General features: G+C 41.6%; 12 protein-coding genes across 13 annotated transcripts; 8 read left to right on the top strand and 4 right to left on the bottom strand.

Annotated features, from left to right (window-relative positions):
• Positions 1-9,932: 9,932 nt before the first annotated feature.
• On the bottom strand, positions 9,933-10,943 carry LOC117057916 (olfactory receptor 2AP1-like). Its single transcript, XM_033168759.1, has one exon. The coding sequence runs from the start codon at positions 10,941-10,943 to the stop codon at positions 9,933-9,935; it is 1,011 nt and encodes a 336-aa protein (XP_033024650.1).
• Positions 10,944-14,691: 3,748 nt separating this feature from the next.
• LOC117057915 (olfactory receptor 2AP1-like) lies at positions 14,692-18,685 on the bottom strand. Its single transcript, XM_033168758.1, has 2 exons — positions 18,629-18,685; positions 14,692-15,761 (listed from the first exon to the last, which is right to left on the bottom strand). The coding sequence occupies exons 1-2, from the start codon at positions 18,683-18,685 to the stop codon at positions 14,790-14,792; spliced, it is 1,029 nt and encodes a 342-aa protein (XP_033024649.1). The 3' UTR covers positions 14,692-14,789.
• A 4,165-nt stretch (positions 18,686-22,850) lies between these two features.
• On the top strand, positions 22,851-23,822 carry LOC117057914 (olfactory receptor 1-like). Its single transcript, XM_033168757.1, has one exon. The coding sequence runs from the start codon at positions 22,851-22,853 to the stop codon at positions 23,820-23,822; it is 972 nt and encodes a 323-aa protein (XP_033024648.1).
• Positions 23,823-27,646: 3,824 nt separating this feature from the next.
• Positions 27,647-28,651, top strand: LOC117057913 (olfactory receptor 6B1-like). The gene has a single exon (XM_033168755.1). The coding sequence runs from the start codon at positions 27,647-27,649 to the stop codon at positions 28,649-28,651; it is 1,005 nt and encodes a 334-aa protein (XP_033024646.1).
• Positions 28,652-34,370: 5,719 nt separating this feature from the next.
• LOC117058164 (olfactory receptor 10A7-like) lies at positions 34,371-35,306 on the top strand. Its single transcript, XM_033169133.1, has one exon. It carries the CDS (start codon positions 34,371-34,373, stop codon positions 35,304-35,306), a length of 936 nt encoding a protein of 311 aa, XP_033025024.1.
• Positions 35,307-45,076: 9,770 nt separating this feature from the next.
• Positions 45,077-48,283, top strand: LOC117057912 (olfactory receptor 10A7-like). Its single transcript, XM_033168754.1, has 2 exons — positions 45,077-45,094; positions 47,315-48,283. Exons 1-2 carry the CDS (start codon positions 45,077-45,079, stop codon positions 48,281-48,283), a joined length of 987 nt encoding a protein of 328 aa, XP_033024645.1.
• A 2,937-nt stretch (positions 48,284-51,220) lies between these two features.
• LOC117057911 (olfactory receptor 1020-like) lies at positions 51,221-56,308 on the bottom strand. Its single transcript, XM_033168753.1, has 2 exons — positions 56,165-56,308; positions 51,221-52,177 (listed from the first exon to the last, which is right to left on the bottom strand). Exons 1-2 carry the CDS (start codon positions 56,306-56,308, stop codon positions 51,221-51,223), a joined length of 1,101 nt encoding a protein of 366 aa, XP_033024644.1.
• A 1,974-nt stretch (positions 56,309-58,282) lies between these two features.
• On the bottom strand, positions 58,283-62,924 carry LOC117058678 (72 kDa type IV collagenase-like). The gene is made up of 5 exons (XM_033170004.1): positions 62,737-62,924; positions 61,758-61,916; positions 60,282-60,446; positions 59,757-59,946; positions 58,283-58,468 (listed from the first exon to the last, which is right to left on the bottom strand). The coding sequence occupies exons 1-4, from the start codon at positions 62,801-62,803 to the stop codon at positions 59,780-59,782; spliced, it is 558 nt and encodes a 185-aa protein (XP_033025895.1). The 5' UTR covers positions 62,804-62,924; the 3' UTR covers positions 58,283-58,468; positions 59,757-59,779.
• A 2,620-nt stretch (positions 62,925-65,544) lies between these two features.
• On the top strand, positions 65,545-82,945 carry LOC117059004 (cytosolic phospholipase A2 gamma-like). Its single transcript, XM_033170447.1, has 14 exons — positions 65,545-65,785; positions 66,575-66,691; positions 66,974-67,116; positions 69,470-69,668; positions 70,172-70,280; positions 72,961-73,101; positions 75,361-75,414; positions 76,108-76,173; positions 78,577-78,705; positions 78,889-79,014; positions 79,642-79,749; positions 81,061-81,215; positions 82,118-82,292; positions 82,756-82,945. The coding sequence occupies exons 1-14, from the start codon at positions 65,762-65,764 to the stop codon at positions 82,911-82,913; spliced, it is 1,704 nt and encodes a 567-aa protein (XP_033026338.1). The 5' UTR covers positions 65,545-65,761; the 3' UTR covers positions 82,914-82,945.
• Positions 82,946-88,413: 5,468 nt separating this feature from the next.
• LOC117059096 (cytosolic phospholipase A2 gamma-like) lies at positions 88,414-107,513 on the top strand. Of its 2 annotated transcripts, none has more exons than XM_033170608.1 (15): positions 88,414-88,670; positions 89,480-89,596; positions 90,113-90,255; positions 92,105-92,303; positions 93,469-93,577; positions 94,358-94,516; positions 95,663-95,716; positions 97,232-97,297; positions 98,280-98,405; positions 99,040-99,165; positions 100,332-100,376; positions 102,427-102,510; positions 103,396-103,550; positions 104,899-105,064; positions 107,152-107,513. In XM_033170608.1, exons 1-15 carry the CDS (start codon positions 88,647-88,649, stop codon positions 107,313-107,315), a joined length of 1,737 nt encoding a protein of 578 aa, XP_033026499.1. In that variant the 5' UTR covers positions 88,414-88,646; the 3' UTR covers positions 107,316-107,513. The 2 variants fall into 2 exon arrangements, with proteins under 2 accessions (XP_033026499.1, XP_033026498.1); XM_033170607.1 differs by having other exon boundaries at positions 89,477-89,596.
• Positions 107,514-107,603: 90 nt separating this feature from the next.
• On the top strand, positions 107,604-110,820 carry LOC117059097 (olfactory receptor 469-like). The gene has a single exon (XM_033170609.1). It carries the CDS (start codon positions 109,735-109,737, stop codon positions 110,722-110,724), a length of 990 nt encoding a protein of 329 aa, XP_033026500.1. The 5' UTR covers positions 107,604-109,734; the 3' UTR covers positions 110,725-110,820.
• Positions 110,821-115,486: 4,666 nt separating this feature from the next.
• Positions 115,487-116,473, top strand: LOC117057910 (olfactory receptor 11A1-like). Its single transcript, XM_033168752.1, has one exon. It carries the CDS (start codon positions 115,487-115,489, stop codon positions 116,471-116,473), a length of 987 nt encoding a protein of 328 aa, XP_033024643.1.
• The last annotated feature ends 8,677 nt before the right edge of the window (positions 116,474-125,150 follow it).

The raw sequence follows: 125,150 nt of genomic DNA, 5'->3' as shown, positions 1-125,150 counted from the left end.
AGTCATAGCTTATGAGAGTAAGATGTGAGAGGCTGTGTAATGGAGTGTTTACAGCAAGGCTGCTTACAGAAGAAAAGTTCCACCATCCTAAATAAATACCCATCTTCACTTGGGAGGCAAAACCCTTTTTTGGACTGCTCTTCTCATTTCAGCTTGCATTTTTTATGTAACAATTCTCCATATGTTACCCAGCACCCCAACTCTGAGACAGCTTAGTAAAATATTCTGTACTGTCCTGACTCCCTTGAGCAATCCCCTCACAAAACCCCAAGAGGTGTTCATAGCAGATAACTATTTATTGCAAGAATTTACCTGACTCAATCCCTTTCCTTACATTTAAAAGTTGTGAGGCATAGCTGTCAAACTACTCCATTCAATTCCTTTGACTCAATATGGGTTGCTAGCATTATCAACTAGTGAGTCAACTAGTTTATCTGACCATACCTTCATTTCTTATTTCTTACTAGCTCTTGTGTTATGGCTTTTGGCTGAGCAACAAAGTGTTGGTTTTATGTATAAAACCAATAGAATGTAGGTCATCTGTGTTATAAGGAACAAAACCTCGATCTCACCTTATCTTCGTAGCCCTGAGTAGATTGCTGTGATATGTGTAAATGAACAAAAGGAGGGTCTGTCTGGGCTTGTATATCCCAACACCCACACTAACATTGGAGCTAGATAGATAGATAGATAATACTTTATTCGGCTATAAGCACACAAGGACTAACATTGGAGCTTCATTCAGCGGTTTAATCTTCTGCCTAATGTTAGTGCACTCTACCGTCCACTGCCAGGCAAATGCATAATATTTTAAAAAGAAAATCTCACATTTTTATCTGTGAAGGAAGCCATTTATGATTTCTACTCTAATCTTGCTTTTGATTTATTATGGATTTATTATTGTTTTTTATTGTTTCTAGTTTAAGCTTACAAACCCATTTTGAGAATGTTTCTATACAGCTCAACTATGACACAAACATTTGCCTTCCCTGTTCTCATTCTCTGGTCCACCCTACTGCCTTAATGAATGCAGTGGATGTTTCAACATAAACCACAGCCAGGTGAACTGCATAATTTTTAAGATTTCTTTGCAAGTGGCCCCTCAGAATTTCCCATGCTATTGGGAAATCATTAAGTTTCTTCAGGGTTGGAAGAAAATATTCCTTCAGAGTAGGTCTCACCTTTGTAGTGGCAGTAGCAAAGCTTCTTTCTGAATGGTTTTTGCTGCCAGTGTACTGGCAGCTTGACCACCATTTTGCATCAAGTTTAGCACCATTTTCCCTCCTATTTGTTTGTAGACATGCTTAAACATACAAATGATTAAGAAGGTTGCAAAAAGAGTACTTGAAAGGCAACAGTTATAGTGGGAAATGATGTGTATATTTTGTTCTTACTTCCACTAAAGTGAAACACAAGGCAACACATTCATGGGCCAGTCCAAAATATCTTACTACCTGAGGCAAAAGACAATATGGTGTCCCTTCATTCTATATATAGACTGGATTGGAATCTTAACCTTCAATGCTGGAGTTACCCCTGAAGGCAATTCTGATTTGGGGGCACAGAGAGCTTTTCATTTAGTGCCTTGACATGGCTTTCTTTGCTGCAGCATTTGCTGCTTAAGGCAGGCAACTCACTCTGACAAAGTGATCAGGCAGTGAGGCAAACAGCCCAGGCTATACACTCACGGAGGCATCATGCATGAACATTCATGATTCTCCTTATGTGATGCATAGTGACACCACCAATGCATTTGTTTGGGTTGGCAGAGAGCTAGAAGGGTAGTGAGGAAGCAGCAACAAGACACCAAGGAGAGTTATGTCTGTGCCATGCAGCCTGTCCACATACTCTCACTATTTTGCAAGTGGGATTGTAGCTCTTATTAGAAATCTAAATGTAGTCTTGCATAATTCAAGCGGAATATAGTGTCCTATTGCCCATGCCCTAGCATAAGCAATCCACTTAAAACACACCCAGAGACTACGCAGTGATGGGGAAAGAAACTGAAAAGTGTGGGAGGAATGAATGATTAACAGGAAAATGCATAAATACCTTGGAAGCAAATCAGGATGAATGTGCATTGTCTTATAACTGCCCCACAAACAAAACAGAGACAAACTGGTTAATAAAAGTGGGATATAGTTTAACCTCTGTCTATTAATTCTTAATTGATTGCTACTGTCTTGTTAACTGCAAATTGCAAACTGTATTTGTTTGACTGCAACTTAGTGGCTGAACTATGATCATCATAATAAAGAATGATGGATTGTCATTGACTTATTATTTATTTAAAAATTTCCCTCCGTACCACTACCTTTTTCGTGCACAGCCAGCTTCCATTAGAAACAAAAACAAAACCCTAACAAAAATTTAATCATCAACCATAAAAGCAAACATCTGGAAAAACAGAGATAGGTGTAATGGGTGCAAACAGAGCTTTTTCAGCTGGAACTCTTTTGGCACCTCTCAGGTGGGCACCATTGCCACTGTAAGAGAATGAGGGAGGTATCCATGGTGAGTACCAGCACCTCGTTTTCTAGAAAGACAGCACTTTGTCCAACCAGTTTCAAAATCCAGCCCACAGAAAAATCCTCAACTCTAAATGTCAACTGCCAGATGCCAACTGGAACAGTAATAAAAGTCTTAGGCATGGAAAAGAATGGAGAGTAGAAGGCACTGAACATCCTGAAGTAGAGATGGGCATGATCACGGAGAAAGTCCTCTCTCACATCCCAACCAGCCATTCCTCAGCCGCCCTTGTGGCACAAGTGGATCCCCAGAAGATCCCAGGGAGTGAACAAGTTGGTATGGGAGGAGGTATCCAAGGCTCATGCCATTTCAGCTATGACTTGGAGGTTCTTGAAGTTTCATAGCCCACTTCCAAGTATTTTAAAGTCGAGTGACTGTGTCAAGCACTAGGTGTGGAGGCAGGAGCTAAGACAGTGAGTTCCAGAGTGGAGATTGAAATGTGGGCATTAACTATGGTCCAGAGGATATGAGAGATCTGTATAGTCACTGACAGCTCCTCCTTTACTTTCTCATTTATTGAAACTGAGTCACTGCTTGCAGCTAGATTTTCCTCCTGCCACTGAATAGACCCTCCCACCCCAGTAGATTAGGATTAGATCACTATGCCCATTGCAACATTCAATACACAGCAATATAATCATGAGCAATAGAAGCATCTGGTAGCCAAATGGAGGCTCCTATTGAAACACTTGGCTTCCCATGTGGTCCGCTGCTCCCTTTGCTCCTGAGGCCAATTGACAAAGGGAACTGGAGATCAAAGCAGTATAGGGTAGGAGTTATTGGCGGGAGCACTAGAAAGGGTATTTCAGGTCACCTTTAGCTCTTCAGCTGGAACAAGGTTACCCATGGGGCCCAAGTCCCTTCTGCCAAAAAGGTCCCTTTATAGTTTAGGTAAGACAGGAACCTGACATTGTTCTAAAAGAAGCAGAGGTGTGCCGGGGCAGACTGCCCCAGAACTGCAGTACATGTTGCCTGCAATTAGAGGACAAACAAGCTTGCACTCATTTGACATTCCATCTTTGCCTTTCAGAGTCATAATTCTGTTGAAATGTTATGTTGTGAACTGCCCTGAGATCTATGGGTATAGGGCTGTATAAAAATTTAACCAATTAATTAATTATTTTGGGAAACCTATTAACATAATTTTCTGTGAGTGAGCTGGAGCCCAGAAGTACTTCCTATGCTGAGGAATATAAACTGGGACAAGCAACAGCCTTAAATGGAAGGGAGAAGGATTAGATCACTATGCCCATTGCAACATTCAATACACAGCAATATAATCCAAGGAGACAAGTTTCAGAGAAAGGTGTGAAGTGCAAATGGAGGACCACTTAGACGTACACAATCAAGTAACTTGGTTGCCCCAATTGAAATTCAGCTTTCATCCTCCCTTTCAGATTTAATCCCATCAAACTCTGCATGTCAAATCTCTCTGTCTTCTTGTAAAAAGCAAACATTACTCTGGCTTTTCATAAAAATGTCCCAATATGTGTAGAGTAAAATACACACACATGAACAGACATGAGCACAGACATGCCAGATACAATTTTAATTTTATTATTTTTTTAAAAAAATATTGTTTTCCCTCCCCTATGTTTTTAGCTGTTATTACTTTATCTGTAAGCCACCTTGAGTCTTTGTCATGGGGAAAAGCAGGATATAAATAAATAAATATACTAAAATATTATTAATATATTGATGTAACTAACATGCAATCTGTACATGTATAATCAAAATCCCCAATGACTTTAATGGGACTTACTCCCTGGAAAGTGTGCACAGGATTGGATCCTTCCAGAACAATCCTATGCATGTGTATAGAAAATTCTATTGAATTAAGTGGAGATTACTCTGAGGTAAATTGGCATAAGATTGCAGTCTTGATGACAGAGAACATAGTGGTGGTGAATAAGAGTTGAACGAGAGATTGAAATGGCACAGAGATATGGCCATTTAGGCTGGCATTTGAAATTCCATTAAAATTTTTCATATTGGTTTAGTTCAGTGGGAGGGAATGAATTGGAGCCTTATTTGCCCCTACGGGTTCCCATTGTTGCGCCCGGTGAGAAAACATGAAAGTAAAAAAAACCTGAGGCTTCTGGCTTCAGAGAGAGAAAGATTTAATTTCTGCATGCAGAGGTACTTCGGTGTTTAGATAGCCAAGCAAGTACAAAACTAGCCAATTTTCAGACAGTTCTTATAGACAGTTCTCTGGCTCTCTTCCCACCCCAGAAAACTTCCTCTTGTCCATATAAGGAACATTTCCTGTTGTACATATAAGGCAAATGACATTTAGCCAGAGTTGGTTCATGCGCACTCCAGCAAGGCCATCCTATCTCTTGACCTAGACAACAGTTCCTCTCAATGAAGGACAGCTACAGTAATCTCTGCGTAAGGTCTACTGTTATCTCCAGACACTTAGTAAGGCAAAGCTTGCCAGAGAGAAGTACAATGCAGATCAAAGTTCACAGCTTTACAGAGCAGTTTCATACAGAAAAGCTTAACAGGGGCACTTTTATACTTAATACATTCACTGGACTAACAATACATTCAGGTAAATATATAGGTTAGCTAATTAACTCCTTCCATTCCCTCCTGTTCTCTTGGACCGCTGGAATTCTTTCTCCAGCGCGTCCCTGGGAAATGACTGATATTCTCTAGCAAGGGCAATGGGCTAAAGAATCCATGACACAACTTTATATGCATGCATTGCATTAAACAGAAAATACAAAGGCAAAATAACAATGGGGGACACAATATCAACAGATACAACAAATACAACTAAGGATCTTTTACTTCAAATATTCCTAACAATAATTACAGAAACTGTTCAACTGGTCACATTATCTGGTAACTGGTCAACACAAATTAAGGCAATATGATCACTCAGTCCTCCCATTCAGTGTTCTTTTCCTTCCTTTTCTTCCATTGGTGTGCGCTTTGGCAGCAGGTTTGTTGCTTCTTGGCCTTTGTTGCTTCCCTGGATCTTCAGCTTCAAGGGATGTTTCAGCACACTGTGGCAGGTCCTGTCTCTACATGAGGAGGCGGACACCAGCCACTTTCACCACTGGCAGTGTTGCCAAAAAGACTGTGTAGGATCTATGCCACTTAGGTTTCAGAGTCTCTGCATAGGGATAAAACTAGCATAGCAAAGCTACATGGCATTAGGGCACCTGCTAAAAGAATAGGAGATAGTTACAGAGATTATATCTGCCCTTGGAGGGTGGTGTCTTGGGCCCCTCCAGCCTTTCTTTTGCCTCACAGATTAACCTCACAGGTATCGATATTGATCACACCTCAGTCCTCCTCCCTGTTGGAGGTAAGCTAGAATAACCCAATCAAATAAGGACAGCCTCCCATACACTCACAAGATATTACTGACCATGCCGGATCACTATCTCCTCGAAATACAATATTCTTCCGCAATAATTATCCCATAGCTCCTTGGGCCCAGAGTAATAATTTAGTTCATTTTTCCAATCCATGCAAACACTCTAAACTTAGAATACACACAAACATAAACAAATACACAATACAATCATACACACTATCATCATTAGCATCACCACAATTTCAGACCAATTTAGCATAAACTCTGCTAATGTCAGGGAACAGAAAGATACAATTTCCCCCCAAATAAGATCCACTTCTTCAACATCACCTTCCACACACACTACTAGAGCCATTGCAATTCTCACTATCTTGACATCCTTCAGAACATTCTCCTTTTTTAAAAAAAACAAAACTTTTACATAGCAACTAATCTTTTCCAATATAACATTGTACAAATGATCTAGGGTGTTTGGGTATAGCTATTTTCTCCTTACTGTTTTCTCTTTCCTAATGTTCCATTTCTCCATCCCAATTATATTACCAGTTCCAACAGCCATATCAGAGACTAACTTCCCCTCCTCTTCTTTTTCCTGCATCCAAGCACCAGCCATTGATCCTCAGTACCTAATTTTCTACTTACCACCTCACCAAGCCTATCAGGACCTTGTGTCCAAGAATTAACTCACCACCACCAACCTATTTTTGACCTTCAGGAGGACTTAAGGTGGGAACAGGGCAGTAGGGAACAAATTCTGACAGAGTTGGGTTGTCAGACAGAATAGAACTTGGCCTATTTATCTCGCTTCAGAGCCATCGGTTGGTCACTCTCATCATCTCACACGTGGCGGCCAGCTTAGCAAAATTGCTAACTCCTCACAACGGTGTTTCATTAGGACAATGGAGTTGAACCCTTGATGTGCTCATTCAAATAGTGACAATTTTCAGGCTTCTTTTAGGTAACAACAAATTATGGACAAGGCAATAGGGAAAAGCTCCTGTCTTTTCAAAACAATCTTTGAAGGGCTTGCTATATATACCAACTCTGAAGCAGAGCCATCTTCAGGCCTCTCTCATTGTCTCATGCTTCCATGGCAACAACCTGGCGGTCCTCTCCATGGTTTGGACAATGGATTCACCCCCCTAGATGTGCTCTGCAACCTTGGCATGGAGGGTGGTGTATTGCCTTCAATATTGTTTCCTGCTGGGCAGGGGGTTGGACTAGATGACCCTTGGGGTCCCTTCCAACTCTATGATTCTATGATTCTGTGATATGTATACCTTCACTTTATCATCAATTTTTCTTCCAATCATTCCAAAAAAATTCTGTCCCCTTTTCCTTCTGAGGTTCAAACTTACTCCAAATCCTAACTTACACTGTCAGGGCTACACTGTCAGTTGCTAACCAGTTGCTAACCATGAGCCCCTTCCCATTCTACTTCAACATTCTCTTCTCCTTCATTACACATCCCACAAACCTACATCTACATTCTCAAATAACTTTCTTCCAAGAAGCCATTTCTTCTGTTTCAAAACCTTCCCTGAAAAACTTAAAACCTGGGATATAAAATAAAACTTTTCCCTCTAATCAACTTCTGTTGGAAACAATCAAACTGCTCAGAAGACATAATCTTCTCCCCCCCCCCCTTTGTGGGTGGCAAATTCCCTTCCTTTGCAAGATTCACTGCTGCAAAGAGAAAAATCCTTGCTGTTTAAACTAAGGCTTCTCTCCATTTCTGTCCATCTCCCCACTCCCATTGCTTTACCAAAGGTCAATTAAGAAACAAAATAAGACTGTACCAACTTTAAAAACAAACTAACAAACATTCCTGATTGCAAGAGCAGCCCTCCTTTCAATGCTTCAGACACACTTTTACATTCACCTTAACATTGCAGAGAAATACTTTTACAGCCCATTCTATTGAAGGCACATACCTTGGCACACAAACAATTTCCAAAACACACTCACCTAACCCTGGGGTTCAAACAGATTCCTTGAAGGGACAACAAAACAAAACAACAAATACAAATTGTGCAGCCACATATACAAGGGGGAAAAAAACAGACTTCCCAGACTTCGTTGGCAATGCAGCAAGAAATGAAACAATTTTGGGAACACAGAGTTTGGGAACACACAGATTAGGGCTGCTTTCTGCCCCACCTTTCCAGAATGAATGCAAGCCTCAAACAGGGACCAACACACACACACAGGCACTGCAGACACAGACAAACTCACAAAAATCACACTGCACAATCACTGCAAACACAGAACTCATACAACACACACATAGTGAAGGAAAAATCATAAAATTATTACAAGTCATAAATTTTTAAACAGCAACAAAAATTCCAATTCCCCATCTCAGCAAGCTCAGGTTCAACCTGGGACACTCCTTCCACCTAACCAGACTTTTTTCATGCACACACTCTCCGCTTCGCTAGGGACACTGAGTTCCTGCGTCTCATTCACTCAATACATCCATTGGAGTGTCCCCACACACCATTCCCATACACAGAGTAAAATCACAGAAAAATTCTTAACCCCCTTCTCTCTCTGAAAAATTCTTAACCCCCTTCTCTCTCCTCAGAGAGGGCACCCCCCTTCTTTTCCCCCTTCCTGGCGGCCCTCCACGGCTCACGGCCAGGCTTCTGGCGGCAACTCTATTTGCACACTGCCAGGCTCCGGTGGCAACTCTATTTGCACACTACCGGATTTTAGCGGCGGCCCTCTACGACACACTGCCGCTGCAGGATCGATCGCATCCCGCGCTCCCCCTTTCCCTGGGAAGCTGCTCCCCCTGTGGAGCTTACCTGTCCTCTGCAGATCTTACTTCCCTTCCCCCCTGCGGCCGCTTTCTCTTTCTCCCGTCGCCACGGTGCAGTTTGGCTCTCCCCCTGGGGTGAGCCAGTCCCTTCCCACAAACAGGCAGGAAGCGCGCTTGGGGCCAGCAAACGCCAGACCAGGAGAGCCTTTTCGCTGTGCGGCGACGCCTCGGACTCCCTGTTTTCTCAATCCCGGGGAACAGCGAAGGGTTCCCGGCCAACGCACCACGTTATGGAGCCTTATTTGCCCCTACGGGTTCCCATTGTTGCGCCCGGTGAGAAAACATGGAAGTAAAAAAAACCTGAGGCTTCTGGCTTCAGAGAGAGAAAGATTTAATTTCTGCATGCAGAGGTACTTCGGTGTTTAGATAGCCAAGCAAGTACAAAACTAGCCAATTTTCAGACAGTTCTTATAGACAGTTCTCTGGCTCTCTTCCCACCCCAGAAAACTTCCTCTTGTCCATATAAGGAACATTTCCTGTTGTACATATAAGGCAAATGACATTTAGCCAGAGTTGGTTCATGCGCACTCCAGCAAGGCCATCCTATCTCTTGACCTAGACAACAGTTCCTCTCAATGAAGGACAGCTACAGTACTCTCTGCGTAAGGTCTACTGTTATCTCCAGACACTTAGTAAGGCAAAGCTTGCCAGAGAGAAGTACAATGCAGATCAAAGTTCACAGCTTTACAGAGCAGTTTCATACAGAAAAGCTTAACAGGGGCACTTTTATACTTAATACATTCACTGGACTAACAATACATTCAGGTAAATATATAGGTTAGCTAATTAACTCCTTCCAGAATGACCCATTAGATGTTGTTGGACTAAAACCCTTACCATCCGAGACCATATTGGTCAACAATATCTAGAGAGCTACTGTCTTTTAGCACTGATACAGATGGAGGCCAATTCAGTAGGTAAATGCAAGTAATTTCTTGTTGTTCTATCAATAGCCATGGCAAATACATATTTTACAATTAAAAAGATCATGGTTGATTTCATATTTTCACCAGCTACAATTATTCCACAATAATTGTGATTATGGATCAACAAGTCCATGAAAATACCCATCAGATCCACCGGCTGAAAAGTGTGCCACAACTGCGGAAGTGAAAAAAATATATGCTGAAGAACTGAATTGCAATATGCAATGGCTTAGGCTGTTTTACTGAGGTATTTGCAAATGTGAGATTAATCCCCATTAATGGCAAATCCTTTCTCAACCCTTCAATTATGTGGATTGCAAAACTACAAAACTCTGCTGCTGAATTTTCTGACAGATCGGAGCAGAGCTTCCTTCACCTCCTTATTTCTCAAGCTGTATATGAGGGGGTTCAACATGGGAGTCAGGATGGTGTAGAACAGAGAAAACATTTTGTGTAGTCTCTTCAGTGTTTCTGTTTCAGGGACTATATAGACAAGGAATATTGACCCATAGAAAAGTGACACAACAATCAGATGAGAAGAGCAGGTGGAGAAGGCCTTTTGCTGTGCTACCTTGGATTTAATTTGCAAGACAGTGGAAATAATGCAGCTGTAGGAGGCCAAAGTTAGTAGAAAAGGGGGTAATGTTACCATCAGCCCTAGTATAAAAACTGCAGTTCTTACTATGTGAGTATTGCTACAAGAAAGGTTTGCCACTGGATATACATCACAAAAGAAATCATCAATTTCATTGGGCCCACAGAATGTGAGCTCTACCATGAGAGATGTTATGATAGTGTTGGTTAACAGGCCAGTTATCCAAGAAGCGAATGCTAACTGGAGGCAAAGTCTACCATTCATAATGGTTGAGTAGTGCAGAGGTTTGCATATTGCCAAATACCGGTCATAGGACATCATGGCCAGAAGACAGCATTCCGTGGCTGCCAAGAAACCAAAGAAATGATATTGTGTGATGCATCCCATAATGGATATGGACCTATCCCCAGTAAGGAAACTGACCAGCATCCTGGGGAGGATGGTTGAAATGTAGCAAGTCTCCAAGAAGGACAGGTTTATGAGGAAGAAGTACATGGGGGTTTGAAGATGCTGGTCAAACACAACCAGAAAAACAATTAGGAGGTTCCCAACAAGAGACAAAGCATAGATGGCAAAAAACAATATAAAGAGGAAGATTCGCAGTTCAAGGAGATTACCAAATCCCAGAAGGATGAATGTTGTAGGGCTTGACATATTTTTCTTTATTTCTGTTTGATGATGAATCTCAACACCATTCTGAAATAAAATTTGACAAGTTTTAGTGAGCATGGACACCATCGCCTCCTGTTTCACCATCCACTGATGTTTGAAGCTAAAGTTGGCAGGATCCAGTATTCAATATGGTTTTCACATGCTGTATTATTTAAAAATAATGGTCATGGAGTATCATGTGTTTTAAAAGCTCTGCCACGATCCTACTTCTTTTACTTTGAAGCACTTCTCACACTGAAAGGGTTAGAGTTAGGGCCAGTGAGAAGGGCTGATTTAGCAGAGGCGAGGCATTTGGAGAGAAGGATAGTGCTTAACCATTTCCTACCTGTGGCTTTCCCCTGTTTCCTCCCTGAAACTAGGCAATATTCCCAAAGCTGGGATTCCAGACATATATTTCTGCCCTCCCAACTAAGGATAGTGATGTACCGGTAATGAGAAAGTAAGACTGTACAATTCTGAGAAGGGATTGTATTTTCTTCAAAAGTATGAGGGAGAGGGATACTGTTTTGGGTGCTTCCAGATAATACAAAATATTTTCCCTGGAAGTAGAAAACTTACACAATGGAAAATTACCAGGTTGTAAAGCAGGCATGGCCAAACTTGGCCATCCAGATGTTTTGGGACAACAACTCCCATCATCCCTAGCTAACAGGACCAGTGGTCAGGGATGATGGGAATTGTAGTCCCAAAACATGTGGAGGGCCACGTTTGGCCATGCCTGTTGTAAAGATTACTTTGCGGATCACCTAGTCCACCACCACCCCTTCAATCAGGGAAAGAGCTGCAATGCAGATGTTACAAAGTGTATGTCTGAAGTCACATGTGTGTCCAGCACTCATATGTTTTCCAACATACACTCCAAACAGGTTTAGGATCTTCTGTTGAAGTTAAAATGTGCTTTTGCTGTGAATATGTGTTTCTACCCTTAACCGTATGCCCCAAGATGTTCATGCACCAGAGGAAGGAAGGAAGGTTGGTGCATTGCATGAAATGAAATGGACAGTTTCATTAGTTTACCCTGTCCAGTTGGAAGTTGAAAGGACATGATCCTAGTGAGAAATGACTCACTTGTTACCTATGTTTCCAGAATCACAAGTTTACCTCAGAATAAGGGAATGTTTTCTTTGTGGAACACCATACTTTTCTACAGGATGTTGTAATCAAACTTTGCTGGTGACACAGTGTGCTGTGTGCTGATATTCACAGTAAGTATTAGGACACACACTGTTACACAGGATGCAAGCACAGCACTGATGACAGACGTGTGCCCAGTCTGTGCTTAAATAATACAGGATAGACCAGAATTTCCCATGGTAGTCTGGTTTTTTAATTTTTTTCCCAATCAATCAATCAATCAATCAATCAATAGGCTTTGCATACTGCTTGATTATAAGAAAACCTCTTAGCGGTTTACAAAAGCATGAAATAAAACATTAAGATTATCAGTAAAACAGCTAAAAGCGGGTATTTAAAAACAGTGAAAAGATGACTGAAAACATCAGTAGCTAAAAAAAGAAGACACTTTTTTTTGCTACATACCTGAGGAGGCTTGGCTAAACAAAGAAATTTTAGGCAGGCATTGAAAAGAGTATAGCACAGATAGCTGTCAGATTTCAGTAGGTTGGGCATTCCAAAGTATAGCCACTGCTCTAGATTTCTTACACTATTGATTTCTTACAAGTGTGGAACACATGTTCTTTAGCACCTTCAACAGTGCACATTCCACAAAGCTAAATGTTCAAGTTGGTACATATGTTTTCCACTATGAATCAGCTCTTCTTTAACAGTTTCTTCTCATGTTTAGCTGAAATCTTCTTCCCTGTAATTTCTATTACTTCTGGTCCTACATTTTGGAACAACAGAGAACAGGTCTGCTCCCTCGTCTCTGTGTTATACCTTTAAACATTTGAAGAGAGCTGTCACATTTTCCCAGCTTTTTTTTTTTTTTTTTTTTTTTTTTACAGGCAACATTCAACCACATGTGTACCACAGGACTTCTAGTCAATCACTTGGAGTCAGTGCTGAACTGTAGCCAGGCAATAGCCAAACTTTTCTTTTTTGACTGGAATTGGAGAATGAAAGAAAATGGGCCTGGTGTGATGTAGCTATGGGGGAAGGAGAAGAAACTCTGGTAAACAGTGAAGTTCCATGTCCCACTGCTGTCATATCTATTAATCAAATCACTATTGTATTAACATTTACATTATTTTCATTATTTTGACTCTGAGCACCTAGTCCTGGAGTTGTTTTCTGTGAAATTCAAAGTGTTGTCTCCAATATTCCAAAGAGTTTAAAATTAATTGCTTCAGTAAAATATCTCATTTCATACGCTTTCCAACTCTATGACTTTCTTAATAAACTTGAGGACTGAGCAACACTATGGTTGCTGAATACATTATATTTTGTAAAATAATAAAGCGAGACAGAAAGAAAGAAAGAAAGAAAGAAAGAAAGGGGGAAGGTACATTGAGTAAATGTCAATCTGAACAAAAATGAGAACAAACAGATTTATGGAACACATTTTTCACTTCCCATTAGACAACCCCACATTTCCAAATAAAGCACATAGGGATGAAAAGCTGATGCATAAATATTTACCTCAAAAATGATTATATTTCTAGGTGGAATTTCTGATGGGTTAGATTCAGGTTCCATTGCTAGAAGACAAGTCTACAACCTTTGCTTCAGGTGGATGTTGTGGAGTCTTGCTTCCTTACAGTAGCAGAATATCAGTGTGCTCTTCTAAAAGCTCTTAATTTGTCTTGCTTATATTTATTAGGAAAGTATCAGCAGATGCACTTATTCAAATATGGTTAAATGATCAAGCACAAATGTTGATCTGCAGATGGATACTTGCAGTTACTGGGGGGATGGCACTGATCAATTTTTTTCTTCTATTGTTGGCTCTATCAGTAATTCTGGGAGTTATGCCAAACATCTTAAACTATTAGCATGGCAAGGCTCATCAACGATACTCCAACCAAATGAACTGGAAAAATGTTCTCAGATGGGGAAAGTTACAGGTTCACTCAAGCCAAGGGGAATTCATTTTATTGATTACATGTTACTCTTCCAAAGCCTGGTCTTGATATTACCAAACAGATTTGTTTTCTTTAAAAAATATATATTTGCAATTATAACAACATGAATAGAAGGAAAAAACAAAGATAGCAGCATCTGATATTGACAATAAGAATATTACACCAATCCTAATATAAACATATAGATTAACATACACAATCCATGTGTTCAGAAAGGTATCTAAACAAGACTGACAATTAGAAGCTTTGTGCTCAATCATAAAAGGGACAATGAGGTCTTCAGACCACTGTGTAGTAGATGGTGGATGTTTGTCCTTCCGACCTTGAAATATTGGTCTCTGATCCAGCACAAGAGTTTCCAGAATCTACTTCTGCTGTCCATTTGCTTCCTCTGTGGCAGGTGGCACTGTCATCTAAACTGCTGAGCCTCTTGGGCTTGCCTATCATAAAGTTGGCAGTTCAAATCTGTGCAATGGGTTAACTCCCATTGCGTTGTCCCAGTCATTTGTTGTTGATAGCAATCATGGTGCAATACAGAGTTTAAATTTGTAAAAAGTATGGGTCCATCTCACAACAAGCTACAAGTGTTTCACAATTACAAAAATTTTCTGTATGCTTCATCAGATTGATGAAGACATCCATCTATCCATCTACTTGGAATAATGTCAGAACAACTGAAGAAGTGGAAAAACAGCTAAACTGCAATTGACACATTGGACCTGAAAGTTTTGGATCAGGAAATCTTAATGATGAATTTGGCTTATATCGTTTCCTCAGACATCATCAAACATCCTTGATAATGTCAAATTCTTTCACAGGACTTCCCCCACGTTTCTGTATCCTTCAACTTTTCTATCAAGTCATTTTGGAGCTATGAAACTCTATTGCTGAATTTTCTGACATATTTAAGCAGAGCTTCCTTCATGTCTCTGTTTCTCAAACCGTATATGAGGGGGTTGAGCAAGGGAGTCAGGATGGTATAGAACAGAGAGAGGGTTTTGTGTAGTCTTTTCAGTGTTTCTGTTTCAGGGACTATATAGACAAGGAATAATGGTCCGTAGAAAAGTGTCACCACAATTAGATGGGAAGAGCAAGTGGTGAAGGTCTTCCACTGGGCAGCTTTACATTTAATTTGTAAGACAGTGAAAATAATAAAGGCATAGGATGCCAAAGTTAGTAGGAAAGGGGGACCTGTTCCTATCACTCCTAAAATAAATGTTGCAAGTTTTACGAGGTGAGTATTGTTACAGGAGAGGTTTGCCACTGGATACACATCACAAAAGTAATGATCGATTTCATTGGGCCCACAGAATGTGAGCTTTAGCATAAGTAAAGTGATGATAGTGTTGGTCAACAGGCCACACATCCAAGAAGTGATCGCCAGTCGGATGCAGAATCTACCATTCATAATGGATGTGTAGTGCAGAGGTTTGCATATTGACAAATACCGATCATAGGACATCATTGCCAGAAGATAGCATTCTGTGGCTGCCAAGAAACCAAAGAGATAATATTGTGTGATACATCCCATAATTGATATAGACCTATCCCCACTCAGAAAACTGGCCAGCATCCTGGGGAGGATGGTTGAAATGTAGCAAGTCTCCAAGAAGGACAGGTTCATGAGGAAGAAATACATGGGGGTTTGAAGATGCTTGTCAAACACAACCAGAAAAACAACCAGGAAGTTCATGACTAGAGATAAAGCATAGACTGCAAGCAACAATATGAACAAGAGAATTCGCAGTTCAAGGAGATTGCCAAATCCCAGAAGGATGAATGCTGAAGGACTTGATTGATTTCCTCCCACTGCTGTTTGCTGGTGATGACTGTCAACATCATTCTAAAACACAATTAAAAAGACAACAACACCTTAGCAAACTAATGTTGCCACATTTGTAATTGTATTTTAAGAGATATCTGCTCCTCCACAATGGCTTTGGGAAGGGAAGATTTGGGGTGGAGAAGCAGCTGGAAAGAAGGAAGCTGGACCTTTCCCTACCTGCTCCTTTCTCATGTTTCCTCTCCCAACCCAATCATGATCGCAGCATCTTGGATTTCTTCCCAATAGTGACAGGAATGGAATCATGAGAATAAGAGAGAATCTCAGAACTGCAGATTTGGGAGTTACCTTAAAGTCCACACTCCTAACTAGTATGGAATAATGGATTGATTGATTGATTGATTGATTTATGCAAAGGGTGTTTAATGAGATAACAGAAATCACTGGGTTAAAGCTGAACAAAAGTCCAGAGGTAGCATTATTATCAATTTACGATGGGGTGGAAGGTTCACAATCTATGAAGTACTTGCTCACAAATATATTGACAGCTGCATGAATTATTACAGCCAGAAAGTGGAAGGAGCAAACTGAATATAAAATGGAAGAATGGTATAAAGAGGTGTGGGATATAGCTATTAATGATGAATTAACATGTGCCATTAAGGTAAGATGGGGAATATGCAGGAGAAATGATTTTAAGGAGATGTGGAGGGTGTTTGTATAATTTGTACTGTTAAAAGGGGTCAAGCCATTGCAACAGGTGTCGAAATTTTGGGAGGTTGGATAGTTACAATGAAATGGTCTTGGTGGTGGAGTGCACATTTTTATTCTTATTTATTTATGATTATTACTTTGTCAAATAATAATAATAATAATAATAATAATAATAATAATAATAATAATAATAATTCCACACTCCTAACAGTACAGAATACTGGACTAACTTCTGTGATATAACCATTCAGATGTCTGAAGACACCCATCACATCTCTATTTCCAAACATGCCCTTTTTGTGCTGTGCTGATTCTATTATTGGTGTTCAATGCGATTCCTCCTAATATGATTTCTACAGCTGCAGTCTGAAATGGAACTAAATGGGTTAGAGGACATACAATTGTAGCCCTAGTCCAGTGCAATGGTTTAGTTATATGGAAGCCCATATGCAGGGCACTGGTATAGGTTACAAATACTCCAAGAACTTGATCAAAATGAAAGGAACTTGCTGACAATAGAAAGGGAGGCTTTTCTAAAGGACATCATAGCAAAAATATGGCGTAGACAATGTGATGTCCACCAGAGGTTTGGGGCTACGATTCTTATCAGCCCTATTTAGAGATGGAGAAGAAAATTGATTTTAATGAGAAACTATCTAATTCGATTTTTTAAAAGCACACACACACACACACATGACAAAAACATAACTGTCCTTCAAAGTTCACACTTCTCCATATTTTGCAATATGGTTCCCATACCAAGTAATACAGTATATTAAAAGGAAAGTGACATGGAAAGGCAAAAATGAGCATCTTTGTTAAAACTGCATTCATTCTCTCCCCCCCACCCCCGAAAAATATGTTTCTAGAAAAATATTAAAGAAATGGCATGATTAAAATTCACAAATTGCTATGGAAATGTTGAGAGCTAAATTTAAGAGTGTGAAAATGAAAAACTGAGAGAAACTGAAGTGGAAAGACTCATGCATCCCTCCCCCCTGTACATATGATCAAAGGTCAGGGATAATGGGAGTTGTAGTCCACAATGTGGAGGGCCCCACATGAGCTATTTCTACACTACAGGAAAATACCTGTATGAAGGATGAAAGGACCTGAAAGTGAGATTACTGGATACAGTTGCAGCAGATACAGAGAGGGTGTGTGTGTGTGTGTGTGTGTGTGTGTGTGTGTGTTTACTGGTGACTGGACATTTGCCTCCTCCCCCCTCCTCACTACAGAGAACAAAAATATGCCATTTTTAAAAAAATGATCCACACAATCTCATCCTCCTCTGGAGTTTTATGGTTAATTCTTCAGGATATTTCATGGGAACTGATTAATAAATGAAATGGGGAGGGGAGAGAGAAAAGTAGCTGAACCAAATACCTCGATTGTTGTAAAAATTATCAATATTTTTATTACACTATCTTAGGAAACATTCTCTAATCCCGAAGTAAACTACATATAGATTTAGATTTTTCTTCCAGAACAGTCTCACTGAATCAAACAAGGTAGCTCCAGATCCTTATTACCTATATTAAGTGAACAGAATTCTGGGTGAAAATCAGCAGCTTGGAAACTTCATTGATTGTGAGATTCCAAAGATGAAGAACGTAACTGTCCAAACTACAAACTCAGTTGAGCCATTCAAAATATTCAAATGTCATGAAATATTATTTTAACTATGGGTACCTAGCATTGGATTGAGAAATCCAACATGTTATCCCCGGTCGTCTAAAGAGTCTAAAATTGATCTGTCCAGTAAATGATGGCTTTTCATACATTGTATGCATATTTTCCTAATAAACCTTGTGACTGACCTATAAAGAGGAAGGCAACTTAAGTAAATGCAATTGATCTGAACCAGTGCTTTTTTCAGGGAGTACTCCAGGGTATGATGTACCAGCACATCTTTTTGTTGTTGTTAAAAAGTGTAACAATTTCATGGTGAGTACTGGCACCTATTTTTCCTAGAAAAAAATAGAACTTTATTTTTGAACAATCTAAACAGAAATCAGATCAGACTTACTAAACCCACCTTCCACAGTTCACCATGAAATTGATAAGAGTTGCCATATGATTTTTAAATGGTTTTGGCACACACCTGATAGAAATATGGTGCCTATAAACCATATTAAATTCTCATGAAATAAAAAAAGGAAACACCCTGTTCCAAGGATAGCACATGGGGATGAGAAACTCTGCATATTTACCTTCAAAATTATTGTGTTTCTGGATGGAATCTCTGATGTGTTCAGCTCAGTTTCCATTCTTAGGATGCACAACTCTCTTCTGATACCTTATTGTGCTTCCAAGTTTTGTTCCAGGTGGATGTTGTGGAATCTTGCTCCAGTCTCGCTCCCATCCATTAACAAAATACCAATGTGCACTTATTAAAGTTCAAATGTTCAAGAAGTCTGGCTTCCATTTAGTAGCAAAACATCAGTAGGTACACTTATTTAGACACAGCTAAATAATCAAATACAAGTGCTTCTGTCACTAGATGTTTGCAATGCCTGGGAGAAATCGCTAAGCAGTTTCTGCCTGTGTTTGGCTACCTATATTTGTTATTCTTGGAGTTATGCCAAACAACTTAATCTATTAGCATTAGCTGTTAAACTATTATCTCACATAATGGGATGTCAATATTGCAGACAAAGAGGGGGGAAGTTCTCAAACAGGGAAAGTTAGATGCTCACTCATGTCAAGGGGAATTTTCTGTCCTCTTCCAAAGCCATGTTTATTTAATTAATGGCACAAAACTGATATTAACACACACACACACACACACACACACTGTCTCAACAGGATGAACTAGAATAGCCAAGCTGCATCCATCGATACTTTAATTTTCAAGTTTAGGAGTAAAAATGATTGAATGAATGAATGAATGAATGAATGAAATAAAGTTGGATCATGATGTCCTTGTGGATTTTCTGAAAAAAGGTATCATACCCGAGAGCTGGATCCATTGCCATATTTAGAGTAGTCCCATTGGAATCAATGGAACTTATTTACTGATCTTATAATCTTTATGCAAAGGATTGTGGTCAAACCGCTTTATTGAGAGCAAACTCTAACAGGCATTAGGCATGGGGAAAGACTGGATTGCTTAACATTATAACTCCCATTAGTTTTAATGGGTCTATTCTAATCATGACTAATGTACTCTCTGCATTCTGAATTAAGTGAACTTTTAATGATAGTTCCAAATGAAGCATGTTAAATTAATCTAAACTGGAAGGTATCAAATTACCGAACAACAGTAGTATAGAAGCTGTTAGGGTATGAGTAATCATAATCAGTTCCCTTTTCCCCAGCAGTGTACACAACTAGCAGATGAAGTAGCATTGATAAAAATTACTTCAGGATACAGCTATCATTGTGTAATCCTCTGCCTTTTAAAGAGGAATTGTGAACCCATGAAGGGAACACACTGAGTAGCACAGGAACCAGCTCCTAAGTGCCAAGGTCCCTTCACCTCCGCTAACATATTTGATCCAGGCCCCCCAGATAAATGGGCATTGCCATTCAAATAGTGTGTGTGTGCTGTATCATGTCATTGATTATGTGGGGCAGGGCTTACCTGGAGCCCGCCCCTGTATTTTATTCAAGTTGGCACCCCTGCTGAGTAGTTCCCTTCAATCACCATCTGTCTCTTCTCTGGACTGAGCCTCAGTTTATTCACCTTTTCGCAGAGGAAATGGAAGCATCGGTATAATGTCATTGGTAGACAGTTGGAACAGACTGGAGAAATAACAATACCCTGTGCACATGTGATGACATTCCGAACTCTCTCAGAGCACTCCTAGGTGAGCTTTTATCGCCTTGGGAGTACTATGAGGAAGTTTATAAATACTGAGCTGATTTCAAATCAAGTCATGAGGGCATTGTCCATCACTAAAACAAACAAAATGACAAATGCATGGTTTTAACCCAGATTCTCATTTTGTGAAATCATTAATGTGGCACTGCCAATATACTTTTTAAAATAAACACCACAGCAAAAAGCCTGCTGTTTTTTCCATTATTGTATAAAATCAATCTGGGCATAAACTGAATGCTATAGGAAGCTGCTGCTGTCAAGCAGGAAGTTTGAACACTAGAGGGCAGCTAAAGGCAATCAATTTATGTATATAAATCAAATGTTTTAAAACAGGTATCTTGTTATGATTTTGTTTTTAAAACAAGCACCCCACACCCGTGGTGGAGCATATGCCTGCACTACCCAGGGTGGGTGCGCTCCCGAGGGGGGCAGGGAGTGGAGGGTGCCCTCCCAGGCGCGGGATAGCCACTTGGGTGTTTGGAACAGCGCGCGCCCTGCAGCCAGGGGCAGAGTGAGTCGCCCATGGGGGTGAAGCGAGCTGCCGATGGCAGACATTCAGCGCGCCACCCACCCACCTGTGACTCCCAAGCCTCCCTCAAGCTGTCAAAATGAAGGGGGAAAGGGGGAATGCCACCAGCAAAGTGGCGCACCTCCCCCTTTGCCCCAATGGCTTGGGGTAGGCTTGGGAGTTGCAGGCGGGTGGTGCACCAAATGTCACCCCCCTCAGGAATGACACCCGGGGCAGTCCATCCCCACCCCTCCATCTCTTCCCCACACAACTGAACTTGAAACCAGAAGGCTGTAAAATTCCAGTCATATGTTTCATCCAGACAGTGAAGCAATCCCATGAAGCAATAATTAATACAAGAATCCCCTTAGGGTTTAGGAAGTCAGTTGCAAGATAAATGGTCCCCCCCCTAGATAGCCAATCTGCAGAAAAGTCCCCCAGGATAACTTATTTTAAGAGAGAAGCATCTAAACCCATTTAGGGTTATAAACATTATCACTAACAGTTCTGTGTAAATGTGGCAGTTCCAGCTTGCTCAGAGCCTATTGCGTTTCCTTTTTTTTTTTTTAACTAGAGGTTTTGAATCATGGAATATCATTGCGCATCAAAGAGATTGGTTGAAGGCAAGTGCTAATCCCATATGATGCTATTCTTTTGTTGGTGAGGTACCATATTTCAAGAGCTTTTCTAAACGATAGTTTGTTTTTACCAGTGTTAGGATAGGTCAATTTTGCTTTCTCTCCATTTCTCTTCTTTCCAGTTGTATGTGAAGTTCTGTTAATTCAAATGCATGGTTCAAACTACCTTTGTGGATGGAAAGGCCATGTCAAGTTACATAATTAATTTCCATATTTATTTTACTAATCTTTCACGGCTTTCTCTCACCCATTATATCAATGTAAAGCTCAAGGAAGAAATACATACAGAGGATCCTACCATGAGGCCGCTGCCTCTGGTGGCAGATGCTGTGGGGGGCACTCCCAATTCCCCCTGAGTTCCCTTAGTTAGCCTCCTGTCCTCTGGTACTGTGAAGGATGCCCCATCAGGAGTGCTGAAATAAGATTCTAGGGAATGGCTATATTTCGGTTCACATATCATTCTGGAATGTGTAAGGTAGGTAGAATCACCTTTAAATGCAGTCTGAATTGAATTGCTCTCCCATCTCTACACTTAGGAAGACAAATGGGGGGAAATGGGAACCGGCTTCCCAAATCCACCCAGTTCATCAAAACATTTCCATTTCAAACTCCCCTTTTCATTCACTACTCCAACTGGAAAAAGAAAGCTCAGCTCATTTTTGGACAAAGATACTCGTGTTGTGTTTTCGCTTAGCATTGCAGCACTCACATTGCCTTAGGCTGAAATCCTGCGCACACTTGCTTGGGAAAGTACTTTGTTCCAGTGATAACAGTGGGGTGAACGTCTGACTAAGCGTACTTGGAATTTATTAACTGATTGATTTTAGAAAAACTATACTCCACCCTTCCAAAGCGTTTGCATTGCCTGGGGGGCAAGGCGGGGGGCTTACAACACTTAAAAGCAACAACAGTGAAAATAGAAGCAGACTCTGCACTGCAAATTCTAAAATGAGTGCTACTCAGATAAGAAACTGTTAATAATAAAACACAGGTGTTCATGCATGTCACAAAGGCATAGCTTACAGTGGCCAGGTCTCATCTTCTCAGGAATGTGCAGAGCTGGACAGGAAAAGGACAGGAAAAGACCACAGCTGCTTTCTGAGCATCCATATGCTTAACCACAAGGTGCAATAGTGATAGCAAGAAGCACCACCCTCGTTCTGAATTGGCTTTATGATGATGCTATGTGGCGGTACTGCGGGACAGGTTTTAATAGGTAGGACTGTAATATGAGGATTGTAATCATATTGGAAGCTGCAATAGAGATGGTAAGCAAAATCTGTCCCACATACTATAATCCACTAAACTTTGCTTGAGTTATTCCTATTGCGAAACAGCTTCCTAGTGCTGCTGATATTAAGGGGGGTGGGGCTTTTAAAACTTGATGGATGTCCTTATATCAAAATGCATCTTCTTCTGGTTTTATTTTCTAGGGTTGATGTGACCTGCAGTTGATTAATTCAATGTGGAACACAGAGAAGGAAAACCATACAGTTATCACAGAATTCATCCTTTTGGGATTTGGGAATCTCCCTGAGCTTCACCCCCATCTTTTTGTACTGTTCCTAATGATTTACATTGTGACAGTAACTGGGAATCTCCTTATCCTTTTGCTAGTTGTGTCTGATCAACACCTCCACACCCCCATGTACTTCTTCCTGGCCAATTTGTCTTGCCTGGAGACCTGCTATAGCTCTATTATCTTGCCCAAAATGTTGGCCAATTTGATAAGTGGCAAGAAGTCCATTTCCCTTAGTGGATGTCTGTCCCAATTTTATTTGTTTGGTTCTTGTGTAGGTATAGAGACATATCTCCTGGCAGCGATGTCCTATGACCGCTACCTGGCAATATGTAAACCTTTACACTACACTTCTATCATGCATGCAAAGCTCTGTGTTCAGCTCATTGTTGGGGCATGGGTCGACTCTTTGCTGGCTAATTGTATAATATTATATCTGATGTCCCAGTTATCCTTCTGTGGCCCAAATGTCATGGATCATTACTTTTGTGACTTCATCCCACTTGAAAAACTCTCCTGCAGTGATACAAGCATGATTGAACTTGTCACCTTTCTTTCAACCTTCATTTTCACCATCACCCCATTTCTACTGACCCTCACATACTATGTTTGCATCATCACCACCATCCTAAAGATACCATCCACCACTGGACGGCAAAAGGCCTTTTCGACTTGCTCCTCTCATCTGATTGTTGTCTGCATTTTTTATGGCACAATAATCATTGTCTACATGCTGCCAGATACACCTACTCTGAGAGACCTCAATAAAGTCTTCTCCATCTTCTATACAGTCTTGACACCTCTCGTCAATCCTTTAATCTACAGTTTAAGAAATAAAGAAGTACATAGAGCCCTAAGAAGAGTTTGCTGCAAGGTGGCGCATTTTGCAAGGATGCCGAAAAATGTACTGTCATAACTGAATTCAATAAATGGATCCCTGTTTTGTCTAACCATTTCTACAGTGTGTGATGCGCCTAACTGTAATATATTTCCTTCAAGAGAATACAGGAGGAATGGGGAACCAATGGTCTTCCAGAGGTTGTTGAACTCCATTTCAAATCCAGTGGCGGATCTTGGGGTCTTGATTTTCAGCAGCTCCCTGTGTGATGCCAAAATTTGGTGCCCCATCTGCCTCTCATGCGGTGCCCCTGAGACTCTACACCCAAATCCTTCTCTGGTACATCAACTCCACCTGAATGGCATGGAGTCCAACAGCATCTGGAAGGATACAAGTTTCCCACGAAAGGACTTGTGGAACCAACAAGCAGTAGTACTTTCTTAATCAATATTGTGGAAGTATAAGGTATTGTACTAGAAGCAGTTGGAAAAGTTTGTTGATACATTGAGATGTTTATATCTTAGGTTTCTGTTCCACAACATGGGTGTTCACTGGTTAAAAAACAAAGTTTTAATTATGTAACTCTGGAATATAAATGATTTTAAACAAGCGGAGAATCTCAGGCCCTAGTGCCAAAATGCACCTGTTCTTGTTTTCAGTCTGCAAACAATATGCAATTGACTACTTCCCTCCCAATTTGCATTGTTGCCTTTGCATTGAAAATGAATATTTTGGAATAACATAATGATTATGTATTCTGCCGCAGCAAGAAAAATAACATATCAATAAACCACCGAAATAAATAAATTACTCAAATAAATAATTTGCTCAAATCTCAGTTGCAACCCTTTCAGTTGTTTTCATTTACAATCGAACCCTGTGGATGTTTACAGAGATGCAATTCATATTTTGTTCAACGAGCCTTATTTATATGGCTGTTTGCATCAAATTGCAGCCATGCAGTGCAATCCTAAATACGTCTATTCAAAATTAAATCCTATGAGGCTTTCTCTCTGGTAAAAGAGATTTAGGAGTACAATGTTAGTCAGGATTGACTAGGCTAAACCAGGAGTCTTCTCTTTTATTTGATGTGTTGTTTTAATGGAATTGTTTTTCTGCACTGTCACAAGCGATGCTCAGATTCTAATACTCGGGTAAGTGGTTTTTATATTTTCTAAACTGCTTGGAAGTCTATTTTGACATCAAGCAGTATACAAATTAATTCATATTCATATGAATTCATATTCAAGCACAACCCTGTTATCACCATAGAGTTCAATGAAACTTACAGCTAGGCAAGTATGTGCTGGATTGCAGGTCATATATAACTCTATTTAGATATTCTGGCACAAAACATTTTTTCTGACAACCCACAAGACCATTGTGAATAAACTCCATCTCTTTTATTTTATTACTTCTATAATTAAGCAATAAATGTCATCAGAATGAATGCCATTCCTTGTTCAGGCTGTTGAGGGCAGCCTGTGAGTACCTTAATTAAGAACCTTGGATTTGCAAAAGTCTAATGGCTTCCCCAAGGCATGAGTCAACATGTAGCTTCCAGGGTCATTGATGTCCTGTTATGTAAGCCTGACTATGGTAATAGCTTACAATAACTCCTAGAATTCAGAATATAGAATGTCAAACACTGGCAAACTGCTGAGTTCTTTTTCCTAACCATAGTTAATATCCATTTGTAGAAATAGTCTGTTAAATAAGTTTACATTCTCATATTTTACTGCTGAATAACAGCAAGGCGACTTGATCATTTGTACGTTAAATAAGTGAGTACAGTAATATTTTGCTACCAAATGAGCACCAGACACCAGAGTCACCACTGGAATGAAATGTTTGGACCAGAGCAGGGATAGAGAAGAGAAGCTTCCATCCTATATATGGAAACTGAATGGAACATACCTATGAATATAACAGTTTCAGAGGTAAATATTTATTTATCAATCATGCTATTAACCTTTTGTCTCCATGTACTATATTTGTGGTAAGGTATTTCATTCTTACAAAGGTTTTAAATGGTTTATATGCACTGATAGTGGCTGATAAGAAGGGAAAGTTGGGTTTTGTAAATCTGACCAATCTGATCTCAGTCTTCCTCTTTATGTAGGCCAGTCTCATGTTTTGTGAGAGAAAAGGTGGGTTGTTAGCTTGCAGGCACAGAAGAAACTAAATGACATATTTGATCACTGTGCCAATTCCCCCCCCCCCCCGGATCTTTGACGTTGCAGGGTCAAACTTTTTTTGGATTTCACAGAATCTGTTCAGGGAAAATAGGTGCTATTATTTATTTAATTTAGTGCATTTTTACAGCCCATCTTCATTTCATCGTGGACTTCAAGGTGGCATACATGGGGTTCCTTGACATTCCATATCCAGGAATTCACCAGACCTAAACCTGCCTCATCTGCCCTCAGTGTATGCTCTGGGGCAAAAATAACACTGTTGTCAATTTATTAATATAGAATAATATAATATAGAACCGAGAAAGCTGATTTCAGCAAACAGTAATGTCAAGGAGCCAGGGAAGATGTGCAAGTTAGGTACCAAGTATTGACTAAGCTCAGCTGCGTATTTTCATGCACACCTGCATTCACATAGTGCACTTCACAATGTCTGCTTCCTAGTCTGAAGTTGTCCTTTTTTACTCAGTGAGATAGTTCTGGAGTGAAATCGAAGCTTACCTGTGTATGACACTCCCTCCTGCATTGTCTAACATGCCTCTTAACTATCAGGAGAAATAAGATGCACAAAAATCATTTTCACAGTTTCATAACAGTTTCATATAAAACACATGACAAAATGCAACCCTCTTTCCTAGTTATAGATTAGAAGCCCTGGTGTGTACATAGGCAGCTCAATAAGATGGTCAAGGGCTGAGGTGGTTGAACAAAGGACGCCACTTCAGTCTGCATGTGGAGGAATAACATTGTTTTTGAAATAAATTATTTGAAATAAGAAAAGATGTGCAAGCATGGAAGACCTTAGCTTGAATATTATTCCCCATTGTGCTAGATTTCTGCAGGCAAGGAGATTTCCTTTATAAAGAAGCATTCAATGTGGTATTTCCCACCTACAATTTTGAAGAGCTGCCTTCATTTCTCAAAATTCTACAGCCTCCTTCCCACATAATTCTGCTCCGCATGTAGCCATTGAGTGTTTTTGTTGTTCAGTCATTCAGTCGTGTCCGACTCTTTGTGACCCCATGGACCAGAGCGCGCCAGGCACCCCTATCCTCCACTGCCTCCCACAGTTTGGCCAAACTCATGCCAGTCGCTTCGAGAACACTGTCCAACCATCTCATCCTCTGTCGTCCCCTTCTCCTTGTGCCCTCCATCTTTCCCAACATCAGGGTCTTTTCCAGGGAGTCTTCTCTTCTCATGAGGTGGTCAAAGTACTGGAGCCTCATTCAACCATTGAGTACATCTATCTATCTAGCAGTAAGGTATAGTAGAGTCTTAAGCTAGTAGTAGAAAACTTGCTGCCAATCAAGGACCACATCTTCATATAACACCTCTTTGCAAGTGGAAAACTTGGATAGTAAAGTGATAATTTATTTTTATATGTAACCTGGGATTTATTTTATTTTATTTTTTTACAAACCAGGGAACATCTACTACAGTCAGAAGTACTAAATCCCACTCCAACACTTTCAATTCTTCTGCATCTGAAGTTCTACATTTCTGTGATGTCATGGATTTTGCAGTTACACAGGTCTGGAACCACGAATTGGTGGGTGAAAGTGGGGTAAAGAGCAGGGAGAAACCAAAAGGTTGGTAAGAACTGAGAGCTCTTTGCCTCTCTTCCTGCTTTTCCTCTGCAAATCGTCCCTTGCAGTCACTTGCAACTGTCCACATTAGTCACAAGCGTCTGTGGGAGGGGAAACAGGAATGGGGCGGGTTGCTGAGCTCACTAACATTTTTCAAATTGTATTTCAGGATGAAGTTGAGATTCAACAGCAAAAACCAGTGGGGGGAAATCTATCAACCCCTTCAACATTCATCCTTCTGGGATTTGGCGATGACTTTGAACTGCGAATCCTCCTCTTTGCCTTGTTCCTTGCCATCTATGCTTTGTCTCTTGTTGGGAACCTCTTAATTGTTTTACTTGTTGCAGCTGACCAGCATCTTCACAAGCCCATGTATTTCTTCCTCGTGAACTTGTCTGGGTTGGAGACCTGCTACATTTCAACCATCCTGCCCAGGATGCTGGTCAGTTTCCTTACTGGGGATAGGTCTATATCCATCAAGGGGTGCATCACACAATACTATTTCTTTGGTTTTTTGGCATGCACAGAATGTTACCTTCTGGCAATGATGTCTTATGATCGGTATTTGGCAATATGCAAACCTCTGCACTACTCAACTATAATGAATGGTAGACTCTGCCTCCAGCTAGCATTCACATCTTGGATGTGTGGCCTGATGACCAACACTATCATAACTTCTTTTTTGGGTCAACTAACTTTCTGTGGACCCAATGAAATTGATGATTTCTTTTGTGATGTTTATCCAATAGCAAACCTCTCATGCAGCAATACCCGCCTAGTAAAACTTGCAACTTTTATTTTGGGGTTTATGGGAATAGGGTCCCCTTTTCTCCTAACTTTAGCTTCTTATGTCTGCATTATTTGTACCATCTTGCGAATTAAATCCAGAGCTGCCCAGAAGAAGGCCTTTGCCACATGCTCTTCCCATCTGATTGTTGTGACACTTTTCTTCCTTTCGTTATTCTTGGTTTATGTAGTTCCGGAAACAGAAAAATTAAAGGAATTACATAAAATCTTCTCTTTCTTCTACACCATTTTGACTCCCATGTTAAATCCTCTCATTTACAGTTTGAGAAACAGAGAGGTCAAGGAGGCTTTGTTCAAAATTGCCAGAATTTTTTTGTGATTGGGTTCCATAACTTCATAGTGGGTTGATTCAGGTGAAGTATACAGGAAGATAAATATTGTTTTAGTCATTAACTGGGTTGCTTGAGGCATTCAGTTTTCACATAGTCATTAAAGTGCATCAATAAAAGCATATTTTGAAAAAAAATTACATTTTCAATACATATTTGAATATCTCTTTTGTGATGATTTAAAAAATAATAATAATAAAGAACTTTACTAATTAATTTGAAAATGGAACAGAAGCGTGGAAAAACACACACGCACAAACAAACATGTAAAACGTGCCATAAACAGAGAGATTGGCTCATCCCTTGCCATTCAATAACATTCCTTTGGGCTGGGATTCAGTCTTTTCAAAATGATACTCAAACTGCCACTGCCACTGGTAATGTAACAAGGTGAAGAATAAAAAAAAAACAAAAAACCAGAAACCTGCAGTGCAGTCATAAATAACTCTATTTGATAAAGTCTGGATCTACTGTAGATCTAGCCCTCTGAGATTGATATCCTGACATAAAATATTTTTCTGAAAATCATACCACACCTGGAATACTAGGCCCAGTTCTGGATACAACAATTTAAGAAGAATATCGACAAGCTGGAACATGTGCAGAGGAGGGCAACCAGGATTATCAGGGGTCTGGAAACCAAGTCTTATGAGGAATGGTTGAAGGAGCTGGGTAATACCCAGTGGGTATGTTTAGCACAGAGAAGAGGAGACTGAAAGGAGATATGATAGCCATCTTCTAATATCTAAAGGGCCATCACATGGAAGATGGAGCAAGCTTGTTTTCTCCTGCTCTGGAGGGTAGAACTTGAACAAATGCCTTCAAATTGCAAGAAAGGAGAATTCGACTAAACAGCAGGAAGAACTTTCTGACAGTAAGAGCCATTAGATAGTGGAATGGACTCCCTTGGGAGGTTGTGGAGTCTTGTTCCTCAGAGGTTCTTAAGCAGAGGTTGGATGGTCATCTACTTGATATTCCTGCATTGCAGGGAGTTGGACTAGATGACCAGTGGGGTCCAAGTCTGCAATATGTCCAAACCCTACCTCCTTTATTTTAATATCTCTATACTTAATAAATAAAACTTCAGTAGAAGTAAGGTGGCATTTCTTGTTCAGGATGTTGAGGACAGGCTGTGAGTACTTTCATAGCACTGAAGAGATAGTACTAATTAAGAGTCTTGGCTTTGGAAGAGTCTAATGACTTCCCCAAGGTATGAGTGAGCATACAGCTTTCAGGGTTTGGGAACTTATCTTCAGCATGTTTGTCAGTAATGTTACTAATGTCCCGTTATGTGAGCCTAACTATGGTAATAGTTTATGATGCTTCACATGACCCCTATAATTTGTAATATAGAAAGCCAAATCTGGCCAAACTGCTTAGCGCTTTCCCCTATACATAGTGAAATATTAATTTGTAGAAACGGTATGTACTTGATCATTTAGTCATGTTGAAGTAAGGTTACCTGCTGATATTTTGCTGCTGAATAAAAGCATGGCAACTTGATCATTTGTACTTTAAATAAGTGAGCATACTAACAGTTAGCTACTAATGGGAAAGAAGATTCCAGAGCCAACATTGGAATGACATGATTGGAACAGAACAGGGGTAGTGAAGAGAAACTTGCATCCTATTTATGGAGCCCGAATGGAATACATCAGATTTTCCACCTGGAAGTATTATCATTTTAGAGGTAAATGTTTATAAATCCATCCTGTTAGTGTTTTGTCTCCATGTACTACATATAGACATGGTTTTCCATTTTTATGGGGGTTTTAAATGGTTCGTATGCACTGTACACCAATTAAGAACACCACTTTCCTGCTAAACTGGATGATAGGAATTGGAAATTGGGCTTTGTAAATCTAACCTATCTGATATTGGTCTTCCTCCTTCCATAGGTCACTCTCAAGTTTTATGAGAAAACTGGTAAATTTTTATGATATGCATACCAAAAAGAAAAAGAGAGAGAGAAATACCACTTTTTTCACTGAGCCAATTTATTTTAGGATATTTGTGATCCTAGGATTAACTTTTTGGAGTTCACAGAATACATTCAGAAAGATGAAATTCTATTATTCACTGAATGTACTATATCTTTATCCCATCTCCCCCATCATGTACTTAAAGGCACCGGTGTACAAGTGGTTCCCAGATGTCCCTCATTCAGACACCTAACTTGCTTTAACTCTAGCATGCCCTCATATCATGCCTTGAGGCAATCATAAACCTCCCGCCGATTTATTAATATTTTTGATTTCTTAAAAGTACTATAGAACTGAGAAAACTGTCAGAGGTTTCAGAAAACAGTAATGTCAGGGAGCCAGCTTAAATCAAAACATTTTGGCTCAAATGGGTTTGTAACTCCCAATATTGATTTTTTTTAAAACAAGTTCCTCTGAGAAATCACATGCTATTAAGGTACCAAGCATTGACTAAGTTCAGTTGCCTATTTTCATAAACCGCACCCTTCACTAATATTGTGGAAAGTTGTACTGTTCGTCTGAAGTTATACTCTTTGATTTATTGAGATAATTCTGGAAGGAAAATAAATGTGTACATGAAGCTCTGTCCCTCATTGGAGAAGGTGTCCATTAGCATGTGTGGGAGAGAAAATTGCACAAAAATCATTTTCACAGTTTCACAACAATCTGGGTGTGTATGTGTGCATGTATGCACATTTCATAATCAGGAACAAGTGCCTGGTGCCATTGAACACTTTTTACTAGGTATGGACTAGAAGCCCTGGTGTGTGCAGCTCAATAAGGTGGTCAAATGCTGAGGTGGTAGGTTCAAGGATGATACTTAAGACTTCAGATGGGGGAATTACATTTTTTTGAATACTTAAAAAAATATTGCAAACAAAAGAAGCAGTACAAGTATTGAAGCACTTGGCTATAATAGTCTTTGTTAAATTGAGTCTTCACTCAAAGACTGTGGTGCAAACTAGCAACCAAACCCTGTGTTGTAAGTGGGATTGTTTGGCTAGCCACAACACCCTATTGGTGGTTCCCTCGATGCTGGGTGTAATCTGACTAATGGGACACAAGAAAAGAACATTGAGAGACCTATTTAAGCCCATGCATGTGTACCTGAGCTTCCTTTTTGGACTAGTGCATCAGAACACCCACCCACCTCTCCCTATATTTAGGGCTTGCACTTGACTTTGCTATGCCATCGTGTGTCGTCTGTCGTTGGGACAGGGGCATGGCAGGAATTTTCCCCTTGGCTGATTGGCTGTTGCCACTTGGGTTTCACCTACCATGTAGCAAATCATCACAACTTGTAAGGTTGCAGATAGGTTCTGGTTCAGGTGATAGGGGTGGCAGAAGGGTCTGGCCATCCCTATGCAAAGGTATTCCTGTAAAGGAATCCAGCGACTCAATGGTTTGGTCAACCCTGAGAGGGGTTGTGCCTGTGCCCAAGACCGGGGGACACCAGGGTGGCAGTCTGGCGGGGTCCTGCCTTCTGTTGTCCCTGGTGTTCACCCTTGGCTGACCTACGATAGAGCTCTGGGTCAGCGCTAGGGTGCAGGGAGCTAGTCGAACCAGAGCCTATGCAACACTCACTTGATTGTAATCAATAAAGTTGTGGCCTAAATTCTGCCAAAAACCAAACCAAATATCTGAGTCATGTGTGACTCTAGGGAGTAGTTAAAAGGTCTAAACATGCAATGCAGTAGAGTCGTAAGCAGGTAGAAGAGAACTAACTGCTAGTCAGAGACCACTTCATTAAAAAAAATGAATTGAAAGTAGAAAACTAGAATAGTACTGAGCTTTTTTCATATGTGCAAACTGGAAATTTTACAAAACTAGGAACACCCACTCTGCCACCTCAGGATTCTAGCACCATATTCTTGGAATTGTGCAGTTACACAGGTCTGGGACCACATCTTGGAGGGTGGGGTAAGCAGCATTGGAAAACAAGAAATCAGGAAGGGTTAATCACTCTTCCTCTCTCCTTCTGCTTCTGTTCTGCAAATCATCCCTCTCCAATTCTCCTTTCAGGGGAGCAGTAGTACTCAGTGTTTCTGAAAAAAATGCAAACAACTTTTCTTTTCTTTCTTTTTTTTACTTCTGCCCTCAGTTTACTAGCCAGATCCTTGGCTGGAGTTTTGATAGGTGCTGTGCGTTTCCATGTTTCAGGAGCTTGTGTTTAAAAAGAAACATGGAAGAGCTTTAAATTTGTGGTCTTCACTGTTCTCAAGATTCGCCTTGATTTTGCATCTGTGCATTATTTGCAAATTTCAATCTGTTTGTGAATTGCTCTGTGCCTCCTACACTTTGATCTGTGTTGAAGCTTCTAACCTGCTTTGTATAATAAGATGCTCTGCCTTCACCATTCACTGCAATGGGGAATCTAAAAAAACAACTCTAACTTTCCCCCCTTTCAGTCAACCTGAATGAATGTTAAAGGTGCAGAAGTGAATTTAAGTTCCCCAAACTGCAGGCAAATAGGTCCAAGAGCTTCTGCAGGAATAATAAAGGAACAATTTTCCTCCGTATTTCCTCATTGGATGTGCATGTTGAGGGGTGGTTGGCCTATGTTCTTACTTTTCTTAAGTTGGTTAAGAGTGGCCAAGTGTTATTTACACTTGTTCTTACATTTTTAAAATTCCACAGCTTCATATTGGCCTATTCAGTGCTTGTTTGTGCTCTTCAACAGAGCTTTCAAGCCTGAGTTTATAGCATGAGACTATCTAGAATTCTGCCTGTGGGGTTCTGAAGCAGATTTGAGTGTTTTCATTAAAGCAGAGCAGATTTTTTTTTTAAAACTTACATGAAGTTTTCAACTTATCAAACAAATCCTCAAGTACTGTGATGAAAGAAAAATATAATAAAATCCAGAGCTCTTTAGTGATCCAGTCTCATTTGTTGCAGCACCCAGGGGTCTAAAGGGGTCTAAAGAAACATAGAGAACTGAGAAAAGAGAGAGCTATATAGAACTGAAAAGTACAGCAACAACAGAACAACAGGAGGATCTGATCCAACACAAGATTTATGAACATCACAGTGCAGGAGCACCAGCTTTAGGAGGCTCTGGATGCCTGAGCATCCACAAAAAGCACCCACACTGCAGGGCCCCATGCAACTTCTGAGGTCTTGAAGTTGGTGTCCGAGGTCTTCTGAGACCTCAGAGATGCTTTCTTAGGTCTCCAAGGTATTGGAACCTGACTTCCAGTGCCACTAGAAGTCAGGTTCCGAGGTTGTGGGGTGGGGCACATGTATGCACACTGGTAACCCATAAGCTGGGTCAGCTCCCCTGTCACACTGTGAACTGCATGGGGTTAAATACCCCTGCATCACCCTGATCTGCCTCATTATTCAGACCCTACAGAAAGCCAGGTCATAACCCTGATTTAAGTATATGAGCTTCACTTATTGGTAACATAGGAAGCAGCCACAGTCAGTCTATCTAGCTTAGTATCCTCTATACGGACTGGCAGTGGCTTTCCACAGATCCAGGCAAGATTCTCTCCCAGTTCTATCTGGAGATCAAAACCAAGATGTTCTACTACTGAGGTATGGCTCTTATGCCAAATAATGTACAATTATTAATTAGTATAGAATGCAGAGGTCCAGGGTGGATGGATGTCCCATGTGACTTTCAAATTCAATCGGAGGAAAAATAATAATGAGATGGGTTTCCAAGCTCAGTAATGTTTTTAAAATTGTATTTCAGAATGATGCTGAGATTCACCACCAAACAGAAATGAAGAAAAATCTCTCAAGCCCTGAAACATTCACCCTTCTGGGATTCGGCAACCTCCTTGCATTGCGAATACTCTTTGTACTGTTTTTTGCCATCTATGCTTTGTCTCTTGTTGGGAACCTCCTAATTGTTTTACTTGTTGCAGCTGACCAGCATCTTCATACTCCCATGTATTTCTTCCTCATGAACTTGTCAGGGTTGGAGACCTGCTACATTTCAACCATTGTACCCAGGATGCTGGTCAGTTTCCTTACTGGGGATAGGTCCATATCCATTAAGGGGTGCATCACACAATACTATTTCTTTGGTTTCTGTGTAGCCACAGAATGTTATCTTTTGGCAATGATGTCTTTTGATCGGTATTTGGCAATATGCAAACCTCTGCACTACTCAACCATTATGAATGGTAGACTCTGCCTGCAGTTAACATTCACATCTTGGATGTGTGGTCTGTTGACCAACACTATCATAACGTCTTTTTTAGTACAACTAACTTTCTGTGGACCCAATGAAATTGATGATTTCTTTTGTGATGTATATCCATTAGCAAACCTCTCATGCAGCAATACCCAGCTAGTAAAACTTGCAACTTCTATTCTTGGGTATATGGGAATAGGTTTCCCTTTTCTACTGACTTTGGCTTCCTATGTTCGCATTATTCTCAACGTCTTGCGAATTAAATCCAAAGTTTCCCAGCAGAAGGCCTTCACCACTTGCTCTTCCCATCTGATTGTTGTGACACTTTTCTATGGTTCATTATTCTTAGTCTATGTAATCCCTGAAACAGAAACCTTGAAGGAACTTCATAAAATCTTCTCTTTCTTCTACACCATCTTGACTCCCATGCTGAACCCCCTCATATACAGTTTGAGAAACAGAGAGGTGAAGGAAGCTCTGTTCAAATCTGTCAGGAAATTCGGAAATAGGGTTTCATAGTTTCATGGGGCCTTCATGGAGCTGGTGAAATATACAGAAACATAAAGTGCTGTGATTAAGTTTTGAGAATGATTTTGTCTTCAACTGCTTGCTGCATTCATTCTTCTTATATTCCTCAATGGAAAAAAAACTTGATCCAAACTTCTCAGACTAATGTTCTTATTTGCATTAAGTATTCAATAGGTGTTGTACTTCTCTTGTGATGCAGTTCTCAGCAGTTTAAAGATTAAAGTACATCAATGAAAGCAGATATTCAGGAAACAATATATTTTCAAGATACATTTAAATACCTTTTGTGTGATGATTTTTTAAAAAGAAACGTTTTTCAAAGTAATGTGAAAATCGAATGGAAGTATGGATAAAAAAACATGCAAAAGTGTAACTTCGCATAAACAGACTTGCCCGTCTCTCATCACTGAGAAATGATTAACACTCTTCTGGCCTGGGATCCATTTTCTTTAAGATGATACTTAAAGTTCCAATGGCACTTAAAACATTAACAACAAGAAGAACAAGCAAGCAGAAACCCGCAAGGATTTTTTAAAATAATGATCTGGGTCACCTAACAAGAATGTTCTTTTCAGGGCTCCATTAAGTTTGGGAGTTGCATTGGCACTGGCTAAAGTGAGCTGAGGAAACAAAAAAAGGACATTCCACAAGGACACAAAGTTCTGCCATGCCAGCCCTACCCTCAAACAGTACTCTGCCTTCCCTTCCATACAGTGGGAACAGCAGCAGAAGCTTTTTACATGTAGACATATAAATAAAGTCTGCATCTTCCACCATAGGAGCCCAAGTCACCATTTTATAACAAAATAAACATTTCTAAAACAATTAAAAAACAAACAAACACATTATGATATATTTGTGTACTTTTTAAATATTTGCATTGCCAGCTATGGAGACTGGTGAGACTAGCAATCTGCTGTTTAGATCAGTTTGCTTTGAAATCCATTGAGGGTCAATTTTGCAGGATTCCTTTGTAATCTTTGCAGAGGCGTAGCAAGGTCAGGTGGTACCCAGTGTGATTCTTTTTTGTCACCCCCAACATCAATGGCTCAGGGTAGGCTTGGGAGTTGTGGAAGGGGAAAATGCTAAATGTCACCCCCTGGGTGCACTGCCCCCCACGACTCCCAAGCTTCCCCGAGCTGTCAAAACGAAGGCAAAGCAGCGCAGCTCCCCCCTTTCCCCAATGGCTTAGGGTAGGCTTGGGAGTCATGGGCAGGCGGTGTGCTGAATGTCACCCCCTCAGTGATGACATCAGGGGCAGTCCGCCCCTTCCACCCTCCTTCCCATGCCTCTGAATCTTTGCCTTCCTCAAAATATTACAGTGGAAGGACAGAGTCTCACACACTGTGGCACAGCTGCTAGCTCCTATGGGCTGAGGTCCATTTTGCCCTCTCAATAAAATATTTGAGAATATGTTAAAGTGCAAGTAGATAAATAGGTTCGACAGGAAGGTAAACAGCGTTTCCGTGCGCTGTTCTGGTTTCACCAGTAGTGGCTTAGTCATGCTGGCCACATGACCTGGAAAAATTGTCTGTGGATGAACATCGGCTCCCTCGGCCAGTTAAGCAAGAGGAGTGCCGCAACCCCAGAGTCGTTCACGATTAGACTTAACTGTCAAGGGTCATTTACCTTTACCTTTTTACCCCCACCCCACCCGAAGTTGATCATAGAATCATAGAGTTGGAAGAGACCACAAGGGCCATCCAGTCCAACGCCCTGCCAAGCAGGAAACACCATCAAAGCGAGGACTTCTGGCGAGGACGCCATTGCGGGCGGTCGAGGGTCGTTTCGGCAGCGAGACGACCCTGGCCTGTCCGGGGGTAGGAGCTCCGCTACCGCACAGCGGGCTCCGCCGAACCGCGGGTCGAGCGTCCCGCGGCACGGGCTCTCCAGCGGGCCCACTATGGTGCTGAACCCTTCTCCCATTCCCCTTGTAAAAGGGGTGCGGGAGTGAAGGGACAACGGCGCCGGGCTGTGGAGGCTATGCCCCAACCGGGCAGGTGAAGTGGCGGCTGCCGTCTGCACTGAGCGTGTCGTTCTTACCTGATTCGAAGGAAAAGAAGAAGAAACCCGTATGCCGTAAGTACGGAGTTAATTGGATTCTAAAATTTGACAATGGACACTCCGGGAGGAACGTCAAAAGGAAGCCCGTTCCTCTCTTTGCTGAATGAAGAAAATAACATTGTTTCTAGCTGTTGCTACATTAGCGGATACAATGTCTCTATAGAGCTTTCTGACAAGCGAGATCGGCTAAACCCCTGCCAGGGGAACTAAGATGTTGGAAATATTTCTTCTTTGAAGTTGTTGGATTATAATCTTTTCACCCTGATTCGGGGGGAAATGGCGGCTGAAACTTGTGGTTAAAGATGGAAAAGTACTGAAACTCGATACCCTCTGCCTACTTCTACCATGCTTGGTTTCGTTTTCAAACTGGCTTTAGATCCGGGTATGACCCATGAACAAAGGATTATTCTTTTGAAGTTAGAACTGTTAAACCAGAAATTAAATTTGTTGAAGCAGAATGTTGAGGAAAAGTGGTATGCAACAGGAAAGACTCTTGAGAACTCTGTTAAACTGGAAGAAAACCTTGCTAGGGAACTTGAGGAAATATTTGAGAAACAAAATATAGTGACTATGCAACTCCAAGAAGATGGAAGATCCTGTTGGTGTGAGAGACCAAGGGTTGGAAGACAATTTATATCCGATTTCTGGGGTGAGAGCCCAGAAATGAAGGGAAAACGACTTTTGAAATTGCAATTTGAAGATGACTGGAATTCTAAAATGGAGATGCTGGAAGGTGATGCTTTGTGTTCCCTGGAGTTCTCTGCAAGGGTGTTTATGGACTGCGTCTTGACCTTTGGTTATAAAGAAAAAGAGGACATTCTGGACAATGATGTTGGAGGGAGGTGGAGAGATCTCTGGTGGGTGATCCCAAGATGGCGAAGGAAAATGGTTAGAAGAGGGATAGGGTGAAAATATTTAAAATATAATTAGGATGGCTTACCATGGTACCCTGAAGTCAGTGTGTTAAGAATTTATGATTTGAACTAGTGAGGAGATATGTGAATTGTTTATTAGCAGCAGTTTAAGTAAAATAAGATGTAAGATTTGAGTTAAGAAGTAATAGGTTGTATTATGAAGTAAAAATAAATAATAAGAAGTTATATTTAGATATTTTGATGGTAATAGATTCAAATTTTAGAGATGAGAAGTTATTAAAGTAAATTAGAATTGGAAGCAAAGGAGAGAAAACGGGGGAAGTCCCCCAAGTAGATTCGAAACAAGATTTTGATTAAGTAGTAAAAGGAATGTTGGTATTCCAGTCCAGGTTTGTATTTGTTTTTATTTTGTTTTAATTGTTGTATTTGTCGATGTTGTATTTGTTCTGCTGTATTGTTCTTATTATGTGGAAAACCAATAAAATCTTTGTAAAAAAAAAAAAAAAAGAAACACCATCAAAGCATTCCTGACAGATGGCTGTCAAGCCTCCGCTTAAAGACCTCCAAAGAAGGAGACTCCACCACACTCCTTGGCAGCAAATTCCACTGTCAAACAGCTCTTACTGTCAGGAAGTTCTTCCTAATGTTTAGGTGGAATCTTCTTTCTTGTAGTTTGAATCCATTTCCCCGTGTCCGCTTCTCTGGAGCAGCAGAAAACAACCTTTCTCCCTCCTCTATATGACATCCTTTTATATATTTGAACATGGCTATCATATCACCCCTTAACCTCTTCTCCAGGCTAAACATACCCAGCTCCCTAAGCCGTTCCTCATAAGGCATCGTTTCCAGGCCTTTGACCATTTTGGTTGCCCTCCTCTGATAGGCATTGCCATTCAAATGATGTGTGTGCCCTGCATCTTGTTATCAACCTGGGCCCACCCCAGTATTTTCTTTGAGTTGGCGCCCTTGCACAGTGGCCAACAAGATGTAACTGGGAAACCACAAGTGGGACATGAGGGAAAGGTCCCTCTCCTGCTGTTCTTCCCCAGACAGTAAGAGTAATTGCAATCTGATTGGGCCCAATCTGGCACTTTGTAGACGCTCTGACCTGGACTGATCTGGGAATGACCTGGCCAAGATCCAGGCTCTGAATTGATTTGGAAGCTAGTCTGATTCTTTAATTAGGGTTTAAAACCTATTTAACATATGTCTATCAAGAGTGGGGTATGGGAAAGAAGAGACACAGCTACCCCCCTGCCCAAAATGCAGGCCCTCCAAGTGTCCCTTTTTTCCTGGGACAGTCCCGGATTTATAGAAGCCGTTCCGGTTTCTGATTTGACCCTGGAATGTCCTGCTTTTCCTTAGGATTTCTCTATTTTCACCAGAGAAACATTGAAGGGTATGGAGTTATGCAACCCCTGAGCCATCTGAAGACAGCTCTGTATAGGGAAGTCCTTTTTATGTTGAATGTTTTATTATGTCTTTATATATGTTGGAAGCTGCCCAGAGTGGCTGGGGCAGTGGGGCAACCCAGCCAAATGCGTGGGGTATAAATATTATATAAACATCACCATCATAATCATGATGGAATAGCACATCCCTGTTTTCATCAGAGAAATATTGGAGGGTAAGCGAATGGCATATTTAATCAGTGTTTCAAAACTGCTGCAAATGCAGAACAAACATTACGTGGCGCTTGTAAAAATGCCAGATCTGCAGACCTAGAGATTGTTGCTCAAGTTTACTCAAGTGAGATCTTATGTGAAGATTGTGAAAGATAGGTGGGTCTGTGTTCGTTCTTCTCACTGCCAGCTCATAATTTTGAATCTGATCCCAGTCCTGATGAATTCCCATTATTATCTCATCTTTCCAAAGTTTGAAGTTAGCTGGAGTTAATTTACGTTTATTATTTATTTCATAAAGTTTCTCTACTGTTTGACTGTAGAAGACACCTCAAAGTGGTTTTCAAAAGTGGTTTAAGTTAGCCCTAAATTAAGCATTTCATCATCTATTAACAAGGCTACAAGAAATGTCTTTGAGATCAGCACCTACTGTAGCTATGCTTCTACACTTTATAGCAAACTCTCTTGAAAAGCAATGATAAAACACAATATTAAAAGCAGCTTAAAACATCCAACAATCACAGAAATAAAGTGGGTCCTAAAAATATTCATTCCAAGTATCGAAAGCCAGGCTACACAGGTGTGTGCATATATCTACCGGTATATGGTTATATATTTTGCTTCAAGGCATCCAAGATAAATTTTATTTGTTTATATCAAAATAAAGCTCCTCCATGGGGTATTTTACTTATCTGGAGCTGTTTTGCGTGGCCAGGCGGAGTCCCCCGTACCCCGGGGCAGCCCCTGAGGGAAATAACGACGCGTGACAACGTTCCATGGGATTAAATTGGCCACAACTTTATTAATATTCAGATGTAGGAAGACCTTGGCTCAGGCATTGGGCGTTTATCCTTCCCAGCCCCCCAGCCAGGGTTCTGGGTAACTTCAGGGTTATCCAGCATGAGTGGGGAGTGGGCTAGTCTGGAGAACATATGTTCAAGCAGATAGCCCGCCCCCCTATGTTCGCTGCCGCTGGAAGGGGAGGGCAGTGACGACCCTGGGTGTATGGTCAATGCCTCCCCCTGACACCCCTTTAACGGGAACCCTGTTATCGCCACCACAATGGGGGTGGTGGTCACCGCCCCACGCCCCCCCAATCCTGTAAATGACTAAAGGATTCCACCCAAGGCCTGCAACTGCCAAACTTGTGACGAATTGCTACGGGAAAGGCGAAACCTGCCAATGCAGGGAAACTCCTTTCCAGCCCTTTAACAGCGACCTTGTCATAGCAGCACCTGCATGCCTATGTGTGTAGTGGAAACTCGCGGAAGATCTTTGTAATCACGAGGAGTCAGGTTGCATATCCTATTCCCTTTTCCTCCTCTGTCCTGAAATTAGCAAAGTAAAGTTGCTTGTGAGGAAGATACAATTAGTTGAGAACACCTTCAGCTGCCAATGACCTTAGCCAAGCCACACCCAGGTGCCTGATTCCCTGACCATTCGGGAATGGTACCTGATAGCCAGGTGGAAACAATCAAACTTAAGTCAACTATATAAACGAAGGGGACTGATTGGGCTTTGCCACAGACCAGGTACCGGGTGCTGTGGGTTTCCTGGTGTGAGGGATCTCTCCCGCTGCTCCCTTGGGGCCCCGGGCGGCAGAAGAAGAGATTGTGCTTGGGCTTTTATCAGGTATGCTACATTTGTCTGATTGTATCTAGAAATTTGTTCTTCTTCCATTTGTGTGTTTCATTGGATCCAGATTCCAAAAAAGAACCCTGCCCCTTGGCAGAACAATGTGCCTGTGGAAAAAAGGTGGTTAAACCTGCAAAGTAAGCGTCAATTGAGGGAGTGGAGGGTGGGGAAGCTCTGAATCCGACGGCCGCTTCCCAGATATGACTCAAGCTCTATCTTGTGTACTGTATAATCCCTCCTTCTACCTGGCCAATCCCCCTGGCAACACCTCCCCAGCCGGGATTGGGCGGCTGCTAGAGTAGGTGGAGTCCACAGGTATCCCAACCTGAGGAAAGCGATGCCAGACCAACTGCCAGGAGCTGCCACCATGATCCAATGGATCTACTCGTGACCACGCAAAATGCGCACCCCATTTGATGTGGGGAACGCTCATTATCTTACTATTTGGCATCTCCATCTGCTAGTAAAGACCTCGTGCAGTGCATAATTATTTCATTTTTTATTCAAACCCCCCCCCCCATATTTACCTGTGTGTGCATGGGGATATTCTGGGCATGTAGTCCATTGTGGTGGGGGGAGGGTTATGATCAGAAAAAAAATCCCTCTTCCCACTCTGGCTGAAACATCTAAGAAAAAGATTCCTTTGTTGCAAGAGTCTAGCCACGTGGGGAAGTTATTTTAGTTTCCACTGTGCCAGGAAGGGAACAGATACAGTGGTACCTCGGGTTACAGACGCTTCAGGTTACAGACGCTTCAGGTTACAGACGTTCCTAACCCAGAAATAATGCTTCAGGTTAAGAACTTTGCTTCAGGATAAGAACAGAAATCGTGCTCTGGCGGTGCAGCGGCAGCGGGAGGTCCCATTAGCTAAAGTGGTGCTTCAGGTTAAGAACAGTTTCAGGTTAAGAACGGACCTCCGGAACGAATTAAGTACTTAACCAGAGGTACCACTGTACTTGAAGTGAGTGAATTTTCCTGTTTGAGAACTTTGCTTCTATAATATCATTGATCTCTGATTGTGTTGGCAATACTATAATAATGATACAAAATGTTTAAGATGCATGCTATACCTTTCACAATTCTTAGCATTTTGCTTTCAGTAAGTGCACTGGTCAAGCCTCACACTATGGCATTTGGGTACAAATAATGCGCTGGAAGGTTGGTTCATGACTGTGTGTGTGGGGGGGAATCCATCCTTTGGGGAAATTATTCTCACTAAAAATAAGAATGAAACTTTCCTCCCTACCCCCACCCACATTGTGTGTTTTTAATAATTCAAAATCAGTCACAATTGATTTGCTTGACAATAGAAAGCTAACCAAACAGTTAAGCTAAAAAAAAACAACAACTGGGGAAGGGGATGTGATGCAGGGAGGGGTAGATACATTGAGTTTAAAACTACAGAGTCACACTTTACATCATTTTGAAAAGTTTGTTCTTATCAAGGGACTGAACCTGGAAGATTGCCATTCATATCACGGATCCAGCACTTTTTAAATATGTGATATTTTGAATCTTAAAAGAAGAAGATAGGCATGACTTTGCAGAGCCCTAGCTCTCCAGACCATAAGCACTAAAAGATTCCAAGTGGGACAGATTTCTGAAATAGAATGCTGCCTAATCCACATGATTCTTGCTGTTATTCTTGCTCTCTCTGTCTCAGATCTGGTCAGTATTATAGGTATCTCAAAACCCCAACAACTGCCAGCTGAGATTGCAACCTTGAGGTTAAAGTTTCCCTTCTTTCCCACTCCTCCTCTTCTACCAATAGTGAAAATGTGGGTTTCCTTAGTTCTGCAGTTATTAATAATAGAAAGGCAAATGCGTGCAAGACTGCTTAGTTCTCCTCCGCAAGTCATTGTGAATATCCATCTATAGAAATAGTTTGCGCCAGAGCACTTAGTGTTTAGCTAGGTGTGCATAGTGATATTTTGCTGCTGAATTGAAGCTATCCTCCTTGATCAGTTTTAGTTTAGATAAGTAGGCATGGTGGTGTTTTGCTATTGAATGTAAGCAAAACCCTTTATTCAATCGTACTTTGAATCTTTTGCCACTGAATGGAAGCAAGAGGAGACAAGACCCCATAATCTAAACCAGGCAGAGATTATAGAGAAGGCACTGAAGAAACTCTTATTTTACAGATGGAACCCAGATGGAACACTTCAGAGATTCCACCTGGAAATATAATCATTTTAGAGGTAAATATTCATGTTATCTATCATAGTAGCTTTCCATCCCCATCTGCTATATTTGGGGCAGGGTATTTCATTTTTATTTCATGTGAGTTTTGAATGTTTCATATGCACACAAATGAACTCTGGTGCTTTCTTGGTAAACCTTGACACTGACTAAGATTGGAAGTGAAAGATCTGCTCTGCAAATATGATCTGATCTGTTTCTAGACAGATAAGATCTATGATGTTCACTGGATCTGTCCTGTCTTCATTTGGAACATCAATCTAATGGTTTATGAGGAAAATGTACCGGTAGATTTGGCAAGAATGCATACAATACATGTACTGACATTTTTTCCTGGGCCAATTAATTTTACAATGTTCAGAATTCTGGGAGCACGTTTTCGGATTTTGCAAGTTAGGTGTGTTCAGAGAGAAAATGTATTATTTATTACATTTTACATCCCACCTTTCTTCCACCATGTAACCCAAGGCAGAAGGGTTCCCATCCAGGCACTGATCAGACACAGATCTGCTTAGCTTCACCATCTACCCTCAGACCGTGTCCTGGGACAACAATAAATGTACCAGTGTTTTAGATTTCTCAGAAGCACAGCAGAACTGAGAAATCTCAGAGGGGTTTCAGAAATCAAGGAGCCACTTTAACTCCAAATATTCTGGATTATAATATCTATATATATAACTGGGATTAAAATGCCAAACATTTAACTTGTTTGAGACCACCTGAAAACTTGCAATGCCTGCCAAACATTGATTAAGCACAACTGCTCATATTAATCCACAGTTTAATTTATATAACAATGAGGAAACAGTGTTCTGTAGAACTCAGGCAATACTCACACCATGCATTTAAATCACTCTTATGTGACTTAAATGGTCATGACTTTCATATGACTCCTGGGAACTGTAGTTTGTTAAATGTGCTGAATTTTTAGGAGATGCCACCCCCCCCCCCACAGAGCTACAATTTCAGAGTGATTTAAAAGTAAATGCCTCTTCCCACAGAATTCCTGGAAGGGGAATATGGATCTCTGAGCAGCTCTCGGCACACTTAACAAACTACAGTTCCCAGGATTCTTTGGGAGGAAGTCCTCAGTGTAATAGTGCTTTAAATGTACAGGTATTGTGTGAATGTGGGCTCAGTGATATCATTCTGGAGGAAAAGGCAATCACCATTTGAAGTTTACTCCCTTAACTGGAAAATATGTCTATTATCTGATGCAAAAGGACCAATTTACACAACAAACTGGATATGCCTCCGTTAAGTTCAGACAATGTGAATGAATGTGTTGCATAGCCCACTATAATCTGGTATGTTTTTTTAAAAATAAAAAATGCATGAATAGCCTCCCTCTCTAGAGTCAGCAGGCATGAATTATGTGTCCAAGGTATTTTTTAGTTTACAAACATAGCAACTATAATAGTGGGTTATAACCTCAAAATTGCATAGAGATAAAGAAATTTCATGTGATAATTATCAAAGGATTGAGAATTTTATTGTAATTCTTATGGGTGGGATGCTTTTTCTTTTTATCTGCTTATCTGTTTTTGAGGTAGCCAAGAGGTGTCTGAGAATGTCCTTTATTTCATTTTATAATTCACCTATTGCATCTCTTGACCTGCATTTTGCAAACTGGGTGGCTGCAATTACAGGAAATCTTAGCCAAGAGTATCCTAGGGTTTTGAGGAAGTGCAGGCTGAAAAGACTGCAGACATCCAATAAGTGATTGTAGAATGGAAGAGGACATTCATGCACACACAGTGGTGGCTGTTGCCAATTGAGACTGGTAGGGCAGAAAGCAGAGAGTAGGTGCAGACAGAGCCAGCAACAGAAAGAGGCAGCTAATTCTAGTTTTGTTCCCATTCACCTTCCTGCTGTTACAAAGACAACACTACATGGACTAAGTAGGATGTAAGTTAGGAGGAGTGTTGTTGGGCACTGCCTAGGGCAGACTAAGGTTCTCTGGGCAATGACCCTCTAGCCCTAACAAACCAGCCTCCACTGATCATGCACCCAGCACCCACCTTGTAAGTAAATGTGAACTTTTAAAATGAAATACAGAAGAATTTCTCAAGCATCTGGAGAAAGAAGCAGGAAATCAAACATACAACCTCTTTTGACTTGGCAAAGGCTATCTAGGAATTTGGGGGCAGGATTCAGCACAGCACAATTTCTAAAATGAGAATGTTTCATCATCTATTGAAATGATGGGGAGGAAATTCAGGATAGGCAGAAAAAAGCATTTAGTCATACAACATAAATTTAATGAAAGGAATTCAGTGTCTTGAGTTAATATGGTGATGGCCATTAGATGAAATGGCTTTAAAATGGAATTAGACAAACTCATGGAGAATTTTCTTTTTATCAGTGACTACTAGTCATGACAGTTAGGAGAATGTGTGGAGCAATGTTAGTTGCTGCCTGGGAGTCATAAGTGAAAAAAGTGTTGTGCTCATGTGCTACTTGTGGAATTCCTCTAGGTATCTGGCTAGACACTGTCAAAATAGGATGCTGGACTAGATGGGTCTTTGGCCTGATCCAGCAAGGCTCTTCATATGTTCTTGTCTTCATGGTTTCAAGAGGAAGTAGGTCACTGACAGCTGCTGGAGAGTAACAACAGGAGATGACTATTGCCCCTATATCTTGCTTAACAGCTTCCCAATGGTTGACAGCTGGCGAATCTTGGGTACTGGACTAAGGTTGCAGTCCTAGGCCTACTTGCCTGGAAATAAGCCCTGTTGAATACAGTGAGACTGACCTCAGAGCAGATATGTTTGGGTTGGGATTGTTCATCAACCTTAGGTCTTATGAAGCAGGGCTCTTATTATGTCCTTATGCTAGAGAGCCAGCAGTGGTGTAGTGGTTAAGAGCGGTAGACTCGTAATCTGGTGAACCGGGTTCGCGTCTCCGCTCCTCCACATGCAGCTGCTGGGTGACCTTGGGCTAGTCACACTTTTCTGAAGTCTCTCAGCCCCACTCACCTCACAGAGTGTTTGTTGTGGGGGAGGAAGGGAAAGGAGAATGTTAGCCGCTTTGAGATTCCTTCGGGTAGTGATAAAGTGGGACATGAAATCCAAACTCTTCTTCTTATGCTATATCATCACCATCAAGAACACCATCATCTTTTTCCTGATCCAAATATGTCCTGCATTATCTACTTCCTGTTACTTCCATTCATCACTGTATTTCATTTGTTGCAAATTGTCAGACTGGGGGAAGGACTGAGACATGGGTGAAATGTATAAAGCACTGCACATTACTAACGCTAAATAAATGTGTAATAGTAGCAATAATAAAAGTAAAGATAGTGGGAGGCTTCTTGCCTCTCCCCATTAAAAAATGCTTTGTACAGAGGGAACTAGCATATCTATGAGAAGGCTTCCTATCATGGTGTTATACAACTACGTGTAAAGTAGGGTTGAGTTTTAAAAACAAGAACAAAAAAAAATGTGGCAGAGCATTCAAAACATACAAAACTCAACATGCATTACTAAGTGGAGCAGTACTGATAGGACCATATTGGGTAGCTGCCTTTGTGACTGTCAGTGGGAGGGGAAAGAAAGAGTCACTCGCATCCTAAGCTAACACTAATCAAATTGCATTTCAGAATGACGTTGAGATTCATCTGCAAACAGCATTGGGAGGAAATCAGTCGAGCCCTACAACATTCGTCCTTCTGGGATTTGGCAATCTCCTTGGGTTGCGAATTCTCCTCTCTGTATTATTCCTTACAATCTATGCTTTGTCTCTTGTTGGAAACCTCCTAATTGTTTTATTGGTTGCAGTTGACCAGCGTCTTCATACTCCCATGTATTTCTTCCTCATGAACTTGTCCTGCTTGGAGACTTGCTACATATCAACCATTGTACCCAGGATGCTGGCTAGTTTCCTTACTGGGGATAGATCAATATCCATTAAGGGGTGCATCACACAATACTATTTCTTTGGTTTCTGTGCAGCCACAGAATGCTATCTTTTGGCCATGATGTCTTATGATCGGTATTTGGCAATATGCAAACCTCTGCACTACTCAACCATTATGAATGGTAGACTCTGCCTCCAGTTAGCATTTACATCTTGGATGTGTGGCCTAGTGACCAATACTGTAATTACTTCTTTTATGTTGGAGCTCACATTCTGTGGACCCAATGAAATTGATCATTTCTTTTGTGACATATATCCAGTGGCAAACCTCTCATGCAGCAATACCCACCAAGTAAAACTTGTAACATTTATTCTAGGGCTTATGGGAACAGGTCCCCCTTTTCTACTAACTATAACCTCCTACATCTGCATACTTCTCACTGTCCTGCGAATTAAATCCAAAGCTGCTCAGCAGAAAGCCTTTGCCACCTGCTCTTCCCATTTGATTGTTGTGACACTTTTCTATGGGTCAATATTCCTTGTCTATATAGTTCCTGAATCGGTAACACCGAGTGAACTACACAAAACCTTTTCCCTTTTCTACACTGTCCTGACACCCACCCTTAACCCGCTGATATACAGTCTGAGAAACAGAGATGTCAAGGAAGTGCTGTTCAAAACTGTCAGAAGATTCAGTAACAGGGTTTCATAGGTTCACAATGTTATGATAGATAAGAATAGCAGACCTTCCAAATGTCCCTATTTTCCAGGGACAGTCCCGATTTACAGAAGCCACTCTGGTTTCTGATTTGATCCCGGAATATCCTACTTTCCTTTAGGATGTCCCTGTTTTCATCACAGAAATGTTGGAGGGCATGGAGTTATGCCAAGGAGATAAGTAAATATACAACATTTAGAAGACATCTAAAGGCAGCCCTATACAGGGAAGTTATTGAATGTTTAATTGTGTGTGAGAGAGAGGGGGGAGTTTCCCTTTTCTCTCTTTCGAAACCTCTCCATGTGGTAGAGTTTCTTCATAATTTCAAAGTTTGCACACACTCATGTCCACATCTTGGATCTTTTTAAGAACATACATAAGCATTCAAATGGACATGTCATGGTATTACAAGGAACAAGTGAGACCTGCAAAAATAAAAATAAAAATACAGTGTGGAGTACCCCTGTAATGGTTGGGTCTCTCCCACAGAAACAAGACAACTCCGGCAGTAATTAACTCAGGTTTATTGCTCAAAACACAGAAATCACTCTGGAGCTCAGTCACTCAGTGTCTGCTTCCAATTTAGCTGTTGCAGAGTCTGAGTTCTGTCCCTTCGTCTTCCCACATTTAAAGCTCCCCTCCACTTCCTTTGCTGTTCATGCCTCTCATTAATTCTTATAAGCCTACGCATCATGGGATGGGCTATTTCTGGTGGCCCTCCCACTGAGTCTGAGCTTAAACTGTCAGTCTGTGTTTTCCCCCTTGAACTCCCCCCTTCCTTCTCCTTGTTTTCAGAGCTCAGGCTTCTACTAGGCTGCTCCTCCCTCATTCCGCATTACTGCCTAATTACCTCCTCCTGTCTCTCCACGCTCCCCCCCTCTGTCAGCAATGGGACACAGCTGACAGCCCCTGTTCACAATTTCAGCCAATCACCTATAACTTCAATCAGAATAACCGATTCCTTTCCCTCTCGCATTCTGTTTTTCATCCAGATCAATATATTTTGACATTCCTCATTGGGCTGTTTGGGTGATTTCTCACTCCCTGTACAGTTTTTCCTCAACGTTTTTGTGTTCTGGTGCCTTAATGGAGGCAGCTCCCATGACAGTGAGAGATTGTTGGCAAAGGGAGGAAAGGATGATTGAGGGTAATTATTGTCCCCAGTTCCCCCCAGGGACAGTAGGGAATGGGCTTCACGCACAGTACATCTCAGTACCTGGCTCTCTCTCTGGCATGAAATGCGGGAGGCAGGGAGGCACTGAGTGCAAAAGAACTTTGCCTGCCGATAACCCTCCTACACTGTCATTAAGAAGCAGAGGTTCTCCTGTTAATTAGAGTTTAATTTGGACTAATGTACAGGCACGTGCTAGAAGAGATGAATTGAACCAGCTGCAAGGTCGTTAAGATTTGAAATTGAGAGACTTCATTTGGTGCAAAAGATGGTGTGGGGGAGGGGAGCCTACAGCTTCTTTATATAAAGTTTTCTTTATATTTATGATTCAGTAACCTGAATGCTAGTTGAAATTATGCATGTACAGATGAGGAGAGATGAAAGTGGATTGCAGATATGGAATATAACATTGAATGGAACTTTGTGTGTGTAAAGAAAAAGGAAAAAGGGAGGGAAGCTCTATTTTGCAAAAGGTTTACAATGGAAACTTAGGGCTGACTTTTCCCTAACCTTTATTATTTGCGGACTGAACTGAATAATGCTAAAAGTACTTGGAATGTAATTTAATTGGAAGTACAACTACACATTTATCTTTGGCCGAATGGAGGGATCTGTGAGCTTGCCAAGGAGCTGATGAGATTCATTACTGAGTTATGTGTAGTTTGACCCATCACTCTCCTTCCCAGGCTGAGAGGGAAAATGGCGAAGACAGGTTATTTATTGGGACAGTGTGATTTTTGCAGCTGCTGTTAAAGTTGCAAAACAGTGAACCATGGGACGGAGCAATGGAGAATTTCTGAAACAACAATGGGATATTAGCTCCACCCAAGGCATGATGGAGAACAGCAACAACCAGGAAAAGATAGACATAATATTTTACAAGGATGGGAAGAAACATCACGGACAGAAAGATTGTGAAACACAGGAAGAACAAGGATACAGTTTGAGTGCCTCACTTGTAGATTTATATATTATTTAATGTGTCAATAAGAATGGAAGTTCTTAATATTGCAGTTGTTGTATAAGGGATTGCTATTTTGACTGGAGTGTAATTGAAATTAATAAGATTCTGGAATGCAGAAATAAAATAAATCACCAAACCATCAATTCTAGCATGTGGGGGGCACCTGAATTATATAATTTGGTATTTGAATAATTGGTATTTGTATTATAATTTGGCATTGTTATAGCCCCCCCCCCCACAGCATTTCCTATCAGAAGAAGGGTGAGGGCCACCACCAATACACCAATGGGACACAGCACATACACCCTCCACTGTCCTGAGAAAACTCCTTAATCCCAAATTTATTTTATTCCATTCTTTTGTAGATTTACAACAAGGATAGCACACAACAATAAATAAATTTTAGAAAGAGGCAATGAAATTCCATTGTAATTCTTCAACTTCTCTAGCTGTGGGACAAGCACTCACAAGAACTATTCTTTTTAAATTTGTTTTAGTAAATTATACCATTACTTTCAACAGCTTCCATGGTGACTTACAAAGAGGGGTGGGTGGGAATGCAATGCATGCAGGTGGTCCCAGGTTCAACCCCAGACATCTCCAGATAAGCTCGGTAGTGTCTGAAGCCCTGGAGAGTCACTGCCACTCAGTGTAGGAAATACTGAGTTAAAGAGACCAGTAGTTTGACTCAGTATATGGCAGCTTCCTATGGAATACTGTCATGCTGTGCAAAGATTTTGCTGCAGCTCCTTACTTCCTTGTTAGTGGAAACAGATATAAAAAGCCATAAAATAGGTTAAGGTAACTGAGCCAAATTGATAGCTTTTCTGACAGTTCTGTATAGGGCCTCCTTGACATCTCTATTTCTCAGGCTGTATATGAGGGGATTGACCATGGGGGTTATGACAGTATAAAAGAGAGAGAAGTATTGATGAAATTCCTTCAGTATGTCAGTTGTGGGAGCCATGTAGACGCTGATGAGAGACCCAAAGTAGAGGGTCACTACAATGAGATGGGAGGAACAAGTGGAGAAGGCTTTTTGCCTCATGACTTTGGACTGGATCTGGAGGATATTGATGATGATAAGCACGTATGAGATCAAGGTAAGTAGAAATGGGGGTATGGTATCCATGAATGCCAGGATGAGAGTTGCAAGTTCCACCACATAGGTGTCACTACAGGAAAGCTTCAGCACTGGGGCCAGATCACAAAAGAAATGGTCAATTTTGTTGGGGCCACAGAATGATAGCTGCAACTCTAGAGAGGTTATGATGGTGTTACTTAGAAAACCACTTATCCAGGAGACACAAATAAGCCATAGACAGAGCCTACCATTCATGAGAGAGGTGTAGCGCAGTGGCTTGCAGATGGCTAAATATCGATCGTACGACATCATAGCCAGGAGATAGCATTCAGTAGATGCCAAGGAACCAAAGAAATAGTATTGTGCAATGCAGCCATTAGCAGAAATGGATCTCTCTCCTGTTAGAAGACTGAAAAGCATCCGGGGAAGAATGGTTGATGTGTAACAGATCTCCAAGCAAGACAGGTTCCCTAGGAAGAAGTACATGGGAGTGTGGAGGTGAAGATCAGCCAGAACTAGCACAACAAGGAGGAGATTCCCAGCCATGGTAATAAAGTAGATTGCTAGGAACGCCAGGAAGAGAAGAGGCTGCAGTTCTGGGTGATGATCAACCAATCCAAGAAGAATGAAGTTGGCAATGGTAGTTTGATTTGTTCTGTTTTGCAGTTGCTGCAGGGAAAGAAAGGAGGTTATGAAACAAAGAGCAGGTTTATAACTATTCATATGATTCATATATCCTGCTTTTCTGCTCAAAGCAGCTTACAAATGAAAAGTAAATATAACAGCACCAATAATACAATAATTAAAACACAAAATAATGAAATGGAAAACAGCAGCAAAAGTAAAAGAGCAGCACTAACAATAGAATAATACACCCTACTTCATGTCAAGCTAAAAGTGGCAGGTAGCTCCACACCCTTTTCAACAGAAATCTGGCACTCATCATCCCTGGCCACTGACAATTTTGGATCTTGCCCAAGGACTTGTAGTCCCCAACATCTGAAGGGTAGATATCATGTTAGCTATTTTTTCAATATAACATGTATTTACTGCTTCCATGACCTTAACCTACTATTTCCATACTGAATCTGTAAATACTATAATTTTCTCTGAAATGCAAGGATTTTTTTTGCTGAGAATTATCTTTCGGTGGAAAATATATACAGGATATCAGAGACATCATAAACAGGCAGTGGTCATCATCACATTCATTCCTTCTGAGAGCTTAAAGAAGCATTTGACTGTCCTATCTTGGAAATAAAGTGATGGTTGAGATGGTCTGCTCTAGCAAGGCAATTCTTATTCATATGAACTAAAGGTACTGCTTCATATAGGAATTCCATTATGCGCCCCCCTGGGTGTGTGTGTCAAACTATTAGCAATTGGTATTCCTTGTGTTAAAAAAGGTAAAGGACCCCTGACAGTTAAGTCCAGTCGCAGACAACTCTTGGTTTGCGGCGCTCATCTTGCTTTACAGGCCGAGGGAGCTGGCATTTGTCTGCAGACAGTTTTTCCGGATCATGTGAGCAGCATGACTAAGCCACTTCTGGTGCAGTGGAAGACCAAAACCAGAGCAGTGCATGAAAATGCTGTTTACCTTCCCGCTGGCATGCTTTTGAACTGCTAGGTTGGCAGGAGCTGGGACCGAGCAACAGGAGATCACCCTGTCGTGGGGATTCGAACCACCAGCCTTCTGATCAGCAAGCCCAAGAGGCTCAGTGGTTTAGACCACAGCACCACTCACGTCCTTGTGTTAGTTCCACTCAATTTCTCACTGGAAATGAAAACTCTGTAGAACTTACTATGTTGGAGATTAACTACTAGATTTTTTGAGGCAACCATTAGCAATAAGGTCTCTATTCTGTACCTATGGGCTCTTCTTGAGATCCACCCTGCTAGAGAATGGGGATGCAGCCCTACACACAGGTTGCTTAAAGTCCCATGAAATCAATGAGATTTATGCAGCTTATTGTGCAGAACTTTAGCTTGAGAATCAAGAGAGGTCAATATCAAAGGCAGAAGTTGTGCTTGCATTGCTATGTCAGGGACAGCCATTATTGCACACCTTCCAAGTGTCCCTATTTTCCAGGATTGTCCCTGATTTAGAGAAGTCATCCGAGTTTCTGATTTGATCCCGGAATACCCTGCTTTTCCTTAGGACGTCCCTATTTTCATTGGCTAAATGTTGGAGGTTATTGAGTTGGACAGTGTTCTCGAAGCTACAAACATGAGTTTGGCCAAACTGCGAGAGGCAGTGAAGGATAGGCGTGCCTGGCGTGCTCTGGTCCATGGGGTCACGAAGAGTCGGACACGACTGAACGACTGAACAACAACAAATTGAGTTATCCAACCCCTGAGCTGTCTGAAGGCAATCCTGTATAGGGAAGCATTTTAAATGTTTAATGTTTTATTACGGTTTTATATATGTTGGAAGCTGCTGGGGCAAACCAAAAAGTTGTGTGGGGTATAAATAGTAAAATTATCATTATGGAATGGGATGTCCCTATTTTCATCAGATAAATATTGGAGGGCATGTTATTGCAAGACATTACAAAGAACTGGGTAAGAATATCAATGCAACAATAACTTTAATTCCTATTGATATCAATGTGTGTACTCTTAGCATGGATATGTCTGGATACCATCAACCCATTTCAATTGCATGCAAGCAATTTGCATGCAGGATTCACTCCTTCTTCTCTAGCACAGTGGCTTGCAGGTACAGTACATATGAATAGGTTAAAAACCATATTGCAAATGATTACATAACAGATTTTGAAGGCCACTATTGTTTTCTAAAGGGGACCCAGGTGGCGCTGTGGGTTAAACCACAGAGCCTAGGGCTTGCTGATCAGAAGGTCGGCGGTTCGAATCCCTGCCACGGGGTGAGCTCCCGTTGCTCGGTCCCAGCTCCTGCCCACCTAGCAGTTCGAAAGCACATCAAAGTGCAAGTAGATAAATAGGGACCGCTCCAGCGGGAAGGTAAACGGCGTTTCCGTGCGCTGCCCTGGTTCGCCAGAAGCGGCTTAGTCATGCTGGCCACATGACCCGGAAGCTGTCTGAGGACAAACGCCGGCTCCCTCGGCCTATAGAGCGAGATGAGCGCTGCAACCCCAGAGTCGGACACGACTGGACCTGATGGTCAGGGGTCCCTTTACCTTTACCTATTGTTTTCTAGATAAAGGGTTTGCAGGTTAGAAATGTGTTCTGAAATAATCCATTATCAGTCCCAGATCTGAACAAGCTCTTTCATGAAGTCCATGAACACAGTATCTATCAATCATGAAGTCCATGAACACAGTATCTATCAACACAGTATTACATAGAAGATCAAAGACAGAGTGGTCAGCCATACAAATGTGGTTTCTTTCTCCATTGCAGCATATAACTTTGATAGCAAGTAGTGGGCATTTTCTTTCTTTTTTAGAATTTTTTTGGTACAAATTATTTGTGGCAAGGGTAGCCACTTACAGCGCCCTCCAGATGTTGTGGGCTATAAATCCAACCACCCTGACCTATGACCAAACTGGCTGGGGCTGATCGGTGTTATGGTCCATAATACTGTATATTGAGGGCATCACAATGGTTATCATTTCTTTATGGGCTGCCAATTAGACATCCAAAAGCACAGTTGCTGCTGTTTAAACAATTTGATTATATGCTTTGGTACAGGACTCAGGTGGTCACTGTCAAAGCAAAAGGTGCCATTAGGCAGCTTTGGTGCAAGTCATTTGGTGTGATTGTCACACTCTCCCAAATATATAGAAAAGGGAATCTCACTCTCCACAGGTTGGGTGGGGGGAGGAAGAACTGTTGCACAAAATTGCTTTACCTCAAAGTTGATTCCGTTTGGGGGGTGACTGCTGTGTGTACTTCCTTCACCCATTTCTGGGCTTGGAGATCACCATGCAAAATCTTTTATACACTCCAGCTAATCTTCAAAAGAGCTGTACGTTGACTATCCTGAACCTTGGGAATCTTAGCTGAATAATAGCATATAACATCTCCCAAATATTTCTCTCTCTCTCTCTCCCCCCCCCTTTTCTCCTTCTCTGAAATCTTCACATCTGCATTTAAAGCTAAGCAATGTCGTCAGCTACTTGAAAGAAGAAAGTATTGTGTAGGCAAGGTTTTCTTTTAAGTACAACACTGTTGTGGTTAAGCCTCTTAAAGAAGTAATGAGAGAGAGAAATCACATTCCTTCAGGGAGAAAAGAAATCATAGGGATGGTGTCTTTAGAGGGCAATTGCCGCTCACACAGATGTGAGGGTTTAATGTGTTTGTAATTGTCTGTACAAATGGGAAAAAGCTAATCACCCACTCCTACAATCTTATCAGAATCCAGCCCTAACCTATGGTGGCTTTACTATAAGATCTTTCATTTTTATTGAAAAAGAATTTTCCAAGCTCATTGGTATTTAGTGCAGGCAGGTAAGTGACAGAGCATGGTCAGCATCCTGAGGGAGGCTGGGTGAAGGACACTTCACTAACCCCTTCCTATTGTTGGTGAGCTTGGGAGGTTGGTTGATTTGGTGCTCTAAGGGCCTGGCATGCACTGCCTGCAGAACAGCAGGCGTGGCTGGCAAAAATCAGTTCACACACCCACAGCTCACTTTATGGATGCATACCCTTCAAGTGTTCCAAATTTCCAGTTACAGGCCTGGAATCACAAAAGCCACCCCGGCTTCTGATTTGATCCCAAAATATCCCTATTTTCCCTGAGGAGGAAGATGAACTGGTACTTGAAGATGAAGGCAGTGCCAGCTGCATGAGAGCATCCCATTGCCCCTCCATGGCCATGGTTGCTGGACTCCTCCCTCGGGCAGCTCATAGCAGCTGCTATGACAGTAAGAGCTGTTCGACAGTGGAATTTGCTGCCAAGGAGTGTGGTGGAGTCTCCTTCTTTGGAGGTCTTTAAGCGGAGGCTTGACAGCCATCTGTCAGGAATGCTTTGATGGTGTTTCCTGCTTGGCAGAGGGTTGGACTGGATGGCCCTTGTGGTCTCTTCCAACGCTATGATTCTATGCTGGAGAGCAGGCAAGTAGGAGGAGAGGCTGCTGCTGCCGAGGCCCAGCCCCGTACAACGCTCTGGTTCTGAGGGGCAGGCAGAAGGTAGGGATGCCCTGGGTAGGAAGAAAGGGGGAGTCTTGATTTTTAAAATTTTATTTTAAAGAAATGCTTTGTGGGACAGCATCTAATCTTGCCTCTTTCTAAAATTTATTTATTGCTGTGTGTCTTCCTTGTTGTAAATCTACAAAAGAATCAAATAAAATAAAATTGGGATTAAGGAGTTTTCTCAGGACAGTGGAGGGTATATGTGCTGTGTCCAATTGGTGTGTTAGTGGTGGCCCTTGCCCTTCTTCTGATAGGAAATGCTGTGGGTTGAAATAAATGGGTGGTTGAGGAGGGTCAATTGGCAGCTAGGAATGTTTTCATCGGAGGAATGTTGGAGAGTTTGTAAGTGAAGGAGGAGGAGGAGAGTTTGGACTTGATATCCTGCCTTTCACTTCCCTTAAGGAGTCTCAAAGTGGCTAACAATCTCCTTTCCCTTCCTCCCCCACAACAAACACTCTGTGAGGTGAGTGAGGCTGAGAGACTTCAGAGAAGTGTGACTAGCCCAAGGTCACCCAGCAGCTGCATGCGGAGGAGCGGGGACGTGAACCTGGTTCACCAGATTACGAGTCCACCGCTCTTAACCACTACACCATGTTGGCTCCCTGGAATCACAAAAGCCATCCCAGCTCCTGATTTGATCCCAGAATATTCCTGTTTTCCCTGGGGAAGAAGATGAACGGGTGCAAGCTTTGCCTACTCAATCATAGAAATGATAATTACCACCACAATAATCTCATACTTGCAGGCCCATGTGCAGTGAGCCCCCAGTGAGTCAGGAAGGGGTGATGAAACATAAGAATAAACTGACACAACAAGGTTCTGGAATTGAAAATGACCACAACTATATTGATTACAGATGTTAATATGCATTGGCTTAAGCACTGGGTATATATGCTGAGTCAGTCTCCTGCCTGATGACTGACACTGAACAGGGTCATGCCTGGGTTTAGGGTCACCTCAAGATGCAGCTTCATCCTCCATACGCAGAGCCCACTTACCTCAAAGGCAACACCAATATGTAGGGTGGGTGGGAGGGAGAGATGATCAGCTGCTGTTCATGCTGCTGGCTCCCAGTGCAGCCGGCTTAAATACCCCAGTGGCAGACCAGAGTGAAGCCTGTGTTTCTCTGGTCTTCCACTGAAACCCTGTCCCACATCCAAACCACCACTGGCCAATTTAAATTTAAAACATGGCAGACTATCTGTCACCCCACCCCCACCCCCGTGGCTGGCTGAAGCCAAAGCAAACAGGCATGTGTGAAGTATGAAGGTGCCATGTTCGTACCTCATCTCTGTGGGGCCAGGCTAGGTCTCATTCACCACTTCCCTGGAAGGTAAGTGGTTCTTCTTTGAACAGTAAACACATTCTTAATAGTATCTGAAGAAGTGTGCATGCACATCAAAGCTCATACCAAGAACAAACTTAGTTGGTCTCTAAGATGCTACTGGAAGGATTTTTTTTTAATTTTTTAATTTTGTTTATTCTTAAAAGTGTGTGACTTTGCTTAGTCGAAATGGCAACTTTCACACATAAGAGAGAGGTACAAGGAGACTTAAGGGAGACTGCAAAAATACAAAATTGTCGAGGAAAAACAAGTACATGAAGAACGCAGATACAGTTAGTGGAAAAGGGGGACCTGTTCCCATAAGCCCTAGAATAAATGTTACAAGTTTTACTTGGTGGGTATTGCTGCATGAGAGGTTTGCCACTGGATATATGTCACAAAAGAAATGATCAATTTCATTGGGTCCACAGAATGTGAGCTCCATATCCCAGAAGGACGAATGTTGTAGGGCTTGACTGATTTCCTCCCAATGCTGTTTGCAGAGGAATCTCAACGTCATTCTGAAATGCAATTTGATTAGTGTTAGCTTAGGATGCTAGTGACTCTTCCTTTCCCCTCCCACTGACAGTCACAAAGCCAGCTACCCAATATGGTCCTAGCAGTACTGTTCCACTTAGCAATGCAAGTTGAGTTGTGTGTTTTGAATGCTCTGCCACATTTGTTTGTTTGATTTTATTTTTAAAACACCCCTCCCCCCCACTTTACACGTAATGGTATAACATCATGATAGGAACCTTTCTCATAGATATGCTAGTTCCCGCTATATTTTTATTTTTTTTACATAGTGTTGGAAATTCACAACACATGAAGACACTTGAAATCAACTTATTAGTGCAGTAATATTGGTTAAATTTATAAATTGTATTTTTAATAAGAATTTTTAAAAGCAACTGCAGTCAAAATACTAAATACCTTCTTTTATTTATACTGCAATTTAAAGCCCTATTAAACAGAGGAACATACTCCCAAGTAGGTGTATAGAATTGCAGTTGGAGCTTCCTACCCTAGTCCAGATTCTGCTTTTGCATTTGAGAATCCCAAGTTCCTCATATAGGAACATTTGGAAATCTTATAGGATTTACTTCATCTCCCAAGGTCCAGAGAAAAGGTAGATGCAATTGAAGAAATTATAAAGTTGTGATTTAATTAATAGTAGCTATGGGGGAGGGATGCGGGTGGCGCTGTGGGTTAAACCACAGAGCCTAGGGCTTTGCTGATCAGAAGGTTGGCGGTTCGAATCCCTGCGATGGGGTGAGCTCCCGTTGTTCGGTCCCAGCTCCTGCCTACCCAGCAGTTCGAAAGCATGTCAAAGTGCAAGTAGATAAATAGGTACCGTTCCGGCGGGAAGGTAAACGGTGTTTCCATGCACTGCTCTGGTTCGCCAGAAGCAGCTTTGTCACGCTGGTCACATGACCCGGAAGCTGTACGTTGGCTCCCTTGGCCAGTAATGCAAGATGAGCGCCGCAACCCCAGAGTCGGACACGACTGGACCTAATGGTCAGGGGTCCCTTTACCTTTACTAACTATGGGGGAGTGGCAAGAAGCCTCCCACTACCATCACTTTTATTATTGCTATTACCACTACACATTCATTTAGCATTAGTAATGTGCAGTGATATATTTAACCCATGTCTCAGTCCTTCTATGTACTTTTATGAAACCATCTGGCATTCTGAACACTAGGGTCAGAATATAAGAGATAATTTTCATCCATCATACTGAATCTACCTGACCCATCCTCTTGTTCTTCCGATCCATATGAGTCCCAAACACCAGTGAATAACCTACCAAAAAGTGTGACTAACTTTCCCTCATCTCTGTGGTCCACAGTATGTCCATTTTGAGTCTACATCATAGTTTCTGGTCAGAGAGCACCAGAGTTTTCCATCGGATTCCCCATCAGTTGTGCAAGATGTATAGGATTTTCCTTTGTAGATGAAAGGAAACACACATGGCCCTGTAGGGTTTGTACTCAGTCCTGGATGGAAATGATGAAATCAGGGTAGGTCAGAAAAGATAGGCTAGACTGAGGTTACAACCGCATGGTATTTCTCTCCTGTGGCTCTCCATGGTCTTTTCAAACCCTACTCCCCAAAGGAAAAATTAACTGCAAAAGAGACAGGCTGAAATTGGCACATGAGGCATTTAACCTATGTGCTCTACCACAAAGCTATGCTCTCTCTACCTTTCTGCACAATGTAAGGTTCCATTCCAGTTTCTGTTTACAACTTCTCAACAACCTATATGGTCACTTTCCTTGGTCTACTAACAATTTGCTTGGAGAACACAATAAAAATCTGTAAGAATTCTTACTTGTATCAGCGCAATAGCTCCACTTCTTGTCCTTATCATAGCTCCCTGTAGTGGCACACCAGAACCTCCCATGTGGATCATCCTCATTGCTGCAGGTATAAAATGTCTGGCTCTTGTAAGCAAAGGGGAATACACAGGGCTGGCCATTGGAGTTCCCTCCATATTCTGGAGATGTGGAGAACACAAAAGTAAATGGATAGACATTAAGAAACATTGGTAGATTCATAGACATATGGTTGGAAAATTATGTTAAAAGCAGAAAATGAAGCATGATTGCCCCTGTTTGCATTTTCATCAATCTGGCAAATGAAATTGTTGTTTGCTCAAAACATTCTTCTTTTTTAAAAAACCCACAACTGATATCTAATTAAATTAATGACTTTACATATTTAAAATTATTTTTAAAAAGTGTATTATGTAAGCATATGTAACATAAGATATCATAGGAGAAGACAATAAGAATATTTTTTCCATGTAGGCTTTTCTTTAGAGTGAGGAATTCACATATAAACTTGCAAATAAATAAAGGAAGGAAGGAAGGAAGGAAGGAAGGAAGGAAGGAAGGAAGGAAGGGAGAATAAACTTTATTTTTTCCCAATTACTGAAATATAACAATCGTATGCCCCACTAAATATGCTTTCACAAAATCTCCAACAAACAGGAGGGACCATGTTGCCATGGACATCTTACTTGCAAATACAATAAAGTCATATCGATTTGCAAACAATCAGTCTTTTGAAGTATGTCCTTTAGCTGCTTCCAAATTGTGGAGAATTATTTCTAAAAAGGAGTAACTCTCTCTTTATTATTACTTTAATGTTTCCTTTACATTGAAAGGAATATTGCAGAAAGCATTACACCCTCAAACTATATTCAATTTCTAACTCACGTTAATTACGTTAAATTCAAGACAGTGAGGAAAATGATGTAACATTTGACAGAAATTGAACTGCAGCAGAATGGAAACAGCTGCTAATTGTGACAGACACAAGACAAAATGGAATTCACTGTCTTCTTGCACAGTGCACACCTGGCTGTTGCCCAGGAAGCAGTTCCCAAGGAAATTCTTGCCACCACCAGATAGGTAAAGGTAAAGGACTCCTGGACAGTTAAGTCTAGTCAAAGGCGACAATCGGGTTGTGGTGCTCATCTAGCTTTCAGGCTGAAGGAGCCATCATTTGTCCACAGAAAGCTTTCTGGGTCATGGGGCCTGCATGACTAAATTGCTTCTGGCACAACGGAACACTGTGATGTAATCTAGAGCACACACAAATGCCATTTACCTTCCCGCTGGAGTGGTACCTATTTATCTACTTGCACTAGTATGCTTTCAAATGGCTAGGTTGGCAGGAGCTGGGACAGAGCAATGGGAGCTCACCCCGTCACAGGGATTCGAACCTCCAACCTTCCGATCAGCAAGCCCAGGAGGCTCAGTGGTTTAGACCACAGTGCCACCCGCGTCCCCAGTTAACATACCTTGAATGGCGCAGGACTTCCATTTACTGTCCCTGTCATAGTTATCCGTTGTGCTACACCACAATGTGTTATCACCAGCTCCATCCCTGGTACATGCAGAGTAGGATTTCTTGTTGTAAATGAAGGGGAATTTGCAAGGGAGGGATTCTGTGGAGGAAACTAAAAGTAGAAGCAATTCATAAGTTTCATTAAGAGAGATGGGTGGAAATTCTGAAGTAAGAGAAACTGTAAGTGAACATCCTGGAATAAATGTATCTTGCTGTTGTAAGATGCATGTTTATAAGGTCACATTTTAAAGGTAAATGACTGAACCACACAAAAAGTAGAGTACACTGCACTTAGGGCTTAGCCACACTTTCTCTTGTACTACTGCTTTCCCTAGAGAAAACCTCTCTTTAACACTTATTCACAGCATACATCAATTTGGGTTTTCACCAGCTGGTTTTTTCTTTGATAGAATTGCAGCTAAATCAGAATTACTCTGAACTGCTCTGTGCTCCTGTTTTTGCATTCACAAAATATTAGCCACAATCTATATCAATCCTGTCGTTTAATGCATGCTTTTTTTCAGACCAACTCCAATCTTATTAGAAAACTACTTGCAGAGTCAGTGTTAACGTGAATATACCCTAACAGCCACCACACAGGTACAGGTGGGGTTGCTGGGACAGGGGAACCGTAGAATCACAGAATTGTAGAATTGGAAGGTTGTCTAGTTCAACCCCCTGAAATGCAGAAATCACAGCTAAAGATGATGTGTGTCAGGTGCAAACATCCCCATCCTCTCTCTGATATGAACAACTCTGCCACAAATGTGGCTTGAAATACAACGGGAGGAATTACCTCACTGCGTTTCCATCCTTGAATGGGAACATAGCTTATGCAAGCCATGTCTATATAAAATCTGCTGAAAGTGGAGATCACCAATATAGTAATCCAGCTTGAATGAACCAGAAATTATACATAGAGCATTCCTTACCTTCACTTGCTGTGAGCAAAGGTAGGAGAACCCAGCTGTACAAGAGGCAGGTTATAATGGAAGCCATTAGATATTTAAGGCAGCTTGACAGGCATAGGAATGCAGAGTGGCCTCATTTACCCTCTTTATAAGCCCCTCTTGGCCACTCCTTCCTCCCACAACTACAAACACCTGGTTTTTGCACATTGGACAGGGACTGAGCAAACGATATATGCATACTTAACTCCCACATTGATATTCATGCACGTTTCAAACTACCAGTTCAGTGGGTGTTAAGCTAAATGATGAGGCAACACACACACACACACACACACACACACACACTGCTTCACCACCCTGTCCACAGCGTGCAAAGATGCAAGAGGTTTTGAGCAATTTTGTGGGGGTGGATGTAAGGAATGAAAATGTCACTTTTTCATAAAAGGCCCAAAGGTCGCAAGTTGCAATAGCTAAGGAAAAGGTTGTGACAGCTAAGTAACCGCAACCTCACTTAGAAGCTCACCGTTACTGGCATGGGCTCAGAATGCCTGGAAACAGGGCGGTTTGCTGCTAGAATATGGTTTATCTGGACATTTCAACATGCTTCAGCAGGGCAGAACTCGTGTCCGCCTAAGGGGCAGTCAGGAAGTGGCTTTATCACTTGGGTAAATGTGTAAGAGCATAGGAACACACTTCCTTATTTGGCCAAAAGTAATTAAGGGTGATGGTCCCGGAATTCAGAGGAATGGGGGATGTCAACAGAGGCAGATAATTTAGTATTTTAATTAGGTGGCCGTGATAGGCTGTGAACTCTGTAGACCCCCAACCAACGGGGAGGCAGGAGAGGGACCTTGTGCTTGGTTGAAGGAAATATATGCTCACATTTTAATGAACTTGGGTGTGCCTGATTTTGGACACCCATCCTTTCAAAAATGTGTAATCAATAAATTCTTTGTGGCTTCACCAATTTTGTTCAGGTTTTATTTTGAAGGGGTCCCAGGACTTAGAATCTTGGGACCTGCATTTTTATATCTCACAGTGGAGATGCAACAGTGGGGCAAAGTTAGCATCAATCTGGCTGATGGTGAACACAGTTTATATTTAACCAGGAGGCTAAGAACAGGAAACATTATTCTTACTCTGATTGGGCTTTAGGATTGGGCTAAAAACTTTCTCTGTGCAAGGCCAGCTCCTTTGGGGGTCTGCCATTGGCGAGTTTAGCTGGTGCAGTGGAAGCAGCAGACATCCATTCAATCCTGAATGCGGCCGCCAGGACCATATAACACTGGTCTTAAAGGATCTACATTGGCTCCAAGCATGTTTCTGAGCACAATTCAAAGTGTTGGTACTGACCTTTAAAGTCGTAAATGGCTTTGGCCCTGCAAAGGAGTGTCTCTACACCCATCATTCAGCCTGGACTTCGAGATCCTGCTCTGAAGGTCTTCTGGCAGTTCCCTCATTGCATGAAGTGAAGTTACAGGAAACCAGATAGAGGGCCTTCTTGGTATTCATGACTGCCATGTGTAGGCATACAGTATTTCAAAAAGTTAAATTCTTGACACCCCCAAAGTTGTTGAACTGCTTTCGCTATCCAGGCCTATCCAGATCTCGTTTTAACTCTTTCCTGTGCATCCTCCCCCCCCATTACCTGCCTGGCTCCCATCTCCACTGCAGCCCACCCCGGCAACACAAGGAAGTGCCCACAGGTGTAGCCGGTGGGTGAGCTGAACCAACACTGCCACCTCAAATTCTTCAGGCAAGGTGGCCACACCAGCAGCTCCTGAGCACCCTGCTGCAGACCCTTTCACTGATGCCACAACTGAACTGTCGGATGCCCCCTGGCACGGGGTCTCTTTTTCAACATGCTAGGGGCGGCTAGGCCACTGCATTGCCTTCCCCCCTCCCCATCTCCTCCCCCCCACTCCGGCCAAGGGAAGTGACCTTTCATCACTTCCACTGCTACCAGGGCACAGCCTATCCTGGAAAAGTTGTTTAAAAAACAACACCCCAAAATGGGGGATGGGACGGGACGGGACAGAAAACCAATAAAAACCCAGGTTCCGGATATCTCTTAACATTAAATTATTATTATTTTACCCTGGATGCCATTTTAGGCGTCCAATTTCCGTACATGTCTGGAATTTCCCGGACGTATGGCAAGACATCTAAAGGCAGCCTTGTATAGGGAAGTTTTCAGTGTTTGGTGTCTTACTGTTTTAATTTGTTAGAAGCTGTCCAGAGTGGCTGGGTTAGCCAACCAGATGGGTGATATTTAGCCATCTGCAAGCCACTGTGCTACACCTCTCTCATGAATGGTAGGCTTATTTCTAAACTAGGTCTGGCCTTCAAGTGCAGTGGGCAATGCTAGTCCATTGAAAATTCAGAAGTAAGATTCAACAAATGGTCCAATTTGCTTTTCTACATGAAATGAGGGTGGGTACCACCTTCTCCTTTGCCTCAGGAAGTAAAATGTCTTGGGCCAACCCTACCTGCCCCTGAAAGTAACTGAAATTCCCAATTCCCTGCCACCATATTTAAGGGAAACTAATAGTTCCAAGAAAGTATGGAGAAGCTATTTTGTCCACGCTGATTTTTAAATCATTCCATGTCTTCAGAATGTGACAAGCCAAAGATCTTAGAAAATGAGCCAAAAAACTATAGCATTCCTCCTAAACACACCCACACCAGCAAAATTGGGATCACTGCAACAGCTGAAGCTTTCAAATAGTTAAATCTATCAGCCTTGCAAATAGAAAGCCTGGAGCAGCAGCTGTAAGGCAAATATTGAAGGGATCGTATTACTTCTAAACACATTCCCTCCCACTCTCCTGAGTCATTCAGTACTGGCCAGTAGCAGAGTCCGGGTAGAACTGTGGAATGCTGAATCTCGTGCAGGAAGTCAGCTTAATGTGAAGAAAAGAGGAACACCGCGGGCTCAGTGCCTGCCAGAAATTTAAAAACCTGACATTTAGAGGAAGCCCTTCGGCTACGCTGTCATTTGAGTGTAAAGGCACTGAACCGACCTTGAAGAAATAGGGAAGAGAAGATGGCAAGTAATGCAACTGAGAAGGTAAGCTATACCTCTGAGAATTAACAGTGCACCTGTCTCTGTGACAGCCATCATGGTACCCTCAAAATGTTGTTGAACTCAGACTCCCATCAACCCCAGTCAGCATAGCTCATGAGCAGGGATGTGGGTAGTTGTTCTCTGTCAGTCCATTTTATTTGTTAATAGCCATTGGTCATCACAAATATATAGTCTGTTAGGTCTTAGCATAAGTGGTTGCCAGAACAATGTTGTTTATTGCAATTTTGTCTTCATCAGTTGGACTACTAAAGCAAACATAGAAAAAAAATGTAGTATATTTCTGATCAACTGCCAACAACGAAAATGTTGTCTCCCTACTATTCAAAAAAGGGAACTTTGGTAAGTCCAACATTTGTCACCCCTAACTACCAGTTGGCACCACTATACTTTTCTACAGGAATGCTTCTCTACAGCAATTCTGCTCAAATTGTGTGGGTGATGAGAGTTTGGGCATACAGCAACACTGAGCGGGTATGCAATTGTAGACTCAGCCAAGGGTTGGTGTGCACCTTCATTTGTTACTGTTCCCACATGGCAAAGTAGAGATTTGAATGGAAGCATCTCACACCTCCCAAATAAGGAACAGTGTGATGTGAAATAGTCCAGTGTGGATAACACTATGGGGAATGCAGTCACAGATGTCATTGCTTCAGATTAAGATAATGTCTTTCTTGGCTGAAGGCCAACACATGGTATCAAGTGCTCTGCTTTTCTACATGTTGGCGCAAGGCAGTACATGTTCTGTTAGATCTCTTTTGTATTTTTCGGCAGGGAGCAGCTAAGGTCCGTATTTCTAAAGCTCTCTCAGAGGGTGAAAAAACAGCTACTGCTGCTAGAAAGGAAGAAGTGAAGAAAGGCCTTGGCAAGCTTAGGATTCCATATAATGAGGTAGGAATTCGTTTTGTGTGTCTGCCTCAAAGGAAGGAGTTCCATGGGGCTTATTCTCAGACAAGTTTGTATACAGTTGCAACTTTAGACTTTTTGCCATCTCTCTCTGGTATTAAACTGTAAAGCATCAGCTATTGGAAACAATAAATGCCGTTGACTGCTACATACCAAATACTGTGAAAAGATCAATTGTCCCAAAACCAAATATATCAAAGTTGATGTCAAACAATATCTAGACCAAAAGAGGAAACCTACTGAGTATATCTGCATTCCTTCCATTAGGACCAAATCCCAAATATTGCTGTCCTGGGATCAGGTGGAGCTGTGCGGGCCATGATTGCTCTCTATGGGACCCTAGCAGAACTGAAGAAATACAACCTCTTGGACTGCATGATGTATTTGGGTGGGGTGTCAGGTTCCACCTGGTAAGTGTAGAGTGGTAGAGGGGAGAGTAAATATAGAACTTAGAAAGGTAGAATTATTTACCTTGCTAGCTAGATCAGACCAAGTTAGAAGCCATCTTGGCAAGTAAGTGTTACCTTTATAAATATATAAATATGTTTTGCCTCACCTTTCACAGCCCAGTGCCCTGCAGTTATTTTGAACTACAACTCCCGACAGCTCCAGCTACTCCATTATTGTTGTTGTTGTTGTTGTTGTTGTTACCCCAGCCACTCCGGGCAGCTCCCAACAGAATAAAAAGTGATAAAATATCACACATCAAAAACTTCCCTAAACAGGGCTGCCTTCAGATGTCTTCTAAAACTCAGATAGTATTTCCTTGACATCTGATGGGAGGGCATTCCACAGGGTGGGCACCACTACCAAGAAGGCCCTATCCCTTTTGGTAGCTTTTGGTAAATGATATGGTTGTTTAAGTTTTAAGAATTCATAGAGAGCTCTCTCTTTTTGTGTAATGCTAGAATCCAGGATCATCTAAAGTGGGGAGATTCAGGGCAGATAAAAGGAAGTGCTACTTAATACTGCACATAGCATGGAATTCTCTATCACAAGGTGCAGTCGCTACCACCAATTTGGGCAGCTTTTAAACAGATTCATGGAGGATAAGGTTATCAGTAGCTTCCATTCATGATGGCTAAACACTGTTTCCAGTATCAGAGGTCCAAAGTCTCTGAATAACAGTTGCTGAGGATGCAGGGTGGCGTAGAGAGTTGCTATTGCAACATGTCCTATATATGGGCTTCCCGTAGACATCTGAATGGCCACTGTAAGAACAAGATGCTGTTCTGCTATGGCCTGGGGCAGTTTTGCAATACCAGTGTTGCAGGAAGAAATCAACCTTACACAGTGACTGACAGAAGCTAATGTGCAAACAAGCTGGTTTTACCACATGACAACAGCGTTTTCATTGCCTGGTCATACAAATTCCTTCAAAATATATTCCTAATGAGGGTCACATCTGAAATCCTTCTATTATCCCCAACATAAAGGTTTTATTTCATTAAAAAGTGCATTTCAGCCTTTTTTACATCTAAACCACATCTAAATGGCTCGTGCCCAGGTAATAACACCTTAAAGAAAAGCACAACCAAGGGAGATAGACAAGTTTAGTATCCAGCAGGAATCCAGTTTACTGAGAAATAAGCTATTGAAATAGGACAGCTTCCAAACCAGAATCACCAGTTAGGAGAACTGCCCAGAAGGCAATACATCATTAGCTCATAGGATGCATACATGAAAGGAAAGGTCAGGGAGCTAAAACTGCCTTGCTTCACTTTATCTTCTTCTGTCCATCAAAAAGTCATTAACATACCATTCTTATATCTTCCCAAGTTTCAGGGAAGATCAAGGAGATGCTAACTTAAACTTCCTGACCATCTGTGCCCTTGAGCTACACAAACAATCCTTCAGGGATAGATAAGCAAGAGACGCAGTGATTCAGTAGTTTACACAATGTAGAAAGACAGCATGAGAGAGTGATAAAAAATGCAGGAATACAAGAATTAAATCACTCATTGATACATAATTCTATACAGTGGTACCTCGGGTTACAAACACCTCAGGTTACAAACGCTTCAGGTTACAAACTCCGCTAACCTGGAAGAGTTACCTCGAGCTGAGAACTTTGCCCCAGGATGAGAATGGAAATTGTGTGCTGGCACCACAGTGGCAGCAAGAGGCCCCATTAGCGAAAGCACGCCTCTAGTTAAGAACAGTTTCAGATTAAGAACGGACCTCGGGAATGAATTGAGTTCGTAACTAGAGGTACCACTGTATAGAGAATAAATGCAGTTACTATGGGATAGATACATGAAGCAGCTAAAACAGAATCCCTGTGTCAAAATTTCTTTATCAAACCTTACACAGTGGCACCCACTGGCAGAAGCTAATGTGCCAACAAGCTGGTTTTACCATGTGACAACAGCGTTCTCATGGCCCCATCATATGAATACATCCAGTACTGGATTTACATATAAGCTAAACAAGCTATAACTTAGAGCCCCACTTTCTTGGGGGGGGGCACCAAAAAATTTAAAGGGAAAAAATTACAATTATTTTGATAAAATGCATATTTTGTTATATGCAAATGGCTTTAGATACCTATTAGGTCCATAAATTACCATATAGCATATATTCAACACAAAAAGCAGCAGCAATTTGTTGTTGACAAAGGACAGCTGGTCATATAAAGGGCCCCATTAGCTTCAGTAGATTAGGGCCTCATCAAACCTAAATCTGGCCCTGAATACACTCCAAATGACTATCACATAAATCCTTCTCATGTTTTCCAACATAAATGTTCTGCTTCATTAAAAGGTGCATTTCAGCTCTCTACAAACATGAAGACTGGGCAGAGAAAATAGAAGCCTTAGAAAAAAGTCAGTGTGAAACCCTTGTCAAAGGCCAGTGGGAATCTCAGAAGGCAATGAAAGCTGTGATCGGGGCTGCGGAAGATGAATGTTACTCTTTGACTGATTTCTGGTCCTATTTCCTTGTGCATAAACTGCTAAACGAGGTGAGTGAAGAACTGTAACACACACACACACAGAGAGAGAGAGAGAGAGAGAGAGAGAGAGAGAGAGAGAGAGAGAGAGAGAGAGAGAGAGAGACGTGTTCTTCTACAGGGGTGGGAAATCACATTTCCATTGCCACATGCCAATGATGGGCAGGACCAAAGCCAAAACTGAGTGAAGCAACAAACATGAGAGGCTCTATCACAGTTCAGGGTCACATCCGAGTATGGCAAAAGCACTGGGGGGGGGGCTGTTGAGGGGTGTGGCCTGTGGAAAGATAAGATGCCTAAGAAGGATTGAAGGGATATGTGTATATTATTATTATTATTATTAGTAGTAGTAGTAGTAGTAGTAGTATATTATTTCACCCATGTGGGTAGAAGTGCTTTGAGGCTGAGTTATACATAGCATTCTTGGAAGACCAAGGTTGAAGCTCCCTTTAAAGAGGGCCAAGAGCCATTTAGGTATTAAATTAATTTAATTTAACCAAATGCCTTCATTTCAGCTTGATGAGTCTGAACTGTCTGTGCACAGGGGAGCTTGTGAGAATGGGAAAAACCCTTACCCGATCTATACTGCTGTGGACAAGCAAACCTATGAGCAACAACATGCAGGTAATTATATCTATTCAGACATACATATTGTATCAAAGAAAATTGAAACGGGTAGATGGCCATTTATCAGAGGTGATAGCAGTCACATCCTGCATTGAGCAGGGGCTTGAACAAGATGACCTCCAAACTCCCATTCAGCTCTGTTTCTATAACTAAGTTGTGCAAGGGAAGGGAAAACTGGTGAATGGAATCTAGGTATACAATGAATCAATTTTAATTAACATCCAGCCCACTTCCAGAATGGAGGTCTCTTAAATCTCAGCAACATTGACAAACTATAGTTCCCATGATTCTTGGGGGAAGCCATGACTTTTAAAAGTGGTATGATACTGAAGGCAAGCAAAATGCGAGGGAGATAGTGAAAGATACAGGAAATTGAATGCAGATTTCCAAAGAATAGCAAGGAGAGACAAGAGGGCCTTTCTAAACGAGCAATGCAAAGAAATAGAGGAAAATAACAGAATGGGGAAAACCAGACATCTGTTCAAGAAAATTGGAGATATGAAAGGAACATTTCGTACAAAGATTACCACAATTAAGGACAAAAGTGGAAAGGACCTAACAGAAGCAGAAGACATCAAGAAGAGGTGGCAAGAATACACAGAGGAACTATACCAGAAAGATATAGAGGTCTCATACACCCCAGGTAGTGTGGTTGCTGACCTTGAGCCAGACATCCTGGAGAGTGAAGTCAAATGGGCCTTAGAAAGCCTTGCTAACAACAAGGCCAGTGGAAGTGATGATATTCCAGCTGAACTATTTAAAATCCTAAAAGATCATGCTGTTAAGGTGCTACACTCAATATGCCAACAAGTTTGGAAAACTCAGCAGTGGCCAGAGGATTGGAGAAGATCAGTTTACATCCCAATCCCAAAGAAGGGCAGTGCCAAAGAATGCTCTAACTACCGCACAATTGCACTCATTTCACACGCTAGCAAGGTTATGCTTAAAATTCTACAAGGCAGGCTTAAGCAGTACGTGGACCGAGAACTCCCAGAAGTGCAAGCTGGATTTCGAAGGGGCAGAGGAACCAGAGACCAAATTGCAAACATGCGCTGGATTATGGAGAAAGCTAGAGAGTTCCAGAAAAACATCTACTTCTGCTTCATTGACTACGCAAAAGCATTTGACTGTGTCGATCACAGCAAACTATGGCAAGTTCTTAAAGAAATGGGAGTGCCTGATCACCTCATCCGTCTCCTGAGAAATCTGTATGTGGGACAAGAAGCTACAGTTAGAACTGGATATGGAATAACTGATTGGTTCAAAATTGGGAAAGGAGTACGACAGGGCTGTATATTGTCTCCCTGCTTATTTAACTTATATGCAGAATTCATCATGCGAAAGGCTGGGCTGGATGAATCCCAAACCGGAATTAAGATTGCCGGAAAAAATATCAACAACCTCAGATATGCTGATGATACAACCTTGATGGCAGAAAGTGAGGAGGAATTGAAGAACCTTTTAATGAGGGTGAAAGAGGAAAGCGCAAAATATGGTCTCAAGCTCAACATCAAAAAAACTAAGATCATGGCCACTGGTCCCATCACCTCCTGGCAGATAGAAGGGGAAGAAATGGAGGCAGTGAGAGATTTCACTTTCTTGGGTTCCATGATCACTGCAGATGGTGACAGCAGTCACGAAATTAGAAGACGCCTGCTTCTTGGGAGAAAAGCAATGACAAACCTAGACAGCATCTTAAAAAGCAAAGACATCACCTTGCCAACAAAGGTCCGTATAGTTAAAGCTATGGTTTTCCCAGTAGTAATGTACGGAAGTGAGAGCTGGACCATCAAGAAGGCTGATCGCCGAAGAATTGATGCTTTTGAATTATGGTGCTGGAGGAGACTCTTGAGAGTCCCATGGACTGCAAGAAGATCAAACCTATCCATTCTCAAGGAAATCGGCCCTGAGTGCTCACTAGAAGGACAGATCCTGAAGTTGAGGCTCCAGTACTTTGGCCACCTCATGAGAAGAGAAGACTCCCTGGAAAAGACCCTGATGTTGGGAAAGATGGAGGGCACAAGGAGAAGGGGACGACAAAGGATGAGATGGTTGGACAGTATTCTCGAAGCTACCAACATGAGTTTGGCCAAACTGCGGGAGGCGGTGAAGGATAGGCGTGCCTGGCGTGCTCTGGTCCATGGGGTCACGAAGAGTCGGACACGACTGAACGACTGAACAACAACAACAACAAATGATACTGCTTTAAATGTATAGTGCAGATGAGGTCATAACTTTCTACTCAACATCCAAATATTGGCTCTGCAAATAGCCAAATGTGTCAGGACAGAAAAAAGTTTTACTTAATTGTTAAAATGGCTAATGCTGAAACCCTCACTCGCATTCCCAGGAGCAAGGTCCACTGATTTCAACAGGACTTACTTCTGAGTAGACATGGTTAGAATAGTGCTGTAAGCTGTCATTCTGCCTCTTTGTGATGTAAATGTTAAAGTAGCACATCTCTCCCTATTTCACCATTTAGATGTGAGAAGTCTTTACTCACCACCCTGAGGGAAGTTACTAATCTTACTGAAATTTGTTTCAACTTCTTTCAAAATCCCAGCAGGTGTTTTTCTTGTTGCTATAAGGGAGACTTTGTTGGCAGGTTTGCTCATTTGTCCCCTGGGCATTTATCCCTTCTCATATCTTTTCCTCCAATCTTTTGTTTGTTTTCCAGGCACCTGGTTTGAATTCACCCCACACGAAGCTGGGGTTCCTGGCCTGGGAGCATATGTAGATATGAAGCACTTTGGGAGCATATTTGAAAATGGGCAACTGACTGAAGAAAAGAAGAAAAGAAATATCTGCTATTTGCAAGGTACCTGACCTCCCTCAGCATCTTAAAAGCATGCCACTGCCAGAATGCCAAATTCCAAGCAAAGTAACAGATTCTGTGTTCTCATGGCCAATGAATAGGAATGTAGAGGAGGCTCCTGAATATCTAGATCAAACAAATAAGCTATGTACCAGCCACTCCTTCACCAGATGTGTGTGAGAACTACAGATGGAGGATGAATCTGTTCAGTTGTGCTTCGGGCCCCAAAACACCTCCCCCATGAAATAAAGACAAAGTGACTCAGGATTAAATTTGAATGTTAACGGGCAAATTTAGGCCACAACTTTATTGAAAAACCCACAAGTGTGGCTGGTATTGGCTTAGGCATTGGTATTAACTATTAAGGCTCCTGTCCACCCTGCAGGCAGCCTGGAAGGGTAAACAACCAGCAGAGGGAGCTCCGTCAATGTGTATTGACTGGGCTCACCCCCTGGAGTCCCCAGGTCCTGGTATGGCCATTACTCTTTCAGGGTTTCAGACAAGATCCCAGGCACCCAGATTCCTTTAACGGAATACCCTTGAATTGGAGGGGCAGGCGATGGCCAGACCTTTCCTCCCCCAAATCCCCCCCCAAACCAATGCCTAAACTCCAAAACTTACAAAGTTGTGACGATTGCTAAGCAGTAGGCAAAAAGCAAGTGGTCACAGCCAATTTGCCACAATGGAAAAAAATCCTACTCGGTCCCTACTGCAAAACAGATGACCAACCGGAGTCCAAAGCAAGGCCATAAAACCTGATTAATGGGCGGGTGGGTGGGTGTTTGGCAGTGCGAAGCAAGAAGAATCCCCATGTCGCGCTGCCGCAAATTTAAACCCCAAACCCCAAACCTTGCCACGTTGCCGATTGGCCAAAAGGCTGCTGGCAACCGTGGCTCCACCGGCCTGGGCCGGGGCTAGCCCCACCCCCAGGCCGGTTGGGGAAGATGTTCCAGGGCCAAACACAACATGGCCCCTCTGTTAAGAAGATCCACTTTCTCATGCTAATGTGAACCTAACTTCACATGAAGCAAAACACATCTCTCCTTTGGAATTGGCCCCTTTCCAATTTTTGTGACACAGTTTCCTAACTAAAGAATGCATACAAAAGTACATACACTAATGAAATGTGCACACAAACATACCCATAGTACACAAAACTGTGTTTAAAAATTGGATATGGTAGGAGAAATGTGCATGAGAATGCATACAAATATTCTTGCAAACCCTTTACTGGTACCTCGGGTTACATACACTTCAGGTTACATACTCTGCTAACCCAGAAATAACGCTTCAGGTTAAGAACTTTGCTTCAGGATAAGAACAGAAATTGTGCTCTGGCGGCGCAGCAGCAGCAGGAGGTCCCATTAGCTAAAGTGGTGCTTCAGGTTAAGAACAGTTTCAGGTTAAGAATGGACTTCCGGAACGAATTAAGTACTTAACCAGAGGTACCACTTCTTACAGGGCATTATGATGATAAACATCCCAAAAGAAAGCAAAATAGTATTTCTATATGCAGCAATGGCTGCTAGAGTGTTAATTGCCAAATATTGGAAAGGGGATTCGATACCAACTAAGGAAGAGTGGCAAATGAGATTGTGTGAATATGTAGATCTAGCCAAAATGACAGAAGCAATAATAAATCACTCGAACGTAAGGTTTAAAAAAAAGAATGGGATTGTTTTTAATTTTTTCTGTGTAAACATGGTTCCCAAATTAAAACTTGGATGTGCCTTGATTAAATTTCACAAAATCAATAGGCAGCTGGATAAGATATCCTACGTAAAGAGAAGGTTGAAAGAATACTAGAACACAGTACAAAGGAAAATGAAATAAAGAGAGATGGTGAAGCTGTAAAGAGGTAGGGGGAAGTCAAATATTGTATTTTGGAAATGAACTAGTTTAGAAGAGGACATAAGTGAAGAAGAAAAGATGGTGTATATCTGTAAATTTTAAAATGCAACAACACCATCATCATCAGCAACAACAACAATGTATGCAAAAATGGGCAAACCGAAAAATGGGAAATTGCGAGAAACCAAATTTAGCAGATTTGTCTATCCCTAGTGAGGATGGGTTACAGCAGAAAGCCCTGGTGCTAACAATGCGTACAAAAATGGGCTCTTTGTGTGTGATTATCTTCATAACTTTCCCTTTGTGTGTTGATATTATGTCATAAAAAAATAAAATATTAACTTTGTCGTTACTTTTACTGCCACCAGGTGAAACATATGATTGGTAATGCCACAGCTTTCTTATTTTTAGGTTTATGGGGAAGTGCCCTTGGAAGCGAACAAGAACTCTATAGGACTATAATAGGTATTGCTCTTTTATGTTCTTTTTTAAATATGGGGTGTGCATTGGCTCTGTGTGTATTCTGAATTGTAAAGTGGCTTGGGGTTTGGTTTTTTTGGAAGGTTTCCTGCATGAAAACCTGTGGGTGCATCTGCATACAATTTTGCAGGTTTAATTCACTCTAGAGGTGGGTTGGTGCCTGCATATTTCGTTCACTTTGGCCAAAGAAGAAGAAGGGAATCCGGGGACACTAGCTCTTTGCAGTGATTCAAAGCTTTACTTAGTATTAGAAGTGGTGAATGCAGTATCTTTAAACCTGTATCTTGTCTCTAGGACCTAGGCTCTAGGTCAACAAAGGCTGACTAGTGATTATGGTATTGTTGTAATGAGGCACCATATTTTGTCAAAATGGAAATGGAAAATTCAAACTCTGAACAATGTTTTGGTTGTCCCCTCCCTTTTTTACAATCTGAATATTGCCAGCTATTTTGCTACTTGTTGCATTTGAGAAAGATGGCCTTTCATACTATTCAGAGGCAGTTTGGCTCTGTATACCAGTTGTTGAGAACCATGAGTAGGAAGAGTGCTATTGCAAGCGGATATCCCAAGCCAACATTTTGACATTAGGTTGGTTGGCCAATGTGAGAACAGGATGCTGGATCAGAAGACCCTTTGGCTCTTCTCGTTGTGTTTGAACATGCACATTTCTTTTTCAAGATTCTTTGCTGAATTATCTAAAACAAAAGAGATCAGGAGACTCTTCCTCAACTTCAACAAACTTAGGTAAGATGTTGCAACCAACATTAATATTCTGGTCTCCCTTGTACTTGCTTTTGATTTCAAGTTCAATTGTGTGTGTTAATGTCTATAACTTTTTATATGCCTGTTGCCTTTGTCCATGGAGATGGTTGGACAGTGTTCTCGAAGCGACTAGCCTGGCGTGCTCTGGTCCATGGGGTCACGAAGAGTCGGACACGACGGAATGACTGAACAAATGTCTATAACTCATAGTGTTGCAATCTTCCGGGTTTTTGTTTGTGCTTTTCGTGTGTGCTTCTGTAAGACTGTGTTGCTATCCACCCACATGCGGAGAGTGTTACAGGGTGCACAAGTACTAAGGTAAAGGTAAGGACGCGGGTGGCACTGTGGTCTAAACCACTGAGCCTCTTGAGCTTGCCAATCGGAAGGTTGGCGGTTCAAATTCTCATGACTGGGTGAGCTCCCGTTGCTCTGTCCCAGCTCCTGCCAACCTAGCAGTTTGAAAGCATGCCAGTGCAGGTAGATAAATAGGTACTGCTGTGATGGGAAGGTAAAAGCATTTCCGTGCACTCTGGATTATGTCATGGTGTTCTGTTGCACCAGAAGCAGTCTAGTCATGCTGGCCACATGACCTGGAAATCTGTCTGTGGACAAACGGTGGCTCCCTTGGCCTAAAAGCAAGATGAGTGCTGCAACCCCATAGTCGCCTTTGACTGGACTTAACTGCCCAGGGGTCCTTTACCTTTACAAGTACTACATTAGTGTCTACTCCATCAAGGATGAAACAAAAGAATGGCAAAGCTTGTGGTGCCCCTGGGGCATTTTTTGGGGGGAGGAAAAACAGAGGCAGAAGGGGCAAGATCATTTTTGCCCACCTGAAATAAATTGTTGAAATACCCTACCAAAGTGATGGGAAACCTGTGGCTGTTTTGATGTTATTAGGCCTTCAATTCCCACCAGCCCCAGATAGCATGGCCATTGGCCAATGACAAGGGATGATGCGAGTTGTAGCCCAATAATATCTGCAGGGTACCACATTGATCACTAGAATATGTGTCTAAGGGTTTCAACAGGTTGAGTTCAATATTTCTCAGGTTGAATTTAGTTATTGCCATCATCAACCTCTAAACTTGGTGAAGTATTGCTGAGACAACTGTAAAGCATTCCCCATGCCCCTCCACCTAACCATGGGATCAGAAAAGGTCTAATGTTTAATAAATACAGTAATATTCCTGACCAATGCTTTTTTCCTGAATAAATGTTTAGGGGTACTCTCATTTTCCTATCACTGAAATACTGCCCCTCAATGAGGCCAAACTTAGATTCACAAAATGTTTAGGGGGTATGCGTACCCCTGCGTACCCCCCAGAAAAAAGCACTGTTCCTGACTAAACATCAGGAAGAACCTTTCTGACGGCAAGAGCTGCTCGATGTTCAAATGGACTCCCTCAGGGGGTGGTGGACTTTCCTTCATTGGAGGTATTAAGCAGAGGTTGGATGGCTATATATATATATATATATATATATATATATATATGGAATACCCTATATAGGTTGAAAGATATGGCCCTTGGGGTCCCTTCTAGCTCTACAATTCTTTGATTATATAGAAGTATTTTGTATTATATGAGTATTCTTCTGCTTTACAGTACAATCCTGTACATGTCTGCTCATAAGTAAAATCACACTGAGTTTGATGGGCTCTGCATACATCATTTTATTTGTATGCCACCTTTCCATAGTATAAACCATGCACAAGGTAACTTATGACATGACAAAGGTGTGTGAGGGGCAGCCTTCCCACAATGCACAGCTACCCCATGTGCAAGCAATGGTATGTTTTCAACTAACAGCACTGAATCAAACAGTGCACAAATAGATTTTAGTCTAGAATGTCCCACTTCTGCCCAAGGTCCAGCTATACTATTTGTTGTTTGTGCCCTTAGGCCTTATTAAAGTCTGTTTTGGGGTGCAATCAATGAGTGGGGTTCTTCTAGACCAGCATCCCCAAACTTGGCCCTCCAGATGTTTTGGGACCACAACTCCCATCATCCCTAGCTAACAGGACCAGTGGTCAGGGATGTTGGGAATTGTAGTCCCAAAATATTTGGAGGGCCGAGTTTGGGGGTGCCTGTATCTAGACACAGAAGTTGAGAGAAGGTGGAGGAGGAGTAACTTTACCAGCAGGTGGCAGCAGGGAGGCTTCTGTGGCTCTGCAGCTACAGAATGGGCATCGCTAATGCTAATGGGCATCGCTAAACCAGTTCTGAATCAGGTGCCAAAATAATTTGGTCAGTCTTAGAGACTATGCACCTAGACTTGGAGATAGAGTAGAGTTGCATATGCTGTTCTGCCTCGAGCAGCAATATGTCTTGAACCAGGCCTGAGTATTTGTAACTCTCTTTTGTACGCTCTTTTATTGCCAAGATCAAGATGACCAGAAACTTAAGACACTCTATGAGGGTTATCAGTCCATTCTAGAGCTTCACCTCTGTGAAACATCAGATGGAAGGACAGCAGATAAGCATTTTGACCGCCTCCGCAACATTTTGAAAAGTAAGTGAACATCAGACAAAATCCCAAATATTGTTGCAAATTAAGATGAGTTTGTTTAATATATTATATTTCTAATGCCTAATAGAGCTTTGGTGAAGTAAAAATCTTTCATGTACCCTTAGCTATTGCTCATTTTTTCTTTTCCTGCTTTAACACTCCATGTCTTTTTGTCTGCAAAAATAGACCATAGTTCCAGCAGAAGCTATGAATTGCTTAGAGAGATCTGCAAGACCTGGTTTTCTGCTAATGCAGAAACAAGAAAGAAAGACTGTATGAGACTGTGTCAAGCACTGGACCTGGATTTTGGAGGCAAGTGTAATAGCAACCATGCGTTGCCTTTGAGCAGCTGCTCTTCCCCCAAAGTCTCCTCAAAGATATTTGAGTTTGGTAGTGCAATGTAATCTGGAGGAGTGTCTCTCTTTATTCTTCATCCTTTTATACCCAAGTGTTATCATCTCTTCCTTCCCTATTTTTCCTTCTTTTAAAACTTATCCACAATAACAGTGCATCGCGTGAGGTTCAAAAAAACCTGCTACTCTTTGGACCTTGGAAATCCATTTTACCAGCAAAGAGTTGTAATGAATGAAAAGATTTGCAATGGAGAGAATTGAACGTGGTGCCCTCCATGAGTTTTTAGATTCCAGTTGCTGTTAGCCTGAGCCAGGATGGATAATGGTCAGGGCATGATGGGAGTTGTGGTCCATAACTTCTGGAGGGCACCATGTTGGCTATCCCTGCTATAGAACCAAATGATCTGAGGAGCTCTAATCTCAGACAGACTCTGGGATGACCACTTGACTGGTTTAAGATAGATTCATTCCATGTTCAGTCAACCAGTCCGTCATTTTATTTGGATACAGTACTGCCTTTCCAAAATTATAAAACTGGTGAAATTATTTTTTCCCATTCTTGACTCTGGATATTATTCCCTTTTAGGTTTTTCCAGTGATTCCCTCCATGTTTTACATGGTGTGGTGAGAAAGACGTATTCATGCCTTTTGAACTGGACATGGGGAAGCACTAATAACTTTCTGTACCACTGCTGTAAGCATATGTTGCATTGATATTGTTATTTTTATTTATGGATACCACTGTTCTGAATGTTATGGTCATGGGCTGCAGCAAAATCTCCCCCAGGAGAAGACAGTTTGTGGTCACATATAGCTGCTTCCTGGAGCATTTCCTGATATCATTCATTCATTCATTCATGTCTAGGTACTTAGTTCAGTAAGTAACTAGGTACTTAGCTATAATTATGTAAACGAGTCAAGGCCTTGGCACTTACATGTAGCACAGTCTACCAGCCACTTATTCACACCTGCCACTTTTTGCCTGAATTCCCAGAGTTGTGAGCTCATAGCTCCATGAATGTCATGGAATAACCTGGCTATGTTGCAGAGTGTATCATGGATAAGCACAGCTCATTGCACACATCGCTCATGGCCCCCAAGGAAAGCACAGGCAAAGGGTTATGGTTTGAGAAGTTGCCCACTCATTGCATCTGTGTTGGAGGTACTGTCAGGGAACTGCCTACCTGGCCCGCTGAGGAGAACGGAGGGTCTAGTAGCATACAGAGAGCCCCGACACCAATTCAGCAGCAGCACCTCTTCCAGAGGGGAAAGCCACCACACCTCCAGTGGGGAGGAGAGGGAAGGAACCAACCAACCAGGTGGGGAGAGGGCTTAGAGATGCCACTGAGAGCCCCAGTGCCTCTCCTAGCTGGGAGCTGCAAGCAGGGAGCCTGGCGGGGAGAGGGCTTGGAGATGTTGCTGAGACCCTGCGCTCACTTCAACTGGCTGGTCAGGAGGGAGGCACACCATTTCCGGCATCCCAGTTGCGCAGAGGGGTGAAACGCAAGGAGGGTAGGGGGAGACTTGGGGTGCCGAAGTTATTATGCTGGGGGAGAAGCCGGAAGGGGCCACTCCCGGATTCTGCCAGTGACTGAGACAGACATGCTTTTTGTAGCTCTGCACTGTAAATAGTTTGCACAATAAAACTGCCAAAAGACTGTTTGGGCTCCTGCTCCATTACTCATGAAGCTTGATTTGGGGTGCCAATGGCAGGTTAGTAGGACTTGTGCACTTGGCCCAGCTCTCAAATCCTTTACATGGACTCAATCCACTTACCACCTTTCACCAGCCTGTAAGGTGTTGGGTGTAGACATTTCTGATGCAGAAATGTGACAAACTGAAGACTGGGGGTGGGGAAACTGAAATTGATAGATTTGTCCATCTATAAGCAGCAGTAGTATTGATATGGCTTCTTAATAAGTAACTTACTAACTACCGTAGGCAGCAGATTTATATTGATTCCAAAAGCTTTATATCATTGCTCTGTTTCACTTCATATATCTAGCGGATGTTGAATGTCCTGACTTGACAAGTAAACAGGTTGTCTCTCTGATTGATGCCGGCCTGGCGATAAATACTGCTTACCCACCCCTTCTTCAGTCTGAGAGGAAAGTGAAGCTGATCCTCTCCTTTGACTTCAGTGCCGGAGATCCTTTTCTGGTAAATTCATTTAATTTAAAGGGGCAATCAAATATGGCTAAAATTCTGGTCAAAGGATAATTCTGTTAGGATTCATTAAACAATATTACATAAGCTTCGGTATCCATGTTTTAGGTTTAAAAAAGAAATTTAGATAGGAGAGAGGGATGTTGGTAGTCATCTTCAAATATCTAAAGGACTGTTCAGTGGAAGATGGAGCAAGCTTGCATGCTGCTGCTCCAGAGGGTAGGGCTTGAACCATTGGATTCCAATTACATGAAAGGGATTCCAACAAAACATTGGGAATAACTTTCTAATGGTAAGAGCCATTCCACAGTAGAATGGACTATCTCAGAAGATGGACTCTCCTTCATTGGAAGTTTTTAAACAGAGATTGGATGGCTGTCTGTCAGGGGTTCTTTAGCTGCTGTGCCTGTATTGCAGGAGGTTAGACCTCATAACCATTGGGGATCTCTTCCATCTCTTCAGTTCTTCGATTCTAATGTGCTGTTATCTAAAACTTCCTTCTGAAGATTCCTTACCAGTATCTACCACGGCATTACTCCTTTTCAGAAGTGCCCTCCCATCAGATGTCAAGGAGATAAAGAACTGCACAACTTGTAGAAGATATCTGAAGGCAGCCCTGTTTTTAACGCTTGATATTTCATTATGTTTTTATATGTGCTGGAAGCCGCTCAGAGTGGCTGGGGAAGCCCAGCCAGATGGGTGGAGTAAAAGTGCCCTGGGACTTCCTAAAGCAGCTTAGGAGGGATCCTAACTATATCACTTCCCATGTCGTGATGGTAATGTCTGAAGGGTCCCTAACTGCTAGCCAGGAAGTAGCCATGAGTATTCTTTTCAGCCAGCTGCTATTTACCCAAGTGGATATGGCATTTAACTACAGACTTCCTCCTTCGGTTCAGACCATTAAGAAAGCCATGAAATACTGTGAGGAACATGGAATCCCATTTCCCAACATAGATGAGAGAGAGCTGCAGGACACGGATGATTTGAAGGATTGCTATATCTTCAGAGGAGATGCAGAATGTGTCCCGACTGTCATGCACTGTCCACTGTTCAACAAAGTCAACTGTTCAGGTAATGTGTCGGTGAGATTCATTTGGTAAGTGTGCAGTTGATCAGATAGCGGAGTTAAAAAATTACCAAGACAAAATAATTGGATACATCATTTTACTTCTAGTGCTGAATTCCTTTCTCGTGCTTAAACTGAACCAATCTCCCTGTAGTTCTTACTTCCTTTTACTAGCAAGGTTTTTACAATTCCAACATTTGAATTTCCCATACAATCTTCCTTTCTCCAGATTCATACAACTCTTTGACCCACCAAGCAGATTTAATTTTATTTGTCTCACTAAAACTCCAATTTTCAGAATTGGAATATGAACACTTCTTAGGATCACTGGAACCAGAAGAAGTCTTTCATCCTCTCTTTCAGTGAGACAGATGAGTCATGCTCAGTGTTGTAATTTTTCCCTACAGTTAATGGAATGTGTTTTCAATTCCTTCTGATTCATTAATACACAGCAACTCTAATTTTCAGATAAAATTCATGAATACAGAGAACAGTTTTCTACATTCAAGATGAGCTATTCGAAGGAGGAGATTGAAAAGTTGCTGACTGCAGCAAAGCAAAATGTAGCAAATGTTCATGAAAAGATCTTGCAGGAGATCAAGAATGTTGTAGGTCCTCCTTCATAAAAGGCTTAAGTAAAGTTTTTTCCTCTTCAACATTTGCTTGACAACAAAGTTCACATAGCAAGGATTTTTCTTCTGCTAGAGTTTCAACTTTTGTTAGCATCATTGTTATTATCTAAACAATGTTCTAAAAGTATCTGATCAGTATATATAAAACATTAAAACATTGCATATAACAATGGCCTCATTTGGACACAATGCTGAAGTTTGACTTGAAATTAAATTAACAAACGTTGGGATTTATTGCAGTTAGGAGGGGGACCCAATATTGAACTAACTACAGTTTATTATTTCTGAAACTACAAACTCTGGTTAGTACCTATACAGTGGTACCTCTGGTTATGAACTTAATCTGTTCCGGAGGTTGGTTCGTAACCAGAAACCGCCCATAACATGAGGCACACTTCCCCAAATGGTGCATCCTGCTGCTGCCGCACGGCCGGAGCGCGATTTCCGCTTGCATCCCAGGGCAAAGTTTGCAACTACGGGCATCTACTTCTGTGTTAGTGGAGCACGTAACCTGAAGAATTTGTAAGGGGGACAATTCGCAACACCCAGTACCACTGTAGTTCCAGGGAAGAAGAAAATCTCAAATTGCCATTTACGATCCATCTGTGGTCAGGAAATGGAAATCAATCAAATAAAATTGACATCCATTGTTGTCTTTAAGTCCTCAGATGAAGTGTAATGAAATACCTTTTTAAAATTGTTTTGATGTATCCTTTCATTTAATGTGATGTAAGTTACACGAGTTACATAATTACACGAAATAGTGATTGTGAGATGAGTAAATGAGTACTTGGTGGTAACTGAACTGCAGTGAGATGGAAACACAGATTGTGGTGAATACAGGTCATTACTGCCATCTTACATCTCTAGTTGGCAAAGAAGGACTGGCAGTAGTAGACAGATACATTTGGACCAAAGGCTATACCAGAGTCTCACTCAGATATATAACATCACATGTGCTCTATTCACACATTACTCACATGTAGGGCTTTGCTGTGTTGAAGGAGAAGCAGGACCATGCTTTTAGCCTCGCCTTTATATCAGTGCTGCAAGAACCATGTGCAGTGTGTGTTTGAGCTTTCTCTGCAACGTGTGAATGCCTGCTCATGACTCCCACGTGACTGGGAGACCTGCACAACTGGTTGTCCTGATTGGGGGGAATATTCATATGCTACATAGAAGTAGCATGTGAATAAGGACTTTGCTATTCATGTATACCACTACATACCCTCATCTCCCCCCATGAACTCAGGCTATTCCTTGCCATTCAAAAGTTAAGGACAAAGTTTGCAAGCAAATATGCTTGATGCTTTTGAATTATGGTGCTGGAGGAGACTCTTGAGAGTCCCATGGACTGCAAGAAGATCAAACATATCCATTCTCAAAGAAATCAGCCCTGAGTGCTCACTAGAAGGACAGATCCTGAAGTTGAGGCTCCAGTACTTTGGCCACCTCATGAGAAGAGAAGACTCCCTAGAAAAGACCCTGATGCTGGGAAAGATGGAGGGCACAAGGAGAAGGGGACGACAGAGGATGAGATGGTTGGACAGTGTTCTCGAAGCTACTAACATGAGTTTGGCCAAACTGCGAGAGGCAGTGAAGGATAGGCGTGCCTGGCGTGCTCTGGTCCATGGGGTCACGAAGAGTCGGACACGACTGAACGACTGAACAACAACAAAAATGCTCCTCATAACTCAAACATGCACCCAGCCAGCATGTGACTGAGTTAGACAAAGACTCCTTGTGGTTACAGATTTTTTTTTCCTTGTCACACTCTTAATTAAGCACCAGTAGAAGAGTAGCATATAAGAGTCTGAGATAAATATGCATATCATGGCTTTATACAATGCATTTTGCTAAGCACCTATCTCAGAGGTGTTTCTGCATAGACCGGGGTGGCCAATAAGGTGCCCTCCATTGTCCTTGATCATTGTCTATTCTGGCTGAGGACTAAATTGTATTCAGAAACATCTGGAGAGCACTATGTTGGCTACCACTGGTTTCAACAAATAATCTGTTGCATGGTCCTGTGACAAATGATGCATCAACAGAACAGTTAAATATTTTTAAACACAGAGCTGTTTGTCTCTCTGACATCTACTTTTGCAGAATCATTCATCCAGATCCAATTTTCGTTAACCCCTTAGTTTTTCAGTTATGCCATTTATTTTAAGCCACACCAGCCTTGGTATCTATTTAGTATGACAACATGACATTAATCTACATTGACAGACACACAATCCACATACAAAAGCTGTCTGGTTGGCAGTTGAAGCTAATTTCAACACTGGCAATGGAATAGCATGGTTGACGGGGTGGGTCAGCAATAAGGGTATTAGTAAAGTTAACTCCCTTTATTCAAAGAAAGAAAACAGCTCAGGAGACTAGGCCTAGTGAGCAGAGCAATTCTTCCCAGCAGAATTTTCCTGAAAGTCCCCTGGTTCCTTCCGAATCAGTCCGAGGTTCCTTCATCTTGCCTATCTTTGCTCTGCCCTCTTCATACCTCTTCATGTTCTAGAAGACCAGGGAGGAGGGTAGCTGCCCATCACAGGATGGGGAGACAGCCTGGCTTCCTCACTAGCCTGATTCACTGCTGCCTCTTGGCCCCCCTTCTCTCAAGCCTCCTCTTTTGCCTCTGGTTCTGGACTGCTCTCTGCCACAGACACTTCCTGCCCACTAAACCCTGTTGCCTCTTCAGCTGTCAACACCTCCTCTTCCCAGTGTGCTTAATCCTCTCCATCTGACCACATCACCATCCCACCACCAATCTAAACTTTCTTCATTTGGGATGAAGAATCCCTTGTGGGGTTCTCCAACTAGTGCCTCCCCCACTCCTCTGCATAGCCAGTCCATGTCAATGGTCTACCACAACTGAGGGCAGCAGGTTAGTTTAGGATGCACAAAGCAGGTCATAAGACACACGCAGGTCTATCCTTCATCAGCTTATCTCCCCATTGCCCCCTGCACCTCAACATTTGTCACCAGGGGTGGAGCAAGGGGGGGGGCAGTCCGCCCCGGGTACCGCCCTGGGGAGGGTGACACTCTGGGGGCAGGCCCCACCCCTGCGATCGACACTGTTGGCGCGGCAACTTTTAAAAGGCTGTAACGTGCGAACAGCAGCACAGCATCTGTGCTGCTGTTTACGTGCTGCAGCCTTAAAGGTTGCCGCACCACATGGAATGGGTGCCGGCCGATCACGCCCCCCATCTTGGGTGGACTGTGCATGTCCACCCAAGATGGGGGGCGCGATCGGCCAGCACCCCTTCCGACCGGCGCCGCGCCGCGTTTTAAGGCTGCAGCGGGCAAACAGCAGCACTGCTGTTCTCCTGCTGCAGCCTTAAAATGTGGTGCGGTGCGGCCCGGTGTCGGTCGGAAGGGGTGCCGGCTGATCGCGCCTGCCATCTTGGGTGGACTGCGCATGTCCACACATGCACTGTCCACCCAGGAGGCTGCGCACGCGTCGTGACGTCATGATGCGTGCGCTGGGGAGTGGTGCACTGCCCCCCCGGGGAGGGGTGCCTTGAAGTTTGCCGCCCCGGGCGGCAGAGCGGCTCACTCCGCCCCTGTTTGTCACCCAAGGTGGCAGGAAGCCTCCTGCTGTCTAATCAATGGACTTTACTCTTGCCTCTGCTTCCTGTCGTTTATCTGGTTAAAATCCACCCTACTACCCAATTACTATTAAGTTTACATTTGGAAACCTCAAATTTTTGTGAGGCGGAATAAGCCCATTGCACAAAAGATAAGGGGCACATTCATTACCTCAAGCCTACTGATACGTTAACCTCAGAAGCTTGCTCATTTGATAATGTGGACCTTGAGCTAAAAAGGTTCCCCAATTCTATTCTACCAAGTTAATAAACAATGGAGCAACCCAAAACATATACCTTTCTTTTGTATTTTTTATCTGAGGGAGAGTCTGTATTTATCCACCAGGAAGGGTTGAATTGATTGAGGGTGGAGGCTGTATTTTTTGGCAATGCTATAAAACCTCTTCCATAGCGAAAATATATACTCACAGCATTACAGCAGCATATATGCTTGACACCAGTGCACAACAGGAGCAACAATCAGTTGCCTTGGTAGAGTTTACCCCATGATTGCCCTTGTGACAGGGACTTAACATTTTCTTGCCAACTTCTGTGTCCTCGCCCTCTATTAAATTTCCTTGGTTTTAAGCCCTCCAGGAGACACAACTGACAGAATCTTCTGTGGGTGGTTGAGGTTTTCTGTGGCTAGTCAATAAATGGGTAAGTTGCATTTCAACTTGCTCTCTCTCTTGTCTCCACTCTCCACAGTTAGCTACCCTTTCTAGTTCTGACCCAATATTCCATGCCTCTGCAAAGTAGTAGTAGTGGTGTGTGTGTGTGTGTGTGTTTAAAGAAGAGGATTCAGAATATCAGTGTTTCTACATCTCCACCTCCCAACGTTTTATGTTGGAATTTGCATTGGTGAAATAAGGAATCCTGCACATCCTCTGAAACAAGTTAATATTTAGCAAAGTCTGGGGGTATTCTCCTGGTGATAGTGAGAGAGGTTCTGGGGTGAGGCTGGCACAAATTAAACTCTCTGCTCCAAACTCCTCCATCATATAAGCCCTTACCTTAAACCCTAGCCTGTTCTTCAGACAGCACGCTAAGCCAAACTGGGATCTCTGCACCAACTGAAGTTTTTGAACAGTGCATTAAGCCATCTAGTTGTGAGATTTGAAAGCCGAGAATAGCAGAAATGCTTAAGGGATCTTACCATAACTGTCAGGATGAAACCCTCTTCCTTTTCTAGAGTCTCACGGTAGTTCCATACAGCAGTTTTTTTGTGGACTCAGTGCTGCTTGTGCATGGAAAGCTTGGGAAGTGTCTACATTATATTATCACCAAAATGCCACCCCATATTATTTCCCCATTTAATTTACATTTATTGTTACAATGATAAATCCAGTAACTGAATGAATAAATACTCGCAGCAACAGTAAATCTGGAATAAATGGAGAGGGGAAAATGGCATTGTATTTTGATGAGGATGATTGTGTGTGGATGCTGGGAGAAATTAGCTAATAAATAATCTGAATCCACAATAAGATGGCATGGGGAAGTGCCCTCAGTCTCCCTTGAAGGGAACGACTGTGAAGGTGGGATTCAGATGATGTTTGTGAGGGGAGGGAGTGATCTTTACTGGGTTTTTGTGAGGTGATGAGGGGTCTTCTTTCTTCACTTCTATTTACCTAAATATTAAAAGCAAGGACAAGCCAGCTTTGTGTGACATTTGACAGCTCTGTTGCTATAGGCTTCAAAAAGGTGCTATTTGTTTCAATATCTTCTCTGGAGAAGGAAAGATAAATGTGAACATTGCCACCTCATAAAAAGCCAATAAGTTTCCACACCCAAAAGTGACAACCCACCTGAACTTTGCCCTCCCTCCTGATCTTCAGAGGGGTTTTCACCCACACCCACTCCTGAAATCTCTTAAATTGAGCTAGACTGAACATTCAGCCCAGCCCAACTTATAACCCAACAGCAAGTTCCTTCCTGCCCATTTGGCATCCAGTGCTATTTAGCAACAGGAGATGAGTTACTGAACGATTTCCTCTTGTCTCACCAAGTAGCTGTTTGTTGCTCTAAAGTAACTGGAGAAAAGCATAAACAACAGGAAACAAGAGGTGTGTTTGCTCTCACTGTATTCAGGACCCCCTGCTATTGCTTCCTCATTTTGAGCATCGGTAAAGAAGAGGAGATGAACATATTTCCACCTAGAACGGTAAGCAATATCTACCTTACAATCAACAGTGCCTGATGGTTTCTGCTCCAAGCGAAAATAAGTTCTACTCAGTAACAGTCCTCTAATTCTAATGCATGCTAAGCTACAAGCAACAATGGGTTTGTTTGTACTTTTCTTTGCTGTGCCTCAAACATGGCAAGGGGAAGTTAGGACCAAAGCATCTCAGATTATCTAAGAAAGTGTGGGTCCATTTATATATAATGCAAAATGATGTATTGAGAAGCTTGAAGGCTGAAGCTAGATTCTCCCTCCCTCTTTTAATAATGCAAGAAAAAACAAAACTCTGCTATCTGGTCCAATGGATTAAGATTTCAATTCCAGGGAGGATATCTTGTCACTTGGGGAAGGGACATAGTTCAGTGGTAGACCATCTGTATTGTATGCTGTAGCTCCCAGGTTCAATCTCTAGTGTCTCCAGGTAGGGCTGGGAAACTTTCCTGCCTGCAACTCTAGAGAGACACTGGCCATCAGTGGAGACAATGCTGAGCTAGATAGTCCAAAGGTCCAATTCGGTATAACGTTCTGAATTGGACCATTGGAAGGAAGGAGGAAGTGCAAGGAATGTGCAAGACGGCGGCTCACTAACAGAAGACCAACTGATATATCTGAACTAGCCCAGTTTGGTTTGACTTAATCCACTGATGAGACCATTATACTGGCCTGAGAAACTAGAGCCACTGAAACAATTTTCCCAAGTGAAGGTTTTGGTTTTCATAGTCAAAAGATGAAATCATTGCATTGTCCTAGCATGATAAACTCCCCCCCCCCCCAATTTCATTTTTCAGCAGGAAAAATCTGAAGTCCGAATCATTCAAACCCTCTCAAAGGGTGAAGAAGCAGCTGTCGCTTCTAGAAAAGAAACGGTGAAGAAATGCCTTGCCAAGCTTGGGGTTCCACATGATGCGGTAGGCTTTCATTTATTATTAGTAATAACAATTAATTGTAATGATCAAACAGAAGCTTCATCAGGCTGTGTGACACAAGTATGCTTTGTGTATTGAAAACACACACTTCATTTTTTCATTCCTTGATTTAAATTTTTTAAAAAAGTATTTTTATTAAAGATTTTCTTGATTTACAAAGGTATGCACAATGTCTGTCTCATATTTTTTTTCCATGTAACATTTTTACAAATCAGTTTTATTTGTTGAGACATTAGGAAGAAAAAGGGGGAAAGAGGTGGGCGGGGTGGGGAGATGGGCAGGGTGGGGTGACGATGTTTCTATTTTACTTAATACATGTAGGGTTTGGTGTCAGCATTGTTTGTGCAGGTTCTCTGTTGTTCGCTTGTGCTCCTTTGGTGGTGAGAGAGGTCGGGGTTGGTGTAGGGTGTGATTGTTCAATTGTGGTTGGCTGTGGTGGTCTTTGGTTTCCTTGATTAAACAGAGACTTGCTAAGTCCCCTCCCTTTTCTTCCACCAGGACAAAAACCCAAATATCGCTGTCCTGGGGTCAGGAGGAGGACTGAGGGCCATGATTGCCCTTTATGGGACACTGGTGGAGCTGAAGAAATATGATCTCCTGGATTGTATTATGTACTTGGTTGGGGTATCAGGTTCAACCTGGTAAGTGAACGTAAATGGTTAATGAGAACAGCAAGTTGTGGCATGTGGTAAAAGCTGCAATCTCTGGCAGCAACACTTTATCACAACTGATAAAAATCTGTGTGCCATCAGCAATTACAAGATCAAACTCAGCCCATGGCAGCAAGGCAATAGCAACATGCCTAACAAAACAGCTACATTTTTCACGGGGCTCAGTTGGTAATGACAAGAGGCTGTAATTCACATGTTAAATTACAGAAAAGACAGCTATCCCACAACACAGTCTCGTTTTAGGCTATTCGTGGGCAAAGGATCTTGGAAATGCAACATATAGAGGCTTCACAAATCATTTGTGCAAGACAAAAAGCACACATTCCTCCCCGCAAGAAAGAGTGGGTGGTGTTGGCATAGTGAAAAAAATAGTTTTCACTATCCTGGCATATAGAGAGCCGTTTTACAGAAACATCCTGCAACACAGAACAATAATAAGGATGTCACATTGGTAGGCAATTATTATACCAAAGAATACATTTTCTCATGCTCTGGTCCATACAGTGGTATCTGGGTTTGCGAACAGCCTAGTTTGCGACCATTTTGGATTAGGACCAATTCAATCCTGGAAGTGCGCGTCTTGGTTTATGAACTTTTTTTGGATTACGACCCCCCTTTTTTGTTTTTCGGGTTACAAACTTTTTTTCAGTTTACGAACAATTTTTTTTGGATTATGAACAACTTTTTGGGCCCCATTGGCAAAAGCGCGCCTTGGGTTACGACCTGTTTTGGTTCACGAACAGATCTCCAGAACAGATTATGGTCGTAAACCAAGGTACCACTATATGTCTTGTCAGTGAATGGAGAGGAGTGTGATCACATGCATGGACTCTGACTTCTGACTTCTGCACACTGAACAGAATGGGCTTTATGTCAGTAGAACTGGATACAGGGAGGCTGGAGCTAGGGCCAGTTGCCATGATATGTGGTTTTATTGACTGTGTGGGACCAAAGGAACTTTGGGGACTCTTCAACTGTTACTATATTGTACACTTACCCTTTATCACATATGAATCAACACTGTAGACTTGGAATTTTTAATCCCAGCTGATTGCGATGTAACTTCTTTTATCGCACTTGAAAGTTCAGTAAAGTGTGTGTCTGGTGCATACAAACTCCAAGCTGAAACTAAAAAGGAAGAGAGTTATTAATGCTTCTGACCTGGAGAGAACATTCTTCATTTGCTAGTCCTTCGAGTATTTTCAAAATTAGTACATTTCAAAATAGGGTTGTGTCTGAAATCCATTGCTCCTTCCTGTTGTTTCAAACATATTGTTGCCTGCCAATCCAATCTCTGGGAGGTACAAAATTCCAGGGATTCCAGAAGTTTATTCAGGGTTTGTGTTTCCTTTGGAATGAGGTGCAGTTGAAACTGTGGTGTCTTTAGGATATATGGTTTATTTACACGCACATATATAACCATCCCTCACAAAGGAGGGGTTTACAGCATTGACATCCCCAAAAGGGTCTTGCTTCTCCCATAGCTGCAGCCTTCTATTCCAACAGAAATCAGGCATGAGTCTATCTGTCCTAACTGCCGAGCTTCTAGCACACATCACTCAAGTCTCAACTCTGCCTTTATCTTTCTACCTACCAGTGGGTTGAGGAAGGGTCCCCACCCATTTGTTATCTGACCCAGAACCACTTTTTGTTATCTTAATGGCTCATACTTAGAGGGCCATTACCTCACCAGGAAGCTAGCCTGTCTAGTCCAGGAATTGAATCCATGCTGGATCCAGGAATTAGATGGGGGCCCCAGACATATAGGTTACATCCCCTCCACAAACTCATAATAATATTTATACTGTTTCATGAAAAGGTGCATGTCAGCTCTCTACAAAAATGAAGACTGGGCTGAAAAAATAGAGGCCTTGGAAAAACTTCAAAAGGAAACACTTGTAAATGGCAAATGGGATTTGAAGAAGGCAACAGAAGCGGCACTGGAGGCCTCAAAAGATGAACATTACTCTTTGACTGATTTCTGGTCCTATTTTATTGTGTATAAAATGCTAAAGGAGGTAAGTGGAGATTTTTTTAAAAGGTTGAATCCAAAACCACATTATACCTAAACTGAACAAGAATATAAAGAAAGTTAGCAGTTACCAAAAGTGACCAGGACAGCATTTTTCCCCTCAAGGCCCTACCCTTATCTCTTATGAGAGCCAGTGTGGTGTTGTGGTTAGGAGGGGTAGACTCGTAATCTGGTGAACCGGGTTCACGTCTCCGCTCCTCCACATGCAGCTGCTGGGTGACCTTGGGCTAGTCACACTTCTCTGAAGTCTCTCAGCCCCACTCACCTCACAGAGTGTTTGTTGTGGGGGAGGAAGGGAAAGGAGAATGTTAGCCGCTTTGAGACTCCTTCGGGTAGTGATAAAGCGGGATATCAAATCCAAACTCCTCCTCCTCCTCCTCCTCTTCTTCTTCTTCTTCTTCTTCTTCTTCTTCTTCTTCTTCTTCTATATCATATGAAACATATAGATCCATTCATATATTCAGAAGCACTAAAATTAGGTAGTTAATTTTGTTTTCATCTCTGGATTATTATGTGGCAAGGTGATGTCTGGAACTAGACAGGAAGAAGAAAAAGGAAAGGTTTGAAGAAGAGATTTTGCCTGCAAGTTGGCCAACCATGATCTGATGCATCCCTGGGAGGAAAGAATGAGTGTCAAGTGTGGGTTGGTGTCAGGAACCGCTGACCACTTCCCTATATTGCAAGCAGTGTCATTACAGCTTCTTAATCTAGAACCATGTGGATTCACTCTCTACTCAGAGTGGTCAGTAAACATTATAAAAATTCTTCAGCATTTTAATGCAGATTTCTCCTAAAAACACATTTTTTGTATGCAGTTTTGACTAATGCATATATTTTTTTGCAAGCAATGCATCCTAATATCATGCATTCTGCATGATATTTTCACTTATATATATTCATTTTTATGCACATTTCTACCTAATATATGCAATTTTGTGAACATTTGTTATTGAAGAGGTGCATTGCAAAATTCAGACAAGTGTGAATTTTGTGTGTGTGGTTTGGTTCTCATCTTGCACTCAGAAAGTGCAGATTAAATGCAAACTGAATCAAATTTCTCCCCCATTCCTGAATGTTACACACAAGTAAACCCTGACAACTGGAAACAGGTAGAGTAGTAAATTCAATTAACTAAACCCATGCCTTTTCAGCTTGATGAACGCAACTTGACTGAACACAAGAGATCATGTGAGAATGGGAAAAATCCTTATCCCATCTATGCAGCTGTGGACAAGCACAGATACGAAGGATACCACATAGGTAATAACATGACGATATGATGTTCTCTTATTATTTTCTCCCATCCATTGGTATCATTCACTAAGGCCTTTCTCCACATGCCCCACTCTACAGTGTTAAGCAGCTGGCTACCAGTGAGTGCCAAAACTCTGCCAGCTTACCCAGGACCACATCAGATTAGATTTTCAAAGGAGCTTATCCATCTCCCTCTCTGCCAAAATAAAGAAGTAAATCAATCAATCAATCAAGATTAGTAGCAAAACCAATTCAAATTTTCCAGAGGGCAATCTCTTCAATATACCCACACGGGCAAAGCAATCGAGATGACCTTGTCTGTGAGGCTACATTGAAGAGCTGTCCCTGGGGAAACTGGGAATGGTTACCAAAATCCCCAGCATCACCGTGGGGGTGGGGACACACTCTGAAGCCCCAAGGGTTACACTCTGATTGCTGTGTATTTCTGTGGGTAAATTACCTGATCTACCCACCCTGATATTGAAGCAGAGATAAGCAAGTTCATCTGAGCAATTGGATATTAGCAAGTCCCTGCTTGCCCAAAGAATTCTATGGATATTGCTGACTTCCTTTTAACTTCACCTCAAAATCCCTCCAAGTGTTTCCACTGTACAACGCCTTCCAAGTTGCTTTGCATTCTGCTTTAGATGGAATTTCTTGGCAGCACTTTCTTTGCTGATTCCCCCCCCCCTCATTTGTCTTCTGGGCATTCTGTTCTCATTAGCACTTTGGGATTTTCTTCTCACATCTCTCTTCCTAACTTTCTTTTATTTTATTTCCTCCCAGGCAGCTGGTTTGAATTTACCCCACACGACGCTGGGGCTCCTGGCGTAGGTGGGGGTCACAGTACAGCAGGATATGTCGACACCAAACACTTTGGGAGTCTATTTAGAAATGGAGAACTAAGCAAGAAAAAAAAGGAGAAAGTTATTACCTACCTTCAAGGTTTGCCAACCTAATTTTGCTTATTTGAAGCCTGTCGTTCTCATAATTCCAAGTAGAATAACCTCCTCTGAACCAGTGGTGGCTGGGAGAGGTGGGGTGGAGGGCAGGGGCACCAGCTGTAAATGAAGCTAGATCCAATGACAGTCAGGACTACCACCCAACTGGTGGCAAGACAGCAGGCAGTTGGGGGCTTTCTGAGTATAGTTTGAAGTTGATGGACAGTGCTCCATTCATGCTAATGGACCAGCCTCCTCTGCTCTGAAGGTATTATAAAGATGCACAAGAAGCAACATTACATCAAGTCCATTTAGCTTAATGCTGTTTCAGCTCAGTACTATCTCCTCTTGGCCCCCAGATCTCACAGGCTTACAACTCCCATTATCCCTGAACATTGCCTATGCTGGTCGTGGCTAGTGAGAGTTCTTTCTGTGATGATCTGGATGGTCAGAGGTTCCCCATCCCTGGTTTATACTGATTGGCTATAGCTCTTCAAGGTTTCAGACAGGAGTCTTTCCCCCCTCAGCTTTACCTGGAGATGGCAAGGATTGAAATTGGGATAGTCTGCATGCAAAACATGTGCCATGGCCCTTGCTCTCTTTTTGCATGATCAAATAATAGTACTATAGAGTGGGCGGGTGATCAGTTGTGAGGTGTAGCAGTGGAATTCTACCCAAGCTTACTCAGAAGTGAGTTCATCTGGCACTTGCTAGGAACTGTGTTTAGAACTGTAGCCTTAACATGCATATTTACAACACCGTAGTGTTGTAACATGCTAGGTTTATGGGGTACATAAGAGGAGTTAATGCAGCAACATGTCCTGGAGCAGACAAAATGAGAAAATGTATCACTAAGGAGACTATGGTGTGTGCATTGTTATCTTTATAATCTTTCAAAGGATGGAGCCATTTCAAACATGGCTAGTTAAATGCTATATGAGCATTAAATATCAGGTTTGGACATTTATACTTACACCAAAGACCAATGTGGGGGTACGCATACCCCGTAACATTTTGTGAATCTAAGTTTGGCCTCATTGAGGGGCAGTATTTCACTGTGTGTAGGAAAATGAGAGTACCCCTAAACATTTTTTTAGGGGGGAAAGGACTGCCAAAGACTGTTTAAAAGCCACCTCTTCCTGATTTTCAGGTTTATGGGGAAGTGCCCTTGCAAGCGAGCGAGAAATTAAGAAGGAAATCCTTGGTAAGTTGCTACATTTTTGCCTCTGTTGTTGAACGAAGCAAAAATTTTCATTTTGACTCAACACATTTCTGAGTTAAGAGCTCCTTGTTCAGGAGCCATAGACAGAAACAGACAACAATAGTGCTATGATTCTTTAAAACATATCTTAAGTTGCATGCATGCTGTGGAAAGTCTTCATGGTCCAAAAATCTTTAAAACACATTGTCAGGGAACTGTCCCCGGTGCAGCACAAGGTGGTGGAAGGGCTCTCGGGATGCTATAGAGAGCCCTGGTCCCACCTGGCCAGCAGACCTCCTCTGGCAGCCGAGGGAGCATCAAGGCTTCGAGCGGGGAGGGGCAGGCTTTTCAGGGTATGGAGGGAGAAGGCTCTGAGGATGCTGAAGAGCCCTCGCACTCCTCTCGCTCAAGGGGCGAGGAAAGACATGCAGCTTCCGGCGCCCCAAAGGCGTCGTGGGGTGAAACGAAAGGATGGGAGGTGGGGTTTCCATATACCGAAGCTCTTTTGTTGGGGTCAGAACCGGAATGCGCCATTCCAGGATTCTGACGATGCTTGATACAGACATGAACTTATTAGCTCTGCACTGTACATAGTTTGCCCAATAAAACTCTTAAAGGAAACTCGGAGTTTTGCCTGCTTACTCATGAGCAACCAACAGAGGACCTTACACACAGGGGGGGGGGAGCTTTCCTGAAGGCTTAAACCCTTTTTATATTCTAAGCCACCCCTCTGTTCCTTGGATGAAGGGTGGTATTGATAATTAATTAATTATAATAAAACCCATGTCAGGCTATTAAAAGATCCAATGACGATGAAACAGCATTTGTCAGGTACTAAGCTCAGACCTTAGCCATGAAATCACAAAAATCTATTGGAACAGCACACATAATTTATCTTGAATGTAAATATAGGGTGGTATGTAACTAAATAGATCCACTAGCACAAGGATTTCTGCTTGCTCCCTCCCCTGCACCCTCTCCAAATGCACTCTGGGGGGCTGGGGGACTGGCCAGAACAGATGCATAGGGGCATAGGGAGTATGCAGGGAGAGAAGAGTTGACAGAAATTCCTTTGCACAGCCAAAAGTCCTCGTACTAGCGGATCTATTTCACTAGACGCCTCCCACAATATCTGTTTCACTGAGCACCTACTTTTGAGGCTCGCTGGGTTCTGGGAGATGGGGGGTCTGGAATGCTTTCTAATGACAACCTGTCAGCTGGGTGTTGTTCCAGCTGTCCCATGATTTCCCAGCTTCCCCCCTCATCTTCCTCTGAGCTCAAACCCCTTTTGTAAATCTATACTGTCTTCCTCCTCCCAGGAAGGGTCAGGATGGGGAGGCGGTCTCCACCATTCCTCCTCCTCTTCTTCCCAGTCCCTGACACCTTGTAGTAAAGCTACTCTGGTCTCCTTTGGGAGGAAGTGCAGGGCAGAATTTTAATAATATATCAAATGAAACGATGATATGTATGAGAAAGTAAGCCTTACATGTGCGTTAACATAGGGATTTGTCTTTCAAGGTGCTTTACTGGACTTGCTAAAAAAGGACAAAGAAGCTTATTTTAAAGCCCGTGAATTGAATCCAGGTAACTTACGTTTCCTTTCATTAGTTTTCTTTCCTCATCTTTATGAGATCCCAGTCATCACCATAAACCAGGGGTGGACAATATTTTGAGGGCCAAAGAATGACATTCTCTTTGGGTAAAATGGTTGTTGTTGGTGGGGGGGGGGACTTTCTCACTCTGTCACCACCTTCACCACACGGAGGGAGAGCAACAAACCAGGAAACACAGAAAGACAACAATGGACACCTTTTTTTGTTTCTCTCTCACCCATCTCCTTTCTTTTCCTCCCATTCTTTCACATCCCTGTACAGATACCTATTCACCCACACCCATTCCTACAATTACCTTCTACTGGGATTTCTGGTGTTCTATGGATTGCCTACTTGTGCCTTCAGACAATTTGGACGCTTCCCGTGGATTATGATCAACTTGCACTTCTCTCTGCAGTACACACCAGAAAGTCCCTCTTACCAAGCAGTATCAGCAGATCTTTGTGAAACTAGGCTAAGCACAGGTTAGAGTAGTGGCTCACAATTGCTTCAATAGTTTGCGTTCAGGAAAGTGTATCTGTCTTTGAGATCTCAGGAGTGGTCCTCCCTTTTAAGCAGAGCGATTTTGGATGTAATGAAAAAACTGAAAATGGTTAGTTATTTATGCTTATTGTATGCTTGCTCCCAAGAAGGGGTGCTTCAGAGATTTTGTTCCTCAGGTGCCAAATTGACTTTGTCAGCTTTGCATGTCATTTGTTGTTCTATCTAAGGGAGAAATATATATTGGGCTGGTCCTGGATCCTACTGACCTATGCAGATCTTAGGAAATGTTAAAGGCAAAGAATGAAAAGGAGGCCATCCCTTCCCCACAAAGTTCTCTTGTGTTTATGAGGTGGGGGTATAGCAGTTGCTGGACATCTGAATGAAATGGCCACTATAAAAAGCTCATTTGGAATAAATTGAGAGCAGGCTGGCCTTTGTAACCAACTTTCCTCTTGTGTTTCATTCTCAAGAGTACCAGGCACTTAGTTTTCTTTGCAAGGCTTATGAGTATATTTTGGAGTTGCAACTGTCTATATTAGATGCTTCAGCATCAGCAGCAACTGGATTTTTTGACCTTTTGGATAACCTCCTGAAAGGTAAGTGATTTCTAAGAACATATTTTCTTCCTTTTGAAAGCAGTATGGTTCTTTGTGAATAAATTGCTGGGCACTAGTTCACAGTAGGCCCCCTGAACTTAATGAATCTAAGTTAGATATGCTCGTTAACTTTTTAATTTTCTTTATTATTATTATTATTATTATCCATTAAAATTCAAGTTCGCCAAAATATAATTACAACAAAAAGTGTGGGGAAGAGAAATGTTAATGTTATAACTAAGTATGCCTTAAATAAAAACAGATTGCAAGAAAAGCAACAATGCTACTTTCCAAACAGAATATATACCATTACTTAAGTCACTTACAACATCCCTAAAAGTATATTTAAACTTGCGGTTTCCTGCACTCCATTGCACCATTATGTTTTGAGCATGCTCTACTTTTCTACAAAGCAATTATGAGGCTGTCTTCCTTCTCTTACTCTGAGAAGAGTCATTAATATTTTCATATTTATATATTTCCCAAGTTTTGATCATTCTTCCACAGTCCTTCCTTATATCATAGATTTTAATACAGGTAGCTGTCCATTGGGAGTAAATAACCCATTTTCCCCCTTTGTTGCTTAGTTTATCACCCTGCCTTTATTCACCATGCCTCTCTATTTTCTGTGAAGTGCATAGTACCAGCAAAAGTTATGAGGCGCTCAAAGAGATGCGTAAGTCCTGGATGACAGCAGATGAAAAGGCAAAAGAGGAAGCGTGTTTGAAACTGTGGGAAGCTTTGCATGAGGATTTTGGAGGTGAGTACCATCGTGCTCATATATTGCCTTCTAACAGTGGTTCGCTACAAAGTTTAGGGAATCGGGTTTTGGTAATATAATATATGCTGGTTCTCACTTTATTATTTGTATAAGAATTATCCCAATAGCAAACTTAGGCGATGAGTGCTAACACTATTGCACCCAGACAACAGCCACTGAAAAGAGAGAGAGAGAGAGAGGTACCAGTATGTTTGCAAAAAATACACATGTATACAAGCATGTGTGTGTGTGTGTGTGTGTGTGTGTGCACACGCTCACACACACACACGCACACACACACACACATTGTTAATTTCTAACAAAACTACTAATTGGGAACCCTCCCCCCAAAGCCTGATGAATACTGAGCATGTTCAGTAGCTGCAGAATGTACAGTAACAGTTTGAAAACAGAAATGGAATACAAGGGGAGTGGAATGGAAGAGAATGGCTGGAACCCAGAACCACTGTTTTAGGGTTGAGAATAGACTTCAACATCCATACCTGTTGCTTATGCCTAGAAGTGAACTTCCCACTCCACATGAAAATTGTTTCATTTTTGAAAATCCCAGAGAAATCCTGAGCCAATTCAAAGGCTCAGAAATGGGTCATTCTGCCAGCCAGGTGATGACCTCTTCTGTCACACAAACTTATCACTGGCAATCAAGGATGGTGGATGTTTGTAAACTTTCACAATCCCTGTCTGAAAACAACAATTTTGTAGCTAGGTGGGGCTGGGGGTGTTAAGAGGGTGCAATTTGGATTTTCTCCAATAAACCACACAGTCTCCTATTTAGAGGGTCATGGGTCAACTTATTTTTAAGCCAATCTAACAAATGTTGGAGGGACGGGACATTGTTCAGCTTTTTAGAGAGTGAATCCCATTCAATGAAATGGAACTTACTTTTGAGTAGGGATGGAGGATGAATTCAGTTCACTTTGCAATTAAAGTTGAACCTGTCAAATTCACAAAAAAGCGCATATGTTGGTGAAATTAACCGGAAGTCATGTTGCATTTCTTCTAACACCCCCAACCCCCGCCCCCCCCCAAATGTGTCCATGGGAATTTAAGAAGCTTGAGATATGTTTTATCTCCCTGTGGTGTCTTCAAGCTGCTTGTTGAGATGGTCTATAGTTCTCAAATGGTTGTTTTTCTTCTGAAAACAGGAGTTATAAAAGTGATATCTATCAGCCCTTTTCAAGGCATTAAAAGTAAGTAATTGCTTTTTTATTTCCATTGCCTTTCTATTCTCTCCAGCCAGTGCCATTTAGAGGATAGACATGAAGTTAGATTTGGATCTTTAATGCCCGAATAAAGCCCCATTTTAGACTCATTGAGTTGGACCCAAAGAACTATGAACAGAAAGAAAACAGCTGCTTAGCAGTGTTCCACAAGCACCAGTACAAGAGATTCTGTTTCATGCTTACATTGGGCAAGTGCAAAACTCTTCAACATGTTTCGCTGTAATTTCATTTATTCTGTTAGAATGCTCTGGCAGAGGGATGGGGAATGTGTGACCCTCCCAATGTTGTTAGATCCTGCATCTCATCAGCTGCATTGCCAACAGTCAGAAAAATTGGGAGACACATTCCAATGATAACTGCATTTCCCCATCCCTACTCTAGAACAAAGCACAAAACTGTTTTATGTGAACAGAAAGTACCTTCTGGAGCTAGCAAGTGCATGAGCTGAAAATAACTTTTGAGACTCTATCCAAGAAAGCCTCTTCCTAATGCAGTTCCATGTCAGCTGGAAACAAGTGGAGTGCTTGTTGTCAGGAGCCCAGGCTGCTGTCTTGATTAAACAGCATGCAAGTCGTGATTAGCTGGAAGATTTATTGCAAAACAAACAATCAGTTTTGGACGCTCTATCGGAGCTTCTGTACCTTACAACTCAGTTGACCCTTCTGAGGAGTGCTTCCTGGTTCTGCAGAATATCCTGAACCTATGACCCTTACGTTTTTGGATTTGTTTCCTGTCTAATACCTTTCTCATACATCTGCTCCTTGGGCTCAGGGGATTAATTGCCCCCTCTTCCGGTGAGGAAACGCTCCCCCTCCTGCTTTCCAAGCCTGCCTGTGCTTCTTGAGCAAGTTGGCTTCTCTTCATACCGCTCTCTGCTAACGTCTTATCAGCATTCCATTCTGTGTTAGGGGGATGGTGAGTTCTTCTTTGGCGATCACTCGTAGCCGAGTAAGATTGTCTTCCATAAACACAGTTTTAACAATGAGCCCATAAGTGACTGTGGAGACAGCCGACTACTCCCAGCTGTCTGACTGCTTCCTAACTCATGCTGTGCTTTTCTCCTTGGGGCAGATGTGTTCATGACAGTTGTTCTATTTCAGGCATAGTCAAACTCGGCCCTCCAGATGTTTTTGGCCTACAACTCCCATGATCCTTAGAATTGTAGTCCCAAAACATCTGGAGGGCCGAGATTGCCTAAGCCCATTCTATTTCATTACCATTGTGTTGAAACAGGAAATGTGTTGCATAAAGTCTCATGTCATCATGGAAGCGGATGAAATAGTAATGAGTTTTATATGTCTCTTTGAAAGGTGTATTTTTAAAAAACCTACTTGTTATATGTATTTTTAGAAACTGAACAATAAGAAATCCTCATAAACTTCCACCCTCCAAGAAACATTACATGGATATATAATGTAAATTATACAGTCAAACATGAAGTTTGTAAGTAGCTTAGAACTGAATGTACTCTCTGTTTTAGGAGATTGTCCCAACGTGAGCCATGTGTGAGAGGGCAGCATTGCTCTTTCCACTGAATTCAATAATAAGTACCATACAGTTTCAAAATCACATTTTGTATTTGTGTTCCTGAACACTCTAAGGTGCTTTGTTAGTTTCTCCATAAGGGCTATGTTCTTTATTCTGTCCCACCATGCCTCTGGAATTAAATTAGTTGCTGCTTCCCAACGTTGTGTAATTATATTTCTAGCTGCAAACAATGATTATAAATTCTTATTGTCATCTATAAACAGATTTAATAAAGCTAGCCTCAAATCAGGTTGTATCACCTGTGCTGTAACAGAAGAAACTTCTTCAAAGATTATTTCCCAAAATAATTGAAAGGTGTACGGTTTATCCAATCTTTTGTGCACTCTTTGCTTCTGTATGAATTTTTCAGTTGTATTTGTTTATACAGTTTTGTTCTGCTTTTGTTTAGTTTTCAGGAAGCCTTATCGAATACTATTGTATTGTTATTTATTTATGTGGCATTCTTAGCTCTGAATCTCATTTAATTTAGACTGGATCACGCTTATCTACAAAACCAATGTATGTATTCTGAAGTGGACTTGGGGAAGCACTGATAACTTCTTTCACAACGACCGTAAGATTGTATTGCAATCACATTCATGATAGTTTACTTATCATTGTAAGTTTTTATATTTTACAGTGGAATCTTGGTTTTCGAACGTAATCCGTTCCGGAAGACCGTTCGTTTTCCGAAACGTTCGAAAACTGAAGCATGCCTTTCCGGAAGCAATTATGTCCAGAAAACTCAATATGGAAGCCGTGTGGCACATTCGGCTTCCGAAAAGCATTCAAAAATGGAAGCATTTACTTCCGGGTTTTCAGTGTTCGAAAACCAAAATGTTCGACTTCCAAGACACTCGAAAACTGAGGTACCACTGTACTGCATGTTTTGGACTGGGACTGCCACATCACCATGCCATGGGGATACTGTCAAATAGGGATAAGTTTAGAGATGGAGGAAGGATTTGAACTAGGGGTGGTCAACTATTGGTTGACTTGTCATGGAAAGAATCAAGTAAAGATGGCCATGTCCCCTCCCCCAATGACAAATTATCTCATTTTGCAGAAGGGGATGGGTCACACCTATTAGAGGGGCTGATTTTGAGACAGCTTCCTAGGTTATGCATTCCTGCTCCTAAGAGAGTCAGCTAGCAAACAGCAGTTAAAAGTAAAATACTACTTCCAACTACTTTCCAAATAAAAAAATTATTGAATTGGTAGATTCAGCTAACAAGTCATAGAGCCAAACCTCCTCCTTTCCACTGGCGTTTTCCATTAATGGAGAACTTGGAGGTGCATGTGGCAGCTTTAGATATATTTCAAATTAAGAAGGGGGGGGGAGGAAATCCTCAGAAACAGTAGCTTCACCTTGGAACACACTGGAACAGAGTTGCCTTGGGGCTATTTGACTCATATTTGTATCCCAACTGATCTTTCTTGTGTGATGTTATGTTCTTAGCTGATGTTAAAGTCCCAGCGCTAAAAGGGAAAGATGTTGTGTCTCTGATTGATGCTGGCCTGGCAATAAATACTGCTTACCCACTTATTCTCTACCCTGAGAGAAATGTGAAGCTGATCCTGTCTTTTGACTTCAGTTCTGGGGACCCTTTTCAGGTAATTCATTTTATGAAAGGGGCAGGCAGATAGGCATACAAGGCTAAAATATGTCTTGTCTCCCTTTCTAATTTGTCATGCCAACAGGAATTCATGGTGGATGATGAAGTGAAACCTTGTAATGGATGTGACTAACCTGGGACCATTAAATTCAGTGAGACTACTCTGAATTTAACTTAGTTGGATACAACTCTTTGACTCATTTCCTGACCAATTATTGTCAGAAACACCACTCTCTCTGTGAAATATCTATGATACAGCCTCTTCTCAAGCATTATCCCAGTTTTCTATACATGACATTGCTTGGGAATATCCACTCACCTGGGACTCTGGGTGGGCAGCCGTTGCCGCATGGCATGGCCATGGTGGGTCCAGGAGGCTGCCATATTCCAGTGTGGCTGGAGGAGGTGAAGACTGGCCTGCCCACCTCCAGCTACGTCGGGCCCTCAGGTAAAGGTGGACAGTGCTTGCTTAGCCAATCAAAGACAGGAGCTTGGGGGCTGCAAGCAGCCTGCCCCCAGCCTATTTAAGAGGGCAGGCAGGTGTTGGCCGCCCTCATGGCTGACTGGGCCAAATCAAGTGGCAAATAAAGCATCCGGCTGGATCCTTAGTCACAGGGGTATCCCGTTAGAGGGGTATAGGAGGGCTGACTCTGTTTGGAAGTTCACTGGGGGACCAATGGGCCAATGCAGCACTATAAATGGCAGCCTGTGTGGGGTCATAACACCCAATCCATGTTGTGGATCACTCCCCAGCACAAGTTTGACCCCACAAGGTTGCATTCAGGTAGCAGGCAGGTTGCCTGATGCAGGATACATGCCCAATACCCTTTTCTGTAATCAATAAACTTGTGGCCTAATTCAACCCAATACCAGTTTCCTGTGCAATTTTGGGGGCACCCCCTTCACCTGCCACAGCCATTATGCTCCTGTGCTAGCAAGTATCAATGCATGCAACACTGAGAATCTGATGTTAACAGAGCACTGGAGAAGGGAGGAGTGTTATACCACTTCTCAAGTGGCTAAGGTAATGTTAGAAAAAAAAATGATGTTTAGGAAAGAGACATATAGAAGCTTAGTGGCAGAACACCATTTTTCATGCAGAAGACCCCATGGACAACCCCTTGCATCTTCTGGTAGAGCTAAGAAAGATTCCATGCCTTAAATCCTAGATATTGCCAAGAGTTAAAGACAATAGTGAGCTAGATGTGTTGTTGATCTGACTTGATAAAAGCCAGCTTCCTATGTTCCTGTGAGCCCCTAAAAGCAACACAGGAAGCAAAGTAGCAGCTATTTTTCCAAGTGGATTTGTCAATGCATTAAATAGTTTTCTCTTGCTTTTGGCACAGACCATCACAAAAGCTGCAGACTACTGCAAAGTCAATGGAATCAAATTCCCCAAGATAGATGAGAAAGATCAGCAAGAGAAAGACAACCCGTTGGATTGCTATATCTTCAAAGGAGAGGGCCTAACTATCATGCATTTCCCACTATTCAACAGAGTCAACTGCCCAGGTAACTTGAGAATGGGGCTCATTTGGTATTTTTTTTTGTTAGGTTTGTAATGATCAGAGATTAAAATGATTGAGAAGTAAGAATTCAGTGGGTCATTTCCTTCCAACATTAAATTGCTCTGGTAGCACATTCACCCTCATGTTTAAACTCATCTTCCTTTTTTCCTTTCTTTCTGAGACATTTCCCCTTTTCCTGTCTGGTGAACATTGCCTTCCTTAAGGTTCCTTTCTCCATATCAGACACATCCTACTGGGGCCTTATTAAACATCCCTGCCACATACATCCCAACATTTCACAACTGAAAATAGGGACAGACCTCATAGCCCCTATTCACATGCCACCTGATTGCACGTTGTTCTATGCAGTCTACTATATCCATTCATTTTTCTAAAAAGGACAATAGAACATTTCCTCTTTCAGCTATACTATAAAAAGCATAATTATCATAGACTCCTGGAGTAAAAGCAGGCTATGTAAACCAGCCTGTCCTGCTGAGATCCGGAAATTTAGTGCTTGAACATCCCAAACAAGTGGCTCTCTAACCTTTTATTTTTTGAAAATCTTTCACTAAGATGTCCCCAAAATTTTCCCAGTGAGCTAAGAACAGTGGACCCCATGTTTTTCAAATGCCTTGCAATGGACCTCCTACCTTTGAAAATTTTGGTATCTCTATTGTAGTTTTTGTTATGTGATTCTCCTAATGTTCGGATGAAACCTCCCCTTCTGCAACTTAAGCATATTAGATCTACTCTTGTCCTCTGGGTAATATATTATCAATATAATATCAATAATTCGAAATCAACATCACCGACGATAGTATGTGAAACAGGAGGCATTGTACTACATGAGGCATTATATACTCTAGTGCTTGTCTTTATATGCCTGTGTATAAACATTAGATGCATCTGTGCAACCAAACTCAGAGTTTTAAAAAGCTAGAGATCAAGGGAATACAGCGAATCCTGCATAATGCAACTCTTGCAGTGTGCTCATTGAGCAATTCAATGTTTAGCTGTGATCCTCTTTCTGTAGAAAAGTGCAGGGGGGGGAGTAAAGTTAGATGCAATATTCTCTTTTTTGCCTTTTTATTTTATTGATTTATTATACCAACACCAACACAGACAACACTCACAAAACAAACTAACAAAAAGATACTACAACTACAAATGCAAAGCAGATGTTACAGATAAATCACTAATTCAGTTCTTATTCATTTCTATTTGACTTCCTTCATCCTCAACTGGGTTCGCGGTTGTATACTTAGTCAACTGTTTCTTTCACAATTGCTCTTTATTTTTCTCTTTATCTTACATTCTTACACCATAATTTGTTTTGCAGAAATACAAGTCCAGGTATTAATTTGAAGGCACTGCTTTTTCAGATACTCACTATATTTTCCCTATTCTTTTTGAAATTTTTGTTTGGATTGATCTCTAATTGCATCTGTCAATTTAGCCAGTTCTAAATATTCAAATAACTTATCTTGCCACTCTTTTGTTGTTGTTGAGGTTGTCTCATTTTTCTAATTGTTGGCACTTAGAATTCTTGCTGCAGTTGTCGCATAAAGAAATATTCTCTTATTTTCCCTTGTAATATCTGACTCTAATATTCCCAGTAGAAAGGCTTCTGTTTTTTAAAGGTTTGTTTTAATATTTTCTTCAGCTCTTCATAAACCATATCTCAAAAGTCCACCACATATGCAGCAGTGTGCCCTTCGCTTGTTTGTAGCTCCAACACATTTTCGATTTTGTTCTATACATTTTAGATAGTTTGTAAGGTGTCATACATCTGTAGAACATCTTTAAATAATTTTCTTTCATTGCCTCACATGCTGTGAATCTCCAATTCTCTTTCCACAATTTTTCCCATGCTGCTAATTGAATAGGTTTACCTATATCTATTGCCCATTTCACCATCACTTCCGTTACTTGTTTGTCTTTCATGTCCTATTCTAGTAAGGTTCCATACACCCTAGATAATACTTTTATCTTATTTTGTATTAATTCTCTTTCCAATACATGCAATATTCTCAAACTCATCAGTAATGGGTTACTTTATAGTCACCCTCCAATGTGCCTGTTTTTCAGGTAAAATTGATGAATACACTAAAACCTTTTCAACCTTCAAGTTGAAGTATTCGGATGAAGAAATTGAAAAGCTACTCACTGCAGCAAAGATGAATGTAGCAAATAATCACCAAAAGATTCTGGATGAGATCAAGAATATTATGGGTTCTCCTCAAAGGCCTTAATCAAATGTTATAACATTTTTACAGGCCTTCTAACTTGTGAAGAGCCTCAAAAAGCATGGCTCTCCTCATGAGTTTTTGTTTGTTTAGAGAACTTAAAATCACTTTTGGGTATTGGTTGGGTGCAAAATTGTAATGTCTGCATTAAATATAAAACATATGCTCAGGAAGAATTCCTTTCCTTTTTGAATGTGTTTCAAGCATTGCCTGTTTATACATATATGATTATCTGCTTCAAGAATGTGGAATGTGGGGTATGAAGGGAGAAAAGGGGGGCCGGTTAGATGTATAAAGGCACAGTTGTATAACTGTATAACTGCATAACTGTATAACTGCATAAATTTATGGACGGGATTGTATGGTTATAAGGTGAGAAGTAACATTGGAGCAATACGGAAATAAGCGACCTCTAGTGGCTAAGGCAGGTAAAACATTAAAGAGAAAATGTCTCATAAAGCTGCTAAAGTAGCTACACCAAGTGAAAGAAGACCTTCTAAGGTTGAGATGGAAGGGGAAGGGGATATGGCAAAAATCTTATCTGAGATAAGGGAAATAAGGAGAGAAATGAAAGAAAGTGAAAAAAGTATTCATGTCTGGTTTTTCTTGGTCGTATGGCAACCCTACCTTACATGGGCAATAAAAGAATAAGTATAATAAACTGGAAAAATCAGGGGAAATAAAAGCATGCTGTAGAAAAAAATGTCAAAAGGAAGTGGAGGAGTGGGTAACAATTGTTGGCAATCCCATCAGCCATTGCACTCACCCTGGGAGAGTATTCAGGTATTGTCAGAGAGTTGGAGAGTGAAATAGGGCCTAGCAAGAGCATGGAGAGCAAGTGGAGGTCATCTGAAGAGAAGGTGATCTGAGCCTTCCTGGCTTTAGGTGTTTTTGCGTTTGTGTGCGGTTCCTGGGAATTGAACCCTCACGTAAGTTGCAGGCTTACTGTACACACACCCTCTCCTTTCCTTGCCTCTGCAAAGAAGCCATTTCCAAAGACCCCCCTGCAAAATTGAGTTTGCCGTCCGGCTGTCAGTTGGGAGTGAGGTGAAGAGCAACATCTACTTCTCCCTCCACCTCTCATTTGTATGCTTAATTAGGGATTAGACATTCATTAAACATAAACACCACCCTCCAAACTACTTTGGGACTGGACTCGGTGTGGAGCAGGTGGTCCCCAAGTTGACCCAGGGAGGGTTGATGGGATGGAAGGGAGGTGCACAGCCATATTATTTTGACTTTTAAATCCACACATTTTAGTTTCTCTTGAAGTCTCTCCCCCTCCCGGTAATTTGCATGTTTTTCTGACTTTCTTGTGCTTCTAATTATAATTAATTTTGTGAATGGGTTTGATACAACTTACTAATCATGTTCAGACACTATGCCTGAATGGGGAATAGTAACCATGGCTTCCCTGTGTGCTCCATACTGACCATCTTGCTTTGAATGTTTCCTTACTGCTGCACAGTGGTGTCTAAACATGTTCACCAAAATGTCCTTATAAAATGCCTGCAGATATTCCCATTCATTGCTGGTACACTGGGTGTGCAGCATGCAAGAGACATTGCAGGCATGTGTGCATACCCATCCACACACCCTACTCCTATTGACTTGGGCTTTTAAGAGGCTGCACATGAATTTCACTTCAGCTGAAATTCAGTGGCAGTCTAGGGAGGGTGTGGGAATCCCATGAGAAATTCTGGTAGTCAAACACTTTTGCCTTCCCTTGAAACCCTTTGTTTTGTCTACTTACACATTCCCCAAAGAGATTTACAAGCAATACTTTTTATTACTTACTCAGAAACAAAAAAAAAAATCCCTCAAACATTTCCTAAGACATTAATTAGGACATGAATGCCTGCTGCTTCTCACATTCTTCTGATGCCCAATATAAGAAGCCCAGGGTGTTAGGACAGAGTCAAGTACTGTCACTGCACTGATCCCTGAGAGATCTATGAAGAAACAACATATCTATGCTTAAAGAATAAGACTTTGAAAAATCAAAACAAACCACATACAGCTTTATGTTTTTACTCACAGAGCACTCCTTACCATATAAGCATATTGTGATATATTTTCCTGGATATCTGTTTTCATTTATCATCTTCAGCCTATCATTTCCTAAGTGGATTAAAGACAGGAAACTATTTGTCTACTGATATTTGCAGGTGGTGAGTTAACAAACGGAATATACTTTCTTGTGAGCTCAGACTCTGAAAGAGGTGGCAAATTTTCAGGGATTGTTGTTGCAGGGTTGATATGAACTGTTTGTGTATTGCCTTATGGAACATTAACTCCTGACTCCTCCTGAAGCTGCCCAATTCTTTTATCGAATCAGAGTGCGTTCCTTCCTGTTTGCCTCCTTCTCATGTAAAACTACTTATGTAATGCTAATCAAACAGATTGCATTTCTCCTGCTAAGCTGATGAAAAGGATGCAGAAACCAGAGGAGAGAAATGAAACCATCATTACAGAATTCATCCTTCGTGGCTTTGGAGACCTACGTGATCTGCAAATTCCTCTCTTTGTGGTGTTTCTAGTTATTTACATCATGACTATAATTGGGAACCTGATCATTGTTGTACTAGTTGTGCGAAATCAGCACCTCCATACCCCCATGTATTTCTTCTTGGGTAATTTGTCTTGCTTGGAGATTTGTTACAGCTCAACCATCCTCCCTAGAATGCTGGCCAGTTTCTTAACTCGGAACCAAACTGTGTCTATTTATAGCTGTTTTCTTCAGTTATGGGCTTTTGCGGTTTTTGCGGCTGTAGAATGCTATCTCCTGGCAGCAATGTCTTATGATCGCTACTTGGCAATTTGTCGACCCCTGTACTACTCCACACTTATGAATCTCAAGATTTGCCTTCAGCTTGTTGCTGGATCTTGGATTGGGAGCTTTGTGATAAACACAGCCTCATTTCTCTTTATATCATATTTATCCTTTTGTGGCCACAATGCCATTGAGCATTTCTTTTGTGATTTCACTCCATTGATTAATCTGGCCTGCAGTGGCGCACAACAAGTTAAACTGGCATCAGCCGTTCTGGCTTCTTTGGCCACCCTGCCACCATTCATTCTGACCATAACATCATATGTGTATATCATTGCTGCCATTCTTCGAATCCCCTCCACAACAGGAAGGCAAAAGGCCTTCTCTACCTGCTCCGCTCACCTCATTGTGGTGACCATTTTCTACGGCACCCTCACCATTGTGTATGTTTTGCCAGATACCAATGAACTGAAAGAGCTGAACAAAGTGTTCTCTGTTTTTTACACCATCTTGACACCTTTGGTCAACCCCCTCATATACAGCCTGAGGAACAAAGAGGTGAAAGAAGCCCTGAGAAAGTCAGGCAGCCAATTTTGTAATTCACATAAGAGTGCACTTACTTCTTGTTTTCAAATCTTATGATGGTGTTTCTAAACAATTTAAGCACAAGGATCCTTGATCATGTTGAATTCTAACATATTTTAGATCGAGTCTATGTTTTAATATGTGTGCTGGTCGTTGACCGTAATAAATTTTGATTTGATTTGAATGAATATAAATGAAAATTGATAATTGAATTTTTTTTTCTTGTACATACACAACTTCCAAGGAAGTTATTTAACTTTCCTTGGTCCTTTCCAGTCCAATTATTTTGAAAGTCAGTGTTTGTTTCAAGATGAATTGTAATGAGGATTGAAAGGGCTTATTCTTCAATAAATTAAATCACTTAAAAGGATTCTTCTTTTGTTTTGGCTGTATTGAACCCCTGGGGTAATCGTTTCAGTACCCTCTACATTTTGGCCAATGAACATCAGAGATGGACGTCATGAATCACATGTAACAAATCAACTTTCTTTTTGCAATACCTTCTCCTAATGTTCACATGCTTAGTCACACTTATCACCTATCCCTCCTTTAATATTATCATCACTCAGTCCTGAATCACATTACTCTGTCATGTACATTGTATGTTTCATGCAGTGGCTGGCCATGTGATTACAGGCCTTTTCAGTAGCGGACTCCCATTTGTGGAATATTCTGGCCAGGGAACTGCATCTGGTTCCATCATTAGTGTTTTTTAGGTGCCAGGCTAAGACACTTATTTTACCCAGGCCTTTGGTAGCGAAACTAGCCTCTACCAGGCAGAGGGCCTTCTTGGTAGTGGCGCCCACCCTATGGAATGCCCTCCCATCAGATGTCAAGGAAATAAACAACTATCTGACTTTTAGAAGACATCTGAAGGCAGCCCTGTTTAGGGAAGTTTTTAATGATTGGTGTTTTATCGTGTTTTTAATATTCTGTTGTGAACCACCCAGAGTGGCTGTGGAAACCCAGCCAGATGGGCGGGGTATAAATAAATAAATTATTATTTCTCTTCTCCCAGGCCTTTGGCACCACCGTGTGGGTGGATGTTCTTGTTTTGGTTTCTATGTTACGTATTTTTGTGTTTTTATATTGTAAACTGCCCTATAATCCTCAGACGAAGGGCTGTATAGAAATTTAATCCATAATAATATTAATAAAATAAAAAGTATAAGTAACAGCAATAATAATTCTTCTCTGGGTCTAACACACTATATTCCCCATATAATAAATTAACATACCACATGATTCTGGCATATTTTCTTCTTACTAGTTACGTACCCCTTCCTGTTTCCCACAAATACAATGTACACACTTCTTGCACGGCTGGTTAAAGTGCTGCCCCACCTCTCTTGGTCACAAACCCCTTTCATATATTACTTCAATGGCCAAGGCAAAAGCAGGCAAGACCAGATGGGTTTAGCCACCCCCATATAAATCACACACTCAGATGGAACATTGATACCTATACACATGCTCTGTGGGATGTACTATATGCTAGTTGTGCTCAGAATGAACCCATTGTAAATAATGGACATGACCAACTTAGGTCCCTTAATTTAAATGGATACAACCACATCACAGAAATGCTCACATACAATAACCCTCCCCTCCCCAGCTACTTTCTCCAGAATATTGCCTCCAACCATAGCAATTAGCAAGCTTTTTATCAGGTCAAATTGTGGTTTGGAGAGCTTGCAGCGCCCAGTACCCTTCCCAGTTGGAATCACTCTTGCAATTAGGCTTGAGGGAAGCATTTACATAGTCAAAAGCTTTCTGTATAGTCAAAAACTTGATTCTTTCAGTGTGTGGGAAGGCACTTTAGGCCAAATGAGAAACTTCTGGAGATTGCATCTGGCCCACTGGTTAATTGCTCCCCAATCCTGGTTCATAGGATTGCAGCCTTAGTTACTCCTCCCCCTTATGCATTTTGCAATGCTTCCAGTCACCTTTGGGGCATATGTGCATACAGGAATAATAAGAAAATGCTTTTGAGGTATATGTTTTTATTTCTTTATTTAAAAGACCCTTGACTGAGATGCTGATGGGAAGAGCAGGTAGAGAAGGCCTGTGGTGGATGGGATGCCAAGAAAATGGCAGACGTTATGTACGCATTTGATGTCATAGTCAGAATGAATGGGTGGCATGGTGACAATAGAGGTGAGATTGGCTGATAGGAGTTTTACCTGATGTGCATCGTTACAGGCCAGGTTCATCGTTAGAATGAAATCACAAAAGAAATGCCCAATGACATTGTGGCCATAGAAATTTAACTGTCATCTAAATGTTAAAAATATTATATATTTTTGTGATAAAGAGGATGGCAGGCATGAAAAGAGTGACAGTGCTCTTGAAATAAACACACACTGAGCCAAGGGAATCTTGGGAGAGCCAAGCTAAGTGGGTTAGGTAGAAAGACCTCCATCCATGGGGTGGGAGCTTAGATCAGGATAAGATATTCCTTCATGAATCTTGATCTCAAGCTATTTAGGACTTAGAAGGTTAAGATTACAATAGCACCTCAGTTAAAATACAACTGTTTCAAATAAAAAAAATAAATATTTTTTCTACTTTTCTACTTTGCTTGATTTTGGGTTTGAAGCTGAACAAACTCACTATCCAGGGACATCCTGCAGAGGGCGTGGGGCCCCCTTAAGTAATTTCCTCTAATATTATCTATCATAAATTGTTTGGGCTTCACTTGAAATCCTTTGGAAGTTGATTTTGCAATGGCGCTCCTCAGATAGATTCTCTGTGATGTTTTCCAAACATTACTCCACTACATTAGAATTTCCCAAGAGGTCAATTAGCCAATAAGTGCCTATTTCTTCTTCATAAGAAATTACATTCTGGATAAGAAGCTCTGAGCATGAAGGGGAATCAGCCATTGCCACTGAAACTGATCCAGCAACATGACTGGAGAAATCTTCATCTCACCACTTAAAATTATGGAATTGATAACAAATCAAAAGACCTTTTCTGATCGGTTATAAATATTGACTCTAGATTATAAATCAAAGGTGAGTAGTCCAAGTTATCTATTGCTTTAGATTCCAGTCTTGAATTTCCTGCTCATACTGAATACACGATTATTCCAACCAGCATGCCATAAAAACAAGCCCCTATGATGACCAGAGGAGGACAGGGCTTCCATGCCCTTTAATTCTTGAATAGAAGCAGCATTCTGTCTTCTCTCCAGCCTACACTATTGTGACATGTTCAGGTGTTTTTATTAAATAACTTAAATAACCATGTACTGGGTGACCAATGCTTATTAACCAGCCACCTAGTAGGAAGAATTATAAAGAATTTATAGAGTGGTTTGGGCCCAGTTTCCAAGCTTAATGGGCACAGGGATAACTTCTCTGGACAGAGCAAGTTAATTTAACGTGGCCAGTTATGAAAGAAGAAAAACCAGTAGATACTGATGGTTTTTTTATAGTGCCATGGTGGTTGCCCTCCCAACACTAGTGTCACTGCAGCTTATCTGAGTGGGGTGGGGGGAAGGACACGGTGGCAGTGAGTTTGGGGCTGCAAGTATATATCTATGGAACGAACTGGGCTCTTTTGGCAGTCACAGGTCATAATGTCACTTTAGTATTTCTTAAATTATGGGAAGACTAACCTCCTAACGCAGTTGGGACAGAGTTAATTGTGGGCTCTGTGAATGCAGTGATCACATGAACATACAAAGCTGCCTTATTTGGTATGCGGTTCCAACAATACACTCACCAGCTGACTTGTGGAAACAACAGTTCATACACTTCAGCACATTGACATTGCATGGCCACACACAATATTCTTGGTGAGACATGAAATGCTGGAGCAGTGATCTGCTGCCAGATCATAGCATGGTGTCACCTGTATGGTGAGGACTCCCAGCTCCATTTCTCTGTTACATCTGAATCAGGAGAGGCTGTGACTATTTCCAACTGGTGCCTAGCTCCAGTGGTTGGGTGGAGGAGAACCAACAAACTGAAGCTGAATCTTGTCAAGATAGAGACACAAGGTTTCACACCATCTGAATAAACTGTTGGTGTGTAGTTGGTGAATGATCCTTGATCCACCTTTGTCACTGGAGGGTCAAGTGACCTCTGTGGTGTGGAGCACTTATTATTGGCTTAATGCCAACAATGCCCTTTCCTTGGTCACTCTGATTCATGCTTTGACTATTGTAACACTCGTTTATGTGGAACTTTCATTGGAATTGTTCCATAAGCTGCAGATGGTGCTATTGCACTTGAGTTGAAGGAACTGCGATGCCTGACAATCAGATACTGGGCCCTGTTCAGTATCTTGTTGTTAACATAGAAAGCCTTGAGGAATTCAGGACTAGGTTACCTGAAAGACTGCTTGCCCCTGCATGGGTCAGTAGGATCACTTAGATCATCTGGGGAACTAGTCATGGCAGTGCACCCTACACAGTATCATAGGATAGAGACAAAAAAAGACGTTTTCTGCTCTTGCCCTTGTATTATGTAATGGCCTTCCCAGTGCCATATGAAGCAGTAGCTACCAGTTGCTTCAGATATCCTGTAAAGACTCACTGTATCACGATGCTCTGGGTTTCCCGGATGCATAAGATTTTACCCAGTTATATGTGCTTGAGTCCCCTACATTGTTTTATATACTCTTATATGGATAATTTCATGATTTTAGGCTCTACTCTTAAATTAAGAAATTGCAAAATATAAAATATACTGTATTCTTCCTTCCTGTTTGTTACCTCCCTATTTTTTTCCCTTTCTTTCTTTAAGTGATTGGATGATAAATGTTATTGTTGTTTGGACAAATTTCATTCTCCCCTCTTCAACTGAAAAAGATGCAGAAACCTGCTGGGCATAATGAAACCATCATTACAGAATTCATCCTTCGTGGCTTTGGAGACTTCCATGACCTACAAATCCTTCTCTTCATTGTGTTTCTAATGATCTACATCATGACCATGGTTGGGAACTTGATCATTGTTGGACTAGTTGTGACTGATCGGCACTTACACACCCCCATGTATTTCTTCCTTGGAAATTTGTCTTGCTTAGAGACCTGTTACAGCTCAACCATCCTACCCAGAATGCTGGCCAGTTTATTAACACATAATGATAGTGTGTCTATTCATAGCTGCTTGGTCCAATTCTGGGCTTTTGGGATTTTAGCAGGAACAGAATGCTATCTCCTGGCAGCAATGTCTTATGATCGCTGCTTGGCGATATGTCGTCCACTGCATTATTCCACACATATGAATGCAAAGGTTTGCCTCCTGCTGGTGGTTGGATCTTGGATTAGCAGCTTTGTGATGGACACAACAGTATTTATATTTGTATTGCAATTAACATTCTGTGGCCACAATGTCATTCAACATTTCTTTTGTGATTTCACTCCATTGATTAATCTGGCCTGCAGTGACACACGGCGGGTTAAACTCATATCAACTGTTCTGACTTCAATAGCTACCCTGCCACCATTCATTCTGACCTTAGCATCATACATGTACATCATTGCAGCCATTATTCAAATTCCATCTACCACAGGGAGGCAAAAGGCCTTCTCTACTTGCTCTTCTCACCTCATTGTGGTGACCATTTTCTATGGCACTCTCATCATTGTATATGTTTTGCCAGATACCAATGAACTGAAAGAACTGAACAAATTATTCTCTGTTTTTTACACTATCTTGACACCCCTAGTCAATCCCCTCATATACAGCCTGAGAAACAAGGAGGTGAAGGAAGCCCTGAGGAGAGCAGGCAGTCATATGTGCAAATGTGCATTCAACTCTGGCCTTCAAATCTTTAGATGTTGCGTAAGGTAACTAGACTTCCCTAGCTAGAAAAAAGGAGCAATTTCTGGTTACCTTATGCAGAGTCTAACGATATGGAGTTTGTGAACCTCATACACACTAAGAAAGGCAACATTCAAAAGTCATTTAGGCTATGGTCTAAGACCTTGGATACATTTTCTAGAGCCCTCTGTATTGTAGCCAATGAACATTATAGGTGAACATCGTAAGCCACATATGACAAATCAATTGCAATACCTTTTTGTGGCCATGTCCGCACAAATAATCATGTGTTCATACCATTCATGTAACCCCCTCTCTAACATTCCCATTGCTCTGCCCCTAAGCACATTATGCTCCCCTGTGTCTAACACATCCCATTCATGTAATGCATATAGCCCACCGACATAGCACATCATTTCCATATGCACTTCTTCTTACTAGTTACATACCCTACTCCATTTCCTCGAAATACGATGTTAAACCATTCCACACACCAACTCAAGTGCTACTCCTTCTTTCTCACACACAAGCCCCATTGACCAAGCCCCATTACTCACATGACCAAGACAAATGTAGGTTTGGTCAAAATGAATGTGGTCACCCCCACTCCACCACCAAGCCTACATACTCACATGCATATGTACACACACATACATAATGCACATATTTTTGTGGCTTTTTTACACACTAGATCACGAACTGCTTTATAAAAGTCAGTGAAATGTGGGTTTCAAAGGATATTTGTGTTTCAGTTTTCATCTGGGAAGTGTGAAACAAGTATGCTGGTTTTTAAGTGAAAACTGTGGAGGAGGCAGTGCACAAGGCAAGAGTGTGACACAAAAAACTACACATCTTTTGGTCCCACACTCTTGCAGGAGGCAGCTAACTTGTGAGAGAATGCAGGACCAAAAATTGGACATTCTGGGATCCAATCAGAAGCAGAATTCTGTAATTCTGGGGTGTCCCGGTCAAATTGGGATGGTTGTAGGGTATGCAGACACAGCAGACCCCCATCCAGCTACTGGTAGGGAACACCATAGCTTCTGAACTCTGAACCAAGGGAATCTTGAGTGACCAAGTTAGGTGGGTCAGATGTAAAGATCACCATTCATGGGGTGGGAACCAGACCAGTATGACATATTCCTTCAAATGTCTTGGTCTTTAGAACTTTAAGGTTTAAAATTACATTAAACACCTCAGTTAAGATAGAACTATTTCAAATAAAATAGAATCATAGAATTGTAGAGTTGGAAGGGACTCCAAGGGTCATCTAGTCCAACCACAGCAATTCAGGATTCCTGCACACAGCTGTCGCTGGGTGGGCTCGTACCACTAACTTTCTGCTTAATGGCCAGATGCACTGACCCATTGCATCACAGGAGAGACTAAATATTTGAAATGCATTTCCTTATTCTTCTCCCTTTCTATTTGCTTTATTTTGTATTTTGGGATTGAAGCTCATCAAACTCACCATTCAAGTACAACCTTGAAATGGTGCCCCCCCGCCCGCCCCTGAGGCATTTCTCTAATGTTATTATAAATAATGCTGGTTTCTCTTGAACTTTTTGGAAGTTGAGTCTTCAGTGATGCTCCTCCTTTTTCAAACTTATCCCCACTCCAACATGGGCATATCCCAAGAGGTTAATTAGCCTGTGAGTGTCTTCTGCTTGCTTTCTTCATATGTAATTACAGTCTAGATAAGAAGCACTGACTATGACAGAGAATCAGCCATTGTCACTGTAACTGATCCATCAGTGTGATCAGTGAAATCTTCATCTAATTACCTGAAGAATGTGAATTTCATAATAAAGCAAAATGCCAATCGCATACTGTTCCTGTCTAAAGATTAGAAACCACTGGTAAGTAGTTGAAGTTTTTCCCTGTGTTGGATTCCAGAATAGTATTTCCTGCACATGCCAAATACACAATTATTGTGATATAAAAGCAACTCTACTATGGTGACTAAATGCAAAGGAGGGCAGAGTTTCTGTGTCTCTTAACTGTTGTATAGAAACAGTGTTGTGTCTTCTCTCAACATTTCAGTATTGTTACATGCTTGGTTGTGCCCATTCCAAATTCCTTTTTTGACAAATGTTCATGGTAGAAGTGACCTTTTCCATCTAATCAATTGGAGCTTTGTTGGGATTTAAATAGGAGCTTCTCTAAGCTTACACCTGGTACTTTTAAATATCAAAATGTCTCTTTGTGAAACAGGTTTACAGAATTTCATTTCATGGCATTCAGTGGGAAAGCAGTCAGAACAATTACTGTGTGGACAATGCTTATTAATCCTTAACAAGTAGAGAATTTTGCAGAGATCATACAAAGGATGCAGCTTGGGCCCACCTGGGAGACTTGCTGAGCACAGGGAAATTATCCTGTACAAGACAAGGCAACTTTTTTTTTATTTCAACTTGGCCAACTGTAAGAGGAGAAACACCAGGAGCAGCTGAGTCTGTGCCAGAGAGCCATCCTCCTAACACTTGTGACACTGCATCTTACATGGATTGGATGGAGTGATGTAGGGTGGCAGTGAGGTTGGGGATGTGTCAGTGAAATGATGGAACCAATGCAGTGCACTTGCCAATGTACCAGTGCATCCCAAACCTTACAACTGCCCTGCCTCCCCCCAATCTGGATTAGCTGAAGTGATGTAGGTGTTAGGAAGATGGATTCACCACAATGTGCTTCCGAGAATGCCTACTACAGTGGTACCTTGGGTTACATACGCTTCAGGTTACAGACTCCGCTAACCCAGAAATAAAGCTTCAGGTTAAGAGCTTTGCTTCAGGATAAGAACAGAAATCGTGCTCTGGCGGTGCAACGGCAGCGGGAGGCCCCATTAGCTAAAGTGGTGCTTCAGGTTAAGAACAGTTTCAGGTTAAGAACGGACCTCTGCAACGAATTAAGTACATAACCAGAGGTACCACTGTACTTGCTCCTAAATCCTGCCACTGTATGTCCCCTGCACCTGGTAAACTGGCAAGCAGGAATGTCCAAAAGGCACAGGAGAAGAAATTCAAGGGAGCCTCACACAAGGGAGGAAAGAACCTGGGAGGCATGCATGGGAGGACGACTTCTCCCACCTCCCATAAACCTGGTGAGTGGGCTTTGAAGTGAGGTGTGGAAATCCAGAGTTCTCCCCTGCTCCTTCCGACCATCTTGGGGGCTCTGTTTACACAGAAGAATCAAGAAGCATGAACACACATTTATACTCTATACATAACTTCTCAGTGTACAACTTGAACACTGCTAATAATAACATACCGTATTAACAAAATTCCAAGTTTCAATGTTTCCCCATCCCCTACCCAAACTGCTTTCGCTCATGGTGAGGTCTAGCAACTAGAGCTTTGGGTTGTCCACTAGCACCAGAGGGATTAAATAAGAGCACAATAACATATGGAGAACTCTGATGGATCTGACTAAAGGTCTATCTAGTCAGTGTCTAGTTTCCCATGATGGCCAAGAACATGTCTCTGGGAAGCCCACAAACAGCATATGAGTGCAACAGTAACCTCCTTTTGTCCTTTCTCTGTGACTTGTATTCATGGGCATACTGCCTTTGATCCTGAAGGCAGTATACAACCCTCTTAACTAGGAGGTTGTGATTTAATGGCTGTTGCTTACAATTGATGGCAAAGGTTAATATTGTTTCCACAAACAATATTCAAGGATGCATAAGAATCCATAGAAAGACGGTCCTGGAGCATAAACAAGACTCTTGTATTCCCTCCTGTGCAATGATATTATAACTTCAGCTATATGGCTCTTGCTTATGTAATATTGGCTCTCCTGATTATTTTTCCTGTTTTTATTTGTACTTGCAAAACAAAGAAAACAATGATCACACCCCAGCTCATCTTTTCTATTCCACCAGACGAAAACCATGAAGAAAGAGGAGAAGAGAAATGAAACCAACACGGCAGAATTCATCCTTCTTGGTTTTGGAGACACCCAGGAGCTGCAGATTTTACTATTCATGCTGTTTCTAATTATATATATTATGACCATGGTTGGGAACATCCTCATTGTTGTACTAGTTGTGCTTGATCAAAGCTTACACACACCCATGTATTTCTTCATTGGGAATCTGTCTTGCTTGGAGACCTGCTACAGCTCAACCATCCTTCCCAGAATGCTGGCCAGTTTCTTAACGACGAACCAAAGTGTTTCAGTGAATGGGTGCATTGTGCAATTGTGGGTTTTTGGTTTCTTGATAGCAGCAGAGTGCTACCTCCTGACAGCAATGTCCTACGATCGCTATGTCGCAATATGCAGGCCCTTGCATTATCCATTTCTTATGAATTTCAAAATATGCCTCCAGCTGGTGGCTGGTTCTTGGATCGGCAGTTTTGTGGTAAACATGACCTTGTTAATTTTTACACTGCAGTTAACCTTCTGTGGCTACAGTGTTATTGATCATTTCTTTTGTGACTTCATTCCAATAGTGAATGTTGCCTGCAGTGACACACATCAAATAAAAGTTCTGTCACTTGCTCTGACCTCCATCTGCACACTGCCACCATTCAGTATAACAATAGCATCCTATGGGTGCATCATTAATAGCATTCTTAGCATCCCGTCCTCCACAGGAAGGCAAAAGGCCTTCTCTACCTGCTCTTCTCATCTCATTGTGGTGACCATTTTCTACGGCACCATCAGCGCTGTGTACATTTTGCCAGACACCAACCAACTGAGAGAGCTGAACAAAGTCTTCTCTGTCTTTTACACAATATTGACACCTCTCCTCAATCCTTTAATATATAGTCTGAGGAACAAAGAGGTAAAGCAGGCCTTGAGGAAAGTAGCTTACAAATATGCACATATAAGAGTTTATTAAAACCATGATTTCAAACTGAATGATGAAGCCCTTTTCTATTTCAATGGCATCATTTTGTACTGGATGTAGGTCTTCTTCTGTACTAAACAAGTGCAAGTAACTGAATGGAACATTCTCAGGGGACTCTCATGTACTCAACTTTCAGCTCTCTGTGGAAAGATAGAACAATATGAATGTAAATCTTTCTAAGTGTTGAAAAAATACATGTTATGCAACATCTAAACATTGCATATGTACCTTGCTTTGAACTAATTATTACTTCCATACTATATGGAGGTTGAACTGGTGTTTGTTAAGCATCTGCAATGTGACTTCGATGGACTACTGCTCTGACCAGTCAAATGAAACATAGAATCATAAAATTGGAAGAGGTAATGAAGTCCAACCCCTTGCAATGCAGGTATCACAACATGCGGTCCTCCACCCAATTTGAAACCATACCAGACCCTGCTTAGCTTTGCAAATGTGCTAGTAGCTTTATTGTTGTACCACTGAAATGAAACATGATGGCTGTGTTCTGGCTCCACTGTTGGAGGCAGTAAGCCTTTGAATATCAGTTAGAGTGTTTTTGTGCTTAGGTCCTACTTGCTACATTCCTTTAGGTGTCTGGTTGGCCACTGTGACAACACGATGCTGGACTCAATGGACTGATCCAGCAGTTTCTTCTTATGCTAATGTTTTATTTTATTGCATCCAAGACCTTTAAGACCTTTTGCAGAGATCTCTGGATTGTGGCTAATGAACATCCTGTCTGTCCCCCAATCATAAATAATATGATTGGCAAGGATCTGAGGAGTAGGTAGATGAGGTTGTGGGGCCAGAAGCTGATCCAGGGGAAGAGGATAATAATTTATGGGGTTTTGTGCATCACACAAGGCAGGATTCAGATCTGGAGGATGAGGAGGGGTCTGAGCAGTTGGAGACAGGGGAGGAGGTGCAGGACACGAAGCAGGAGCCAGAGCTGGAGGAAGGACAGGACACCCCAGGATCTGAGGGGGGGATGGTGCCTGAAGGGAGGGGGGAAGCAGAATCCCCTCCATCCCCTCCCTCACTTTCCCTTAGGACCAGGAGGGGCCTGAAGGGGCAGGATGAGTGACAACTATGTTGAAGTTGCAGGCTGTAGGTCAAGATTTGCCAAAAAATAAACAAAAACCTCTTTCTGTATGCTACAACTGCGGTGAGGATGCTATTGGCACAAAGATGGAAAAGTGATAAGATACCAAACAAGGAAGAATCGCAAGAAAAACTTATGGAATATGCCAAAATGTGCCAAAATTTTTGTTCGTAACAAGGACAAAAAATCTTTTAAGAAAGACTGGGAACCATTTTCGGCTTATACAAAAAAATCAATGCAAAGAACTGGACTCACTAGCAGGTTTTGAATAACCATTTACAATTGACAAAAATTATATAATTTAAAAGTTAAAACATAAAAAGGACTGAAAAAGGAATACGCAGGAATTGATACTATTTGAAATAAACCAGAGAAGGAGGTTGAGGGAAATCCGGGGGGAATGGGGAAATTTCGGAATTATGTATTATACTATATGTTACGAAGCAATATTGGGGAAAATGGAAAATTTAAAAAATAAAATAAAAAAGAAGAAGTTGCAGGCTGGCTGCGCTCACGCCATCAGATGATGGTACTTAAGCTTGAATTTAGGTTTGACCACCTATTGCTCCAACAGTCCAGCTTGGAGAACAAGCCTGTGGAGGGGTGCCAGCTATCTAGCCACCTGAAATGTTTGTGCACATGTTTAGTGCAACTCAGGACCTATTGTAAGTTTGGTTTATTCTCCTCAGGCTGCATGTACCCAGGATACCAATTCAGACATCTATTCACACAGATTTAGACATCTATTCACATTTTCCAGTCTATTCATATGCCCTTTTGTGCTATGGTGGTGCGTTGAAAATTTAATGTTTCTCATTCAAAAAAATGCAGGTGCCAATATTGGGAGGAAGATTTTGATTTCCAGACATTAGTTTACACCGCAATGCATATATTTTTTTAGTGCATACTAATGACTGGAAGAGTTTTTCTTCTAAGAATACCCCATTTCAGGTAATTTTGCTTAAAACCCCTCTTTGGATAGTCAGGTTCAGCATGTGATTAAAAAAAAATTGTTCAAAACAGTTCTCAGAAAAATGTCTTCTGAGAAATGTTGGGTCAGTTCTAATAAATGTTCAGCTTCCCTTTTCATTCTTGATGAGATGTGCCTCATTGAGCTATTCCTCAAAGATTTATTGAATCAAAAAATTCCTTCCAGTAGCACCTTAGAGACCAACTAAGTTTGTTCTTGGTATGAGCTTTTGTGGGCATGCACACGTCTTCATTAAAGAGTTAAACTCTTCATTAATAGTTCATTAAATTCTGTTTTCAAATTCATACGCTAATTCCTATCAAGTTGGTTCTGGAGCTGTGCTACATTTGGTCATTTATTTTAAGTTAAAAAAAATTGTATGCTGCCAGCCTTAAGAAAAATAATAATGGTGGTGGTAAACAACAACACACCAATAATAAAATTACAACCATAAAACAAATGCAAAATGCCACAGAGACTCATCCCCACTGCCACTTCTTCCTCCACAAGATCTGTCTACATGTCTTGTCTCTTTTTGGCTGGTTCTTTATACAAATTATCCAATGCCCTGTTCTGTTCAAAGATTGTGGAAGCAAACATATATATATATGTATATATATAAAAATCAAAGCCATTTTCCAGCAACCTAGTGTATAATACAATAGTTGAAATTAAAAGAATCAGCAGTAGACATTATGTTATTACACTTTTTAAGAGAAATAAAAAATGAAGAACAAGGAACATGATAGATGGGAATATAGAGCTGCTGATATATAACATTGCATGTATTTTTTAAGGATCTTAGTGTTATAATGGAAATATTTATAAATAAATGAAAAGTGAACCAAGTGATGTATGTACCTCCATATACTGTATTGCCACTATATCTATATTAGGGGAAATCCCATGTGACGTAGTGATTTTTGCTTGAAACTTTTATCATTTGGCATTCTGTAGAACGCTTTTACACGTAAGCAGTAAAATGCACATGCATTCCACACATACACCTGAGAATTTTCTTCTGAGTTTATTCGACTCCTGGGAATGGAGAAACAGAAGATAAATAAATGTAATTACTGCATCTCCTTTATTATATTAGTCATTGTGGAAAACTGTAATAGAGGTCACCTCTCAAACAGTGATGGAGAGCTAAAGATGTGACAGATCATACTGGGTGATCAGGGGAAAGCAGTGAATGAGCAGACATAAAGCAAAAACAACAACAACAAACACCACCACATAAAATCGTATTTAATTCCCAAGGATCTCCCCAGGAATGGTTTGGTAAGTCAGGTTTTTTTTTATTACTTCTCAAGTAGCTTATTGGCTATTAACTTGTTTTTTTGTGTTTTGTTTTTTAAAAAACCAATTTATCACAAGTTAATTATACTGAGGGCAACCTGGACAAAAGACTTTAAGGTGTGCTGAGAAGTCAACATGTCACCAATATCTGCTTTGATATTTTAAATAATGTGCAGGTTCCATCACACAGACAATCATTTCACACAGAACACTGAAGAGAGTGTGGCAGTTGCACATTCTCTTTGCCAGTGCATGCTGGAAACCTGTGACATGGAAAAAGGCATTGAATGATGGGAATCATTATAGTCTCTTGGTCTATGATGGGAATTGATGCCTGCTTTACTCACACACACACACACACACACAGACACACTTCTGACAGTGGAAAAGGACAGCACTACCTAACAAGCAAGTTTTCAGGTTAGAATTTCATGTCTCCACTCAGCAGAGTGAGCAAAAGAACCGCCCCTCCCCCCAA

The sequence above is a fragment of the Lacerta agilis genome, chromosome 14 (genome assembly GCF_009819535.1).
Source record: "Lacerta agilis isolate rLacAgi1 chromosome 14, rLacAgi1.pri, whole genome shotgun sequence".
In the NCBI taxonomy this organism is placed as follows: Eukaryota; Metazoa; Chordata; class Lepidosauria; order Squamata; family Lacertidae; genus Lacerta; species Lacerta agilis.
The sequence above is the reverse complement of the archived record's forward strand: the minus strand, read 5'-3'. Positions and strand labels throughout refer to the sequence as shown.

What these genes read in the sequence shown, in the direction of transcription:
- LOC117057916 (XM_033168759.1), bottom strand. Translation starts at nt 10,943, where the DNA reads ATGGTGTCCATGCTCACTAAAACTTGTCAAATTTTATTTCAGAATGGT.
- LOC117057915 (XM_033168758.1), bottom strand. Translation starts at nt 18,685, where the DNA reads ATGGAAACTGAGCTGAACACATCAGAGATTCCATCCAGAAACACAATA. An exon ending in GAAACACAATAATTTTGAAG is followed by an intron (nt 15,762 to 18,628) that starts GTAAATATGCAG and finishes ATTGTGTTTTAG; the next exon opens with AATGATGTTGACAGTCATCA.
- LOC117057914 (XM_033168757.1), top strand. Translation starts at nt 22,851, where the DNA reads ATGTGGAACACAGAGAAGGAAAACCATACAGTTATCACAGAATTCATC.
- LOC117057913 (XM_033168755.1), top strand. Translation starts at nt 27,647, where the DNA reads ATGGGGCGGGTTGCTGAGCTCACTAACATTTTTCAAATTGTATTTCAG.
- LOC117058164 (XM_033169133.1), top strand. Translation starts at nt 34,371, where the DNA reads ATGAAGAAAAATCTCTCAAGCCCTGAAACATTCACCCTTCTGGGATTC.
- LOC117057911 (XM_033168753.1), bottom strand. Translation starts at nt 56,308, where the DNA reads ATGGCCATGGAGGGGCAATGGGATGCTCTCATGCAGCTGGCACTGCCT. An exon ending in GCTTTTGTGATTCCAGGCCT is followed by an intron (nt 52,178 to 56,164) that starts GTAACTGGAAAT and finishes CTTTCCCTGCAG; the next exon opens with CAACTGCAAAACAGAACAAA.
- LOC117058678 (XM_033170004.1), bottom strand. Translation starts at nt 62,803, where the DNA reads ATGGCTTCCATTATAACCTGCCTCTTGTACAGCTGGGTTCTCCTACCT. An exon ending in GAAGTCCTGCGCCATTCAAG is followed by an intron (nt 60,447 to 61,757) that starts GTATGTTAACTG and finishes CCACATCTCCAG; the next exon opens with AATATGGAGGGAACTCCAAT. An exon ending in GAGCTATTGCGCTGATACAA is followed by an intron (nt 59,947 to 60,281) that starts GTAAGAATTCTT and finishes ATTTCCATCCAG; the next exon opens with GACTGAGTACAAACCCTACA.
- LOC117059004 (XM_033170447.1), top strand. Translation starts at nt 65,762, where the DNA reads ATGGCAAGTAATGCAACTGAGAAG. An exon ending in CAAGTAATGCAACTGAGAAG is followed by an intron (nt 65,786 to 66,574) that starts GTAAGCTATACC and finishes ATTTTTCGGCAG; the next exon opens with GGAGCAGCTAAGGTCCGTAT. An exon ending in TAACTTTCTGTACCACTGCT is followed by an intron (nt 79,750 to 81,060) that starts GTAAGCATATGT and finishes TCATATATCTAG; the next exon opens with CGGATGTTGAATGTCCTGAC.
- LOC117059096 (XM_033170607.1), top strand. Translation starts at nt 88,647, where the DNA reads ATGAACATATTTCCACCTAGAACG. An exon ending in ATACGAAGGATACCACATAG is followed by an intron (nt 93,578 to 94,357) that starts GTAATAACATGA and finishes ATTTCCTCCCAG; the next exon opens with GCAGCTGGTTTGAATTTACC. An exon ending in TAACTTCTTTCACAACGACC is followed by an intron (nt 102,511 to 103,395) that starts GTAAGATTGTAT and finishes TTATGTTCTTAG; the next exon opens with CTGATGTTAAAGTCCCAGCG.
- LOC117059097 (XM_033170609.1), top strand. Translation starts at nt 109,735, where the DNA reads ATGAAAAGGATGCAGAAACCAGAGGAGAGAAATGAAACCATCATTACA.
- LOC117057910 (XM_033168752.1), top strand. Translation starts at nt 115,487, where the DNA reads ATGCAGAAACCTGCTGGGCATAATGAAACCATCATTACAGAATTCATC.